The 140,287-nt window shown below is 41.1% G+C and overlaps 1 protein-coding gene across 1 annotated transcript; it reads left to right on the top strand.

The window, feature by feature from the left end:
• Window positions 1-8,896: 8,896 nt before the first annotated feature.
• Window positions 8,897-97,603, top strand: blmh (bleomycin hydrolase). The gene is made up of 12 exons (XM_072589720.1): window positions 8,897-9,070; window positions 12,441-12,638; window positions 19,868-19,977; window positions 21,174-21,327; window positions 25,429-25,517; window positions 29,618-29,710; window positions 51,210-51,365; window positions 52,192-52,350; window positions 59,426-59,493; window positions 69,062-69,179; window positions 72,990-73,059; window positions 94,384-97,603. The coding sequence occupies exons 1-12, from the start codon at window positions 9,061-9,063 to the stop codon at window positions 94,530-94,532; spliced, it is 1,374 nt and encodes a 457-aa protein (XP_072445821.1). The 5' UTR covers window positions 8,897-9,060; the 3' UTR covers window positions 94,533-97,603.
• Window positions 97,604-140,287: the final 42,684 nt, after the last annotated feature.

The following is a 140,287-nucleotide window of genomic DNA, read 5'->3' on the forward strand; positions in this document are numbered from 1 at the left end:
CTCTCAGGCACATGCTCTCTCAGACACACACACGGTCTCTCTCTCTCTCTTTCTCCCTCACATGTGCATACACATGCACGCACACACATATCTAAGTCTATAGGGTGAATTTGTATTTGCAGATACATTTTATTTTGTTCAAAAACACACAATCTGTAGGCAGTCAGTCCATGTGACATTTTATAAATTTCTCCTTTGGGGATAGAACCAGTCAGACTCAAGACTGGAATACAGACAGACTCTAACTTCAGACCTTTAATGCATTGTCTGAGTTGAGATGTCACCCTTTTCTTATAAAACCTTAAGTTATCTCAGGAATGTTACTAGAAAGATATTCTGGGATTTACATATAAATGAGTCGAAATTTCATCCCCATTCTAAGTGATTAAGATTTAACAGCAATCTAGGTTTGTTAATACATTGCATAAGTTGTATGACATTTTGATTTTTTACTATAAATTCTGGGTTCTATGATCCTGCCCCACTAGCTACCTGATGAATACTTCCAAATAAACCTGTTGGTACATAAACCTGGTGTTGCGTGATTTTTAATACAGAAAATTGCTGACACTGCTCAGCCAGCAACACCTGGAAGATTGGGAAATGAATACAAGACAGATTGGAAGAAAGTGGTTGAGTTTACCCCACCCCTCAGAATGCTTTAAAGGTTTTCACATATAATCAAGTCTTCTGAATCTCAGTCTTGGTTCAATGAATGCATTCCAGTCCAACTGTTTGTTTTGTTGGTGCCTTCAGTCTGACTAGCAAAGTAAAGACAGGAATAGCTTGCTTAATTACCCACACTGGAATCCTCAGTGTGTTTAACAATTCTGGAGCAAATTCAATTGCCGTCTAATCAGGTGGGCCTACATAGTGAACTAACAGGGATGTACAAACACAGTTCCTTTCTACATATCATTCAATGATGAATTCTTCTGTTTATCCAGTAGGATAAATTACAGCAGACATAAAATAATACCTTATAAGTAAAATTTCATAATCAAAAAATCTAAATTATGAATTTCTTTAGCGGTTTGGTGTACTTCACTTTCATATTTCAAAAGGTAGTTCAGGGTCAATCACATTTTTGTGAATAAAGAAACAGATGTATGGCAACTGGGCAAGAGTGTCATTAGTGGATGGACTGATTTTTATTACAATCCCGTAGTTTCCAATGTATTGAATTGATGGTAAATTCATGTAGCTGCTTTAGTTAAATTTGAACTCATGTTTCTGGACTATTAGTCTGGGTCTCTAGGTTACTCTGCAGATGCTGGAGATCAGAGTTGAGAGTGTGCTCCTGGAAAAGCACAGCAGGTCAGGCAGCATCCGAGGAGCAGGAGAATCAATGTTTTGGGTCAGAGCACTTCTCTAGGTTACTAATCCAGTAACAGTACCACAATGATTCTGTCTCCCATAAACCATCCTGACCTAGTGCCTTTGCTGTCGCTGGTTTACAATCCTGAAATCCCTCTTCTAACAACATTGTGGATGTCATATAAATTTTTAATGGTTTAAGAAGGCAGCTCAGTACCACTTTCTCAAAGTATTTTAAAATAGACAGTAAATGCTGGCCTTGTCAATGATGCTCATGTCTTAATAATTAATTTTAAAAATTTTCCTTCTTCACCTACAGTGAGCAATCTCTTGCTACAATTGACATGCATGACAAGGAAAGCCCATTGGGTAATTAAGCAAGCTATTCCTGTCTTTACTTTGCTAATCAGACTGAAGGCACCAACAAAACAAACAGTTGGACCGGAATGCATTCATTGAACCAAGACTGAGATTCAGAAGACTTGATTATATGTGAAAACCTTTAAAGCATTCTGAGGGGTGGGATAAACTCAAACACTTTCTTTCAATCTGTCTTGTATTCATTTCCCAATCTTCCAGGTGTTGCTGGCTGAGCAGTGTCAGCAATTTTCTGTATTGAAAATCACACAACACCAGGTTTATGTACCAACAGGTTTATTTGGAAGTATTCATCAGGTAGCTAGTGGGGCAGGATCATAGAACCCAGAATATTTTGACAGAAAACGTCGTTTCTCCATTTTTATAAATTAGAATGACAACTGCACAGAAAGAAAATAAGCATTGCATTTATTTACATACAAATGTCATATATAATGAATGAAGGTGAATGATGTCTTTTATGATGGATTTATCTTTAAGTATCATAGCTAGCTTGTGTCTTCCTGTACATTGACAATCAGAATAAACAAATTCATATGTAAAACGCTTGTCTGTTTCTTCAGACTCATCATTTGTACCTCAGTTCTGGATTTTAAAATAAACACAATATACTTCAGAATGTGGTAAGAGAATGGGCACTTCAACTTGTGGAGTTGAAGTGCCCAGCAGCCATGATTGAAATGCGGAGTGGACTCGATGGGCCGAATAGCCTTACTTCCACTCCTATGTCTTATGGTCTTATTGTCTTATGGTATTTAAAATTAAGTAATCATGGTTTAGTTTCTATCATAGTTGTTATCATTGTTACAAATTTAAAGCAAATGAAGTACTTTCTGATTTCTTAAGGGTACAGCAGCTGAGGATCATTTTGCAGACCACGTAGCTGCTTCAGGGCAAAGGGATGATAAATTTGAAAAGTCAACAAGCAGACAAGACATAGCAGTGGATTATTTCAAAGAGGAATTTTAGACCTGCTTCATGAAATGGGCATGTCATCCCCTCACAGTTAGAAACACATTTGAAACTTTGGTAAATTAAGAGTATAAACCATTTTAGGGGCTGCTAAATTAATATGAACAACTATTCATAAAGTCAATAACTTCACTTAGTGATGCCTATTTCATAAAGGTTGTTTACGGAGTAGTGAAATCATAATTGACTTCAAGTTAAAACAACTGCTTTCTTAATCACTGGATTTTATTTTTCTATAAATCATATGTATGATTTACATATTCGATTGACATAGATGTCCAGCTTGGAAACAGACCCTTTGGTCCAACTCGTCCATGCCGACCAGATATCATAAATTAATCTAGTCCTATTTTCCAGCATTTGGACCAATTCCCTCTAAACCCTTCCAATTCATACATCCGTCCAGATTCCTTCTAAACGTTGTAATCGTACTAACCTCCACCACTTCCTCTGGCAGCTCATTCCATACACGTACCACCCTCTGTGTGAAAAGGTTACCTCTTAGGTCATTTTAAAATCTTTCTCCTCTCCTCTTAAAAGTATGCCCTCTAGTTTTGGACTCCCCCCCTCAACCCAGGGAAAAGTCCTTGACTATTCACCCTACCAATGCCCCTCCATGATTTTATAAACCTCTGTAAGGTCACCCTACGCTCCAGGGGAATAAAGCTCCAAGCTATTCAGTCTTTTCCTAAAGCTCAAACCCTCTAATCCTGGAAACATCCTTGTAATTTTTTTGTGAACAGTTTCAAGTTCACAACACCCTTCCTACAGCAGAGAGACCAGAATTGCACACAGTATTCCAATAGTGGCCTAAACAATGTCCTGTACAGCCGCAATATGACCTCCCAACTCCTTAACCAATGCACTGACCAATAAAGGCAAGCATACCAAACACCTTCTTCACTATCCTGTCTACTGCAACTCCAGCTTCAAGCAACTATGAATTTGCACTCCAAGGTCTCTTTGTTCAGCAACACTCCCCAGGATTTTACCATTAAGCGTATAGTCCTGCCCTGATTTGCCTTTCCAAAATGCAGCTCCTCATATTTATCTAAATTAAACTCCATCTGCCACTCCTCAGCCCATTGGCCCATCTGATCAAAATCCCATTGTACTCTGAAGTAAATTTCTTCACTGTCCACTACACCTCCAATTTTGCTGTCATTTGCAAACTTACTAACCATACCTCCTACGTTCACATCCAAATCATTTACATTAGTGGCGAAAAGCATTGGACGCAGCACCGATTTTTATGGCATACTACTGGTCACAGGCCTTCAGTCTGAAAAGCAACCATCCACCACCACCCTCTGCCTTCTACATTCGAGTCAGTTCTGTTTCCAAATGGCTAGTTCTCCCTGTATTCCATGAGACCTAAACTTGCTGACCAGTTTTCCATGAGGAACCTTATCAAATGCCTTACTTAAATTCTTATTCACATGACTTAACAAGCTTAGATAAATACCTATAAATATTTAATAGTACATCAGCACTTAGAAACTTTGAAAACACAATGTTTTTCATCTTATCCACATTTGCACTCTGAAATGGGATTGTCTCTTGCATAACCCTGATTTTAATCACTTCACATTTAGTCATGATGTGCTGCTAAATCTGTTGGACTATAACTTGGTGACTTTTAACTTTGATCACTTTTAGTAGCCATGTCTTCAACTATCAAGGGCCCTAAGCTCTGCAATTCTGTGGGGTGGTATGATGGCTCAGTAGTTGGCACTCATACCTCACTGCGCCAGGGACCTAGGCTCGATTCCAGCCTCAGGTGACTGTCTGAGTGGAGTTTGCACATTCTCCCCATGTCTGCGTGGGTTTCCTCCCATAGTTGAAAGATGTACAGGTCAGGTGGATTGGCTGAGATAAACGTCCCTTAGTGTTCAGGGTGCATTTGGTTAGGTGCATTAGTCAGGAGTAAATATAGGGTAGGGGAATGGGTCTGGGTGGGTTATTCTTCAGAGGGTCAGTGTGGACTTGTTGGGCGAAAGGGCCTGTTTCCATACTGTAGGGATTCTGTGAATACCCTCCCTGAACCTCTCTAATTCTTGATTTGTTTTCTTCATTAAGAGGATCTTTTAAACTTACCTTTTTATGCACATTCTTTAATACCTCCTTTTGTGAATTGATGTCTAATTTTGCTTGATAACATCCTGTCAAGCACATTGGGAAGTTTTGCTTTGTTAATGCAAATGCAAGTTGTTATTAATTGCAGATATAGAATAAAACATATATTCCTCCAATCCACGAATGGCTGCTTTAACAACTTGCTGGATTTTCTTGGACAAATGTACACTGGTGATCACAGCTCCCAAATGAAGCAAACAAGACCCTTATAAATGTATTTAAATCCAATCGATGATGTAGTGACATCATGTCATGGGGAAAATTTACCATTCTCAAGTCTTGCTAGTCAAACAAGCAAAGATCTTTATTCATGCATATGCAAGGGAGGAGATCTCAGTCACCAGAAAAACTCCCCAGTGATACAAGAGGACAGTAGATACTTATAGTTCATAACTTCATAGTTTTGCTACAGTGTTTTACAATAGCTATTTACCATGGACCAAGTTATTCCAGCGCATACATCACATGATGAATTTTACAACCTCGATCTGTCAACTGAGCTTTGCAGATCCAGCACATGATTGCTGTTACCTCAACTTTCAACTTGCTAATTCCAATGGATCAATCATCTTTTTTGACCTTTAGTTCCACTTATCTCTTTCTGCTGTGTAACAATTAATAACAAGCTTATGCTGGCTGTTATAAAACTATTATTGTTACATCTATTGAGCTAGTACCACTGGACGACTCTTGGTCAGATATTTGAGCATGGACAAAGAGGCCCATATAACAACAGTACTTAAAATGTTAAAACATTTAATATTAATCTTCCCTTATATCTGTACTTCAAACATAATTTATAAATTAATTTGCATGTAGCTACTTCCTACTCCATGTACCAAAAACAGGCATTATACAAATCCTAAAGAAGCCATTTCAAACATTGGTGCTTTCAAGCACCATCAGACCCAATGCCCAATTTTTCCTGTTAGTCAGTGACCATCCACATCCACAAGAACCTTTTTTGATGTTTTTTTTCCCCAATAACATCTCCCTGCCAAATCTAAAAACCATGGCCCTACATGAAATCTGTTTACCCTCAGGCATCTCCCTGCAGATCATAGAGTCATAGAGATGTACAGCATGGAAAAGCTTCAGTCCAACCTGTCCATGCTGACCAGATATCCTAACCCAATCTAGTCCCACTTGCCAGCACCCGGCCCATATCCCTCCAAACCCTTCCTATTCATATACCCATCCAAATGCCTTTTAAATGTTGCAATTGTACCAGCCTCCACCACATCCTCTGGCAGCTCATTCCATACACATACTACCCTCTGCGTGAAAACGTTGCCCCTTAGGTCTCTTTTACATCTTTCCCCTCTCACCCTAAACCTATGCCCTCTAGTTCTGGACTCCCTGACCCCAGGGAAAAAAACTTTGTCTATTTATCCTATTCATGCCATTCATAATTTTGTAAACCTCTATAAGGTCACCCCTCAGCCTCCGATGCTCCAGGGAAAACAGCCCCAGCCTGTTCAGCCTCTCTCTGTAGCTCAAATCCTCCAACCCTGGCAACATCCTTGTAAATCTTTCTGAACCCTTTCAAGTTTCACAACATCTTTCCGATAGAAAGGAGACCAGAATTGCACGCAATATTCCGACAGTGGCCTAACCAATGTCCTGTACAGCCACAACATGACCTCCCAACTCCTGTACTCAATACTCTGACCAATAAAGGAAAGCATGCCAAACACCTTTTTCACTATCCTATCTACCTACGACTCCACTTTCAAGGAGCTATGAACCTGCACTCTAAGGTCTCGTTGTTCCGCAACACTCCCTAGGACCCTACCATTAAGTGTATATGTCCTGCTAAGATTTGCTTTCCCAAAATGCAGCACCTCACATTTATCTGAATTAAACTCCATCTGCCACTTCTCAGCCTATTGGCCCACCTGGTCCAGATCCTGTTGTAATCTGAGGTAACCCTCTTCGTTGTCCACTACACCTCCAATTTTGGTGTCATCTGCAAACTTACTAACTGTACCTCTTATGTTTGCATCCATATCATTTATGTAAATGTCAATAAGTAGAGGACCCAGCACCGATCCTTGTGGCACTCCACTGGTCACAGGCCTCCAGTCTGAAAAACAACCCTCCACCACCACCTTCTACCTTTGAGCCAATTCTGTATCCAAATGGCTAGTTCTCTCTGTATTCCATGAGATCTAACCTTGCTAATCAGTCTCCCATGGGGAACCTTGTGGAACACCTTACCGAAATCCATATAGATCACATCTACTGCTCTGCCCTCATCATGTTGACTATCCCTAATCAGTCCTTGCCTTTCCAAATACATGTACATGCTGTCCCTCAGGATTCCCTCCAACAACTTGCCCACCACTGAGGTCAGGCTCACCGGTCTATAGTTCCCTGGCTTGTCTTTACCGCCCTTCTTAATCAGTGGCACCTCCAGTCTTCTGGCACCTCACTTGTGACTATCGATGATACAAATATCTCAGCAGGAGGCCCAGCAATCACTTCTCTAGCTCCCCACAGAGTTCTCGGGTACACCCGATCAGGTCCCGGGGATTTATCTACCTTTAACCATTTCAAGACATCCAGCACTTCCTCCTCTGTAATCTGGACATTTTGCAAGATGTCACCATCTATTTCCCGACAGTGTATATCGTCCATTACCTTTTCCACAGTAAATACTGATGCAAAATGTGGGCGGCACGGTGGCAGTGGGCAGCATGGTGGCACAGTGGTTTTTCACTGCTGCCTCACAGCGCCAGAGACCCGGGTTTAATTCCCGCCTCAGGAGTGTGGAGTTTGCACATTCTCCCTGTGTCTGTGTGGGTTTCCTCTGGGTGCTCCGGTTTCCTCCCACAGTCCAAAAATGTGCAGCTCAGGTGAATTGGCCAAGTTAAATTGCCCATAGTGTTAGGGGCAGGGGTAAATGTAGGGGAATGGGTCGGGGTGGGTTGCGCTTCGGTGGGTCGGTGTGGACTTGTTGGGCCGAAGGGCCTATTTCCACACTGTAAGTAATCTAAAAAAATATTCATTTAGTATCTCCCCCATCTTCTGTGGCTCCACACAGAGGCCGCCTTGTTGATCTTTGAGGGGCCCCATTTTCTCCCTAGTTACCCTTTTGTCCTTCATGGGTGGATTGCTCTTCGGAGGGTTGGTGTGGACGTGTTGGGCTGAAGGGTCTGCTTCCACACTGTAAGTAATCTAATCTAAGAACAATGTAGTGTCAGGCACAACAAGCCAGAGAGTATTTATTAGCTCTGAGTTGGGTGAAATCATCATTCATTGACTGTAAATCTGATGTTCCTGGAAAGGTAAGCAGCCTTTGTTTAGTCCCAGGAACAATTGCAGGGTCTTTCTTTGCTCTTTCTTCAGTTTTCCCATGGTTAATATTAACATTTATTATACAGCCACTTATAAGCTTTACAGCATGTGATACCCCCATGGGAAGATGTTGTGCTACACTGGGTGTTAGGGAAGGAGCAGTGACGTTCAGCATGGATAACCTCCATAGCTTCATGCTGGTAGCTGCAGTTACAGTAATAGTCAGTCCGACTGGCAATGATGCAAATTGTTAATGTATTTTTGAATGTGAATCGAGTTCCAATTACTACTTTGTGGCCTTAGCTTTTCCTTTCCCCTCCTTCTACCTGCACTGTGAAGGGTTATTCCTGTGTTTGACCTAATACTCAGCTGCGTTTGAAATATGCTTTTCATGAAATGAAAATGATCCTTGGAAAATTTTGAAATTTTGGAAGCTCCAGTACATGCGAATGGAAGCACTTTCCGCCCTTCCTATTCTGGGAGTATCCTTCAAAAGCATTCAAAATGATCAAACAAATGCCTACTTTTTGTCGATCTTGCAATTAGTTATGGATAAAGGTTTATTTGGATTAAAATAACACTGAATTGTTAAAGTTTTATGTTATCTCCCGCAGGCAAAGTGCATGCAGCCTCTACACAAACTGAATACATTCTGTCATGAGGGTGTGCCAGTGTTGGGTATTTTCATTCTTTGCCATTTCAGCGAAATGACAGGAGCTCAATTTCCAAAGTGAAGGCGGTGGAGGTGGTCCCCACCCCGCAGTTAAATAGACTCCGGGGCTCAGCCAGCTCCTGACAGATACCAGGCTGCACTCAAACCTCTCCAGTGCCTCAAGTTGTCTCAGTTTCCTGTTTCCGGTTATTCCTGTAAAACGCTGCAGCCGTTCGGACTCCTTAAAGTTGAGGAAATCGGCGTCTCCGGCAAGAAGGGATCTTTTGAGTTGCTCTCGCTATAGGATGCCGGCAGGTGAACCCCCTTCTCCGAGCCCAAGTCGTAGTCCCTGTCCGCAGCCCGTCTGTGTTAGATAGCAGGAACTGAGGCATCCCTTTGTGTCATCCCTGATCCTGCTCCCTGTGTCTGTCTCTATCTCTCTGTGTCTGTCTCTGTGTGTGCGGAGATGTGCTTGTGTCAATGGCAGCTCCTGCTGCAAATGTTGCTTTCCTTTCCCCCGGTGGACCGGCTGCTTCTGTTGTAAATGGAGCTCGGCAAATGCTGAGTCAGAATTAAGGCCTGCAGGCAGTAGTAAGCATTTCTCAGACTTGTAGAGGGATACAGCATTTTCTTTGTATTGAATTCCCGGAACACTGTTGCTTCTCGAACCTGCATCGCTCTCATTTTTTTTTTGCAACGGGCAGTGGCGTTAGCTTTCAAAGGGATAACGCTGGGGAAGAGCAAAAAATTAGAGCAATAAAGAGAGGTGGGGGTATAGAATAAGTTAGTTTTCGGCGGTGCTTCCTTTCAGCTGGTCAACTTGCAACACTGTTATCAGGGTCTTTTGAAGTTGGGGGGGGGGGGGAGTGGAAGTGTTCTGATCTGGGATCATCTGAGGACAGAAAGAATAGGAGCGAGGAACATTCTCTTTAGGATGTGGTTCTCCATGTGATGCATAATGGCTCAGGCCAGATTTAGAATTAACAGCGAGGCAACAGCATTCAGTGCAGACGTGAGGAAGTTGCTTTCAATCAGAGACACTGTGAAGTTGTGCTCGAACTGGAATCTCTGCGGGCCTGGTGTTCTGATACATTGGAGAGTATGAAGTTGTTGTACACTCATAGACCTTGGCATTCCGAGAGGTTTGAAAGAATCCCACTTTAAAACAAAATGCTGGAGCTTTCTTCAGACGTGTTTCCGAGATTTCCCCATGTGCTGTACCTGACTCGCTGAGTAATGAATGATGTGGGATTCTGGTTAGACATACTCGTTTCCAACTTTTTAAGAATTTACCAGCTTCTCTTTAATCCCTTAAATTTGTCAGCACAAGTTACAGCCTGCCTGTTCCCGTGCAAGCAAACATTTAACCGTGTGATAAATCTTAATTATTGCCAAGCAACGTCTGCAAACACTGAAAATAACTTCCGGATGTGTGGAGTTTGTTTATTTTAATTTATAAAGTTTAGAGGTGCTTTTCCTTTTTTATCTGCTTCGTAATCCCATATTTTTTTCCTTTTTTGTTCTCCGTATATAATTTGACATTGAATTAAATGTCGTAATATTAACTTTCTGCTGCAGACTGCAATGCATATTAATACTTTTGTCAGGCTGATCAGTTAAGGGGATAGATACTTGCATGCCTGTAGGGAGTGTCACATCAATCTCAAATCGCAGTGTTACAATCTGGTTGTCAAATCGCAATGCATGCTCGCAATTTAACATTGGTGTGGTCCCTATAAACCATTGTGTGACCTTTTGAATAAAATAAAAAATATACTCGTAGCAACTAGTTTTTTTTAAAAAACGAGTTTGCTTACCTCTTAATTCCCAGATATTCCTTGCACAACAATCTTAGTAATGAATTAATTATATTAAAAAACTTTTTAATGTCTCATCATGCTACTTGATAAATAACTTTTTTTTTGGCAGTTGAATATTTCCAAACTATGACTGACTTATTATTAGGTCACCTGAGATCATAGTGACCTGCTGGCCACGCTCTTCATATGATGTTTCAGGTCATTTGATTCTGAGTCATTTATTTTGTTAGATGTAAAAATGTAGTCTAATAAAATTTGATACGTCTCCCGCACCTCCTTCCCCAACCATTGATCATTTCCAAAATGTGGAGGAATTCTCAGTGTGCTAAGAAATGCAGTCATTTGTTTATTTGTCTTTGCAGAAGACACCACCTTTCTATAGAATTCATGACAGACACATGGACAATTAAATGTATTTATAGTGCACTGACAGATGAGTGTTGTCTTAGTGGGAGAGGCAGCACTGAGGCTATGGTTATGAATGTGCATCAACAGTTTGCAAGGCACTGTTCCTGATAAAGCAGTCCTGGGTGAGATTGTGGTCCAAGATAAGGCTATAGGGCTGATTCTGGAACCTTCTGTTTCCATCTAGCAACATTGCAAGCATTGCAAATTTTTCCTTTGTATATTGTGATGGTTCTTGTAAGGTGTTGCTCATTCCAAAATTTGTTGCTAATTAAATCCAAAGTTTTCTGACAACAAATTTTTTTTGTTTTGTTTAGAACTAAGTATTTATTTTATAACTCTTGGGGTGGAGGAGTCCAGAACTACAGGGCATAGGTTTAACATGAGAGGGGAAATATTTAAAAGGGACCTTACGGGCAACTTTTTCATGCAGAGTGTGGTGCGTGTATGGAATGAGCTACCAGAGGAAATGATGGAGGGTGGTACAATTACAACATTTGAAAGGCATCTGGATTGGTATATGAATAGGAAGAGATTAGAGTTTAGATATGGGCCAAGTGCTGGCAAATGGGACTAGATTAATTTAGGATAGTGTATCTGGTTGGCAAGGACGAGTTGGCCCGAAGGGTCTGTTCCTGTGCTGTACATCTCTATGGCTATAAAAAACTTGAAACATCATGTGAAGTTTATGGTCAGCAGTAAGTCATTGCAGGTCACTGTGCTTTCAGGTGACCTAGCAATAAAAGGCAGACCCTGGAAATATATATCAGCTACATCATGAAAAAAAGTAGTTTATTGAGATGCTAATGAAAGATAATTATAAGTAAATGTAATTTTTTTCAGTCATTTGGTACCAGCCTTTTTAAAATCTGAATGAATGGTTAAAGTTAAATCGGATCTAAATGTTGTTGCATTTGGTTATTATTTGTGGGTTAAGTTAGAAGCTAGCTACAGTTGATCTATCTATAGGTCCAAATATGTTCACATTGGGATAGAATTATGTCAGCATATAGTGGAAATTTTGGCACAGGTAGAAAATCCTGCACAGTCAACCTCTTGATCCAAACTTCCAAATATACATTTATTTCAAAGAACTGTGATGAGATTTTAAACGTTAGCTCTGTTTCTCTCCCCACAGATGTTTCAAAACCTGTTGAATTTCTCAAGCACTTTGTTTCACAGTATGCCATCCTGGTAGACCTAGGTCTGTACTAAATGCTTAAAGTTGCAAAAGAATTGCCCATCCATTTCAAGAAACTTAATCTGGTTTGCATCATTCCAAGATCCAAAATCATTGTGCAGTCTTAGCATGACATTCAGAGCATAGTTCCATGCTTGCTATAGTTAAGTGACAGAATATATCCAACAAATCCAATGCTTGTTAACTAGTGTTGGAAAGAACTTTATGCATTTTTCTGCAAGACATCTAACCTGACTGTCATTTTTGATACTTATCATAGGTCTTTGTCCAGAGAAGTTGGTGGCTTTCACCAAAAACTTCAATGATGTGCCACATTATAACCTCGCGCAGAATATTGCAACCAGCGGTGATCTTTTGCAAGCTTACCTTCAGAGAAAGGTTGTTCAGGAAACATTGCAAGTGTTCAAACATGTCATTCCTGCTGAAGGAAAGCCAGTTACAAACCAGAAAAATACAGGTAACTATCATTCAATTAATTATTCTGCAATAGGTAGACGCAGAGACCTGAACCTCTTACTTGGAATATTTAAGTTTATGTCCAATAAATGCTTTGTGATAATAATGAGTTGATATTTATTGTAAGTATATCCTAAATCATACTAAGTATGCAACACAAGTATGTTGAGAAGTGGCAGATTGAGGTTAGTTCAGATAAATGGGAGGTACTGCATTTTGGGAAAGCAATACTTAGCAGAACTTATACACTTAATGGCAAGGTCCTAGGGAGTGTTGCTGAACAAAGAGACCTTGGAGTGCAGGTTCATAGCTCCTTGAAAGTGGAGTCGCAGGTAGATAGGATAGTGAAGAAGGTGTTTGGTATGCTTTCCTTTATTGGTCAGAGTATTGAGTACAGGAGTTGGGAGGTCATGTTGTGGCTGTACAGGACATTGGTTAGGCCACTGTTGGAATATTACATGTAATTCTGGTCTCCTTCCTATCGGAAAGATGTTGTGAAACTTTAAAGGGTTCAGACAAGATTTACATGGATGTTGCCAGGGTTGGAGGATTTGAGCTAGAGGGAGAGGCTGAACAGGCTGGGGCTGTTTTCCCTGGAGCATCGGCGGCTGAGGGGTGATCTCATAGTGGTTTACAAAATTGAGGGGCGTGGATGGGATAAATAGACAAAGTCTTTTTCCTGGAGTGAGGGAGTCCAGAACTAGAGGGCATAGGTTTAGGGTGAGAGGGGAAAGATATAAAAGAGACCCAAGGGGCACTGTTTTCACGCAGAGGGTGGTACATGTGTAATGAGCTGCCAGAGGAAGTGTGGAAGCTGGTACAATTGCAATATTTAAAAGACATTTGGATGGGTATATAAATAGGAAGGGTTTGGAGGGAAATGTGCAGAGTTCTGGCAGGTGGGACTAGATTGGGTTGGGATATCTGGTCGGCATGAACGGGTTGGACCGAAGGGACTGTTTCCGTGCTGTACATCTCTATGACTCTATGATCCTACTTGTACTGCTGAACTTCTTTCCAACACTTGTAGATCTCTAGTTCCCTATTGCTGTTTACTGTCTGGGAAAGAATTCTAAAGTCAATATGTTTATTTTAACTAACTTAGACCTCCCCAGCCACTGACAAATGGTTAGCAATGAGTGCTGAAGTCAGCTGTGGCCTTGGTTTATATAAGTGTTCTGGGAGAAAAGATTATACCTCTGTGTCCAATGTTATCAAAAGGAGGTGTCTATATTTGCCAAATGCACCTGATGTGAGGTTCTTGACCTGGAAAGTTAAATTTTAGTTTCTCTGTCTGTAGTTACTGCTGGTATTTCAAGAATCTCCTGTTATTTCAGTAGCATTTGGCTTTTAATGTAAGAATGACTATTTGCCTCCTTTATGAAATATTCTTAAAATGTAGTGAACTCTGTTCAACCCTATCTGAATCTTGTACAAAATGCTTGTGCTGAAGCTGTACAGGGCTTTGTCACATCTTCAATTAGCTCAGTCTTCAACAATTTGTCATCTCTTAATATCCAGGCTCTTTTTTTCCTACAACCCCCAAAAAAATCAAGATATCAAGGAATATGGAGATAGTCTGGGAAAATGCTTTGTGGTAGAAGATCAACCATGATCTGTTGAATAGCAGAGCAAGTTCAATGGGTCGAACATCCCCCCCGCGCCCCCAGCTCTTTTTTTTTTCCTATGTTCCCATTATTTTTAGCTTCAGTTGCAAATATTCTTGATGCTAAACACAAAAAAACGTTATTGTAACTTACTTAGGGAACTTTTGTTTAAATAGCGTCAAATACTTGGCCTTTTTTTTGAACCAGCATGATTACAAACCTCCAGAGTCAATGCCCCAGTTGTAGGAATAAGGACAGGATTGTGTGAGGGGCGAAGCGTTTTGCAGATATTTCTATGTTTCCCTTTTTATTCAGTAATGGGATGTGGCCATTGCTGGCTGCGCAGCATTTATTATCCATCCCTAGTTGCTCTTGAGAAGACGATCAGATGCTGCCTTCTTGAACTGCTGCAGTCCATGTGCTGTTGTAGACCAATGCTGTTGTGAAGGGAATTCCAGGATTTTGATCCAGCAACACTGAGGGAATGGTGATATTTTATTGGTCCCCATCCTGACCTGGAAATATGAGTAATTAGTAATTAATCCCAGTTCTGCCCTCCAAAGCTATGCAAACTTGTGTTTGGTTAGTGAAAGCACAAGCAAGGTAGTGTCATTGCATTTGCTCTGGACTTGTGCAACACCTCTGTATGTTTGCAGAAACAATGGAGAAAATGCGCAATAGGTTATAAAATGTGTTACTCACAATGAGAGCTTTCATATATTAGAATGCCTTTACACTGGAAGTGACAAGGAAAGCATTGAGATCTTTAAGAGCTATGTTACGGCAGATAATAGAAGATAATCACACTGGTCAACAAGTTGATAATAAAGGCTGCAAACCTGTACACTCGCTGAGGAATTAAATGGGAGAGATTAGATAAAGTCTTTCCTACTGGATGATGAGATTGCAAAGGACAATGCCACATGCCATTGTTAGCACAGGGGCAATTAATATTTTTGAAAGGTAATTAAATGGAATATTCAAGGAAACTAGAAGTGTGCGAAATAGAGAGTTTGATACTAAATGGTGCATGTGAAGAAAATAATGGTATAAATTTGATAGGTTATGAACCCTGTTTCTGTGGAGTTAGTATACTGTGACATCACATAGGAAGCAGTGGCCATTTTCACTCCCATGTCATTTTTCAGGTGATGGGGCTAATTGTAGCTCTGTTATTGTCATTTGAGAACAGCTACCTCAACACATTTTGCTGGTCACACTGATTAGACTTCCTAAGCGATGGGAGGAGGGTGTTGGCTGAAAGTAGCCAATGCAGTGGTTGGGCTACCATTTACTGCTATCTATTGGCACAATGTTTTCCTAACTGCCTTTCAGCAACTAATCTTGAGGTCTCTATTGGGTTTCATTTCATGGTGTGAGGTCATTTTAAGACTTCTGCTTAGGTGCTAGAGCATTGACATCTTGTGATTTTGATAAAGGATAATTAATTCATCAGCAAAGCTTTAATTTACCATTAAGGATCACCTTGCATGCTGGTAGACAAATTAATAAGCGTCAGATCTAATGCTGACAATAATTCACAAAATTTGTTCTTCAAATCCACCACTTTAGCTTACTCGTCAATTTGAAGTTTTCACCATTAGTTATAGACAGTGTAGACAGGCAGGAGGCTGGAAGAACACAGCCAGCCAGGCAGCATCAAGAAGTGGAGAAGTCAACATTTCAGGTGTAATCCTTCTTCAGGACTGGGGGAGGGTGTGGGGGGAGCTGCAGATAAAAGGGGTATGGGGGTAGAGTGTTGAAGCGGGAATAGGTGAAGACAGGTCGATGGTATGACCTGGTCGGTCATTGGGAGGAATGAATCCAAGGGAGGGGGAGAGGCTGGGAAGGGAGTCGGAGAATGAGAAGGGAATTTGAAGTTGAAGAACTCCATATTGAGTCCTCCGGTCTACAGGCTGCCCAGGCGGAAGATAAGGTGGTATTCCTCTAACTTGCGGTGTGCTTCATTGTAGTAATGGAGCACACCTCCTGTTCTGAAGAAGGGTTACACCTGAAACATGGGCATCCCCATCTCCTGATGCTGCCTGGTTTACTGTTCTTCCAGTCTCATGTCTGTCTACTTTGGATTCCAGCATCTGCAGGGTTTTTTTGTCTGTAACTGGGTTAGGGACAATGAGCATTTACTAATTGAATCACTTGGTTGAATGGTGTATGTTTTGTTAAAACTGATTTTAATCACCCAAGTTACAGCTCATCAGAATTTGTTATTTGAGATTTTTGTATTAGAAATGCTCAGCAAACATATTATCCGTGTGGATTTAGCCTTTTACCCTGTTATCTCAACATAGGGACTGGCCTGTGATTTTCTGTCTCTAACCTTAGTCACTGTGATGGTAGCCATGTTCATGTTGGCATTGTTCAAATCGAAGTTCCACTTCAAGCATTACCCTTATGCTGGGCACACATTATGCCAAACAGACGAGGGAAGCTTGAAGGATTTTGAGTTACCTGAACTTGTTGCCTTGTCAAGTCCTTAAAAAGCAAAGATCCTATGGCAGCACTCATAGCTTTTCTGAGGATGTGACATTGTGGATTATGAGTAGAAAAGTTTGCTATATGATCTGTGTGAATCAGCTAAAGTGTCTCATGAACTTTTTATGCACGTGAGTACATCAGGAATGCACTTTGGGTTATTTGAAGAATGAGACAGGTATTCACCACTGAAATACAGGGAGTGAAATCTGCTAGTGCTTTTGTTTCTCAGATAGTAAACTAACCGCTCACGGGGCTGAATACTCTCTATAAAGTTACAGAACACAAAAGACTTGTCCAGTTGATTCTTCTCCCTCCCCAAATTGAATGCAATAACATTTTTAATAAGGGTCAGTTACAACTTATGGGACTATGTTATGGACCAGATCAGAACCTCCCAAAATATACAAAGAAGGCAGCCTCGACCCTAACTTTTTCTTATTTTAAAGGCAAACATGAAGTGTCTATTCCTGATGCGATGTGACTGGTCAAACTACTCGATGTTAAGCAAACCACAATTTATGTAGTTAAAATACAACCAAAGAAAGGAATTTAGAATAACTTAACTCTGTTGGAAACTTAACAGAATAATAGATATATACTAACTAACTGTGCCAATGTAATAACATCCTGTAAACACACCTCTTGGCCAAAAAAACGGAAAATTCAGAGTCCCATTTTCACTTGCAATTCTGCAATCCAGGAAGAAGAAACATCAAGGGAAAGTTCAGAGAGAGTAGCAGCTAGGAGACATTCACTGAAGCTCCCGACAGCGTTGAGCCCCCAATATCTTCTGTTGGTATGTGAGAGCTGGTCACACCCAGGCTGCTTCCATTGCTCCATCTTTTTAAAAAAAACCCGTACGCAAGACCTCAGAAGCTGTTTAGTTTCTTAGAGAAACTAAAGTTGTCTCTGCCCTACTACCTGTCTTCAAAAGAAACTAGGACAAAATAACTTCTTGAAAACCACAGTATTGTCACAAATAAAAGGTACAATAGTGAAATGGATCTGAAATTTGCTGAGTGACAGGAAGGTGGTCAGTGAATGGTGTATGACTGGAGGAAGGTCGATAGTGAAGTTCCTCAAGGTTGGTGTTTTAATCTTACTGATGTCGATAAATGACCTTCAACCCAGTTTACACCATTTCAAAACTTGTGAATGATATGATATGAAATTTGGAAGCAATGTGAACAGTGAGGAAGATGGTGGAGAACTTCAAAAGAACATTGGATAGGTTGGTAGAGTTGGCAAGCAAGTGCAGATAAAATTTAATGCAAAGAATTGTGAAGAACATGGCAAAACAATTTTTTTATAAAACTGATACAGTTCTAAAGAGGGTTCAGGAATAGAATGACCTAGGTATATGAGTACATAAGTCATTAAATATGGCTGAGTATGATTAATAAAGCAAACTGTTTCCTATTTTAAGAAGGGCATGTAGTACAAATGCAAGGCAGTTAAGTTGACTTTGAATGGAATTTTGGCTTGTCCTTTTGGCAGATTTCCAGCACTACATTTTCTTTAAAGATGACAAGACACTTGGGAATGACCAGAGAAGTCACAAGAAGTTTCACTGAGACAGATTGGAGGAGTGTTTATACAGAAAGTGATTGGAACCTCGAAATCATTCCCTGAGAGCATGTCTGAACCAATTGGCTATGTCTGAAAGTCGAAGAGGAGCCGTCCTTGGTGGGATGAAGGGCTTTATGGTCAGCTAAGGGGTACCGCCACCGGTCAGTCAGGGAGTTCATCTGACTCCAGTTCAGTGAGTTGGCCACATTCAGTCAGGGGCTCAGTCTCACCAGAGTCTGGGGATCTGTGCCTTTGCCATCTGGGGATCGGGCCATGGTCAATCTTGCAGGCCAATTGCTACCAGACCAGAATGATAGGAAGGTCATTTGTGGTGCTTTGGAGGTATTTCTGGATGAACATTTTTTTTCTTGCAGTGAGACTGAGAGGAATTGATTATGATTGAAAAGGACTGAAGAGCAGTTTTGGTGATGCATGAGCAGGAGAAATGGGGAATTGTCCCCAGTGAGAGTGTGGGAAATGCAGATGGCAGGTAGGGTTAGTAGTTTAATGAAGAGTACATGATGCGTACAATAGTGAGAGTTGTTGGTTTTGAGCCTTGATGGGATGTGTGAGCAGTGGCACACCTCAAGTGAGTGATAGCCCTGTGAGGGAGGGGTAGCAGAGAGAAGATGAGATCTTCCGACACTAGTCAGAGTCCTTGTCCCAACAGGGACACAGCACTGATTCAAGCCACTGTCTGGCTGCAAACAGTGTGTGTGGCCTCCTGTGACAGTCAGTAGGAAAATGATTGATTGTCATTCTCTACACCATACCGTCCACCAGAGACTCCAGGTCCCTCTCCATGAAACAAAGTCCAGGTTTTCCTTTCCAAGCCCTATCCTTGGCGATAATGGTCAAGCACTGCAGTGCACAGGCCAGCTCCTGACTTGGCAGTGGTGTGCAGTTTGTTTTTAACATAATATTAACATGGTGCACACCACGGGGTCCTGGCAATGGTGAGCACTTGCACCTTCTGCTCGTAAAGCACATCTGATTCCATGAGGAGGCACTGAAGAGTCCAGCTGCATAATTAATGAGGTGAGTCGTGGAAGTATAAGGTTACTGTGAGTCTCAGCCATCCAGGCTCCATGAATCTCACTCAACAAAATACCTCCGCCCAAAATGGGAAATCTCCGGCTGATTTTTCTTTTGACTTAGTGTCATGTTCTGCAATATCTTTTGGGTGATACAGCAATTCCTTTTTTTGTTAGATTTTAGAGCTTTGTATATTTTTTGAATTAAAAGAAAATGCTCTGTCAGTTTAACTCAACCTAACTTGATTGAAGAGGTCAACATGTGATTCATACTGATAGCTCTTTGAAACCACCCACCCAGACATGGGCATGAATGGTTTGGTGATGGGTTTCCCTTTGAATTCTATCCTCGCTCCCTTTCTGAAAAAGCAGAGTCGTTGATTGATACTTTCTTGTCTTTGGTAAATAAAATACAACCTATCCGAGTATGGATGCTCACACAGATCAATTTTTTCATTGTTTTCCTCACTCTTCACCCTCCATTATTCTGCAAGATTCTGATTATTCCTATTAACTTTTTTTAGGGCGGTGTTGGATTTTCTCTTGCCTCAATGTGATGCGGCTTCCATTGATGAAGAAATTTAACATTGAAGAGTTTGAGTTCAGTCAATCCTACTTGTTCTTCTGGGATAAGGTACCCTAAAAATCATTGTATGCATAAAATGTATCTAATGTTTTTAGTGAAATGCTTTGGAAAGAGGCAATATAATCTTGTGTAATTTGTATAGTGTATTGTTTACATCCCTAGAATCAGTATAAAGTAACCATGAAGATATGACAAGTGATATGTGGAAGCTCACTGACGTCTTTTTTTATATGTTTAACGATCTATTTAATGTTAAACCTTGCAAGTGCTTGAGAATAAAGAAGTAACCCAGTGCAGATTTTTCAGATACGTTACAGTGATATCAAGTTAAGATTACAATTCAGGTTCTTTGATTTTATGCTGTACGTATTTACACAAAATCCTTCAAAAAATTTGTAATTCTCGCAATTTATTCTATAAACTCTGGGGTCCTCCATTTTAAACATTTTTTTTCTGTCAGTCTCGGGGTTTGAATTATGTGTCATTGAATATCATTTACCATTTAAAATTCTGTAGGTTTATTTATGAACTGTTGTTTTTGTTTTGGGTGGGATCACATTCCTGCAAAGATTTTGCACGTTGTACAACTGCTAATTTTTGCACGCTTTAGAGAATCCATGCAAAGATTCACATGAGTTGGTGAAGGGAGTCTAGGTTGGTATGGTAACATGTGATCTTGCACACGTACTACAGCCTGAAGAATGATGGTAGAAGCTTCAACTTGCAGTCTACCACATTCTGAGCTGGTACTATCTAGCCTCTGGGAAACCGTACAGTGAGAGTAGGAGTCAAGTGAGTGCACAACAGATGGGGAAGGTTTGAGGTAGTGCATCTTAGAATTAGATTACTTACAGTGTGGAAACAGACCCTTTGGCCCACCCAAGTCCGCACCGACCCGCCGAAGCACAACCCACCTACACCCATTCCCCTACATTTACCCCATCACCTAACACTACGGGCAATTTAGCATGGTCAATTCACCTAACCTGCACATCTTTGGACTGTGGGAGGAAACCGGAGCATCGGCAGAAACCCACGCAGACACAGGGAGAATGTTCAAACTCCACACAGTCATTCGCCTGAGGCGGGAATTGAACCTGGGTCTCTGGCGCTGTGAGGCAGCAATGCTAACCACTGTGCCACCGTGCCACTCACTATAGTGATATTCTTGGCCATTGTAAAAACCTGTGATGTTGAGCCATTGCAACATTTTTGAACATAAGTAAATATTTCCTTCTTCACAGATTGAGCGTTGCTACTACTTCTTGAATGCATTCATTGAAGTTGCTCAGAGGACCGGTGAGAAGGAAGAACCTTTCGATGGTAGACTTTTGCAATATTTGCTAATGCATCCTACAAATGATGGAGGCCAGTGGGATATGCTCGTCAACCTCATTGGTAAGGCCCATTTTTATTTTTCTTGTTTTTAAAACTGAAGTAATTATTGTCTTGTAATAGGACAGAGGATCCTCAACCTCAGCAATAAATGACTGCAGTTAAACGATCAAGTCTAAAGTGCAAGTAAGACCTATAATAACATATTACTAAGAGGAACAGGCAGGGTTGGTAGAGAACATCTAGTTCTGAAATTTGGGAATTCTAGGACCGGAGACACAGACTGCAAACTGGAACCAGACCTTTCTGGAGTAAACATTTTTTTAAAAACTTCCACATTTAAGTGATAATAGAAATTTGGAATTCTCTTCTGCAATCATCAATTCATGCTAGATCAGTTCCTGAGAACTGAATGGTAGATTTTTGCTTGCCAACAATGTTTATGGTCATGGAACATATATGAAGTTGGGTCCCAGATTAACACTGGTTGGCTGAAGGGGAAAAGTGGCCAACTGATGTCCGTATAAGTTGCTGAAAACGGGAGCTGATATTGACGCAGTAAGGGAACTCTGGGATTTGGGTCAACAGGCAACTAATTGCTTCAGTCTAATTTTTTAAGGAAATGTACATTGAAATTCTATGCACTGAGAGCCAAGGAGCAAAATATTGTACAGGCTGAAAATCTAAAATAAAAGCAGAAAATGCTGGATGTGCTCAGCAAATCATAAAAAAAATTTCAGATTTGTGCATCCGCACATAGTAGAGAAGTGAAAGAATGATTGATTGAATTTAGAGAAAAAGGAAAAAAAAACATTTTTAACTTTTTTAAAAAAAATCTCCAAGAATGGGACTCCACACTTGTAATGGTCAACATAATTGACGTTGAACATTGACAGCAGTAATTAATGTTTATCAAATTGTTAACAATGGACAAGACTTGACTTTCTGTGGCACGTTTATTTTATATCCACTACACAAATACAGCAACTTTACGCAATTTACTGCAATTCAGTGTGAATCAGATATTTTTACAAGAATAGTGTCTTCTTAACAGTGGTGTGGCTCAGCTGCAACAACAACTTTTAGATTTCCATGTTGACTTGTGCATCTGTTCCTCATCCAAAGTTGCTGTGGCATTTGCATGTAAATAATGTTGAAGGCCATTTACCCGGTGTTTACTTAGTCAGCAAATTACACATTGCATTTCCTTGATAACACATGTAATGAGATTGGAGAAGGCAACAGTATTTTCTCACACCATTTTTACATTTTTATAGTTTCATTTCTCATCTCTTTGCCAAAAGCTCTTGTGTGTGATCTTGTTAAGTATTGACTTGGATCTTTGGAATGCAAGAGTGCTGACATTGCAAGATGTCCTCTGTTTGTTATATCTGCTGTACAGATGGTACAATAACGAGATTTGTTAGGATGGCTACAGGATATGAGACAACAAGGTCATGTGTTCAGAAATGTTAAGACTGCACTCAAAGACCATGCAATCTTCAGAATGATGTAAGTCTGGCAAACAATAGGTTAGAAGACTGTCCTTTTCATTCTGGGTATGTGTCAGGATGCAACCTGGACCTGCAGAGCTAAAGTTGTCCCTCTGCTTACCTTGGAGGTTCTCTTTTAAATCAATTTGAGCAAACTCAACTTAGTTCTTACTGAGTTAAAAGTCACACAACACCAGGTTATAGTCCAACAGGTTTAATTGGAAGCACACTAACTTTCGGAGCGACGCTCCTTCATCAGGTGATTGTCATGAAGGAGCGTCATTCCGAAAGCTAGTGTGCTTCCAATTAAACCTGTTGGACTATAACCTGGTGTTGTGTGACTTTTAACTTCGTACACCCCGGTCCAACACCGGCATCTCCAAATCATAGTTCTTACTGACCAGAGATGAAAACTCCTATTGTGTGATTTTTAACTGTTAATGGTCTGTATCAGAAAGCACAGTGGTATTAATGCTGGACTAATAATCTAGCAATCTAAGTAATGTTCTGAGGACTGGGGATCAAATCCCACAATATCAGATGGTAGAATATGATTTCAATAAAAATCTGGAATTAACAATCCAAAGATGTGTAGGTCAGGTTGGCTGTGCGAAATTGCCCATAGTGTTAGTGTTGAAGAAAACTCTCGAGACTCAAACCTTGAGAACTGATTAGTTTATTACACGATATGTCATGGGGAATTTACCGTCCTAACTGTGGCTCAGTGTTATTCCGAAGTACATCAGGATACCATAGGATTATATAGAGAAAGCAGATAGGAGCTGATCTTTGATTACACAGTTTGGTATGCTTACAAGTTGGTACTAAATTAGAGGTTAGTCATTAAGGTCAAAACTAAAGCACTATTTTGCATTCCACAAGTGGACAGAACAAATGGTATCACCATTTGTTCTAGTTACACAGATTGCTCACACTAAGCAGATATGTCCCTAATTAGCTGAATGACTGTGAAGTGGCAATAACTCGTGAAGGAAGTTGGACTAATTGACAAGTCTGTGTCAGCTTGACTGGTTCTACAGCCTGCACTGATCATTCAGCAAAGGGAGGAAACACTATCTTGACACCTTAGGAAGATAAGGCCTACCTTTCACATTTCCTCATAGTAAGGAATGCACAGCCAGCAAGGTTCTGGGGACACAAAATGGTTTCTCAGCCGGATTAGGAAAATGGCTTCCAGGCAAACCATGTTAACTTTTCCCTAACAGTTAGGCACGTTAGTCAGAGGGAATGGGTTGGGTGGGTTACTCTTTGGACGGTCGGTGTGGACTTGTTGGGCCGAAGGGCCTGTTTCCACACTATAGGGAATTAATCTAATCTAATCTAAAGAGTCTTTCAGATCTTTAGATGCTACAGAGGAAGGTGTAAAAAGGGTGGTGATGTAGCATTATTAGTTAAGGAGTCAATTACTGCTGTAAGACAATATAATATCTTGGAAAGGTCCTCAATCAAGGCTTGGTGGGTAGAACTTTGGAATGTTAAGGAGACCATTACTTTCCTGAGTATGTATTATAGACTTCCCAAAGAGTCGGTGGGAAATAGAGGAGCAAATACATAGATTTTGTGTGTGTGTGTGTGTGTGAGAGTAATAATTGGGTAAAGATGCAGGGGATTTTGATTTTTCCCAACCTAAATTGTGGGCGGCACGGTGGCACAGTGGGTTAGCACTGCTGCCTCACAGCGCCGGAGACCCGGGTTCAATTCCCGCCTCAGGCGACTGACTGTGTGGAGTTTGCACATTCTCCCCGTGTCTGCGTGGGTTTTCTCCGGGTGCTCCGGTTTCCTCCCACAATCCAAAGATGTGCCGGCCAGGTGAATTGGTCATGCTAAATTGCCCGTAGTGTTAGGTAAGGGGTAGATGTAGATGTAGATTTAGGGGTATGGGTGGGTTACGCTTCGGCGGGGCGGTGTGGACTTGTTGGGCCGAAGGGCCTGTTTCCACACTGTAAGTAATCTAAATCTAAATTGGCATAGTCATAGTGTTAAGGGTGGATTTCTTGAAATATATCCAGTGAGTGTTTTGTATCAATACTTAGAGGCCACAGCAATGGATGGCACAGTGCTGGAAGGGGTTTTGAGGAAAGAAGTTCAGTGTAGCAGTGGGGGAACATTTTAACGATAGTGACCACAACATTATATGGTTCAAATTTGTTCTGGACAAGGAAAAGGATGGCCTGAAAAAGATGGATTTGGATCTGGGGAAGGCAGATTTCATTAAAATAAAGCAGGATCTGGCCACACTAGACTGGGAGCAGCTTCTTATGGGCAGGTCTACAGCAGAGCAATGGAGGGGGGGGGGGGGGGAGCATTCAAAAAGAGGTGTACAGTCCAACAATTGCCCTCTTTAAAGGGTAATGTAGGAGCAATAAGTTCAGAGAACCCTGGATGTCCAGGTCAATTCAGGAATGGATGAGGAAAAAGAGCAGGGATTTTAGCAAGTCCAAAGTGAGCATTTCAGCTGTGGCCTTAGAGGGAGACAGGAAGTACAGGGGAATTTAAGAAAGCAACTAGAGCCAAAAGAGAAAGGACTTGTGAACAGGATTTTGAACTTCTTGAAGTGAAAAGAGCAAGCAGAACTAATCCAGGAAGCTGCTTATTTCAAAACAAACATATTTCAAGATTTTTAAAAAAGCTTTTCATCTCTGCCTTGTAGAAAAATATGGAGTCATGCCGAAGAAGTGTTTTCCTGAATCGTACAGTTCAGAAGCCAGCAAGGCCATGAATGATGTTCTGAATCACAAGGTATGAATAAGTTAAAGTGATTGCTGAAACATGGTCAGATTAGTTTTCCAGCATTTTCTTTTTCAAATTGCATTCCAAACAGAAATCTTGGGGCGTTGTACAAATGTCTGAGACTGAGAGCAGAAAACTGAGAACAAGTGAAGTTTTCCTCTTGCGAACATAAAACTTCAAATGATCATGTTGCAGAAAGTCTTATCTCAAGAGGGGAAAGTATTCAGAGGATTGTCTAATTACAGTTAGAGAGAGATTAAAGAACAAACTGCAGAGAAATGATTACTATTTTAGTACGACCCAGTTGGAAAAGACCAGAAGGGCTTAGGAAGGCATTGGAAGAGGAGACCTTTAGAGGAACTGGATGGCCTACTCTATTCATCATGTTCTTAAATGGACGTCAGAAGAAATGCAGAGATCACCTGAATCTTATTTAGATTAGATTAGATTAAAATCTGATTCCCTACAGTATGGAAACAGGCCCTTTGGCCCAACAAGACCATACCAACCCTCCAAAGAATAGCCCATCCAGACCCATTGCCCTACCCTATATTTACCACTGACTAACGCACCTAACACTATGGGCAATTTAGCATGACCAGTTCACTTGCCCTGCATATTTTTGGATTGTGGGAGGAAACTGGAGCACCTGGAGGAAACCCACATAGACATGGGAAGAACGTGCAAACTCCACACTGACAGTCTAGTTTCTCATCCTGGGTACAGATGGTACTATTTTTGTTTCTGAGTCGTTAGTCTCCAGGTCCAAGACCCACTCCAGTGCTAGAGCACATTAAATCAAAGCCAATACTCCAGTGGGGTACTCGAGAAGAGCTGAGATGTTAAAACAGAACCTCATCTGCCTGTAGAACTTGCTCCCTCATTCAATCAGATTATGGCTGATCTGATAATCTTCAACTCTTCTTTCCTGTCTTTACCCTTTATCCTTTGATTCTCCTACTGTTTACAAACCTATCAATTGCAGGCTTGAATATACTTAAAAACCCAGCCTTGGTAAAAGTGCATAAGACTCTCAATCCTCAGGGAAGAAATTCTTTATCAACTGGTCTTAAATGGCTGACCTTTTACTCTGAGATTCTGACCCCTGATTCCAGACTCTCTCTCAACAGGCAACAATCTCTCAACATCTATCTGTCAAGTCCCCTGAGAATCTTGCATTTCAATAAAGCTATCTCTCATTCTTCCAAACTCTGAGTAAAAGTCCAACCTACTCCATCTGTCCTCCTAAGTAAATGCCTCCACACACAATATCAACATCGTGAATCTTTTCTGGACTGCCTTCAATGCCAGTTAGTCTCCTTATCCAAACAGAGATAAAAACTATTCCAGCTGTGCTCTAACTGGTGCCTGGTATAGATTTAGTAAAACTTCAATATTTTCCATCCCTCATTCCTTTGAAATAAAGGCCGACATTACATTTGCTTTCCTATTGCCTGCTGAACATGTATGCTAGTTATTTGAGACTTATGCATAAGGACTCCCAAATCCCTCTGTGCTGCAGCTTTCTGGACACTTTCTCCACTTCAATAATATTCAGCTCTTCTGTTCTTCTTGCCAAAGTGCATAACCTCACGTTTTTCTCACAGTATATTCCAACTGCCAGATATTTTCCCATTCGTTTCACCTCACGTCGACTCTTTGTACCATCCTCACTACTTGCCTTCCCACCTAATTTTTGCCATTCATATTCACTTCCACCGTCCAAGTCACAGTAAACAATTGTTGTTCCATCTCCCATGGCACTCCACTAGTTACAGGTTGCCATCCTAAAAATACAACCCTTAATCCAACACTGTCTTCTGTTACTTAGCTAACCCTCTACCTATGCTAAATACCTTAACATCATCTAATTTAGTAGCCTTGTGCGTGAAACCTTATCAAACATCTTTTGGAAATCCATATATATTGCAACTATTGGTTCCTATTTATCTATCTTCCTATTCCTTCCCCCCAAAATTCTAATTTGTCATGCTTGAATTCCCCTTCGTGAAGAAGCCACATTGACTCTACTTGATTGTTTTAATGTATCTCTCAATGCTATGCTTCTAAATCTGGTGTAATAGATTCTCACAAATTCCCCATGACCGCTATTAAGCTAACTGGCCCATTTTTTTTTGTCCCTCTCCTTTTTTAGATAACATTGGCAGTTTTCCAATTATCATGACTTTCCCAGGATGCTTGGAAGATTACAGTTCATTGCTCTCTCTGAAGCTACTTACAGATTTATAGAACATAGAGCCATACAGCATGGAAACAGACCCTTCGATCCAACTACTCCATGCCAACCATGTTCCCAAACCAAACTAGTTCCACCTGGCTGTGTCTGGCCCATATCCCGACAAACCTTTCCTATTCATGTACTTATCCAAAAGTCTTTTAAATGTTGTAACCGGAGAGGAATAGCATAAAACATTGTAGCTTAACATAGTTGGTTGTAAATGCCAATTGATTAAGAAATATAAATTTCTAAATTAATAGGATACAGGGAGTTATTGGTCTTTCAAACTCAATGGTTTCCCTAGAAGATTTTCTCGAGTGATAGTTAATGTGTTTATTTCTTTCCCCTCCGCGTCACAGTATTTAACCTTTGAATGTTTAGTAATTTTGAAATGCTGTTTTGTATTCTCTAATATGAAAACTGATGCAAAGTATTTATTCAACTTTTCTACCATTTCCTGGTTCCCCATTTTCATTTTGAGTGTCTTTCACATGCCTGGGGCCTGTTTCACTTTAGCTTCTCTTCCTTGTTATATATTTAAAGACGCTCTTACTATCTGTTTCATATAATTTGCTAAACTGTCCTTGTGGTTTAATTTCCCCCTTTATAATTTCTTTTGTCATGTTTTGTTGTTTTTTAACACTTTCCCAATCATCTGGTTTTCCCCCTAATCTTTGCCACAATGTATTTTGTTCTTTGAATTTGATATTGTCCTTTTAACTTCCTTACTTAACCATGGTTGGCTTATCCCCTGCCTACTTCCTCACTGGGATATATCTTTGCTGTGCATCATGAGCTATTTTCTTCGATGTCTGTCTGCCATTGTTCTTCGTCCAGCTGCTAAACCCTTTTCCCACTCCATTGCAGCCAACTCTGCTCTCATTCCTTTGTAATTAATCTTATTTGTTTCGCACAGTTGTTTCCAACCTACGTTCCTCACTCTCCAACTGAATGCTAAATTTTGGCGCGTCCTGGTCTCTTAACTAGGGGATTTTTTTTTGGCGATCATATATTAAATGTGCCTCACTACACATTACAAGATTCAAATTAAAGTGATCCCTGTCTGGATTCACAGCATGTTTTTTTACAGATTACTTAGATTACTTACAGTGTGGAAACAGGCCCTTCGGCCCAACAAGTCCACACCACCCCGCTGAAGCGTAACCCACCCATACCCCTACATCTACATCTACCCCTTACCTAACACTATTGGCAACTTAGCATGGCCAATTCACCTGACCTGCACATCTTTGGACTGTGGGAGGAAACCGGAGCACCCGGAGGAAACCCACGCAGACACGGGGAGAACGTGCAAACTCCACACAGTCAGTCGCCTGAGGCGGGAATTGAACCCGGGTCTCTGGCGCTGTGAGGCACCAATGCTAGCCACTGTGTTGCCCACAATCTATATACTTTTTCATGTTTGTCTACTCTGTCCTTTCTGGTTGCACTGTGGGTTTCATTGACTGAAAAGCTGGTCTGCAATGCCCCCATATCCTCTTGTCTTTTAAGCCTATGTACTCCCTCTCCAGACCCTCCACTTTAGCTGAAGTCTGTCATGACAATGCTGGTTATTTGATTTTTCCAGGATGCTGGTCCCATCATTGTTCAAGTAAAGCCCATCCCCTGGAACAGCTCCCTTCCACCCCAGTACTGGAGCCAGTCCTTCATGAATGGAAACTCATTCATCCCACCCTGATCTTTGAGCCACACATTTAACTCCTAGATTTTTATTTACCCTGTCCCAGTTTCCAGACTCAGGTTGTAATGATTATTGCTGTAGCACCTGCTCTATCGTTTGGCTGCTAGGTTCATCAGGACATTACCTCCTTTTAAATTACACTGTTTCATTTCCTTTTCCGGTGGCCAGCTACGGGAGTACTGTTACCGTCTCAGAAAAATGGTGAAAAATGGATCATCTGATGAGGAGCTCTCTGCTGAAAAGGACAATATGATTGAAGAGGTGAGCTTCTCTTGATAAATATGTTGAATTTCCTTTCACTTATTTTGAACGTGTGACTTTGAAGCAAATTTAGGGCGACATGTAGAAGAAAAGAATGTGACATTGCTGCTGTAGATCTGACCTATTGCAAGTAATATTGGATATCATCCAATGTATCCACTGCTGTATGGGTTCCAGTCATTCAAGAAGAAATTCACCACCATCTATGTGAGGGCAAATAGTGAGGGCAGCTATATTTATAACATTATCATATGAATAATATGTTTTTTAAGATGTGGTCTTCCACAGCTGTTATCCACCATGTGTTGGAATCCATTCCACAGCTTAATGTTGAGAAAGAATCAGTTACTTACTAATGGTGACAAAGCCTACCATTTTTCTGAAGTGATATCATAATTTATTGGATACGCTACCATTCTAGATGGGTATGAGTAAACTTTATGTAAATATTGTGCTTCGTCTAATTCTTGGATTTGCCTTGTTCCTGTACCTGTTGAATTTGTGCGTCAATCAGCACAATAGTAGGCAATATATTAATGAATTATCAGGTGTTACTGTATAAATTTGTGTAAATGTTGAAATTTTTGAGATTAGTCTTTGAGGCTGAATTCATGAGGCATGTCTTAACACTGGTAAAGTTTTGCTTTGTGGGATTGATATGTAAACTTGATGTAGGCCCAAAATTGAGCATTACAATGGAATAAAACAAAAGCAACCCTATCCCCATAACACCACATTGCCCATGGCTAATCCACTTAGCCTGCACATTCGTAGACAATATGGGCAGCTTTGCATGACCAATCCACTAATCTGCACATTTTTGGACTGTGGGAGGAAACTAGAGCACCCAGTGGAAACCCATGCAGACACGGGGAGAATGTGCAAATTCCGCAGTTGCCCAAGGTGGAAATTGAACCCGGGTCCCTGGCGCTGTGAGGCAGTAAATGAGCAACTGTGCCACCCTCAAGCCTGTCTTGTGAGTAAGAATGACCACTCCTTTCTAAAACTTCCCTTTGGCGATGTTTTGCACTTGAATATCAACATCAACTTTAATTTTGTGCCTTTTTCCTTCCAGTATGGAACAACTGTTCTCCTGTAGCTTCTTACAGGCAGTTGTCTCTACAATGATGGCTTTCTCACCAATCAGGGTACAGTCTATTTTCCTGGCATGCGACAGCTCATTGATATTTTATCCAATTTTCAATGTCGGCCAACAATATGTACGTAGTTACCGTTTGCTAATAAAGCGGTGGAATTTGGTAATTTTCTTGTTGAGTTCAGGTGACAGCTTGTGTGGGAGTTTTTTGTTCCTGACAGAACTAAATTGCAGCATTCCGCAGCGCCAAGCACTGGCTTTGAATTCTTTCTTTTGCCTCTTTAAGGGTGTAGAATCCGTTGGCTCCAAGGAGATAGATTTTGCCAAAGACTCAGCCGCTTTTTCAGATGAGGCTGCTAGCATTTTGCTGCACAGTTATACTTCCCCAGTTTTAAGTAGGTTTTTATTTTCTGGGACAAGGTGCATAACATGCATCCAGATGTGAAGTCACTTAATATAGACAGGTAGTTTTACAGAGAATGAGGACTGATACTGTACTGCATATGTATTTGGAATACACAGCCAACCAAGAACATGAACACAATCTGGTGATGCATTTAAATAGATTTGAATAAGTATCTGGATAAAGTGGGGTCATATCTTTTCAGCTAATTATTTCTCCTATATATTAATGGAAACTCAATAGGCAATGATGTGAATTGCTTTATATGCTGTAGCTTTCAATGGGGCCAGTAGGTGGCATAGTGAGATAAATAATATAATCATTATCTGTCAACATATTGTGTTGAAATGCTAAATGAGAGACTTCATGTAGAAATATGGTAATGGTCTGTATGATTTAATCCTCTTTCAACATTTATAGGACATGGAGCTAAAGTGTAGGAAAATTGCATTTTGATACAAATGGGCTATTTGAATAAATAGTAGAGGAAACTCCAGGGGCCCACCTATATCAACATTTTGGTTCCTATAACCGTTACTTTTGTGAGCTGCTCCAGCTGCTTCAGCTGTACTATGTGATGTATTTTCTTTACCTAATTAAGCAAAGAAGGTCCAACATGGTGAGTGGAAAAAGAATGTCGTACTTGATGCAGTAGGAAAAAAAACCTATGAATGAAGAACGATCATGACTTCAAACTAATGTTGTGTATATTTGTGAATGTAGCTGTACAATTCGCAGCCTGTTGTGTGTAGCAAACATTGAATCTTTCATACAGTATGACTGCAACAAGTGAGGTTTATCAGTTCAGGTAACTTTCACTAAATAGTATGTGTATGTCATTGGAATACATTACGTAGGTATTACAGGTATTTACTGTTTCTTGTGATTCTAACTTACAGACTGAGTTCCAAAAGCTGGTACCAGTAAACACTGCCTGTTATTTCACCTGTTCTTTAAAAGGTCCATTACGAGGACAGGGGGAATTTTCACTTTTTGGGAAAAGTTGGACAGCTTTATCTGTTGGTCAGTTCCCATCAAGTGGTTCCTTGGAGCAATACTAGTATATCACTGTTGCACAAAACGATGGGAGCAGTAAGAGGAAGGAATTGTGTTAGGAGTTGTTATTGGCTGTTAGCACAAAGATACAAAACCCTATGACAGTGTTGGTAATCTCAGAAAAGTGTTCTTATTAAAAAAAAAGCAGGATTCCAGGAAAGTTTTTCATGTGTGTGTTACCAGCTGAGCAATACTGTTTCAGTATCATATCACATGTTAATTTGCATATTTCCTATATTTATATACAAATTATTTTCATAGTCAGCAGTAAGTAAAACTGCATGCTGCAGTATTATAGTGTAATGGTTACAATATTTCCAACTGAAAGCTTGCAAGTCCATATCCCATCCTGACAAGGTGTGAAATTAAATTCAATACATTTGATGGTTTGTAAACTTATTTGAAATTAGGGTTTTTGAATTTGAAACTTTGCTGGATTGTTGTAAAAACTCAATTGGCTTTCTAATGCCTGTTTTCTCCTCACTGGCTGCAGATCTGCAATCTATTTGATTTTTTTTTTCCCCAGTTTAAAAAGCTATTCGCGTGCAAAGCAAATTCATTGCTATCATAGGTATACTTGGAATAGGTCTCACCAATGTCACTTGGCTATGAGCATATAGTACAAGAACAGCCAATTTAAACCTGTAGTCGGTTTTAGTTAAGTATTTTATGCATCAAATGGAGATTGATCGCAAATCTAGTCATTGTGTTGCACCTGATATGTGAAATTTAGGTATGTGATATGTGAAATGTAAGGTAATACTGAACCTGAAGGAGATAAAGATTGCATTCCACTTTTGATTTTGTAGAGAATGGGGGAAGACTGATGTAATCTATCAAATGCTGTGTACTGTGGTGCTTTGCTTTAAATTATAAGACAGATGGTGCTCAGTTTGTTAAAGTGCTTAGATGTTTTTCTGCTGCACAAACTATACAGTGAAATGAAGCTGGAATGGTAGCACAGATTCATAGGATCTTGACAGCTGGTTAGTCCTTGAATTCCTTCATACTTATGAACTAATTTGTTGTATAGGGGGAACCATTCCCTTGAATGATAGAACACTTTATAGTACAATTTTTAAGATGTCATTTGAGAATGGACTGGGTAGAATGAAGCTGTTGCTTTTAACTTGGAATCCACTTCAAGTGACTAGAATGAAAAAGTACTTTTATTTAATAGCTCTTTCGGCAGGAGGATGGGGAGGGGGTGGTGAGGGTTTGAGGGGCCAATGCATCACAAAACCAACCACAATTTGACACTAATTGGACTAGTTTATTCAGAGAGACTTGTAAAGGTGGTTCCTGTGAACAATGGATAAAACTATTGCTCCTCTAAATCTTAAAGGCATTTCAACTTGCACAATGCTGACTTGTTTATCAAAGTAAATTCTTCAGTTCAGCTGAGTTTGAGATGTGTACAGAACTAAATCTTAGATTTTCAGATTTACTACGAAGAGATACAAAAATCTTACTTGTCTTTGTGGCATTGAAGCAACGTTACTGCAGCCCTCAAGAAACTAAATTACGCTCTTGGCACAATGGTTTGAATATGGTTTGTGTATATTTCGATGCTGCCATTGAATTTGCCCTTTTATAATAGTCTCCTTGTGCATAGGTGAAAATAGCCTATTGTTTTATCTTTCTTTTTGATGACTATTTTCTTAAAACTAAAATCTGCATCTTTTTATTCTCTGACCTAAGGAGTTATTACAGCTCAATCCTTTAGCATTAACTACAATCACTTTAAATTGCCGACTCGAGTTTAATCTTTTGCCTATGCTCAGCTGCTGTCTGGGCTAAAATCTAGTGACAAAATGTACCTAAATGATTCACAAATAGAAGGATAAAGTCAAATTATACTGAACACATCACAAATAGTAATTTTTGATGGCTGTAATGCTTTAAGAAATTTTACTTCTCCCAACAACTCTGTCAAAAATTTTGAATGACAGCCTCTTCTAATATGCAACTAGTTTAATCTCACATTTATGTGTTCTACTCTAGAGTGGTAAAATGACAGACTCCTGTATTTAACAAAACTATTTCCCTCAAATTTCCCTTTTCAAAGCAAAATCTTTTTAAGATTGACCTTAATAATTTAGAGGCTTAGTGATACAACAGCTTTGGTGAACATGGAATACTGGATTGGATTAGTTACATCTCACACTTGCAGTCCTCAAGTATTTCAGCCAGAATACTTTCTCTACACGTGACATCAATTGACAATGCTTTAAATCCATTGTAAAAGGAGATGGAGAAGACAAAAACTGAAATTGCTGGAATAGCTTTGCAAGTCTGGCAGCATCTGTGAAGAGAAATCAGAGTTAATGTTTCGGGTCCAGTGACCCTTCCTCAGAACGCGGCATTTTTGGGAGTCTGAAAGGATTGTTTTGGATTGTATTGAAATGGAGGTGATTCCCATTTAAAACCCAGTATCTATATTTTAAAACATTTCTTTGACAGCCTGTTGATTACAATGAATTCTGCAGTGAATAACCTGCCTCCTGTCACCCCAAAGTCTGTCCACTATCATCTAAAAGGCAAAAGTCAGGTGGAATACTCTCCACTTGTCTGGATGAGTGCAATTCCCAACAACAATTGAGGAGCGAGTCACCATCCAGGGCAAAGCAACCTGCTTGATTGACACTCCATCCAGCACCTTCAACGCTCATTCCCTCCACCACCCGCACACATTGGTAACTGTGTGTGCCGTCTACAAGACAGACTGCAGTTATTCACCATGGTTCCTTAGGCAGCATCCTTTGAACCTGTAATCTCCACCATCTGGAAAGACGACAGCAGCAGGTGCATGGGAACACCATCCCATTTTCTTCCAAGCCCTAGCCCATCCTGACTTCACCGTTCCTTCATGCTCACTGGGTCAAAATCCTGGGACTTCACAGCAGCATCCCTACACCTAATGGTCTGCAGTGATTCAAGAAGGGAGCTCACCACCACCTTCTCCAGGTCTAGCCAACAACGCCCACATCCCTTATGCAAATAAAAAGAACAGCAACAGAGTTGGGATATACTTTTAAAAATGTGGTTGACCAGCTGAGGCCTGCAACAACCTTATGGCAGGCAGGTGATTCACTTCCAGAATTGCCCTTTTAAATGTTCGCATTAGCAGGTAACATTATGATTAGAAAAGCGTGTCTCACTATTATGATAACCAGGTAACCATATTCACAAGATTTCTAAGTGCATGTGTATTCTGGAATGAAGTGAAGATTCAAGATGTTTCTTTGCGATTTTGCAAAAACTTGGCTCTGAGATGCGGTTCTTGTAGCTTTAATCATTGCAATCCTGACAATATTATGTACCCAGAATAGAATTTCCTTTTGTGTCATCAACTCCAAGTTGGGAGTAAAGGAGGTCTGTCGGTCTGCGTGATAGGCTAAGTGAGCTGGATAGCCTTTTCGAATCTGCTCTTTATCATTTGTTATCGTGATGCTTTCCAAAGGTTGGTCTCCCATTGGTTCGATCCTTGCCAATGGGCAAAGTACTCCAATGGTTTGCTGTTGCCGTCTGCAGGAAGGCTGATTAGATATCTCTCTCTTGCTCTTACCATCTACTGTAGGCAAATTTGGAAGGATTTCCCAACTAATGGTTAGCCTGTTTCAGCTAAGTTACAAACACATGTTCCGTGGTCAACAAATCCTGGCATGGGACTCGAGCCTGGAGCTTCTGGTCCAGAATCAGGAGTGCTACCCAATGTGCCATAGGACGTGATCTTGGAGGTAACGCAAGTGAAAGAAATTTTACATTGGTGCACAGCCTTTGTCCCAAGCCCTTCAAAGAATGCACTCACAGGTTAAAGGTTACTCAACGTTGTAATTCAGCAAATGTAGCAAGTAATTTGAGCACAGCAAATAATCAGAGTGACTAGATAATCACTTTTGGTTTTGGCGGAGTGTTCAGGTATTGGTCAGGTCACTGAGACAGCCTCCCAGCTTCTCCCTAAGTAGTGCTACAGGATCTTTTGCCAGTGTCTTGAGAGCATAGACTGAGCTATGATTCAGTATCTTATCCAAGGCACTGCAGCATGCTCTTGACATTGAGCTGAAATGCCAGCCTACATCAAACCTCTGCAATGAGGTTTGAATGCATAACTTTGAATTAAAAGTCCTACCAAGGCTGACGTATGAATTTTTAAAAAAACTATTGTACATTTTATTGTTTTCTTTGTAGAATTCATGCATAACTTAATTAACAAGTGACTCTTAGTAGGAAAATATTACAACTATGCACTGCAGGCTGTTAACAATTTACTGGTGGTCATGGCTAATATCAAGGGGTTAATTGACCATTTCATATCATGGACATGGGCATGTTTAATTAGGGATAATGCCTTGTTGCTCTTTTTCTTGGCTTTGAAGAGATAGTGGCAAAAGGGAATGTTTCCGTTGTTAGGAGTGAAAAATTAAACCTGAAAGGGAAAAATAAAAGACTGCAGGTTGTGGTTTCTTTGTGGATGACCTGCATTCTGTCAGTGTTTGAACAGTGCACTTGGTAAGCACAGCTGTGCTGCAGCTGCCATACACATCTGAAATAAAACATCAGGACTTTATGTGCTTTCTCTGGACTCTTGGAACTCCCTGCTGTGTTCAAGCTCTGGCACTTGTGTCCTTCCGAATGTACTTTTGGACTCTAGTACTCTGTACATAGTCTTAAAGTGGGTTTACACATTGGCCTTTCATCACAGGGATGTGGTTTACAATCCAGTCTGGGGCTGATGGGATGAAAGATTCTTTTGTTTACTTCAAGAGTTCTAAGCAGAATGAGTTTGCTTAGTTCCAGTGACGTTATTAGTACAGTTGGAACCACAGTGTAAAGCTGGCAATTGGCACTTTCACCTGAAGGCCACTTGACCCTGCTGTGGGAAAGTGGAAAATGTCCACAGGTACAATGAAATGGATGTCTTGGGATCTGATTTACTGGTTTTCTTTTAAGAAGTGACCATGAGGATAAATCTCATCAAAGGCCTTCATACAATTCCTCTGGAAAAGCTGCTACTTGAAATGGAGCCTATAGAAAAATTTCATGGTCAACTTAAAAGTTGCAATGAGTGAACCAACTTCAGATGGTAGTAAAAGCACAAAATTCAGCTGATGTAATGTGATAATCTTGCCACCTTTTTCTATATCAATGGAGTGACTGCACAAAGAATACCATCCACTGTTCTGGTCACACCTTTATCACAATGATATCGGAGCAATTGAGAATATTGCATAGGCTTTCAGTACAATCTCAAACTACCTGTGTGTCAGGAAACAAAGTAATGGTTAGTGGATACTTTTTGTGCTTGAGGATGCTATATAGTGGTGTTGCTGAGGAATTAGTCTGAGGACCTTTTTCTTTCCCTGATTTCTATTAATGGGCAAAATCTCAGTGGTAGAAGCCAGCTGATTTGAGGCATTCAAAAGGGAGTTTGATTATTTAAAAAAGAAATGACGTGCAGGGCTACAGGATTGGATGGATGATTGGCATTCAGTCATGCTGCTCATTTGGAGAGTCAGTACAGACACAATGGGTAGAATGGCCTCCTGCACCATAACAATTCTGTGATTTGAGAGGATGGAGGAATTGGATTTTGTGGAGTGATTATATGAGCATGCTTTCAAAAAAAGATTGAGCATTGATGTATTTGCGGTTTTAGGATTATAAAGTGACTCGATAATGCAGACAGTGATGGGCTGTTTATTTTCATTCTGGTAGAGTCGAATCAGGGCATAGGCTGTGAATTCAAAACCAATCTGCAGAAACATTTCTGTGAATACATGCTATATTTGTGGAAAAGTCTCTCTTAGGAGATAATAGATGCAGATAATTAATTCAGGATTGATTTTGAAAATAATATTTTACTATATAGTATGAGTAATTTGAAACATGCCAAGTACAAAATTACCTATGATTCCTAAACTTTTCACATCTGGGAATTTGCTAAATACGTGTAGAATAATTGATAGAGTTTTATATGTAGTTAAAGGGAAATCAGTGGATGTGCTATACTTATATTTTCAGAAGTAATTTGACAATATCACATCACAGGTTACTGAACAAACTATGAGCTCATGTTGTAGAGGCTAATACATTCACGTGGATAGAGGATTGTTTTTGGCTAATGGAAAGGGTGGGAAACAGGGTCATTGTCAGGCTGGCAAGATGTGACAAGTGGTGTGTCATAGTGTTAGGACCACAATTATCTACAATCTGCATAAATAACTTGGATGAATTTGCTGATGATGAGAAATCAGTAAGGAACTAATTTATGAAAAGCACGGGTCCACAAAGCATTATGAATAGTTTGATAAATGGACAAAAAAAAATTGGCAGATGGACTGTAGTGTAGGAAGATGTGAACTTGTCCACTTTGGCAGGAAGAATAGAAGAGCAGGATATTATTTAAAGGGAGAGAGATTGCAGAATTCTGAGGTACAAAGGGTTCTGGGTGTAGTGGTGCAAGGATTTCAGAAAGTTACTGTGTAGGTGCAACAAATGATTAGGAAGGCAGATGGAATTTTGCCATTTATTGCGAGGGGAAATTGAATATAAAAGTAAGGGTGTGTTGCTACCATTGTACAGAATGTTGGCAAGGCCACAATCTAGATCATTTTGTCCAGGAATCACCTACTTTATTCAAAAATGTTGTTTAAGAAAGGGCACTAGAAACAGCTCTGCGAAAGTTCATCCAACTAGGATGGAGTATTATCCTATGAGTGCAAGTTAGACAGACTGGGCCTGTATCCACCAGAGTTTAGAGGGACAAGAGAAATGAAGATCCTGAGGTGGACTTGACAGGTTGCATGCTAAAAGGTTGCATGCTTGTCAGAGAGCCTAGAAATAGGCAACACGATTGAAATATCAAGGTTTGCCCATGTAAATTAATGTCAGAGAGGGTTTTTTCTCTCTTTTAGTTCTGTTTTGTCTATGGAACATGCTTCTCCAGTAGAGACTGGGGTCATTGGATGTTTTTAAGGCAGAAGGCAACAGTTTCTTGGAATTGAGGCCAAATCTGATCATTCTTGAAAAACAGTCGAGGGGCTGAATGCCCTACTTCCTTACCCTATGTTCATATGTTGGCTGCAGTGATCAGTCAGCAACTCCATTATTGTTCCCTGTTGTATCTATCAAGACAATGGAAGCAATATTAAATGGATTATGATTTTTATTCATGCAGCAATTCCTAAGCTATTAGGAAGTGCTGCTCTGGAATTGAGGTGTGTGAGAGAGCAATTCATTCCATGCAGATTCCTGAAATGGGAAAATCTCTCCGCACTGGTGTCCATTACCTCTAACACAAAATTGAACAAAGCAGACAAGATTTTTCGAAATGTGGTGAACTTTAGGCAAATACAACTGTTTGTCTGAAGATGAAAACCTGTCTGATGTGTATTAGCTTTCACTAAAGGGACCTAAATTGGGCATCTCAACAATGTAAGGATTTCATTATCAGTAGTTGGATAAGTAAACAACAGCTGCTGTTTTTGTAGTGCCTTTAATAGACAAAAATATCCCAAAGTTTTAATTGTTGGATTTTTTTTTAGGCTGTTTGCTCAATGAGGTACCAAGTAGCTCTGTTTGTTTGAAAGCAATGGTATTGAAAGGTTTGTAGCAAAGAAAGCTTTTTGAGCCTGGCGTAAATGGTCGGTGAAAACTAATGGTTTTTGAAGCTACATTAAAGCTTTAATTTGACTATCACTGAATGGAAGAAAAAGCTGGAAAATTTCCAACTTTCCCTGTTCTTGCATATTTTTACTGAAGATATTTAGGCTGTATTTACACGCAACTATGGAATCAGTACAAATGTTATGTTAATGTTACAGTTGTAGTGCAGATGCATTTCAGAAAAGTCTTTATCCATCCATTTTGTATTGGAGCAATGAAGTTTGCCATGCTTTAGTTGTTATGTAACTAACAACACACACAAAGTAAAATGGTTAATTCAAGGATATAATGATAGATTGATCAATATATGACAAACTTAAAACTTGTCAGATGATGAACCTACATAATGATTGTGTTGTAAGTGTGAAACTACTTCTCTGCAGTTGCAGTGAAACGACAAAACAAATTGGACACCTGGACTTAAACTGAACATGCTGCTTTGGTTTGACATTTGTTCCTGTCTTCACATCATATGCACACGAAGTTGAGCCAACGCGTCTTCATTCTGGCACTAAACTTGCAGTGTGCATGCAGTTAAGAATGTGGGGCAGATTTTACTGGGGTGGCTGTTGCAGAGAGGTTGGCAGAGAAGAGTCCCTAAGCTGGGGAGGGGGAGTGCCCCTGATGGGTATGGAGAATCCCCAGAGCTGCTACCACCACCTCCCCCTCGTCCTCTACTCCATCCGAATGCCCTTCCACCTGAGATGGTTTGGGAGCTTCCTTTGTTTCATTTTCCATGGCCATGCGTACTACTGCGGTTGGGGTGCAAACAAGTCCTTAATTAAGGGCCTGAGTATGCCTAAGAGTGGGCTGATGCCTTCACCACCCACTGTATGACGTGGAACAGCTCCGGGTGGGTTGGAGGGAAACCAGTCAGCTAACCACCCATTTTATTGTTTTCACCCACTGCCTCAAATACACCGGCTGGAGAGGCCGTGAATAGCCTACTATCTAAAATGAGGGACCTCTACACCTTAGAGATGTATTGTAAGTATCTGAATACAAGTATGTTAACAGCAACTGACATTTTCTGACTTGGAACTAATTTACAATATCTACCATAGGTAGCCTAAAAAATACCACATCTCATCTTTTAAATTACAAATGGATACCGAAACGGCAAATAAATGTGCCTAAAATGCTGTGCATGTAAAGTAATGCAAATAACTAATCTGCAAAAATAATGTATCCAGAAACATTCTAGAAACCTACTTCTGACCGATTAATAGCCAACAAGTTCGCTTTTCCCAGTTGCTGAGTGACACACTTTTTGTTTTTCAAGAGTTTTATGTTTGTGCTTCAGATTTGCGCAGTTGGTGATTATTTTCTCTTCTGCTTTTCAGAAAAAGAAACCCTGTGAAGCGAAACACTATAGGCACTTCAGTTTTTCTTTTAAAGTAGCTTAACCTAACTTATTAGGTCAGTAAGCATCTGTGGAGAGAACAGACAGGTTAATGTTTTGGATCCAGTCCACTCTTCAAAACTGAAGAAAGGTTTTTATTTGAAACAGATGCTTACTTGTACTCTATACTTATGACGCACATTATGGGTTTCTAGCATTCTGTTTTTGGTTCAGATTTATAGCATCTGCAGAATTTTGATTTTTATTGGTTTCTTTATTGCTTGCAAGGTTCCAGTTATAGCTACTTGTACAATCACAGCTGCTCTCTCCAAATACACCACGACTGAAGTGTTCTGTGAAAGTCTTTACGTCATACAATACTGAGTAAAGACTTAGATTTGATTTTTCTATTTCCATTTACGCAACTGAACTTACAAAAAAATGTTGTCGAGATTTTCATCATTGGTTGAAAAAAGACTGCAAAATCCTATTGCTTTTATGTTGGGTGTGAGCTCCTCAATTCTTGCATTGAACAACTGAAATATGCAGTCAAGAAATCAATGAAATTAATCCCCAGCTTGTGCCGAGACAGTTGCCATGAAGCTGAGAATCAAACTCGCTGCTGTGATATTTTTGGTTGAAGAGGGGAAATTGGCTAGGGCTCCACTATGACCCATACATAGATTGACCGTCTTGATCCTCGGATGCTGCCTGACCGGCTGTGTTTTTCCAGCGCCATACTTTTTGATTCTGATCTCCAGCATCTGCAGTCCTTAGTTTCTCTCTCTCACTTTTAAGCCTGACTTGTCTTACGGGTAAGGAAAATGTAACCTTCATTAATCGCTACTGATGCATGCTGGGACATAAAACTGAAACTTATTTGTAGGTTAATTGCAATGAGCTAAATGTTTTAACCAGAGCCACATTTTGGCAAACACCTTTTAAACATGTGCACACTCTGAATTTTGCAGTAAACTTATTTTTGTTTTATAAATCTTCAGCACTCTTTTTAGCACTGCACTGTTAATGGCATAGTTCCTGATTTACGAGGTAAGAGTAAATTCCATAAGAACAAAATACTGTTTTCTGTGGCATTTTGCAAAAAACTCATTTTGTATGTATGTCTATGATAAATACATTAACTGCAGGTATATTTGAAAATCTTCAGTTGTTTTTCACAAGAATAAAGATGTGCTGCTTTAACAATTTACAGCATTTTTCTGACCGTTTATATGTTTTCATTAAGTCTCTAAACAGTTACTGCTGTAAGAAAAAGGCCCTTTAGTGCTTGTCCACTAAGTTGTGGATTCTAATTTGCTTCATTTTTCACAATAGAATCAGCGAAATGTATTGAGCGGTTATGTTCTTAAGCACTTAATGTGAAACAGCTTAGGTATTAACTGGTGAGATTTATCTGCTATTTGAGTAATAGCTTGGCAGCACTCTTACTTAATAACATCCCAGTTGCTTAATGTAACTACTTTTATTTATTTCAACTCTCATTTTTCAATTTTAGTGCTTCAACTTGGTTACATTGAAAAAAGTAGTCTAATACCTCCGCATGTTTTCTGCCCATAAGTTTGTTTGTTTGTTACTTCAGTTTCTAACCATCACCAAATCACATTCTAGTGAAGTTCAGCAGGTGGCTTAACATCTTGCTTAAGCTGTCAGTGAGGCTGGGCAAGTTACTGAGGTTTTGGGGTGTATTACTGCGGACTTGATCCAATGTCCAGACATGTGTATTCTCCAGTGGAAGTTACAGGATACTGAGCAGGGAGCAGGCTGTAATTCTTCAACCAACATTTCCAGAGTCCCATCATTCAGGCCATCTGCTGTGCCATTCTGGGTGAGATCCGATCAATCAACATAAACCATGGATGATTTTTGCATCTGGAAAAAAATAACTTGTTCTCCCCATAGCCACAGACCTGTTTAGTGTTTCTGTGTATTTTTTTTTGTTTTAAATAATGGTTCAAATTTTTTGGTTTGTTTAGTTCAGCTCGTCACTCAATGGTGTATTTACTAACTGGGGCCATTGGGGCAACCCAGCCACCTGTGGCTTGGAGCTGCCATCAGTTACTTCAGAAATCGAAAGAGTTTACAAGATTAAAGCCAACGACTCAGCTTTGGATCTGAGTCACCTGTTGTCCATCCACTTTTATAGATATTGTCATTTCATAGTCGATGTTTCCCATGCAGAGCCAAAATTGAATTTTTAACCTCATGTAGAATTATATCTCCCTGGATTTGTAATAAATAACATGAAAGCAATGAATATTTGAGGATTAAAAGGATTATATTTTGAGTCCATTTTTGTATGGGTGAAAATTGAGTCGGATCAGTGATTCTATGTCAGTATTGAGAATGACATTAATTGATATCAGAATCCCTCTGGAATAGTTTAACTACTGTGTACTTTTGCTAAATAGGTTGATGTCATTTGTCAAAACAAGATTTAGGATGACATTAACAAGACATTAGTTGTTTTGTGTCTCTGGCTGTGTAGTCATACATGAAAGAAGAAGCAGATTGTGCAGTGGGAGCTTTTCAAGTCTGCCTAAGTCCAATGTGGTGTCAGTGATTTCTAGCTAGACAAAGCACAGGTGATTATTATACCCCAGGAAACATTTTCACAAACTTGAATGTCATGGAATATTCTTTCGAGTTAAACCTTTCTATTTAGTTTAGTTTCAAGGTAAATCTGTAGTTTTCAGTCTCTCTATTAGTAAGTAATGCATCCTGCTGTGCAAACGTCAGTGCTGTTGGCAAGTCTTTCTTTTCATTGTTTTGATTGTGCCATGCACTTACCAGTGCAGTCACCTTCAAAGTACCATCTATTGCTGGATGGCAAAAGATTACTCGTAACGATGGCATCTCTTGAGTTCACAGATGACAGTAACTGGCATGAAACCCGATTTATGAAGTGAGCCATAGCTTTACGAAAATAGTGTTAATTGTGAATTTAGCATATTACTGTGGTGTTGTCACAATGGGAATCCTTTTTTTTAATTTGGGAGCATTTTCCATTTTAAGTTTTATGATAAACTGGTTTTACTTCCACGTATAATCAGTTCTATGGTCGTCTTACTTTCTGAATAACTTAGTATATAATTGAGCAATGAAATCAGGAATATCCCAGCATCAATGTGAACATTGGGGAGGGTGATGAGGAGGTTTATAATTGAATCAGGCAGGGCCTTGGCAGTTGTTTCTTACGAAACATGCTTGCTGGAGCTGTCTCTTTTCAGAATAATTGTAGTTAACAATTGAAGCAGGTTGCCATAACGAATGGTGGAATCTGGCTTATTGGACTTTGTATCATGGCAGGATAAAGTGAAATAGGCTGAAGGTTCAGCTGAAGAAGATCCTATCTTCACATCAGGGTCACCGTTTGTTCAGATATAATTTCGGGCCACTTGCTCTACCAAGAGCAACCGTCAGCTAAGTCTTTGGTTGCAGGCGTAGAGGTGAATTGTGGGACATGTCTTAACCACGATCACCAAGAGTGCTGCACGCAATATTTATAGAAACTTCATGTTTGCCTTTTTGGCAGCAGTGTTGCCAGGCCACATGCATATCCAATCTCCACTCAACTTGGTGTTCCAATTCTTTCTGACAGATTACAAAAACAAGTACTGGGCAATTGTAAGTGGCTGGCTGGATATTTGAACAATGGCCTGATTTAAATATTGGTGGACGTTTTTCAGGCTTCCCTGAGAAATCAACCTGCAAAACTTGCTATTTGTGTCCTCATTTTCATCCAGAAAACTGGTACAACCATAACTAATATTTATGTCCATTAACTTTCTTACAGGCACAATTTAGATATATCCTGCTTTTTTTGCAGCAGGGATTTTTAAGAAGTCATATCCCAGGTGGTTTGTTTGTTTTTTCGTTCATAGAATGAGTCAGTGTTTATTGCCTGACCTTAATTGTCCTGAGGAGTCTGGAGTCACCTGTTGGCCAGGTCAGAGATGGATGGCAGATTTCCTTCACTGAAGGATATTAGTCACACAGAAGATTTTACACTAATTACCAGTAGACTTGTTTTTTTTTCCAGATTTTTGAGTTCAAATTTCACTATCTGCCATCATGGATTTTGAAGCCATATCCTCAGAACATTAACACTATACCACCGCCCGCCTTTACAAGTTGATCTAATCAAGTACCTGAATAATGTTTGGAAAGATAGCTGGATATGGCCAGCAAATGAAATCCTGCAAATTCCACTTTCATATTATGACATTGTGAAGACTACTTTTCTTTCTTTTTAAAAAAAGCCCACTCAAAAAAACATTGACAGGTACCCTTGAATATCAGAAATGCAAACTTGGCTGGTATTCACCTAATGGTCGAGGAAGTGGTGCTGGAAAAGCACAGCAGGTCAGGCGGCATCTGAACAGCAGTAGAATTGACATTTTGGGCAAAAGCCGTTCATCAGGAATGGTTTTTGCCCAAAAACGTTGACTCTCCTGCTCCTCAGATGTTGTCTGACCTGCTGTGCTTTTCCAGCACCACACACTCTACTCTAATCTCCAGCATCTGCAGTCCTCACTTTCTCTTAGTTGATTCACCAATTGGTATTTACATTAAGACCATTCCTTTTTCAACATCTCTGCTATTTGATACAAAAACCCCATGTTTGGCTTGATATTTAATACTGCTTCCCTTAACCAGGAACACATTCCATTGCACAAGGAGGGACTGTTCACAATATCTGTTTGTCACTAAGAAATTGCTGCTTTTATTCCTGTGTAAGTCCTTAGTTTGACGAAAAGTAAGCAACTACCTTTCCTCAAGTGTTGGAAAAAGTATTTCTCTTACTGGGGCTTCAGTAGGTTGAAGAAATGATTTATAATAGTTCAGCAACCTGACCAATCAATCAATCAATGATCTCAAATTAATGTCAAACCATCACTGAGTGAAATGTAGCCCACAGCAAAGGAAGGCCTTTTAGATAATTGAAATGCAAATGTAGCACACACAACTTCTGGGCCAGGTGCAAGAGAATAAGATTCAGCCTAGGTTTTCAGCTGGTTGCTGTGTCAAAGTGAGTGTGAATCTGTATCTAGTAGAGATAGAAATGATTTAAGTTCGGCTGAGCTTGAGGCACGTAGGAAGAATTAGAATTAAAATTGTCATGTATATTCCAGTATAGAAGTCACCATTCTGTAGCACCATCTTAGTTACAATATCAGAATTTAAAAAAGCATAAATGAAAGAAAGCCAAAAGGTAAGAAAGATGTCCAGATATTAAAGTCTAAGTCTTTAGAAATAGTTTAGAAACATGAGTAAACACCTGTTTTTAATGAAGGCTGCGATGGCTGTGTTTTTATCACCAAGAAAGAAAGAAGACTTCTTTCAAGAAGCAAGAAATTTGAGTGCCAGCTGATGCTCCGGCAATAGGCACGGTCTGGCACTTTCTTTGTGTTTTGATCTCCCTCTCCTGAGAAGGGCTGGATTCCATGGTTATGATCTTGGAACGAGTGGCCATGGGTGTTGGGATCTCTGTTTAGAAGTTTCATATTTTATAACTTGTCCATTTAGTAAAGTTGGAAAATGGTGAATATTGCCAAACGCTCTGTGTTGTGTATTCTTGAAACGATTGACTAATTAAAGATCTGTCCCTCAATGTATTACCTGCTTCAAAATGGAAAAGAAAAATGCCAGTTAGTAAGGATCATTATTATTCCAACAACTCTACTCAAACACTGAGAATTGTGGAAAATGTATCAATAACCAGTGATAAGATGACACTGGGCAAATGAAAGATCTTTCCCACCAAAGACAATTACATCAATATTACTATATTGTATGAAATTTTCTTTGATATAATTGATCCTCTTTTGTACCAAATTGTTTTTCTCAGGCACCTGAGCCTTTCAGAGAAATCTCCAATTGATGTTATTAGTTCAAAGGACCAGAAAAATAGTCGTACGTCCAAGAACAGTGAAGGAGAGGTCTCTTAACAGCCTGTAAAATCAGCTTATTGAGGCAGGGTTCGGGAAAATCTCAGTGTTTTCCATACATGGCTCCGTGAGGAAATTGTTAGAGATTTGAGGTGGATCTTTGCAAAGTAGCATCCAATCCCTTAGACCTCAGAAACCGTGTGATAAATTGCACAAAGTCATGAGTGCATTTTTGTTCTCAAAGCACCTACAATTTTCTGGTAAATCAACTGCATACATAGCCTTGCTAGTCTCGTTGAGCTCAGAAAATCAATGCATTTAAACTGCAAGAAAATGATACCACTGCAGTTCTATGAATTCACAAGAATCTCTCCCCAGAGAATATAAATCTGCAACGTAAAGTATTCCAGTTAGATGCTAAGATTGTAGTTAAAGTTCATTAGATCATTATTGTTCATTACATCTTCCTATAAATGGATTATTTTTATTACCTTTAATTCACTACGGCTTGCAGGATCACCAATGGGCTGTTTTGAAGACTGATGTCATAAAGCAGCCTTGGCAAGAACTCCCTATACTAAAAGGTTAAAGACGTGGTGAAGAACTGTCTGCTCCTTATCAGTCTTGAAATGTTAAGGAACATTTTTTTATAATTAGACATGTGACAGGAGATTAGAAATTCTACAGACTTATCATTTTACTGCGATATTATGCGCTTTGTTCCAAATTTTAGTTTAAAAATCTCTTGCCTCATCAAACCATTTTCCATTTGTGAAATGGAATCCTCCAGGCTGTGTTGGACAGTTTATGGGAAATAACTGAGCTTATTGAAAGTTTAGAATAGCTTCTGCCTATTGCTGCAAATTATTATTTTATATTCTGTAACTGGCTTCAAACTCTGTAAAATAACTCTATAAAATGTCATCACTGTGTGGGGGTTCTTGGTGTTTCCTGTTACATTTGCTGATGTTACATCAATGACTATGCTTCAAAAAGTCCTCTTTGTATCCAAAGTATTTTGGCATAGTTCGAGGCCAGGTGACTGTGTCCTTCCTTTCAATAGGGAGCAAGCTTGTCCGAGAACGTTTCCAATTGTAGTAGGGGAGTTAGTTGGAATTTTGAAAGATGCTGAGCTGCTAAAGCCTCCCAAAGTCTGTCTTTGTTGATGAAGCAGGGAAAAAAAGTTTGCATTTCTTTTTCTCTCTGTATGATCGTTTTTGTTTACTTTGCCTCAGAGGATCATTGATAGAATCCCTACAGTGTCGAAACATGCCGTTCAACCCAACAAGTCCCCACCAGCCTTCTCTAGAATAACCTACCCAGACCCATTTCCCTACCCATCTACATTTACCCCTGAGTAATGCACTCAACCTCCACATTCCTGAACATTATAGGCAATTTAGCATGTCCAATTCACCTAGCCGGCATATCTTTGGACTGTGGGAGGAAACCAGAGCACCCATTGGAAACCCACGTAGACACGGGGAGAATGTGTGGAGTTAGCACAGCCCGAGGCTAGAATGAAACCCAGGTCCCTGGTGCTGTGAGACAGCAGTACTAACCACTGAGCCACTGTGGCATCCATACGATGTATGAGGTTATATTGTACAGATGGAATAATGACTTTTTTCTTATCTCTTTGCTGATTTGTTTCTAAACTGCTTCTCAAGGCTTAAACTTTAAGATCTGGATGTTTTTCTTACTTTTGACTTTCTTTTATTTCTGCTTTTTTAAAATTTTGGTTTTGTAACCAAGGTGGCACTGTAGAATGAGGACTTTGGACACTTTTTTTTCCACTGGTACTTGTGTATTCCTATATTTGAGTACATGTGACAATTCCAATTCTAAATCTAAAGTGAAGTGAATAGCACAATGCACATTAAAAAAATTTCTTCTTGAGGCCATTCCTCTGTAAATCCACAGATGGATTTTTCAATTTACAGTCTGAGCATTGCACTAGCGCTGATCCCAATGGAAATGAAAATTGGTCATTTGTTACAAAAAACCATCCTAATCAGCAAGGATATTGAAAGTCTACCCCATGGTGTTTAAAGTTCAATTTACATTTTATCACAACTTGAGACTTGAAAAATCTAAAAACCTGCTTGCTTTTCATAATTCCTTTTGAAGGCAGATTTTGCTATGTGCAAATGACAGTGGTTAAGATGCTTGTGATTCTGCAGATTGTGATCTATCTCTTTTAAAGAAAATATAAATGCCTCTGTCACTATTTTACCTGCTGCTGAGTTGGATTAGTAAAAGAAGCCAGTAGAAGCCGAGGTTGTCAGAGGTAACAAGGTGTCCAAACAGCTGCTCTAGGTTTACTAAATATTACAAGAGAGTGCTTTGAGAAAGGGAGTACTCTCCATTGAAGTATAATGTGATCTCTGAATTATGGGGAGAGGATCTTTTAAACTCTTTGTGTGCCAGTCCAGAAGTGTTTTGTGTCTTGAACATTAATTAAGTTTTGCATATTTTTCTTTACTTCTGATGTGTATTGTTTCAATTCTCACTTTCCGGAAAGAAAGCAAATTTGGCTGCTGGTAAATTTTGCACTCTCATTCATGTTCTAACCTTCCACTAGTAGGCAAATACTGACTGTATTGATGAAATGTTTTATATATTTGATGTGATTTTATTATTGCTACATGTACCTAGGTATAGCGAAACGCTTTTTGTTTTGCATACAGCACAGGCAGATTATACCATACAATGTAGTAGGGTAATAGAAAAAACAATATAAGGATATGTATTTATAAAATACTCATTTATATCTGAGACTTTGATAACTTTATTTAACTAATGAAGCAGAGGGAATCAAAGGGTATATTTGTTTCTGTTCCATGCTTCCACAGGTAGAATAGAGACCTAAGCATGCTAGCGGCACGGTGGCTCAGTGGTTAGCACTGCTCCCTCACAGCGCCAGAGACCTGGGTTCAATTCCCATCTCAGGCAACTGTCTGTGTGGAATTTGAATATTCTCCCTGTGTCTGTGTGGGTTTTCTCTGGGTGTTCTGTTTTCCTCCCACAGTCCAAAAATGTGCAGGTTAGGTGAATTGGCCATGCTAAATTGCCCATAGTGTTAGGTGTAGGGGAATGGGTCTGGGTGGGTTGCTCTTCGGAGGATTGGTGTGGACCTGTTGGGCTGAAGGGCCTGCTTCCATACTGTAAGTAATCTAATCTAATCTAACTGTTAGAGTTTACCAGTACGTGGTAGAGGTGGCGTTGGTCTGGAAATGGTAGGAGAATGGTAGTGGGTGCTTCAAAATCATTTTGTTCTGGTCAGGAGCCTACATATGCAATGCAGTGTCACATTACCGCTAAGCACAGATCCTTTTCCAGCATTGGAAAGGCTAAGGAACTAGAATCATAAAACTTTAAATGACTTAAATGCAACCACATTTGGGCAAATTATCACCTCACGTTGTTCTTATGAGAAACGTAAGGTCACTGGGAACACTTCCAAACTATTGTAACCACAATAGCTCAGTGAGATTGATTTGACTTTTATATTTTATTTTCCACAGTGCATTTTTTTAGTTAAGGAAACATTATGATTTTGAATGATTTTTGCGCATTTTCCAATTTTTTAATGTTTTTTGAGTGGTGTGAAGCTGACTGAACTGAATTTAGTTCCCCACTTATCCTCAGGAGATGGTGATGGTGAGCTTTCTCTTGAACCACTGCAGTAACTGATCATTGACCAGGAAATCCCTGGATTTTAATTAAGGGGCTGTGCTGAAGCAGCATGTGTATTCCCAACAAAATAAAAATCAAAGAAATTAAGAAGCAGGGCATCCACAGAAAATGACTCAAATGAAGCCTTTGTGTTGTAAAATGTTTAGTATAACTGTTTTTAAGCAGCGTTGTTTCTGTTGAGACTTTGCAGCCTTATCTCAATGTGTTGTTAATGCAGAACTTTTCGCCCAGGGTAAAAGGAAAAAATTCTTCCTACTTTAGCAATTCGTCCTAAGTAAGTATTCCCATTATTTGCTAATAAGTTAGTTGTTTAATATCTTTTCTAGGTCTTCAGAATAGTTAATATTTGTCTGGGCACACCGCCTAAAACTTTTACCTGGGAATTTCGAGACAAAGAAAAGAACTACCAGAACATCGGACCACTAACGCCCCTTCAGTTTTACACTGAACATGTGAAGCCAGTTTTCAACATGGAAGACAAGGTATAGGAGCAGGGACCTTTCGACCTTGTTGAGTAGAATTAAGCAGAATTCACAGCTCCAGGGTATGCCATTTAGCTTTAACATGATCAAAACTGGTGTCTGTGCTCCATATGAGCATTCTCCCATCCTCTTTCAGTTTTTCACAGTATCTATCTATTCCTTCCTCTGTCATGTACATCATCTAGCATCTTTCTGTGTTGCATTTAAAATCTGTGGATCTCACTTGCTCCAAAATAAGTCTTTGAGCAGTAAAGTGGATCTGGCATGAGCTTTTGGATTCAGTCAGATGTCCCCATGATGTGCTTCCATAAGACCGTAAGCTATAGGAATGGAAGTAAGGCCATTCGGCCCATCAAGCTCACTCTACCTTTGAATCATGGCTGATGGACATTTCAACTCCACTTACACACACTGTCCCCATATCCCTTAATTCCTTGAGCGATCAAGAATTTATCAATCTCTGCCTTGAAGAAATTTAACGTCCTGACCTCCATTGTGCTCTGTGACAATGAATTCCAGTGCTCAATAAGTCTTACTGCAAAGACAATAATGGGAAAAGCTACTACTTTTATGACAGATATTTCAAATGGCTTTCAACATTGACTAACATTCCTTGATGTTCATTAGTTTTGCCATCAAAAACAAAGATGCAGCTCAATCCTGTTAATGATGCTGGGCATAAAAGAACTGGTGGGAAAGTGTAGTTTGCAGTCAGTTACAATTAAGATGGCTGCTGTGTGTGATTTTAAATTGTCCAGATAATTAAAATGTTTGTTTGTCCTATGCTGAAGAAGCATTATTGCTGTTTTGTTTTTTTTAATTGTAGGTGTGCTTGGTTAATGATCCCAGATCTTTCAATCCCTATGGAAAGCTATACACTGTTGACTTTCTGAATAACATGGTGAATGGAAGGAAAACCTTATACATCAATCAGCCAATTGAGGTGTTAAAGGAGTCAGCTGCTGCTTCCATCAAAGATGGCGAGGTTTGCATTCCTTTCTATAATTAATTTGTAGTTAAAGTAAAACATTCCCCAAAGTACGGTGTGTATCTATGGGAGCAGAGAGGAGGTAGCAAATCTCTACAATCCCCATTTGCTTTGAATTATTGATTATAAACATAGTTTATACACTGAAGTGAAGAAATGTTCCTCAGCCACCTATTGTTTTGCACCAATACCTTTCAATCCTGCTGGTGTTTGAAACAGGCCATGACCAAAGACCATTGCCACCTCTGGGGGAGAGAGGGAACACACAATTGGAGGGCTGCACATGTCATACTATTCTTGTACGGATTTCCTCCCATGTGAGTCTCCTCTGGAGAACAGTTCACCAACTTGTCTGTTCAGCTGCAGTAAGCGAACAAGTCAAATTAGGTGCAAGGAGGACAAGAAGATAAAACAAGCAAAAATAGGAAGGAATTCCTCATCCAAGTCGGTGAGATTACAGGAGTGTTCCCTCAGCCTTAGAGTTTTATAGCGCAAATGAGTCACAGTGTTTCCATCTTTGCCCATTAATGCTGGAGTACACATTGAGGATTTGGGAGTGAAAAGAGCTGAATTGTTTCTCAGAATTTGGAGGTGCCAGTGTTGGACTGCAGTGCACAAAGTTAAAAATCCAACAACACCAGCTCTCCCAAAGCTAATGCTTCCAAATAAACCTGTTGGATGATAACCTAGTGTTGTGATTTTGAACTTTGTTTCTCAGAAGAAGTGTGTGGGGGTGCTGGGATGAGTTCATCCCAGTTGGGTAGTAAAAAGAGTGTGGAATCTGAGCCAGAAAGCTGGCCCCACAAGGAAGGGCTTGAACTTTTTAGAAAGTGCCTGCTTCTTCCCTGCCAAGCTTCATTAAACCTGTTTCCTGCAGCCCCATCTGTCTGACTTGAATCGAGCTGTGAGGATGCACAGTTAATGTCTCCATCCTCTGACTGTGACTGAACTCCACTATCCTTCCTCATGCTCTCTGCAATCTCTCCCAAATTCCCAAATGGTCAGCGTTTCTTCCCTGTGTGATTCCACTCTTGCGTCTTCGATGGCTTCCCCTCACATTCCAGCACAGTTACCTCAAAACCCTCTCCAAGGAACACCCTACAAATCTACAACCCATGGTAATATCTTCTAGAAGCCTGGGACCTTCAGGATCCACATAGTTAAACTACACCTGCCTCTCAGAAACAGCAGTGGAGCTATAATCTTAATGGGCAAGGTCAGGTTTATTGAAGTTCTGTCTTCCAAATTAAACATCACAATGTGGACCATATAGGATACACACATTGTTTCAAGTATAATTGTAACTCCACTTGTGGAGCACAACTTAAGTGGAAATGAGTGTCATTGCTCTGAAATATTATTTCAACTTCTCCATTCTGTCTTCCATGGTATTACACAGGGCAATTTTGTTTAGAAAGTAACTCACCTCCTTGCAACCTGAAAATAAATGTAAAGTCACCATAGTCTTCCTGGACCATAGGGCTGCTGTCTCATCTGAGAGAGATGACCAGTGACTGTTTTAAGCTGAGGGTCACCATGCCTTGGGCGAAGAGGGAGGTTGAGAAGAAGAGTCCTTCATGGTAACCCCAGCCGGTGTAGGAATTGAACACATACTGTTAGTGTTGCTCTACATTGCAAAGCTGCTGTCCAGCCAACTGAGACAATCGACCCCTTCAAATAATTGTGGTAAATTAATTAGAGCCTGCCTTTACTTTCAGAAAGATCACCGATTCTCTCTTGCCTTATTTCTTTTTCTCTCTCTCTTGTTGCCTCTCTCTCTCTCTCTCGCTTCCTCTCTCTCGCTCCTTCTCTCACTGTTTAAGAAGGGCAGTAAAGACAAGCCAGGGAACTATAGACCAGTGAGCCTGACCTCCGTGGTGGGCAAGTTGATGGAAGGAATCCTGAGGGACAGGATGTACATGTATTTGGAAAGACAAGGACTGATTAGGGATAATCAACATGGCTTTGTGCGTGGGAAATCATGTCTCACAAACTTGATTTTAATTTTTTGAAGAAGTAACAAAGAAGATTGAGGGCAGAGCGATAGATGTGATCTATATGGACTTCAGTAAGGCGTTCGACAAGGTTCCCCATGGGAGACTACTTAGCAAGGTTAGATCTCATGGAATACAGGGAGGTCTAGCCATTTGGATACAGAACTGGCTCAAAGGTAGAAGACAGAGGGTGGTGGTTGATGGCTATTTTTCAGACTGGAGGCCTGTGAGCAGTGGAGTGCCACAAGGATCGGTGCTGGGTCCTCTACTTTTTGTCATCTATATAAACGATTTGGATGCGAGCATAAGAGGTACAGTTAGTAAGTTTGCAGATGACACCAAAATTGGAGGTGTAGTGGACAGCGAAGAAGGTTACCTCCGATTACAACAGGATCTGGACCAGATGGGCCAATGGGCTGAGAAGTGGCAGATGGAGTTTAATTCAGATAAATGTGAGGTGCTGCATTTTGGGAAAGCAAATCTTAGCAGGACTTATACACTTAATGGTAACGTCTGAGGGAGTGTTGCTGAACAAAGAAACCTTGGAGTGCAGGTTCATAACTCCTTGAAAGTGGAGTTGCAAGTAGATAGGATAGTGAAGAAGGTGTTTCGTATGCTTTCCTTTATTGGTCAGAGTATTGAGTACAGGAGTTGGGAGGTCATGTTGTGGCTGTACAGGACATTGGTTAGGTTACTGTTGGAATATTGTGTGCAATTCTGGTATCCTTCCTATTTGAAAGATGTTGTGAAACTTGAAAGGGTTCAGAAAAGATTTACAAGGTTGTTGCCAGGGTTGGAGGTTTTGAGCTATAGGGAGAGGCTGAACAGGCTGGGGTTGTTTTCCCTGGAGCGTCGGAGGATGAGGAGTGATCTTATAGAGGTTTACAAAATGATGAGGGGCATGGATAGGATAAATAGGCGAAGTCTTTGCCCTGGGGTCAGGGAGTCCAGAACTAGAGGGCATAGGTTTAGGGTGAGAGGGGAAAGATATAAAAGAGACCTCAGGGGCAACGTTTTCACGCAGAGGGTGGTACATGTATGGAATGAGCTGCCAGAGGATGTAGTGGAGACTGGTACAATTGCAACATTTAAGAGGCATTTGGATGGGTATATGAATAGCAAGGGTTTGGAGGGATATGAGCCGGGTGCTGGCAGGTGGGACTAGATTGGGTTGGGATATCTGGTCAGCATGGACAGGTTGGACCAAAGGGTCTGTTTCTATGCTGTACATCGCTCTCGCTCTTGCCTTCTCTCACTCTCTCACTCTCTCAAACCAGGATCATAACCTTTCTGTTTGCGAATGCGGCCCCTCAGTCCTGCCAGGAGTTTGTTCCAGCCTTCCCTTCTTTGTTGAAGTCATTTCCTGGATCAGAAGATGGCTCTGTGAGATTGTAAAGATCTCATGACCAGAACAGACCTTTCTCTGGAATGTGGTCATTTATTAATAGTCAGCACTTCAAATATCCCCAACACTTGCAATGAAAACTCATCAAAACCTTTTCTGGGTTTTGTTAAAACATTGGCTGAATTTTTCCAGCTTCTGAATAACACTGCAATGGCGAGTCAGTCAGGGAAAATATGGTGAGAACAGAAAAAGTGAGATTCGCAAAATTGAGTACAGAAAAGCCAATTCTACAGTGAGGTTTTGAACAGTGTGACAAGAATCTTGCTTGTGAGCTGTGAGAGGCCTGTTTGCACACATTAGCATATTAATACTAGCTAATATCACCTGTTTGTTATGCAGTTTTCCTGACTGCTATTGGTCAGACTGAAAAAGATGGTGTCAGTTCCCAACATTAAAGTCAGTGCAGGTTCCTCTCTGCTCCAGCCCACTACTTTCTGCTTTTGGCCTGCAACGTTTAGCAGCAGTACCCAACATCTCCAGCAACTCTCTATGGCCAACAACTGCTGGTACACTCTGTCCAAGGAGATTCGCATCAGATACGCAGCACCCTCATTACATCATCATGGCACACTCACTTAAAATGTGGTTCTACATAATGGTACTGCAATTTGGTGTATGCTGGCACTTTTCACGGTAGCGCTGCTGCCAGGCAACTTTGCACATAGTGATGGGCATCAATCACCTTGACTGAACCAGGTTGCATCTCCGGGCTCCTCGCTCACCCTCGCAGTGCTCGCTCACTTGTTGTTTGACCTGGCAAGCTGCCAGGAAAAGCAAAATCACTGTAAAAGTACTTTATTCCAGCCCATGTTGACAAAGTCATTCTTGTCTGTGTACGTAAATATATACAACTAACTCTGCAAACTTACCATCTTTTATATGTTACAGGTCAGATATTAGTGACCTGATCAATTTGCCCTCTGGTCTCCGTATTACATGTTCATTTCCCACTGCGTGTACACCAGATATTGTCTGTATTTTACACGAAGCCTCATTTTTCTTTGTGGATTGTGTCACACTGCCTACATTCCTGGCTTTGTTTTTCTGTGTCCTTCTATATCTGTGGCTCTTCTTCTGCTTTTACTGTAAATATTCCTGACTGAAAACTTAACCAGTTGAAAATCATTTGACCCCTTCACTCACTTTGCACCTGGGATATCTGCCTTGCCTTTTTCTTAATGCTATGATGCCTCATTCAGAGTTTAATGTCTCTCAGTCCTCTGTCTTGCACAGACACAAAACCAGGCAGTTTATTATGTTTGTCCGCAGTGATCAGTCAAGGGGTGGATGTGTCATCGTACGGCACCATGCTACATTAACCTCACACCTACAGCATATGCCAGGAACTTGTGCAGCAAAGAGACTCCAGGTGCTTCAACCAACTGCCTGTGTCTCAGTGTCTAAGGGGAGTAGTCCTCAAGTCAGGTCAAGGGAGACAGCCTTCAGTCGGAAGTAATGGCGCAGTTAGTCAAGAACATGTCTGATCTCTGGGTGGCAAGGTGGCTCGGTGGTTTCCCATCTCAGGCAACTATCTGTGTAGAGTTTGCACATTCTCCCCATGTCTGCATGGGTTTCCTCCTCCAGTTGCTCCAGTTTCCTCCCAAGATGTGCAGGTTAGGTGAATTGGCCATGCTAAATTGCCTGTAGTGTTGGGTGCATTGGTTAGGGGTAAATGTAGGGGAATGGGTCTGGGTGAGTTGCTCTTCGGAGGGTTGATGTGGATTTGTTGGGCCGAAGGGCCGGTTTCCACACTAAGTAGTCTAATCTAATCACAGTGCATGGATTGGACACAGTCAATCGACCATATAGTCAAGGCACACCATCACCCGTCTTGGCTCTGTCTGCCCTCTTGTGAGATATTTTCTACTAGAATAAGACAAATGAGGGGGGAGGGGAGACTGACTGAGCTGAAAGTGATTGACATAACCTTTCCCCATCAGCAACAGCACTAACAGCTATCAGGTGGCCCAGTGCAGAGGCAAGGTAGGGTTGGGGATTGACAGCAAGTGAGGGGTGATCTTGCAGGCAGAGGAGAGTATGAACCTTGGTGCAGTCACAGAGAACGACTCGGTGTGAGGTATTGGAGGGAAGGTGGTAACACTTACCCTGGGCAGAGTGGAAAAGGTCACTATCCATTCAGCACCTGCCTCTGCTCCGTGGACACTGCACTGAGCTGGGTGGCATCCTCGGAGCAAGTTCCGTTGTCATGGTCACCACTAGTGGACCTGAGGACAGCAGATGGCCCTCCTCTCCATCACCCTATCCTCAGAAGGTCCAGGTCTCTATCGGCAAAAAGGGGAACGGCTGTTTCTGGGCCAGTGTTTCACACACAGCAACAGTGAAGGGGCAGCTCCTGATTGGTGCCTTTTGAGGTGGAGCTTGGCCATATGTTATATATGGCACTGGGATCCTGGGAGGACGTGGTACTGGTGAGTACGTCCACATTGACTGCACGCCCACTAACGTGATTGGGCTTTAGAGGCTTACTGTTTAGATAATGAGGCAACCTGTGGAGAATTGTGCAAGAACATGCACTTGTGGAGAGAAACCCTGTGTGAAACTCCACAAAATTGAGGCTTGGCCAATCTTTGGTAAAATTCAGCCCATTGTTTTGAACTTGTTGCTTGAAAGATTTTTTTGTTTCATTTCAGAAAATTTCTCCACTTCCATACAGTTTCTTTGTCATCACAGCAATGTCTCCTTTTCCTGAAGAACACATTAAAAGTTTATTTGGATCGATGTCATTGTGTCCACATTGACAGATTGTGCAAGTCTGGAAAGCTGGAGCTGACGCTTGCTGACCGCTGTGGATTCCTCTCTGTGCTCTAAGTGTAACCTGCTATTGCTTTATATGCTAGCTCCTGCGGTTTTCATACCAACCAGGCAGTGTCCCTGTACAGTTCAAGTGCTTGCAGAGCTATAGACCCAACATCTGTAGCTCCTGTTCCTGCTGTCAGGTACTTCCTGTGTCAACTTGTTTAGAGATGTATTAGATATTGCTGGAACAGGTGGGATTTGAATCCAGGCCTCCTGCCTCACAGGTAGGGAAGCTACCATTGTGCCGCAAGAACCCTTACCTTGTTTGTGTGGACTGATCCTTTTCTGGAAACGCTGCAAGAAACGGTGCAGGGCCATTTTGACCGTGAGAGAGAGCCTCTCTGGGTGAATGTGGTCTCTGCGAATCCTGTGTTTTAATTCCCTTCTGCAAATGTGACATTTTTATTTGTATAATAAGTGAATAGTTGATCACTCTGATTACAAATGAGCACCAGCCTTGGATTGTGGGTTAAGTCTTTCTCCAGAGTCTTGAGGACAAGGTTTACGTTGATGCATCTGAATCAGGGGAGGGTGTATTATTAGATGTGCTGTTGCTCAGATGAGCTATTAAACAAAGAGCCTGTCAGTCCTCTCGGATTCTATAGGACAGTACTATTGTAAAGACAAACAGAGGAGTTCTCCCTATATCTTTGTCAATACTTACCCCACACCCGACATCACAAAAATACATTACTTTTTTATAATTCCTTGCTGTGCAGTCATTGGCTGCCATGTTCTCTGCGTTACAATCGTGATTAGACTTGACAGCCGATGAGTTTGGTTTAGTGCATTTAACATCATCCTGAATTGTTTCTTGGGCCTCTTTCTGAGATTGTTCATTGTCTTTACTGTTTAGGCAGTCTGGTTCGGATGCGATGTGGGGAAGGACTTCTGCAGCAAGCTGGGGATTAATGATCCCAAAATGTAAGTGCCTCGCAATGAAGTTGCGCTGGAGAGATTAAAACTGTGATAAGCCACAGTGATATGTTACAAGATATTGGTTAAGATAATAGACCTATTTAATACCTACCTACTTTAGTTGCCCTAATTCTACCCTTGCTTTATGGAATTTCATTATTTTGAAATGGTTTCATTTAGACCCTCAAGTGAGAAGTGATTTTTACTGGGAATCGCTGTTTGGAATTTTGCAGCATAAAAAATCCAAGAGATGAGCAACGATAAAATGCTTCAGATCAAGTCAAGTCAGTCAGATTTTATGGTCCCTGTTCTTTACTGAGGTAGCTGTGTGCCTGTACACCTCTGGATTGTGCAGCCACTGAGGACCCTTGCACCCCAAAAATAAAACTGCTTGATGATGCCTCCCTTGGTGCAGGTCTTCTTCCCATTCGGGGTCACAGTGCAGGAACTCCCTTACAGCAGTACAGTGCAGCAGTTCAAGAAGATAGCACACAATCAACTTGTGCAGGGCAATTCGGGATGAGGAATAAATCAGCCAGTGATGCTAACATCCCATGAATGAATAAAACAAAAATCTTCTGAAGGAGGGTCACTGGACCCAAAATGTTAAGTCTGCTGTCTCTGCACAGAACCTGCCAGAACTGCTGAGTTTCTGTAGCAATTTCAGTTTTTGAAACGAAAAAAATCTTCTTTTCCAGATAGCATTTGCAATTATTTATTATCACCGGTTTATGCTGTTGACTTGACCATAGGGCAGGCCCCAAGTCTACCTTAGCCAGAGTAAGGATTGAACCCAGCATTCAGAATGTGCTAACCTTCTGGCTAAATGAGCTAACAGGTTGTGGGTGGTGTTTCTGCTCGCATGCCCACATGCCTATCTTTGGCATGCTGCAGTGTACCAGTGAGTCACAGCGCAAACTGGAGGACCAACGTCTTATCTTCAGACTAGGCACTTTACAGCCTTCTGGACTTAAAAAAGGTGTTGAACTCAATATAAAGTTGTGAACTAGCTCCCATTTCTTCTACCTTGTTATCATGTCTTCCCCCTCACCGTGGGTCTGTCTGTCCTTTCAAGTCTGGCAGGAGACGCACGATTGTTCTGCCATTCTCAGATTCTGATCATTTAATCTGAACTGTCAACATCTTTTCTCCATCCTGCACCCTGCACCCATTAACCCCCTCCTCCCAAACAATAGCATGAATGCTAAACCCTCCACACTTCACTTCGGCTCTGAAGAGTCATCTAGACTCAAAACATTAGTTTGCTGTCTGACCCACTGTGGTCTCCTAGCATTTGTTGCCTTCAGTAAGGATGGCAGTCTTCTTAGATTTAGATTACTTAGTGTGGAAACAGGCCCTTCGGCCCAACAAGTCCACACCGACCCGCCGAAGCGCAACCCACCCAGACCCATTCCCCTACATTTACCCCTTCACCTAACACTACGGGCAATTTAGCCAGGTCAATTCACCTAACCTGCACATTTTTGGACTGTGGGAGGAAACCAGAGCACCCGGAGGAAACCCACGCAGACACAGGGAGAATGTGCAAACTCCACACAGAGAGTCGCCTGAGGCGGGAATTGAACCCGGGTCTCTGGCGCTGAGAGGCAGCAGTGCTATCCACTGTGCCACCGTGCCGCCCACAAAAGAAGTTTTTTCTAACATCAGCAATGGATTTATAGTCATTATTAGACTCCTAATACCAGATTCCTTTTTTAACTGAATTCAAATTTCACCATCTGCTGTGGCAGGATTTGAACCCAGAACCTTATCTGGGTCTCTGGATTAACAGTCCAGCAATAACATCACTGGAAATTGCTTCTCTGCAGTTGCAGGTTAAATAAGCAAGTGAATCCTTTTCCACATACAGTGCAGGTAAATAGCCTCTCCCCTACCCACTTCTGCACATAATTCATCTCCATTTTAATATCATAGTCAAATGACGTTCTGAGTTATTTTTCCCTGAAAAAAAGAATTGAGTGGATTCTGCAAAATTGAACCAAGGTTTTAAGAAAAGTAACCAAAGAGAGGACTTAATTTGAATACCTATTCAAACAAGATCACGATTTTGTTCCTCACTGATATTATTCAGTTCTTGCTTCGATGCAAGTATTTTTGCATTCATAGTTTTTTTTTAATTTTTCTTCAATTTTCCTTAACCCCAGTCAAAGGAAGGTTTGACAGCTCACTTCAGTTGCAGTTCTCATGTGAACAAGTGCTAGTGGTATGATTAACTATTGCGTGCTCTTGTGTTCACTCAGCTGCTGATGCTGAAAATTGATGTTCAGCAACAGTGGCATAAACAGGATGAGCTGACCAAGGCCCTCGAGTCCTTTGAAAAGAATAAAACCCTGGAAACGGTGGCTTACCGACCGAGTTCTATCCTGCTCTGTGGGACTTGATTGGCCAGGACCTGCTGGAGGTGTATGTCAGTATGCTTCTGGCAGGTACCATGAATTAATCCATGAGGAAAGGCATCATCACCCTCATCTACAAGCAGGAGGGGGAGAGGGAGGAAATTAGAAAGTCGTGACCAATCTCATTGTTAAATAGAACATAGAACAGTACAGCACAGAACAGGCCCTTCAGCCCACGATGTTGTGCTGACCACTGATCCTCATGTATGCACCCTCAAATTTCTGTGACCATATGCATGTCCAGTAGTCTCTTAAATGTCCCCAATGATCTTGCTTCCACAACTGCTGTTGGTAACACATTCCATGCTCTCACAACTCTCTGTGTAAAGAACCCGCCTCTGACATCCCCTCTATACTTTCCTCCAACCAGCTTAAAACTATGACCCCTCATGTTAGTCATTTCTGCCCTGGGAAATAGTCTCTGGCTATCGACTCTATCTATGCCTCTCATTACCTTGTATACCTCAATTAGGTCCCCTCTCCTCCTCCTCACTTTCTCCAATGAAAAAAGTCCAAGCTCAGTCAACCTCTCTTTATAAGATAAGCCCTCCAGTCCAGGCAGCATCCTGCTAAACCTCCTGTGAACCCTCTCCAAAGCATCCACATCTTTCCTATAATAGGGCGACCAGAACTTGACGCAGTATTCCAAGTGCGGTCTAACCAAAGGTTTTTAGAGCTGCAACAAGATCTCACGACTCTTAAACTCAATCACCCTGTTAATGAAAGCCAAAACACTATATGCTTTCTTAACAACCCTGTCCACTTGGGTAGCCATTTTAAGGGATCTATGTACCTGCACACCAAGATCCCTCTGTTCCTCCACACTGCCAAGAATCCTATCCTTAATCCTGTACTCAGCTTTCAAATTCGACCTTCCAAAATGCATCACCTTGCATTTATCCAGGTTTAACTCCATCTGCCACCTCTCAGTCCATCTCTGCATCCTGTCAATGTCCTGCTGCAGCCTACAACAGCCCTCTATACTGTCAACGACACCTCCAACCTTTGTGTCATCTGCAAACTTGCTGACCCATCCTTCAATCCCCTCATCCAAGTCATTAATAAAAATTACAAACAATAGAGGCCCAAGGACAGAGCCCTGTGGAACACCACTCACCACAGACTTCCAGGCAGAATATTTTCCTTCTACTACCACTCGCTGTCTTCTGTTGGCCAGCCAATTCTGTATCCAGACAGCTATGTTCCCCTGTATCCCATTCCTCCTGACCTTCTGAATGAACCTACCATGGGGAACCTTATCAGATGCCTTGCTGAAGTCCATATACACCACATCCACAGCTCAACCCTCCTCAACCTTTCTAGTCACATCCTCAAAGAACTCGATAAGGTTTGTGAGACATGACCTGCCCCTCACAAAGCTGAGTTGACTGCATTTAATCAAGCCATGATCTTCCAGATGGTCATAAATCCTATCCCTCAGAATCCTTTCTAACACCTTGCAGACGACAGACGTGAGACTTACTGGTCTGTAATTGCCGGGGATTTGCCTATTTCCTTTCTTGAAGAGAGGAATTACATTTGCCTCTCTCCAGTCCTCAGGTACGACTCCAGTGGAGAGCAAGGATGCAAAGATCTTCAAGTGGCAAAGCAATTGCATTTCTCATTTCCAAAGCAGCCGAGGCCAAATCTGGTCCGGGTCTGGCGACTTGTCAATCTTAATGTTTGACAAAATTTTCAGCTTCCTCTATCTCTATCTGTTCCAGCATGCACACCTGCTCTTCAAAGGTTTCATTCACTACAAAGTTCGTTTCTTTCGTAAAGACAGAAACAAAAAACTCATTTAGGGCTTCCCCTACCTCCTCAGACTCCACGTACAAATTCCCTATGCTATCCCTGATCGGCCCTACTCTTTCTTTGACCATTCTCTTATTCCTCACATCAGTGTAAAATGCCTTTTGTGTTCTCCCTAATCCATTCTGCCAAGCCTTTCTCGTGCCCCCTCTTGGCTCTCCTCAGTCCATTTTTGAGCTCCTTCCTCGCCTGTCTGTAATCCTCTAGAGCTGAGCTTGACCCTAGCTACCTCCACCTTACCTAAGCTACCTCTTTCCTTTTGAGGGGAAGCTCCACCGCTCTCGTCATCCAAGGTTCCTTTATCTTACCCCTTCTTGCCTGTCTCAGAGGGACATATTTATTCATCACTTGCAACAACTGTTCCTTAAACAGTCTCCACATGTCTATAGTGCCTTTACCATGGAATAATTGCTCCCAATCCATGCCTCCTACCTCATGTCTAATCGCATCATAGTTTCCTCTTCCCCATTAAATATCCTCCCATTTTGCCTAATCCTCTCCTTCTCCATAGCTATGTAGAATGTGAGGCAGTTGTGGTCACTATCACCAAAATGCTCTCCCACCACAAGATCTGATACCTGCCCCAGCTCGTTTCCGAGCACCAAGTCTAGAATGGCCTCTCCCCTCGTCGGCCTGTCAACGTACTGAGATAGGAAACCCTCCTGAACACACCTTACAAAAACCGCTCCATTCCAATCTTCTGCTCGAAGGAAGTTCCAATCAATATTGGGAAAGTTAAAGTCACCCATTACAACAACCCTACTTCGTCCACACTTTTCCAAAATTTGCCGACCTATGCTTTCTTCTATCTTTCTGTTGCTATTGGGGGGCCTGTAGTAAACCCCTAAAGAGGTGACTGCTCCCTTGCTGTTCCTAATTTCCACCCATACTGACTCGGTCGGCAGATCTTCCTCAAAAATGGAAGCTTCTGTAGCTGTGATACCCTGTCTGATTAGTAGTGCTACACCCCCTCCTCTTTTTTTTTTACCCCCCTCCCTATTCTTTTTAAATGCTCTAAACCCTGGAACATCCAGCAACCATTCCTGCCCCTGAGAATCCCATGTCTCTGTTATGGCCACAATATCATAGCACCAGGTACTGATCCATGCTCTAAGTTCATCACTTTTGTATTCCTGATACTCCTTGCGTTAAAGCAAACACATTTTGACTGATCCCTTGGTTCCTTCCCAGGAAAATCCTTCCCACTAGCTGGTCTACCTCTTGCTATTGCCTCATCTGCATCAACTCTCACCTCCGGTATACAGCTCAGGTTTCCACCTCCCTGCCATACTAGTTTAAACCCTCTTGAACTACTCGAGCAAACCTTCCACCCAGGACATTGGTCCCCTTCCAGTTCAGATGCAACCTGTCCTTCTTGTACAGGTCCCACCTTCCCCAGAAGGCATCCCAATTATCTACATATCTGAAGCCCTCCCTCCTACACCAGCTGCGCAGCCACGTATTAAGCTGTGCCCTCTCCTTGTTCCTCGCCTTGTGGACTACAAGATCATGTCAAAGGTCATGGCCAACTGGGTCAGGTCTGCTCTGGGATCAGTGATTCAACCCAACCAAACCTGTACAATACTGGGCAAGAAGATCACTGAGAATCTCTCACTTCTCAGGGATATGATCGCCTATGTGCAGGATAGAGGTGTGGACACATGCCTTATCAGCCTGGACCAGGAGAAAGCGTTTGACAGGATATCACACACGTGCAAGAGAGATGTTCTGTCCAAAATGAGTTTTGGGGAGGGAATCTGTAATTGGATCTGACTGCTCTACACCAACATTGTCAGTGCAGTCTCAATCAATGGGTGGGAATCAGACAGCTTTCCAATCTAATCTGGAGTCAGGCAGGGCTGCCCTCTCTTCTGCCTTGTTTGTGTCCTGTACAGAGCCATTTACCGATTCTGTCAGGAAGGATATGAGCCTGAAAGGGGTGACTATTTCTGGCAGCAGGTGTCCACAGGTTATGGCCTCCCTGCATATGGATGATGTCGCCATTTTCCGCTCAGATGCGCTGTCTGCGTGCAGATTTGTGTGCATCTGTCACCAGTTTGAACGGGCCTCGCAGGCCAAAGTAGAGCAAGGCCATGCTTTTCAGAAACTAGGCCAACCAATCCTCTATACCCTTTACCGTCAGGACAGAACACCTGAAGGTGCTAGGTATTTGGTTTGGAGGGGCTGCATCAAGACTTGGGAGGAGCCTGTCACCAAAGCGAGGCAGAAACTGGGCAGTTGGGAACAATAGTCGCTCTACATCACAGGTAAAAACCTGGCCATCCGGTGTGAGGTACCCTTAGTGTTGTCATACGTGGCACAGGTCTGGTCTATTCCCCGAACCTGTTCCACTGCAGTCACCCTATCCATTTTGCACTGCATATGGAAATCAAAGATGGACCAGGTTTGAAGAGATGCCATGTATAAAGATCTGGGCAATGGGGGAAAACACCCACTCAAACCACCCTCACCCTTTGTGTGTGGCTGCATCAACCTGAGTGAATTCCTGGTATGCAAACACCAACTGTTACTATGTACCTGTCCTCGGTGTTGCGAGGGATGGGCCTGACCTCACTGCTGCGGAACGCTCCAAGTAGTTGGACTGTTCTGTATCCCCTTGTACCTCATGGAGAAATGTATGAAGAAATGCACCTTTGACCACAAGTCCATCAGGAAGTGGTCAGCATGTAGTGTCCTTGAGAATCTTTTGGAAAAAGGAGAGAGCGGATTCTGTTGAGCAATTCTCTGAGCAGACTGTCAAAGTCATTTGGCAGAATGCCTCATCACCAGAACTTTCCATCAAGCACCAAGACATGGCTTGGCTGGTGGTGAGAAGGGCTCTGCCTGTGTGATCCTTAATGCTTGCCTGGACTCTCTGTGCCACCGCACGCTGTCCTTGAAGTGGCTGTGGAGGGGACGAGGCTGTCACACACTACCTTCTGGAATGTGCCTACGCAAAGGAAGTCTGGAGGAGAATGCAGTGGTGTTTGTCGCGGTTCGTCCCAAGTGGCTCTTGACACGGGACTCCATGCTGTACGGTCTGTTCCCCGGGACACACACTGAGACGAACATCATCTGTGCCTGGAGGATCATCAACTCGGTCAAAGACGCTCTTTGGTCTGCCCAAAACTTGCTGATCTTCCAGTTAACCACGACTGAGTGTTGCAGACTGGCACATTCCAGGGTCCAGGACTATGTGCTGAGGGATGCGCTGAAGCTTGGGGCAGCTGCTGCCAAGGTGCAGTGGGGAAAGACCACTGTGTAAAGTCCCTCTGCTGCAGAATAAGTGGGGCCCATTCAGTAATTGGGCCCTGCTGTTGCCTCATCTGTCGACCAAGAGGTTGTCTGTAAATATAGAGAATGGTGGCCATCAAAGACTTAATTTGTTGTCTGTAAATAAAAAGAGTACAGATGTGAGCGGGTTCATTAACTGTCCATGTACCAAATATTTACTTTCTATGAATAAAATATATTTTTGAAATAAGAAAAGGGGATAGTGAGGTCTATTAAGATCCAAGATACCCTCATTGCCTTAACGGGATGTTAATAGTTTGCTTGCATGATAAGAAAATGTTTTTTGTTGCAATTGGATGGAAGTGCTGAGGAATATAAAATTTCAATGTACTTTTTCTGCAAAGTCTGCACCCAGAACTGTTTTTAGACCTTTGTATGTGGTTATAAATAACTTATGAGTAACGTATATTTTTACAATGTAAATAAAACAGGATACTCCCCAAGGCTCCTTTGATAACAACTTGAAAACCTGTGATCTCTATCAGCTCGAAGGTTAAGGGCACCACCACCTACAGATTCCCCTACACAACAGCCTCATGTAGAACTATATCACCATTCCTTTATTGTCACTGGATTAAAATCCTGGAACTCCCTTGTGGGTGTCCCTATTCCCCGAGCACAGTAGCAGCTCAGGAAGGCAGGTCATCAGCAGCATCATAAGAGCAGTTAGGGATGAGCAATAAATGCTGACCCAGCCCATCCCATGAACAAATTAAAAAGGATAGTTAACTGAATCAATGAACTGTTGAAATGTCAGTGCTATTCTGCTGAAAACCATAATGTACACTCCATAATTGTATTGGGGACACTGGGTGGTCTCGGAGTCTCACCATGGAGTGACCTTAAAGAGAAATGAGTGTGTATTGTTGGTGCTTGTTTCAAGTAGGGAGAAAGAAATAAGCCTGATTTTTTTTTTAAAATGACACAGTAAAATATGTCAGTTGGCATGCCCAGAGCATGGGTGGTGCCAGTTAATCAAAAAGACAATCCTGCAATTTCCTGGGCACACAAGATGTCTCTGAGGGGTTGACGGAAGAGGAGCAGTAACTGGGTAATCAAAGCACCAGCGACACAGTAAAATCCCCATAATTGAGGACGAGACTGAAACCACAACCTTTGGAACGGCTTTTTAAAACAATTTAGGCTGACAGTTGTTCTGAATGGTATGTTTTTATTCAGAGTCAAAATGTGTGGCGTTGAAAAGGCTCCGCAGGTCAGGCAGCATCCGAGGAGCAGGAGAGTCAATGTTTCGGGCATAAGCCCTCTCTTTGACTTTGACCATCCAGCATCTGCAAGTCCTTCACTTTCTCCATATTTTTATTCAGACATTGTAACCAAACTGACCCAATAATTTAATCATTTCAATATACAGCCTAAGAACAATTTCCCAAATGCGCACTGTGCTGTTATTAATTAGAATCATTTTTAAAAGCAGCATTATCTGAACACTAAAAGAGGCTGGCTTTTTTTTAAACAAAGAACGTCCAGTTATTAGAGACTTTGGTTGGTGGCATGGTGCATAATATAAAGTTTACTGCATGTGAATTTCTATCACTGACATGGATTCCATTTTCTGAGAGAATCCAAGAACTAACTCCAATCCTTGGTGCATTTTAAATATTTGTAAGTTGTAATCCAGAACTTTATTACTGGAAGCATGCAATCAATAATGCAAAAAATATGGATTGTATAACTTCAGAAGGTGTGCTTGTAATAATCTAAAGCCATCAAAACTGTTTTAGTTAAAAGTGCAACTTATAGTTTGCAGTTATTTGTGTTGTTTTTGTTAAATGACAATAGCTTAATACTTGTGACGAATGTACTAGGTTTTAACCAGTGTATCCGTTTTTATGGTACATATTCTTCATGTTCATTTCACAACTGCAAAGATTGTTTAACATGTATTGTGGAGTATGCACAAGTGCATCTTGTCACAGAGAATAGAGGCAATGCCTACTAAATGCAAATGAGCGTATAAACCTGACCAAATGATAACAGAATGCAAGCATCAAAACATACTGGCTATTCATACAAGTTTGTACTTGTTGCAGATTTAACCGAGAGCTGGTGTTTGGAGTCTCTCTGGGTAACTTGGGCAAAGCAGAAAGACTGATGTTTGGTGAATCACAGATGACTCATGCCATGGTTCTAACTGGCTTCTCTGAAAAGGTAATTCACACTCAACAGTTAACAGTTCCCCTCCCCTCACTCCACGCCCTGGCTTTGTTTGCGCAGGTGATTGGATCTGTCCAGAGCCATTTGATTTGTAGCAATGTTTTCTAGAGCAAGGGAGTGTAACTGTGTATAGCCACTATTTCATTCACAATCATGCCCATTGTTCTACCAAAAGTGAATACATTAGTTTTGAAATCTGACTGGAACACATTGCTGTTGTGTACTTTCAGCTTCAAAGAAGGCAGGGTGGTGTCATGAACTTGCAAACTTTGGATTTGCCCATAATAAAACTGCATAAACAACAGGCTGACAATTAAGTGTTCTCTTTAAATCTGGTACTGCCAAAAGTCTTGTGCTTTTTAAGTTTTACCAGTGTATACAAAATTCCTCAACATGTCATTGCATTTTACACTTTGTTGTTTCATCATTGCCTGTGCGTTCTGCTTCAATTGAAATCAATAAATTTACTATTTTAAAAAATTTGATTGGACCTTGTATCCCCTTTTACTCATGTTTACATAAACGGAATCAACTGAAAAAATGTTTTGAAATTGTAAACTCCTTTAATCCGACATCTAATTTGGCCACAAGCATACAATGCCAAATAGGCATGGATCTAACGCTCATGAAGGCAACGAAATTGGAGAGAGGCAAGCAAAAGGGAAGGTATTTTTAAAATAAGAGACTGAATGTTGTCAACAAATTGGCAAAGTTAAAACACTGGCTGCTTTCCATTAAACCACTTACACAAGTATAAGAGTCCAATAAATGTTTAATGCCCATTCATAAAGCCGTCTCAATTTACCATTTGAGTGATGCTGAGTATAAAATGTTGCTCCTGTCCATTTCAATAAAACTTCTTAAACCTGTTGCAGCATGTTTTGAATCTGTTGCACGTTTTCACTGATGTCTTTCAGAATCCCCGTTTTCTTGGAAGTTTTCAGTCCCTAATTCTTGAAATGGGATAGAGCCCAGTTCCATTTCTTTCTGATGTAGCTTCAGTTTAAATACTTCAACACACCCAAAGCTCCTTGCAACAAATTCTGAGGTGATTTTAAGGAGATCCCAGGAGTGAATTGACATATTGCTGAATCACTCTTCAGCCAACGTTGCAGATACTTTATCAAAGGTGGCTGGTTTGACACAATGTTAGTGTCCTTATTGCTAAACCAGGAGGCCTGGCTTCAAATCCAGAGGTGTATAATAACTTCTCTGATCAGGTTGATTGATTTTTTTTTGAGCTGTAGTCGGGGCCAGAGTGGTTAAGGCAATGGACTGGAAATCCTTGGGGCAGCACGGTGGCTCAGTGGTTAACACTGCTGCCTCACAGCACCAGGGTCCCAGGTTCAATTCCAGCCTCTTGTGATTGTCTGTGTGGAGTTTGCACATTCCCCCTGTGTCTGCATGGGTTTGCTCCGGGTGCTCTGGTTTCCTCCCATAGTCCAAAGGTGTGCAGGTTAGGTGAATTGGCCATGCAACTGCCCATAGTGTTAGGTGCATTAGTCAGAGGGAAATGGATCTGGGTGGGTTATCCTTCGGAGGGTTGGTGTGGACAGGTTGGGCCGAAGGGCCTGTTTCCACACTGTAGGGAATCTAATCTAATCTAATCTTTGACACTTCTACATATCAGGTTCCCAGAGGACAGAATCTATGGTATTCCCATTTGCATCTACATTTCCAAAGCAAGTCCCTTTTTCTCGAAGGTGGAATTGTAGGCAGGTTTTTGTGAATCTGGAAAACAAAATGAGGTCTGCTTGTTCATACTGGCACCATTAACTAAATGAAATCATACATTTTTGATTCGTTACACTATTAAAAAGAAATGAAGTCCAACATGCTGTTAATGAGCCAATTGCCCTCATTGTGTCCCGTGATGTACTCCACAATTTAATGATTATGAAAATACATTCAAGGCAATGAATTGGAGTTGTCATCTGAAATTGTTAGTTGAAACATATGAAGAAAGAAAATAGTCCTTCTCACTAGTTAGAGAGGAGTTTCTCAACATCAAAAGCAAGAAGTCCCATTTTTCAACTAAAGGTTAGTGGTGAGACAAGACTCTTACTAGTGAGCAGTGAGATGCGTATTCAGATGCAGTTTCCCACCTGCCACAAAAATTAGACAGTGACAGTTTCCGACGGGAGAATTGGAGCAGTAATCTGGTGACTCCAGCTCATCTCTTACTCCTCTTGACCTCCGTCACCTACCAAGATCTCAAAGCACGCTCCATGGGTGTCCAAGTCAGTAAAGTGTGGTGCTAATTTCCCCTTGCACCAACAGGTCTGGAACAAATGACAGGAACTGGGTGGGGCAACTGCATCTTACAATGCTTGATTGGGTGCGTGACTGGGCTTTTAAGATGGTGTCAGTGCTAGGAATCCCAGGAGGTCTTGGCAGTGGCAGTACATTTGCCTGAGATGAATGGGAGAATATGATGAGTGGGGCATCATAGGAGCATCGTACATAGGTGATGAGGCAAGTTTAGAAAGATAGCATAGACAAATCAGTTGGAGCTTACCGAATTGTGTGAAACTCACCAAAATAGACACTTGGCGCTGAATTTTACTGGAAATCATCTATGTTAGTGACCATCTCGCTAATTGAACGGTAAAACCAACATGTTGAATAGAGCTTATGAATGTAATAAACTAAACAGCTGTGGATTCGGGGGCCCTCTTGTTGCAAAAAGCAATTGTTAGTCACCTTACTGACTCCTATCCTGGTCATTCTCCTCCATAGACCCTCAATCTCTTTTTTTTTCCTCCAATCTACGGCATGCAGATTTGAACACTTCCATCATACCGCTGGTTTAATCATTGACATTATTAAGCACATTTGGACCCTGTTTTTCTCTGTCAAAACTACTCATTATTGTTGTGTTAGTAAGGCAGGAGTCGTGCTCAAGATATTGTCACTGTATGTGATCCAAGACCATAACAATTGCGTACTCGGTTTCACCATGCGATCACTTGAAGAATTGTTTTTTTTTAATTTCAGTAGTTTTAAATTAACCCAATACTTCTAGACATGTGTGAATGATTTGCATCGTAGGATAGCTAGCCATAATAAATGTATTTTGGACTTTTCAATATCATAACCACTCCTAGTTTCTTATGTTATGAAAGATAACCAGCATTGCCGCATCAGGTAAAATACCATGTTGGAGTCAAAACTCACATCAATTAACTTATAACTTCTTTCCAACACTGTCAACTGTCCTTAAAGATTCTCCCCTGCACTCGACACGCTTTTGGCCACAATTCACCTTGGAAGATTAATTTTACCATTAGACCTTGTAATTTGAGATTGAAGTCAGGCGAACTGGGTTGTGAAAGTGCAGTTTAGGTTCCTGAGTTGTCATGTAAAGCTTGATAGTCCCAATGCAATCTGAAATGAAAATGATGCTGATGTTAAAATAAGAGATTTTGAGGAGAAATAATCCTAATTTTGGAAAAATCATACAGAATTAGATTTGTTTTTAATGTACAGAAAACAAACCCTAAGTAGGATTTAAAATTAACCACTCGTGAAATCGTGTGTTATCATTGCTAATAGAGCCACAGGGACACCAGATGGTATCAGTCCAGAGTGAATATGTCCATCTCAACCAGAAAATTCTTTGAGGGCTAAGCACCCCAAAATCTATTTGCCCAGAAGTTTGTAACTTAGAATACTCTACAATTTGCGGAAAAAGGCTACTGCATTACATTATCTCCCAAAACACTACTTCATTAAATTAATATATATTGAATGTTAGAACTGAAATCTTGTTGACATTCTGTTATTGCGTACTTTGGCATACAGGTTGAAAGTGAAGCCGAATTTGAAAAGTGGAGAGTGGAAAATTCATGGGGAGAGGAAAGTGGGAACAAAGGTAAGTTTAAAGAAAATATGTATATAAAAGATTGACTCATATCACTCAGTATGAATCCTGATGAAAGTATGGCTGTTAAAATAAATGTTGTGCTTGGATCAGGATAATCAGATCAAAAGCAAACATTTTATGTAGTTTGGAATGATTGGAAATGTATCCTGTAATCAGGAATATGGCTCTATAGAATGCTAAATAAATGTTTGCAATTTGTTATTTTTGTGAGATTTACATACCACAAGTAAATCTTCAAAAACCACTTAAGGAGCAGTGAAAGCAAGGTTTAACATTAGAAATTAAATGTGTCCACATTGATCTCTTTCTTTTTTTTTAATTAACATAGGAACAGTAATATATCATTCAGCCCTCCAGTTTCCACAAAATAGGAATATGGCTGATCTGTATCTTAACCCCAGTCAAGAATGTGGTGCTGGAAAAGTACAGCAGGTCAGGCAGCATCTGAGAAGCAGGAAAATCAACGTTTTGGGCAAATTGCCCAAAACATTGATTTTCCTGCTCCATTACAAGAAGCTGTTAAAACAAATTTCAATAAAGTTTTGTTTTCTCTTCCTGTGCAGTAGTATATGTCTATTTTTGAGGAAGGTAGCATAACTGGCTAACAACTCTCAAGTTCCCTGTTTTCTCTTGTTCCCTTCTTAAATATTAGGGGTGACATTTGCTAGCTTTCAATCCACAGGAATCATTCTAGAATCTGTAGAATTTTGAAAGATAATCATCAATGTATTGACTATCTCTACAGCTACCTTTTTCAACACTCTGGGATGTAGACCATCCGGTCCAGGGGATTTAACAACTTTCAGCTCCATAAATTTCTCCAATATGATCTTCCTACTCATGCAATCTTTCTTCTCCTCATTCTTCCTAACCACTTGGATCAGGAAATTTCTTGTACCTTTCTCAGTTAAAATAGACAGAAAGTAATTGTTAGAGTCTCTTCCATTTCTCTATTCCCATTTATAAATTATCCTGACCCTGCTTGTCATGGATCCACATTTGTTTTAACCAAATATTTCCTCTTATCGTATATGTAAAAGCTTTTACAGTCCATGTTTATGTTTTTTGTTAGATTGCAGTTAACATTCTATTCTTCCTTTCCTCAGTCGTTTCTTGGTCCTCCTTTGTAGTATTCTATAAAACACCCAATCCTTAGAATTGCTATTGTATTTGGCAAATTTATTTGCTTTTAGTTTCATACAATGCTGAACTTCCTTTGTAAGCTAGGTTCACTGAGCTTTTTTGTTGAGAATGTATAGTTGCTGTTAAGTCACGTAATAAGGCAGTGGATAGTCTTTAAGTAACTATATTTTTTAATGCATTTTCCGAATTCACCTCAGCCAATTTGTCTTCGTGATGTATTTCCCTTATTCAAATTTAACACTTTTGCTTTAGAATGAATTACCTTTCTTTCAAACATTGTGTTGTTTAATTAATTCTACAAGACTTGCAAGCAATTTAATTCCACTCAGTGTATATAGCACTCTGCTCCTAAAGATTAGACATTCCTGCCTCAATGCACTACTAATTGGCACAACGAAACCGTAGAATGCTTGTCATGGGAGATGAAGACTTGTAACTCCAATTCTTAAATAAACTTCAAACATTTTCACTACTTAAACATTGCTTCAAATGTGCAAGCAGTTTGACATTTGCAAAACACAATGTAAAGAGTTCATTGTAAATTAAACAATTGCATGATTCAAATTACAATGATAACAAATTATTAACTAGTTTATTTTATCAGCAGAAGATTGGAGTTTGGTGGCATTATTTAAATGTTCACCTGATAGGGTAAAAATACCATTCTGTGTAGAAGGGATAGAACATAATGGAAAATATAACGGACAGAGTATGAAATGGCTATTTACTAAATTCCTCAAAACAACTGAAATAATTGTTGTGTTAACTTCTTAAAATTCAACCACAGGGATCTGAGAACAGGATTACAATCTTTTATTCAAGCGAACACGGGGAGAGTATACACTAATATGAAACAGAAAATGGGGGCTGTCCATGACACTTCATGGAGATGTGATACAGTAAATTAGATTAAAACTTTCATCTAAGATCATTTATGTATCATATCTCCGTGACACTGGACTCCTTTGGCTATAAATTCTGTGACCATGATCTTAACCTCCACAACCACCTGATGAAGGAGCAGTGCTCCGCAATCTAATGCTTTCAAATAAACCTGTTGGCCTATAACCTGGTATTGTGTGAGTTTTAACTTTGTCCACCCCAGTCCTACACCAGCACCTCCAAGTCATGAGGTAAAGTTGACCGCTTACATGTGTCTCCATTGCACTTTGCAAGGTTAGATAATGATGCCTATTTCATTCTCCATTCTTTCACCTTGCTGACAGTACATCAATGTTCCATTACTGGTACAGCTAGATTTCTCTCTTTAAACCGAAGTAAATAAAATTAGCAGGAGTTGTGGAGTGAAAAAGCTCCACTTTCTTCTCACTAATTAAAGCACTGAAATACAAGTGTCTTGCTCACAGCTGGGACAACAAAGCACACAATGAGGACATTGTTTCTCTCTCCACAGATGCTGACAGGCCCCTTGGCTTTCTCTAGCATTTGTTTTTATGTAAGATTTCTAGTCTCTGCAGTATTTTTCTTTTTTATTTGGTATGGGCGTATACTCTAAATTAGCCAGAATAACTCGAAGGAATAAAGAAAATTGCAGTATCTTTACATCATTTTGAGTCAGGTAGACATTTCATTGTTGAAGTGCAAACATAAGAAACTGCTGTATATTCTAGTCCCAGCTTGAAATCTCCTTCACCCAGTCTGGGACAATGTAATTGTGTCCTAGCTTGGTTGTCTCTGGAATTGCTTGTTTCAACCTTTATCTGTTTAACCTGTTCTCCCATCTCCCCACTTTTTCTTCTAACCAGCTATTCCTTTATGGTTCCCAAGGCCTTTCCCAAAGATTCCCACTTTAGCCTTTATGGTGTACATAGTTTGGAAGGAGAAGTTTGCTCTTTTAAATTTACTGTGAGCATAGAAATTCCTATTTAACTCTTACAGTTTAATTAACTCTTACAGAATAGAAACCATTCAGAACAGCATAGTCACTGAATTTTCTTGAAACTGCCCTTCTGAGGTTGGAACTAAGACTTGATGTAAGTTATTCCTCCTTCATTGTTCTGGAGTGCATTTGGATCATTTGATAGCTCATGTCTAAAACTTGGGCTTTTTAAGCCCTACTTGAGGGTTTGAGAATGGTATTTAGTGTGAAGCTACAGTAATATACTGAGGGAATGCTGCATTATAAGAACCATTGTCATTTTGATACATTCATCTTGTGAGATCATAAAGAGCTCATACTGCAATTCACTGAGAAGCACTAGGATCCCCTGATGTTTACTTTATGTATTGCCCCATATTTTGTCAGTTTCTTAATTGGGAATCCTATTTTATGTATCAGCCTAACTCCATTGCACTTGCTGCTGAATTGGATGCTTGTGGACCTGGACTTGATCACAAAAATCTTGACTGACTGTCCATCCTGCATTGTCAGAGATCATTCAATAAAATATTAAACTGAGATTTTGCCTGCCTTCTTGAATGGACAACAAATATGTTGTGGCACCATTTCAAAGTAAAAAAGGGCTTATCACTGGAATCCTGGCCAATATTTATCTCACAATCAACATTGTAAGGATAGATTATATGTAGTATCATGTTGCTGTTTATGGGACCTTGCAACACATACATTGGATGTCACAAAACTTCAGAGTATTTGAACTTGGATATTAGACCATGAAAGGCACTGTATCAATATACATCTGTCTGTTTTATAAGTGCACAGCATTCAACCCATTATCGAGAGTGTGGTACTGGAAAAGCACAGCAGGTCAGGCAGCATCTGAGGAGCAGGAGAATCGATGTTTCGGGTATAAGCCCTTCATCAGTTTCCTCTGATGCTGCCTGACCTGCTGTGCTTTTCCAGCACCACACTCTCAACTCTGATTTCCAGCATCAGCAGTCCTGGCTTTCTCCTATTTCAGCCCATTATCCCATGCTTTTGAAAGAAATGTCAGTTTTAGTTGTCATCTCAGGTTCTTCCCCATGATTATGCAAGTTAGTCCACGATGAACACGCACTTACTTTTTGAATGTTTTGATGGAATCTGATCCCAAAGCAATTCAAATAGAGGACTCTAGGTCTTAATTCGCTGTGTGAAAATATTTCTCCAGGCTTTCCTTCCAGTTTTGTCTACCCATTTGCTTAAATCTATGACGTTTGTGAATTTTCTAGAACATATTTGTTTTTTTTTAGTCAGCTCTATCAAAATCCCTCCATCTTTAAAACCCCTGCAGTCTCCATTTAACCATCTCTGATGTAAAAAGAATTCTGCCAATTTTGCTACTCTCTCCATATAACTGAAGTCCCTCATTCCTGGTAAAGCTCCTCAGTTTCACCTCCAAAGCCTTGAAATCTTCCCTAAAGTGTGGTGCCCAGGTGATGATTAACCAGTCAATTATAAGGTTTTAGAATGATTCTGTGATTTTTGCACTCGTCTCCCCCCTTTTGTAAAACCAGGTATCTCAAAAACTTTCTGAACAGATTACTTGTTAGGTTGCAAGGTTTTTTTTAAAAATTAATTCCCAAGATGTGTGTGTCACTGGGCATCCCTAATTCTGCAGGGACAATTAAGTGTCGACCACATTTTTGTGGGCTCTGGGGTCACATGTCAGCAGTTTCCTTCTCTAAAGGGCATGAGTGAACATGTTTTTCCAATAACTGACAAGTTTCATGATCATCATTAGACTCCTAATTCTAGATATATATTGAATTCAGATTCCACTATCTGCCATGGCAGGATTCAAACCCAGGCCCCCAGAACATTATCAGGGTCTTTGGACTAATAGTCTAGTGGTAATACCACTAGCCATCACCACCCCAGTAGTTGACTGTAGAAATTATTTCTCAAGGGGTAGATTTTGAAAAGTAAAGAATAGCTTGTTTTAGTTTGGAGCATTAGACAATGCAGGATCAAACAGAACAATGTTAAAAGGCCACTTAGTTCTCGCATAGACAAAAAATGTCAACGCATAATTTCATTATTGGAAAACTGAATTATCACATGATTTTTTTGAAGAGCAGAAATGTGTACTGCTTATAGTTTGACATCCAGTAATGGAACTGCAGCCCATTGGAAGTATTAATGGAGGCATCTGTCTGCCCCCATTGCTTGTTTAATTGGAATTTTGGAACCTGTTCACTGTTTCAATTCCAAAACGCTCTGATTGCTCACTGGCATGCTGTGTTTTAGGAAATGGAAAGGATGGGTTCTATTTAAAAATGTAAATATAAAATAGTAAATAATCTTGGAAATGAAAAGATTTTGTTTGAGGCCATGGCACATTTTGTGTCAGAGTTGCTGCAGAGTTTTAATTGCCGGCTGGCAGATGTTTGATACCACTTTAGATGTTGGGCTTGATCTCCCCTTTACAACCCTTGAGCTTGTGGCTGTAGACCTTTGCTGTATTTTAAAAATACTTCGATGCATGATTTGGAATCTGTTCAAATATTTATCGTTGCAGATGAAGATTCACCAATGAAATAAAAATAGTTTGATCTAACTGCAATTGTCTTAGAATGAAGGGGTGCCAATTTAAGATTTGAGATAAGGAGGAATTTCTTCTCTGAATGTTGAGTCTTTGGAACTCCTTGCTCCATGCAGCTATGGGAATAGAGTCTTTGTGAACATTTAAGGTTGAGATAGACTCTGGATCAGTCAGGAGTTATGGGGAAAACGCAGGCAAGTGGTCATGAGGCGTATCAGATCAGCCCTGATCCTGTTGATTAGCAGAGCATGATTGAGAGTTCCTATTTCTTATGGTCTAATTGCGAAATTACAGTGGAACATTGGACTTAAAGCAGCCTCTGTCAACCTTACTCCTTCAAGCTGTTAGACTGGTTGGATATGCTACCAAGTGATGGAGCTTGTGATTGTGAGACCTTATTAAAGCTTCAGCACTGTCTTGTTACTCCCTTGTCACTGTGAGACCTTATCAAGGCTGCAGCACTGCACTGTGTCTCCCTTGTCACTGTGAGACCTTATCACAGTTGCAGCACTGTCCTGTTGCTCCCTTGTGACTGAGACCTTATCAAGGCTGCATCATTGCACTGTTTCTCTCTTGTCCTAATTTCCAGTGAGGGAATGGAAAGGAATGCAATTAAGATTTGAGATAATGTTAGCATTGGCAGATGTCTGGAGGAAAATTTTAAGGGCATACTATTAGTAAAACATGTTGATCACATTGGAAGTGTCTGGTGTGGTTCTTGCTAAATCTGAGAATTCCCACTTCAGGCTCCATGCTAGAAATAGAGCACAACAATTGAGGCAGGCATTGATGTGCGTACAGGTGGAGTACAGCCCTGTCTCTCAGGTAGGCATAGAAGATTCTGTGGTATGATTTCAAACAAGAATCATGATAGTACCTGATGATTATCATGTTTGCTGTTTGTGGGAATGAGCAGTGTTCATATTGGTGGCGGATTTGCTACATTACAACTTAGACTTCACTGTCTATAAAGCACTCAGATATAGCCAGTGATTACAAATGGCACAGTATGAAATGATTTTTTTATTCATGATCTTACATGAATAATTATTCTGATCTTATAGGATAGAAAGCTGAAATTTGGCTCATTGTGTCTGCTGACTCTTTGAAAGTTTTTCTTTGTCTATAATTTAAACAGAACTTTGAGTTTTTTTATTTCACCCTTCCCAACGTGACAAACCAATCTGAAGATGTGGGAGCAGAAGTAGGCCATTCAGCCCATTTAAGTCTGCTGCACCATTCAATGAGATCTGATAGTCCTTAACTCCATTTCTCTGCCTTTTCCCTATAACCCTTGATGCCATTTTTGATCAAAAACCTATCTATCTCAGTCTTGACTGCACTTAACAACTCAGCCTGACAGCCTCCTGTTATAAAGGATTTCACAAATTCACTACCCAACTGTGAAAATGCTTTGTCATCTTTGTCTTAAATGTGCGTCTCTTACTCTGAGGCTATGTCATTTGGTCCACCTCGCCATATCCACCCTGTCAAGTCCCCAAGAACCTTGTATGTTTCCAAATGTTTGGTTCTTAATCTTCTAAATTCCCGAAGTCCATACGAAATAGGAGCAGAATTAGGCCTTTGGGCCCATTGGGTCGGATCCACCATTCAATATGTTTCTCGACCCCATTCTCCTGCCTTCTCCCGTAGCCCTTACTAATCAAAAACCTTTCTATTTCTGTCAGAAAGACAGTCAATTGACATGGCCTCCCCAGCCGTCTGCAGCAATGAGTTTCCCAGGTTAACCTCCCTTGGCTGAAGAAATTCCTCCTCATCCCTTCACTCAAAGGCTGTGCGCTCAGGACCTAGTCTGTCCTACTAGTGGAAGCATCTCCTCCTCCTCCACACTATCCAAGCCTCTCAGTATTCCGTAAGCTTCAATGAGATTCTCCCCTCATCCTTCTAAACTTCATCGAGTACAGACCCAAAATCCTCATATCACTAACCGTACATCCCCAGGATTATGCTTGTAAATCTCCTCTGGACTCCTTTCAATGTCAGTGCATCATTCCTTAGATAGAGGGCTGAAAACTACTCTCAATGTTCCAAATGCAATCTGACCAGAGCCTTATTATATACATTCAGTAGTACATCTAGCCCTGTTGTGGTTCTGTTCGCCGAGCTGGGAATTTGTGTTGCAAACGTTTCGTCCCCTGTCTAGGTGACATCCTCAGTGCTTGGGAGCCTCCTGTGAAGCGCTTCTTTGATGTTTCCTCCGGCATTTATAGTGGTTTGTCTCTGCCGCTTCCGGTTGTCAGTTCCAGCTTCCTGCTGCAGTGGCCGGTATATTGGGTCCAGGTCAATGTGCTTATTGATTGAATCTGTGGATGAATGCCATGCCTCTAGGAATTCCCTGGCTGTTCTCTGTTTGGCTTGTCCTATAATAGTAGTGTTGTCCCAGTCGAACTCGTGTTGCTTGTCTTCTGAGCGTGTGGCTACTAAGGATAGCTGGTCGTGTCGTTTCGTGGCTAGTTAGTGTTCATGGATGGGGACCGTTAGCTGTCTTCCTGTTTGTCCGATGTAGTGTTTTGTGCAGTCCTTGCATGGGATTTTGTACACTACATTGGTTTTGCTCATGCTGGGTATCGGGTCCTTCGTCCTGGTGAGTTTGTTGTCTGAGCAAAACCAATGTAGTGTACAAAGTCCCATGCAAGGACCGCACAAAACACTACATAGGACAAACAGGAAGACAGCTAATGATCCGCATCCATGAACACCAACTAGCCACGAAACAGCACGACCAGCTATCCTTAGTAGCCACACACGCAGATGATAAGCAACATGAGTTTGACTGGGACAACACTACCATTATAGGACAAGCCAAACGAGAACAGCCAGGGAATTCCTAGAGGCATGGCATTCATCCACAGATTCAATCAATAAGCACATCGACTTGGACCCAATATACCGGCAACTGCAGCGGACAGCTAGAACTGACAACCAGAAGCGGCAGAGACAGGCCACTATAAATGCCAGAAGAAACATCACAGAAGCGCTTCACAGGAGGCTCCCAAGCACTGAGGATGTCACCTAGACAGGGGACGAAACGTCTGCAACACAAATTCCCAGCTCGGCGAACAGAACCACAACATCGAGCACCCGAGCTACAAATCTTCTCACAAACTTTGAACATCTAGCCCTCTTGAAATGAATGCTAACATTGCATTTGCCATCCTAACTGCCAACTGAACCCAGGTGCTATCTTTAAGAGAATCCTGAATTAGGAATTCTAAGTCTCGTTGTACTTCAGATTTCCAAAACTTTTACCCTTTCTTCCTACCAAAATGCATAAACCTCACACTTTCCCATATTGTGTTTCATTTGTTACTACTTTGTCTGCTATCCTGGCCTGTCAAAGTCCTTCTGCAGCCTCCTCACTTTCGCAACATTATCTGTCCCTCCATCTATCTTTGTGTCATCTACAAACTTAGCAACAATGCCCCCAATTCCTTCTTCCAGATTGTTAATATATAATGTGAATAGTTGTGGTCCTAACACTGACCCTTGTGGAACTCCACAAGTTCCCCTACTGCCATCCTGAAAAAGACCCCTTTAGCTCCACTCTCTTTCTTCTGCCAGTCAGCTTATATCCATGCTGTACTTTGCCCCAAACACCTTACCTTATTTAGCAGCCTCCTGTGCAACACTTTATTAAGACCTTCTGGAAATCATGTCGTCTTGCTCTCCTTTTCTAACTTGATTGTTACTTCCTCAAAGAATTTGAACAGGTTTACCAGGCATGACCGTCCCTTGACAAAGTTATGTTGACTCAACCCTACTTTCCCATGCATTTCCAAGTACTCTGCAATCACATCTTTAATAATAGACTCTAAAATCTTACCAATGACTGAGGTCAGGCCAACCTGTCTTCTGTCTCCCTCCCTTCTTAAAAAGGGGTGCTTCATTCCTGAAAGATCTCTGCCATTAATGTCTCCCCCATCTCCTCAGCTATCTCCTTCAGAACTCTTGGGTGTGATCCATCTGATCCAGGTGATTTATCAGATCTTTCAGTTTCTCCAACACCTTCTCCTTAGTGATGACCACTGCAGTCCTCTCTGTCCCCAATTCTCTTAAAGTTCTGGTGTCTTCCACTGCAAAAACTGATGCAAAATACCTATTCAGTTTCTCCGTCATTTCTTTGTTCCCTGTTATTAATTTTCCAGCTCATTTTCCAGTGGTCCAATGTCCATTCTTGCCTCTCCCTTTTCATGTATCTAAAAAAACTCTTGCAATATTCTTTTATATTATTAGTTAGCTTAACTTAATATTTCACCTTTCCCTTGTTGCTTTCTCATTCCTCTGACTTCCCAATGATTTTCACCCCATTGTTTGCTTTTTCTTTTGCTTTTATGCTGTCCCTGAGTCCCCATGTCAGCCATGGTTACCTTATCCTCTGAGTGTGTTTCTACTTGCTTGGGATGAATTTCTGCTGTGCCTGCCATGACCCCCAGAAACTCCTGCCATTGCTGCTCCACTGTCTTCCTGGTTAGACTTCCAACAGATGAAATACAATGTGGGAAAGTGTGAGGTTATGCACTTTGGTGGGAAGAATAGAGGGAAAAGGTTTGGAAATCTGAAGTACAAAGAGACTTACAAGTCCTAGTTCAGGATTCTCTGTCCTTCCAATCAACTCTGGCCAGCTCTTCCTTCATGTCTTTGTAGTCACCTTTACTCAAATGTAATACCATTATATCTGATAGAATTTACCCTGTGTTTTGAGAAGGGGAAGATTCAATCATATTGTGGTCACTGCCTGCTAGGGGTTCCTTTACCTAAAGTTCCTAATCAAGTCTGCCTCATTACACATCACCAAATCCAAAATTGCCTGTTCCCTAGTGGGTTCTACCACAAGCTGCTCCAAAAAAACATTTCCTAGACATCCCAAGAATTCCTTTTCTTGAGATTCTCTCCCAACCTGATTTTCTCAGTTCACCTGCATATTGAAGTACCGCATTATTATTGTACTAGTGCTGTTCATCCATGCCTTTTCTACCTCCTGGTTTATTTTCTGTTGCACGTCCTGAGTATTGCTAGGAGGCTTGTGCATAACTCCTGTCAAGCTCTTTTTTCCTTTGTGGTCTCTCAACTCCATCCAGATTCTACATCTTCCAACTCTGTATTGCTTCTTGCAATCGATTTAATTTCATGTTTATTGACTAACAAAACAACTTTGCCCCATTTCCATAGAACTCATATCCTTGGATATTTAGTTCCCTGCCTTGATCCTCTTGCAGGAGAAAGTGAGGACTGCAGATGCTGGAAATCAGAGTTGAGAGTCTGGTGCTGGAAAAGCACAGCCGGTCAGGCAGCATCCGAGGTGCAGGAGAGTCAATGCTTCTGGCATCGTTTCCTGATGAAGGGCTAATGCCCGAAACGTCAATTCCCTTGATCCTCTTGCAGCCACATCTCTGTACTGCCTGCATTTAAATACAACACCCTCAGTCCTTGTTGATGGCCCCACTTCTCGTAGTTGTCCCTTTATCTGCTGTGCCTGAAGTTAGATTCCTAAGCCTTCCATACTCTCTCTCTCCTATTACTTGTTCTGGAAACTTTGATAACCTCTGCTAACCCCTTCCCCACTTCAACGTTTCCCACAATTTTTCATACAACCGAACCTAACTGTTTAGTTTATAGACCTATCCACAGATCTAGTTATGAAATTTTCCAGAACTCCGGACCCGGCATGATTCAGGTGGAGCCTGTCCATTGGGACAACTCCCTCCATCCTCAGTCCTGGTGCCAATTTCACATGAATTCTAACCCATTTCTCCCACACCAATCATTGGAGCATTCAATGTTTTTAATGGACCTTTGTGCAAATTGACTGTTGTGTTTCCGGATGCTGCAGCAGTCGCTACACTTAAAAAAAAATCACTGACTTTGAAGTGTCTTGCGTTTTCCTGAGATCAACAAGTACAAAATAAATACAATTTTTTTAACTATTATTGTAACCACATTCTACCACCATCTTAATCATTCAAACTGCTAATGACAAAGCTATTGTCATACAGTCATAGAATCATAGAGTCATACAGCACAGAAACAGACCCTTCGGTCCAACTAGTCCATGCCAACCAAATTTCCCAAACTAAACTAGTCCCACTTGCCTACATGTGACCCATATCCCCCTAAACCTTTCTTATTCATTTACTTATCCAAATGTCTTCTAAATGTTATAATAGTACCTGCATACACCACTTCCTCTGGCAGTTCATTTTGCATACAAACTAACCTCTGTGTGAAAAAGTAGCCCTTCAGGTCCCTTTTCAATCTTTCTCCTCCCACCTTAAAAATATGATTAGATTAGATTACTTACAGTGTGAAAACAGGCCCTTTGGCCCAACAAGTCCACACTGACTTGCCGAAGCACAGCCCAACCAGACCCATTCCCCTACACCTAACACAACAGGCAATTTAGCACGACCAATTCACCTGACCTGCACATTTTTGGACTGTGGGAGGAAACCGGAGCACACCCACGCAGACACGGGGCGAATGTGCACAGTCATTCGCCTGGGCAGGAATTGAACTCGGGGCTCTGGCGCTGTGAGGCAGCAGTGCTAACCACTGTGCCACCATGCCGCCTGTCTGGTTTGAACTCCCTCACCTTAGGGAAAAGACCTTTTGCTATTCACCTTATCTGTGCCCCTCATGATGTTATAAACCTCTATAAGGTCACCCCTCAATCTCCCATGCTTCAATGTAAAAGGTCCTGAACAGCACAGGTAGCTTAGTGGTTAGCACTACTGCCTCACAGCACCAAGGACCCAGGTTCGGTTCCAGCCTCTGGTAACGTCTGTGTGGAGTTGCACATTCTCCCTATGACTGCAGGTTTCCATCAGTGCTCCAGTTTCCTTCCAAAATCCAAGGACATGCCAGTCAGATGGATTAGCCAAAGTGTCCAGGGGTGTACAGGTTGGGTGGATTAGCCATGGTAAGTGCAGGATTATAAGGATAGGGTGGGGACAGTGAGATGCTCTTTGGAGGGCAAGTGCAGCCTCAATGGCCTGTTTCCACACTGTAGGCTGCTTCCACAGCCTATCCTTATAAACTCAAACCCTCCAGTCCTGGCAATATACTTGTAAAGTCTTCTGAGCCTCTCCAATTTACTCATATCCTTCCAATAGCAGGGCAACCAGAACTGTGCATAGTACTCCAAAGGTGGCCTTACCAACATCCTGTAAAACCTCAACATGATGTTGAGCTCCTATACTTATTGGTCTGAGCAATGAAGACAAGTGTACTAACTCACCCTGTCTACTTGTTACACAACTTGCAAAGAACTATGTTCCTGAAGCCCTAGGTCTCTTTTTTTTTGACTACACTACCCAGGGCCATACCATTAACTATATTATTCTTGCCCTTGTTCATCTTACTAAAATGCAATACCTCATTATTTAACACAAATTAAACTCCATCTGCTACTCCTCAGTCCATTGGCCCAATAGATTGAGATCCCTTTGTAATCTTGGATAACTCTTTTCACTATACCACCAATTTTGGTGTCACTGCAAACGTACTAACCATGCCTCTTAAATTCTTATCCAAATCGGTTGTTTAAATGACAAACAACAGTGGGCTCTAGCACCGATCCTTACAGACCACTACTGGTCATAGCTCTCCAGTCTGAAAACCAACCCTCCAGCACCACCCACCATCTGCTAACTTCAAGCCAATTTTGTATCCAATTAGCAAGCTGTCCCTGAATCCTATGTGATCTAACTTTACGAACCAGTCATCATGTGAAACCTTGCCAAAGGCTTTACTATAGTCCATGTAGACAACTTCTACCGTTGTGCCCTCATCTATTGTTTTGGTCATGTCCTCAAAAAATTCAGGATTGTGAGACATGACTTCCCATGTACAAAGCCATGCTGCCTATCCCTTTCCAAACGTGTGGAAATCCTTTCTCTGAGAATCCCCTCCAACACCACTGATGCCAGACTGACTGATCTATTGTGCCAGGCTTCTCCTTACAGCCTTTCATCAATATAGGCCCAACATTAGCCAAACTCCAGTCCTCCAGCACCTCACCGTGGCTGTAGATGACACAAATATCTCTACTAGAGGCACTGCAATTTTCTTCCCTAACTTCCCACAACATCCTTGGATATGCTTGATCAGGTCCAGGAGATTATTCCAACTTTGTTTTTAAGACCTCTAGTACTTCCTCCTCCGTAATGTTGACCATTCAGTTCAAGAAGAATGTAAATGTGTTCAATTAATCCTGCAGGGGCTTGATTAAATTATTTTCAATGTATTCAGTAAATTAAAGTGTTGACAATGTTGCAATCACTAATGATAAAAATCACTGATCCATTTTAAAAAAAATTATAGACTACTCTTGGCACAATTTAAATTAAAGCTGATTGACTTTGTTCTTTTAGATTATTACTTTTTGGACATCTGTAGAATTTGATTTCTGGTATTAACTTGTTTTGTAATCACCCTGTTTGAAAGTTGCCTTTCAAATGAAGTCAAAGTCTTGTTCTGGCCTTGTGGGAGGAGCTGTGGGCCTGTGTTCACACAGCCATATTGCTGTTTATCCCTTTACGTGCATGCATAAGAGGACCTTCAAACACTTGCTGGGGGCCAGGAGTGGGGATGAAAGGCAGGGAAGGATGGCAGGACAATGATATTACTTGAAACAAACACGATTTAAAACCAAAGTAGTTATTCCAGATTCAGAGCAATTATTGTCAGTTCTCATTGTGTTGGGGTGTTTATAATTAACTTGTAGGACTGTGGAAGCCCATTAAAATGACAAATCATTTTGAACACTTTTTCCAATATTTGCCATTCTATCAACTATCAGATTACTAGTGTATGTGTGGTTTATTAGGAAATTTCACACCGAGACTGTAGAATGTTAAGCAACATAGCCAAAACATGAGAATATAAGCCAAGGGAGGTCACGATCAAACTGTACTGCACTCTAGTCAAACTAAATTTTGAGTACTGTTTACAGTTCTAGTCACTGAGAAACAAGGCAATATTCAAGTGCTGGCAGAATTTCAAAGTTGATTCCTAGTAACAAGTCTGCGTTACAAGAATAGATAAGAGACATGGGCTTTCTGCCCTGGATAGCAAGAGGCATGGGCTTTACACCGTGGGCAGTAAGCATCTGAGAAGGGATCCGAAAGAGGCTTGCAACAATCAATACCATGAGTGTAGGATAAAGGGAGACAGAAATAAGTTAATAGCAGTAACCTTAGGACTGATTTCGGGAGGTTCTTCGTAATGTGCAGCATCAGTCATTGAAAGAGGCTTCCCGGCAAAGTAATAGGAATAAATGTTCCTGGATCAATTAGCCAATTAAATGGGAAACATACGTTTGTAGTTAACAGCTGAATTAAAATGATCCAAATAGCCATAGTATCTTGACGTTTTGTGGAAATAAATCCATCTGTCATTGTGATTTAACACCGAATGTAGGCTTTAAGTGAATAAAGATTGGAGGATTGAGATAATTTGGTCAGGGTAAGGAGACATGAGTCAAACTCCATTTTAGAATTATACATTGTGTATTTTTACATTCACATCATAAATTAAATTGTCCACACTAATAATGGAAATTGTTTAAGTGAACTTCTCATGCTGCAATTACATCCTCTGCCATTGGTACTGTAATGCTTCCAATGGCAGGATGTAATCTGGGTATGACAGTTGTATAAAGCCAATTTCCATTATGGGTATAGAGTGTGTGGTAATTAATACTGGAAAATAAGGAAATGGTGAACATTTTACATTGGTCATCATTGTTGAGGATACAAATAACATCCCAGAAATAGAAAGTTAACTGTACTGAAGTTCAGCCACACCAACAATGTTTTCCTAGTTCTTTTCCCTAGGGTGGGTAAGTCCAAAACTATGGTGCATATTTTTTAGGTTGAGAAGAGAAAGATTTGAAAAAGCACACAAGAGGCAACTTTTTTTTACATAGAGTTGTTTGTATGTGGAATGAACTGCTGGAGGAAGCAGTGGATGCAGGTACTGTTACAACATTTAGGAAGATATTTGGATCAGTACATGGATAGGAAAGGTTTGGAGGGATGGGGCCGCAAGTGGGACTAGTTTGGTTTGGGATTATGGTCAGCATGGAATAGTTGGACCAAAGGGTCTATAACTGCCACTAGTACAGTTCAAGTGTAAGTACCTCTGAATTAAACACAGATCCCAAACCCCTCCCGTCCAGCCACCAGCCCCACCTCCAGGATCTCGTCTGCTCCTATTCCTGCCTAAACCTTGCAGCTCAGTTTCTCAAGGAACAGAAGAGGCCCAAAGATCACCACAGAATCCTGAAACCAATACATCACCACCACGACCAGCTCAGACATGAACCTTATCAAGGAATCTGACATTAGATTACCAAGCACCAGGATAGGGACGCAGTCCTGAAACAATTAATAAATGTTTGATAGTTTCTCTCTACAAGCAGTCAGGGAAATTTTCAGATTAAAAGTAATCCCTCAGAAGCACCCTTTAAGGGAAGTAAATCAGAACTTTACAATATCTCCAGAGTTGGGAACTACTTCAAGATGGTTCCTGATGGAACAGAATCACCCATCAGCAAGTTTCAACTTCTCAGGAGATTTGCACAGTCAGCTGCATAGCGACATAGCTGCACTAGGAGTTCCACATGTCCCAATGGGATGTGGTGTTGTTAGCAGTAATAGATGGGGCCGCTGCTCCAAAGAAAATAATATTGAGTGCATTGAAATTATTTGCACTATTCAATACTGACCCACTACAAAAAAAAACAATTCTCCAATCATAATAAAATGGCTGAAGTATGCCTATAGTTTCTGACACCAGGTTGCATTATTTCATTGTTGCATTGATTATTTCAGCTCCCCAAGTACATAAATATCACCAAATACAATTGTTGACAATGATATCAGATCAGTGGTAACAGTTATGATTTATAACCAATTTGTCATTTTCTGACATTCTCTTCATTAGGTTCATATTCTGTTGCATCATGGAGGAGCTGGATCTTAAACAGTAGATAGTCAATTGTTTAGTCTGGGAATTAGTTTATTTGTATGTTGGAGTAGAGTGAATCATTACTGTCAAACTTGATAAATGTTCTTCCATTAAGTTATCTAATTACAATATGGAGCAAATCCAAATGCTGGAGAATTTGTGCAAAAACTCTTGCTTTTTTTCCATAAATAACTTTTGCCAGGATCACGGTTCGCAGTCCTAGCAAAAATAGAACTGTTACTTCCAAGTAGACTTCAAATTAAGTTTTGAACATCAGTTAAAAATGATAACTAACAAGTATTTTGTCACAAACTATTTCACAAGTTTAAAATAGTATTATAAAAATCCAAAAGGTTTTCAGTTGTCTCAGTTGGACTTTTTGAACCCAGTGCTTTGCACTCCTTTTGACTTAAGAATATTACAGCTTAGAGTCAATAGGTAATGTTTACATTTAAAATGGTGCATTTTCCAGCTCTAACATCAGTCGTGCAAAAAGCCCATTTAATCTACAAAGACCTCTCTAGCCAGTGCCGGATTATGCTAACATGGGCTCTCAGTGTTTGTGATTTAATTAGGTGCTTGCTGTAGCTCAGTTGATAATTTTCTCAGCGCTCTGAGCAAGGAAAGTCAAGACTTCAAATCCCACTCTAGAATTTGAACACCAGAATCAAAGTACACTGGCGATGTTATCTTTCAGCGCAGTCCCATTGCATCATTTTAAAGAAGATAAGTTATTCTTAGTTGCTTGGCTACTATTTCAACATGAATTAATATTATTCAAAAAAGCTTGACCATTAACACATTGCTGTTTGTGGGACTTTGCTATGTGCAAATTGGCTGCTGCATTTCCTACATTACAGCATTGACTACACTTCAAACTGTTCTACTGGCTGTATTTGTGAAAGGTAGATAAAATGGAAGGTTTTTTTAATATTGATTTCATACTTAAGGGAATGCTAATTTTCTTCTCCAAATGTCTCTAAATAGCTACCAATCCGACTTCTTTTCAAAGGTGTGATTATGCTTCAATTAACTACTTTCTCTGCAAACATATGCATACCCATGATGTTGTGGGAAATTTTATTTTCTTACTCCAGTATTGTTCAGAACTCTTATAACTGTACAATCTAAATGTATTCTGAGTTTTATTTCACCGATAATATCACAAGCATAAAACAAATGAGAAACAAATCAGTCTTGTAATCGAAAAATAGGCTCTACAGATTTGCAGACAGGCACTGTTTAATTATTTTTTGTAAAGTGATTTGATAATTAGCAGTAAAAATGATATTGAATTAGATTCTAAACAAAGTTTTGAAAATATGCAATATTTTAAAATATTCCTTTTGCAGTCAAGAGTGTTCTGAGTAGAAAAAACACAGTAAAATAAATACATGGAGCCAACAGTAAAACCAACAGAAGCTGTTCTGAATGGATTCCATGATACAGTAGTAGTTGTGTGTGAATAAACTGTAACTGCTGGAAAACTGGAAGATTTTATTTAACAATATATAATACATTTTGTTCACATTGCACTGTAAAAGCTGACACCTATTGTATAATAAATGTGTGCCGTTTACATAGCTGGAATATTAACTGAGAGAACAGATGCAGGAATGTTGACTGCAGTATCACAACTGGCCCTGTTTTCAATTTTTGGCAAACCTACATAGGAATTGACAACAAAAGCCAAGCCCAGATGAGAACTACTCTGTTTTTAGAAACTCTCAAAATTACATTTTCTCTGTCGTGTAAAAATCTTAACTGTGCCCTGGAACTAATATAGCAAACTATTAGTTTGCTAATCATGAACTGCCGTTAAGTTTTGATAAAAATTATTTTCCTATTTTAAAATGGCTGCTCAGATGGTCACTTTTTAAAAATTGATTTTTAGAAACATTCATGTCAAATGCAAAGTTATTTTCTTCACTAATAGAATAATATAGGAAGGGTGTTATTAAACTGCAAAGGGTGCAAAAAAAGATTTACAAGGATGTCACCTGGACTGGAAAGTTTGAGTCCTAAGGAGAGGCTGGATAGGTTGGGACTTTTTTTCCCTGGATGTAGGAGGCTAAGGGGTGACCTTATGCAGGTTTATAAAATCATGACTGGCATACATAAGGTGAATAGCCCAAGGTATTTTTCCAATGGTAGGGGAGTCCAAAACTAGAAGGTAGTTTTTTACCTCCGTTTTAAAGCACAATGGTCAATAGGCAATTGATGATTTGTGTTTCTGATGAAAAACTATAAAACATGACAAAAGACTGCAGCCTGCTTTTAGGAGGTAATATTAAATTCTACGGCATGTGAATGTGGTATTAAAAATTAAAATTCTCCTTTTTATTTTTGAGGATTGCAATGCCTTTTACAAAAAAGAAACCGTATTAAATTTCCCATTGAATTTATTCATTTATCTATATCAGAGAGTTGGAGATAGGGACCAAATGTAGTGTGTCAAATGCGTAGCTGACCTAAAGCTAAGTGGGAATATTAGTTGTGAGGAAGATGTGAACTGGCTTTGGGTAGATTTGGGCATGTTTAGTGGAGCAAGAACATGGCATATTATGTGGAAAAAATGTGAGGGTATCCACTCTGATAAGAGAAGCAGATGCACAAAGTATTTCCTAAATGGTAAGAGGCTGGCAAGTGTAGATGTACAAAGGACCTACGTGTCCTTGTCAGTAATTCACTGAAGGCTAAAAAAAAGAGATGCAGCACAGTATTAAGAAGGCTAATGGGATGGTAGCTTTGATTGCAAGAAGATTTGAGTATGAGTAGTGAAGTCTTACTTCAGTTGTATAGGAGCTTGATTAGATCACATCTGGAGCACTGCGTGCAGTTTTGGTCTCTTTATCTCAGAAAAGATATTGCCATAGAGCGAGTGCAACAAATGTTCACCAGACCTTTTCCCAGGCTGGTGAGAATATCCTATAAAGAGAAATTGGGTAAACTGGACCTGTATCCTCTTAAAGTATTGAAGAATGGAAGATGATCTCATTGAAACCTGAAAAATTGTTAAATAGAATCAGAAGTCAGTCAGTCTCATGAACTTTTGTTGCAATTCCTCTATGGCAATTATCTCCTCCTTTAGGCAAGGAGAACAAAAGTGGACACAATAACTGTGGGTGGCACGGTGGCTCAGTGGTTAGCACTGCTGCCTCACAGCTCCAGGGACCCGGGTTCAATTCCAGCCTCTGGTGACTGTCTGTGTGGAGTTTGTATATTCTCTCTGTGTCTGTGTGGGTTTGCTCCAGTTTCCTCCCACAATCCAAAGATGTGCAGGTTAGGTGGATTGTCCATGCTAAATTGTCCACAGTGCTAGGTGCATTAGTCAGAGGTAGTTGGGTCTGGGTGGTTTACTCTTCGGAGGATTGGTGTGGACTTGTTGGGCCGAAGGGCCTGTTTCCACACTAAGAATCTAATCCAGCTGCACTCTCACCAAGGCTTGATCCAATTGCAGCAAAACACTAATATTCCTGTTCTCAAATCTTCTAACAATAAAGAGCAATATACCATTTCCTTTCCTAACTCTTTACTGCACTTTAGTGTTGTCTTTTCATAACTCATGAATTAGGGCGTCCAAGTATATTATATTCAATTTCCATCTTGATTTTGCGCAATTAGTCTGTGTAAATCTCCTTGAAGCATCTTTGCATCCTCCACACAACTCACATTCCCACCCAGTATTGTGTTGTCAACAAACTTGGAAATATTACAGTTGGTTCCCACATTCCAATGAGTCATTGTTATTGACTGCAAAATGCTGGGCTCTCTGTGAGTTTAGACATTACCCATTTATTCTTGCACTTGCCGTCCATTAAGCAATTCTCAATCCATGCAAGTATGTACACCTAGTATCATGCTTCAATTGTGTGGGCCCTATCAAAAGCATTCTGAAAATCCTAACATGCCATATCCACTGACTCCCCCTTATCTATTCCACTAGTTACAAATCCATCAAACTCCAATGTCTATTAAACAGGATTTCTTTCCATTTATCTATATTGACCCTGCTGAATTTTATCATTTTTTTAAAAAAAAATGTCCAGTTATCACATGCTTTGTAATAGATTCTGATATGGAAGGGCTCTTGTGGTGCATTGGTAGTGTCCTTAGCCCTGAACCAGGAAGCTTTGGTTCAAGTCCTACTTGCTCCATATGTGTATCACAATACATCTCAACATAGAAATATTGAGATTCAGGCACTTTCCCTGTCATTGATGTCAGGGTTATTGAACTGTCAACCCAGTTTTCTTTCTGCTTTCTTTCAAAAATAGTGTATCCTTCCAATCTTCAGGAACCATTGCAACATCCATAGAATTTTGGAAGATGACCACCAATGCATCCACTGTCTTACAGCCAACTCTTTGACCTCCCTGGGATGTAGATTATCAAGTCCTGGGGCACCAAACTTCAGTCACAGTAATTTCCACACTATTGCCTTCTAATTAATTCTGGGTAATGACATGAGAGCAACAGAATATGCACATGCTTAGGGTTTTTAATTAAAAGAATTTATATAAATGAGCAATTGATAAGTGGTATCTCAGGTGAAAAAGTATCAATCAAGAAGTAACAACAGAAAATCAGACAGCAAGAAGAAACAGTCGATAAATTCCATAATATGTAAACCTGATGTGTACATGATGAGATGAGTTTCAATAATCTCTGCTGTCTCACAACAGCAAATAGTTCTCATGCCAGATGATTGATTAAGTTGTTTTTGTTTTGAAAGGTTACTTGGTTTTATTGGACGATTGGTTCACTGACTACGTCTTCGAAGTGGTTGTTGACAAAAAATACATATCAGCAGAGGTTTTGAAAATAATGGAGCAGGAACCCAAAGTTCTTCCAGCCTGGGATCCAATGGGCGCTCTGGCATGAACACCCAAGATGCTGTACAAGGATGATTTCACATTACACAAGCAAATCTTTTCAAGTTACGAAGAAAAATATATTCATTCTTACATTTAGCTGGAACTTTCTTCTCACTATTATGAACGATCGTCGGAAGAAACAAAATTGTTGACTTTTCACAGAAGTATTCCTCAGAAAAAAGACACATTTTGCCTAAACTACTTAATCTCGCAATCATCAACATCATTTACAAATACCAATGCAAAGGGAAAACAATATTCTGTTTGAGAGGAGAATGCTGATAGATTAGTAAATGGGCTCTGACTGTACAGCGTGGGGATTGCACTATTTTGATGATGACTGACCGTTAACTGCCAAGCTTTATTTACATTTTAAACCAAGAATGTTTACTCTGATAAGGCATTGACTCAACAAGAGAAATAAACCAGAAAATGGCTGTCACCTATTTGTTGATTTGATACAGATACAATGCATGTATACATTCAAAATGCAAGACCCTGTATATTAATATACCTATGTTTCAGTCTGCGCAAGTGCACCACACTGCACAATTAATTGACAATCCTCGATTGTTCCTTGCCTGTTGCAACAGAGCAGCTCTACCCTTCAGCCATTCACTGCCAGCAAACTACTGACCCCATCCGACCAGCATGTGCTTACAAAACCCCAAAACAGTTTCCAATGCTAGATATGATTGGATAACATTTATGAAATAATTGCGTGTGCAAGAATTAATCCTAAAATTTAGGATGGTCAGTCAGATCTGCAATGTAGTTGCTACATGCTGGAAGCTACATATATTAATGTACATGGATCTGCACTTTGCAGACAGTAACAACATGTGCATATGATTCACTTGTTTCAACTCAAAAAAATAGCAGCCATTCTCTGGTACAATTCTTAGATATATTTAAGAAAGAGATCAATAAATGTTTGGATTCTAAAGGCATGAAGTGATATGAGGAGAAAACAAGAATATGGCATTGAGATAGAAGATTAGCCAATTGAATGGGAGAACAGACTTGAAGGGCCAAATGGTCTGAGTTTCTATGTTTCCTTGTCAGTGTCTTGACCAATCAGACACACCCTCTTGGTGTAAAATATAAACAAAGCTTGGCAGTTGGCTGTTAGTCACTATTAACTGGTGCATTGCCCATGGAAGTACCAATCCCCTTGTCAATCAGTCAGCACACTCCTAAAGTTTAAGTCTTGTTTTCCCTTTCCACAGATATTTCTTGTGAATGGTCCTAATGAGTGCAAAATGAAAGACTTTGACAAAATGTGTATTTTTTCTCAAATTCCATACCACCAAATGACTATTTGTATTCCTGTTTTGTTGTCCTAATGTTTAATGTCATTCAATAGATTGCGTCCTTTTACAACTTTAACAAAAACTGGTCAATACTTTCAGTAAATATGCCTCAAGTGTATTATTTGCTTGTTAATTAGATTTGTTATGTTTCTCAAGAGAAGGAACAAAGCTGTTTCAGAACAAACACCCAGCGACTGCATCAAGTCATCTCTGATCAAGTGTAATGTGAGGTAGATGCAGTGAAAGCTGCCATTTTATGTCTCTGAGTTGGTGTTTCTCTATTCTTAACCATGAGAAAAGTCTGTGTCAGGTAATGACTATGTAAAGTACTGTCTGTTAGCAAAAGATGTTTTTAAATCCCTGTTTTTTTTTTGTAACTGCATTCTGGTACATATTCCCGAAGGAGAATGTGCATGGTGAGGAACATTATCCCCTCTGTGGTGTGTCTGTAGCTGGAAGGACATGTTATGAGGTGGGAGGGTGGCATAGCAATATTCTGTTGTCTTCCCGCCTCTGCCAAAATTAAGTCTGGGTGGGAAGACCCATGGCCAACTTCCTATCTTGCAGCCAAAGTGGGGCCTATAAATGGGCACTTACCGACCACTTAAAGATCTCACCTTGCCACTGTTAGTATTAACCCTGTGACAGAGAGGACAAGAAGCAAGCCATCGCAGTCTGCCTCTGGCCTCCTCCTGGGTGCAGTTGAGAAGTCCTTTGTGCAAACGATACTCGCTGCCTGCTCAAGGGATCTATAAGTGAAGAAGGCCTGCTGAATGCTACACCTTACTGCGGACACCACCCCGCACCTTCCACAACCCCCAGTCTGCAAAATCCCTCTCACTATCACTCACCTCTGATCTGGATGTCTCTGGGATTCTGGGCTTTTGTTGACCATCATGAACGCCTCCCCCATTGACAATGCTGAGCACAAAAAGCTGCTGGCCTCTGATTGACTGGCAGCTCCCTGTCAATAGCACTTTCTGCCCTGGGAGCGTCTTCCAGCAGAGGTCTCCTTATTGCTTGAGTAGCATATATAATACTACTAGTGGGACATTCCCTGGAGAGCCAACTGCTGTTCCTACTCTCTAGTTGACTGGCAATCCCCCACATCCATGCTGTTTCATATCTCATCACATTCACATTTTCCATTGCTCCTGGTCTGAACTTGTAACAAAAGAATTTGTTCCAATCCATCAAATGTGTTTTTAAAACAAAAACCAACCATTTTCTACCAATTTTCAGCATTCATTCGCTCTTTGGTCATTGTTCTTTCCCCTCTCCTTGAATCTTCCAAGGGCAATGACTCTCCGCTCCAAGGGAGGGTGAGAAGTCTTGTTCCTGGTCACTGCTAAGGCCGCAATTAAGCCAATTGCTAGGATGGGTACAAATGATCTTGTATGACGCACCTTCAAATTCCTTACCTACCTCTACCTGACATCCTCTTTGAAGTGTGCAACAGGAATTCTGGAATTCACTACATGGGAATTGCCCTTTGCTTTCATTTGGAATTATTTGTTGTCCCAATGGATTGCAGAGTGTCATTCTTTGTTTACTTTTAATGTGATACAAATAAAAGTCCACTCTTAGAAACTGAGTTTGGGGAAACAAGAGAGGAAATCTGACAATCAGATTGCCACACTAGCAGGTTCCATACTGTGCATGCTTGTGTAAATGTTGGTGCTGATTAGAGTGTGTAGAGACAAAGATGAGAAGCATTACATTGCTATTGAAGTACTAGAATAAAGATGAAAGCTAGGCATAGCAACTTCTTCCTGTTTTTATTTGGTATTTTATTGCCGTTTAAAACTGCAAGTCTTCTTCTAAAGCATTAACTATTCACATGGAATTCTTCTCTTTGCCTTAAACTCTTAAGTCTCTTGGCACATCCAAGATCCAGGAGTAGGCCGATTGATCCAATATTCCAGTTGGTCAAGAGCCCATATAATCAATGTAAACTGTAATAGAAATGTAATGCAGCGGTTATACACATCATTGTTTATTTACAGCTACATCACTTAAATAATAATGCAACTCTGTCTTAAATAAAACTTAGTGGCAGAGAGCTTTCTCAATCGCACTCTCAGCTGACCATTTGAACTTCGTGGAGATGACGATGAAACAGTAAACATCACAGTTCTATGTTTTGCCACTTTATCGAGAGTGCCAGTTCATTAAGGTGCCTATTAAAACAAGGTTGGCCGTACTGTAATAACTGAATTGGCCTTGTGTGCAAAATTTTTTTTTAACCAACGCTCGCCACCTGACAAGATAGCTGCCTTGTGGTTATATGGTTAGGTATTTAGATATATTAACCCGTGTAGAGATGATTACACATCTCAGGGGCAGGTGGGATTGGAACCTGGGACTGCCTCACATGAACCCCTAAATTTTTTTAAAATCAAATTTGTGTGATTCTGTTATGAGCTACACAGATCCCATGTTATAGTGTCTTAACTTGTTCAGAAATGTGAAAACATACCCCTTGAGCAATAGGACTTGAACTTGGCGATCCTGGCTTAGAGAGAGGGACACTACAATTGCACCACAAGAACCCCTGGATTATTTCGTTATCATGCTTCAACTGTTCAATTGCAAGTTTGCTGAATTAAATTTACAAATGAAACAAGTTGAAAAAGAGCATTCGATCCCTTATTGTTGAGAAATGCAAAGTTAAAAATCTCAATTAACCAGTTTTCAAATTAAATTATAGAGGTCAACAATATACTGAAAAAACATTTTCAATTTAAGATGTGCTACAACTTACAAAGTAAAGGACAATTATATAGAAGAAAAATACAGGTTGTCTGCGTAACCACTTTTGAATGTGCTTTTAAAGCAAACCCCATGCTGTGCTCTCAGCTGGATGAAAGGTTCCCATGGCAACAAAATAGGCACAAGTTGTCGATGGTGTCCTGGCCAATTGTTAGACCAAACCACCAGCAATTAACCAGACGTTTTGGTTATTATATCATTTGCTCTTTGTGGGACACTGATCTGGGCAAAACGGCTGCCAGGTTTAACATGTTACAACCATACCTGTAAAATGCATTTGGGTATGAAGGAAAGAAAGAACATGCTTTTGGGACTGTCTGCTTCTCTTCCATAATTATGTTCATGCCCGGGTGTCTTTGGAGAGGGAGCGTGCGGTGTCCATTGAGGTCTCGATCCCTTTAGAGCTGGGCACCATGGGGGTTCAGTGATTTATTTCTCCTTCCAACTCCATTTTGATTTAGTCCCTCCCCACTTCCCCCTCACCTTTTTTTATATAGATATTGGAGAAAAAGGAAATGTTTTTAACATTTTTTTACAAACTTACAAAATAACACAAATATAAACACTAATATACTATTAAATAAATAACAACCAAAATACAACAACCACAAAAAAACTCAACCAAGTACTAATCTAACCTACAAATAACCAAAGCATATAATAGAATATCTTACATTACTCAAAAAAAATGAAGTCCATGCTCAGAATGAATTAAAATCAAGTCATAATAAAACCTGTATTCATACGGGATTCCTCCACCTGGGGGCCTCCAGACCAGCCAGAACCACCACCACAACTAGATAAAAACCCTTGACAGCCATATTTCATAGAATAATTCCGTTTTTGGTGTACCATATTTGTTAGGAAGTTAAGGGGAATACATTCCGTGATTAACCTATGCCAATTTGAAAGTCCTGGAGGGCCCTTAGCTACCCAATTTACTAAGATATTTTTCCTTGCACAAAAGGAGAGAATGGAAAATAATTTCCCCCTCACCTTTCATGGTTTGCATTGCCTGTAACAGGCTTTGCATGTAAGTATTTAATTGACTGGCAACGGTTAATAGTAAAAAAAAAGTCACAGTGCTGGGGCCAAAAAAAAATTCAGCTGTGTGTAAGAACACTTCTGGTTATAAACAGTATAAAAACCAAAAATAGTAAAAAGATCAAGTGCTTTAGGTCACAGTGATTTGGTGGTGGGAATAAACAGTTCACTTGTGTGTAAGAGCACTTCTGGATTAAAATAAAAGTGGTGCCTTGAGGTCATGAAAGGTGCAACGTAAAATGTAAGACTTATTTTTATGTTTGGAAGGGTGCCAGCTCATGCTTTTAATTTAAGAGTTCCACTCCACCTATCTGTGCCAGTATTAAGTCACTTTCATAAACCTCTTCCATAGAAATGAGCTATTGAAACGTGCACAATGTTAAACACAAGAAGCCAAACAACACTTTCTTTACATTTCAGAGAAAAAGAAAGCAATAAGTTGCTTGCTCTTCAAAGTGGCCAAGGTGATTCAAAGCAATAAAAATACACCGACAGCACCTATTATTGATCAGCTTTGCCTCTGCACCATGGTACCAGCAGGTACGGCCTGCTGCTGAATTACAGGTTCATAATTAAAAGTTGTAAAAACAAAATGAAGAGACTTGTTTGTCAAAGAGCACGTTATCGCATCCTTTTCTGCATTAGGTTAGTGGGAATGGAAAAAAAAATTTGTGAAGTGCTTAACAACCTGTACGAAATGCTTGCAAGGTTTGTCAAACTTTCAAGAAGTGGCTTTTTCTTGTTACCTTCGATAAAATATGATATAAGGCTTAACTTTGTCCATCTCTGAGCAACGTGTGTGATGGTGAGTCAGAGAGCAAAATTTTGTGAAATTTGGGAAAATAAGATTCTCGAGGAAAATAACATATGATTGTATTGCCAAGGTTTAAATGGTGAGACGTGAATCTCAGTACAGGTACCCCCACTTTTCGAACGTTCGCTTTACGCAATTTCACTTTTACGAAAGACCTACATTAACACCTGTTTTCGCAAATCTGAAGAGGATTTTCGCTTTTATGAAAAATGGTGATACTTTTCCCCATATAAATTTCCAGCTTACAAAATGTTTCCTGGAAATGCTGTACTTCCTGATAAGGGGACCTACCTGTCGTGACTCGTGAAAGGCTTATTTGCATGCATGTGATTGCTATTCATACCTAATCTCTCCTAATCACTGAAACGTAGTTTCTATTCTCTCTCTCCTGTCAGACAGAATCCTGACAGCCACAATTTCCAAAGTGGAAACCAGGGAGGGTACCTGATTTACATCCTCATGGCATATCTCTAACTCACTTAGGTGTTCTCCACTTCAATATTATCATTTGCAGTAATGCTGCACCAGCACCATTCACTGTAATGCTGCTGTCAAACAACTTTGTGCACAGGGAGAGACATCTGTTTCATGAATATGACTGAGGTTCATCTCAAGCATCCTCTCTTAGTGCTCACTCACTTAGCTGTGACTTGGATGCTCACAGCATCTCTACCATGCCTTGTCTTGCGCTTTGTTGCCTCATTTGGAACTTACAGGCTTGCATCCCTACCGTTTCACTTGCTTTTTAACGCAGACACAAAGCCAGGCAGCTTGTTATAGTTATCAGTAGTCAAAAGGGTGGACATGTTACTGTATGGCTCTATGCTACGTCAATGTCACACCTCCAGCATGTGCCAGCAGTGTATGTGACCAAATGATTCAACCAAATGGCCATGTCTCAAAGTGTCGGAGGAGCAGTCTTCAGTCAGGTCATGAGTAACTGCCTTTAGTCAACAGTAACGGCACAGTACATCAAAGACATTGACTGATCTCAGCCCAAGAGCTTGGACATGGTCACTTGGTCAATTGGGGCATTCAAGGTCAGAGTTTGAACGTTTACAGTCCAGGGGGTAGTCCACAGCCAGTCCTGCAGGTCCAGTTCAACCAGTCTGGATTAGTGGTACAGGTCTGTTCAGTCACTCGCCGAGGCTGTCTTTCCCAGATGGTGAGCTGGGCTGAGCCCCACTTGATCCAGGGAGTTGAAACCCTAGGGGGTTCACAGGATTCACTGCTACATTGGGGACATTGGAGAATTCACTTGGGGAAATTGGGGGCAGCAAGCTAGGATGCAGAGGGAATAATAATTGCGAAGGTGAAGGAAAACCAACATGTACAGGAGGGTGATGACAGATTATGGGGTGACAGAAGTTACAGCAGGGGAAGTCATTGATTGTCTTCGTTGTGGTGGGCAGGGTGGGGGAGGGGGTTGGGGAGGCACATGACTAAGTTTTATACCCAGGGCTCCAATAGTGAATAGCAAGATGAGAAGTTAAGTAAATATGTTGGGTGGGAACTTGGGGAGATCAAACAGTGGGGCAAGGAAGAAAGCTACATGGAGGTTTGGGGAGGAGAAGGACGTGTAGCCTGAGAGGCTGAGCCTGAGATTCACTCTGTCAAACACAACTGGTGTTGTCATTCATCTTCATCCTAATCACAAAATGAGCCATAAAAATGAGAATGGTCTGCCACCACATCGGGAATGGGAAGAGTGTGTTTCTTTTTCTGAGAGACAGGGCTCTACTTTCTGCAATTTGAGGCCCTCCAACGGGAAATAGCATTAAATAGACACCCACCCAGTGAAGATGAAAGGCATCTGTTATCACAGAATGCTGTCTTTGAACCTCATGCATCATCTTACAGAATTGGTTAAACATCTTGCCCTCAAGCACTCTTGACTACCTCACTCAACATTACAAATTAATCCTACATGCAATGTCTTGAGGGATAGAAAGATTCACCTTCATTGTGAATGTAGCAATCACTTTCCCAGGTTCCACAGTCTGCAGGAGATGCCCACCTCTCTTCTGGGATCATAAAACACTCACACCTTTCACCCCTGCACAACGATGCCTTTCCTGGGTACTGTGGGAGTTTGGGTGAGAGGTTCTCATTATTGCTCCCACATGCACGATCTGCTACTGTATGTTCAAAAAGCTTGAATGGGCAGCTGGATCAGGACAATGATAGATATAATCCATACAGGGACATTCCATTGGCCTCCATTACAGGAATTACCATGTGCCAATGTTTGAAGAATTCTGTTCAAATGTTATTTTTGTGGGTGCTGTGACTGCTGTATGATCACATTACTGAGGAAGTGCTTTGTTTCTGATTTTACCCTCATAGGCTGATTGTCACCGACCCCAATGGTCGTATGCCTTGGAAAATATTTGTTCCAGGCTCCCCCACCAAGTGACCTACTTGGGTTACAGAGTTGACAAGACCAGGTGACACCTGTTAAAAGATTAAACGAGGACAATCAAAGGTGCCTTGGCTCTCACATCTGTCCATGAGCTCAGGTCTTTCCTTCGGCTGGTGCGTTATTATGGAAAGCTCATACGTAACCTGGCCTCCACCTGGCCTGTAATCACTTTTGTATCAACTCCTAAAAAAAAGGTCAGGCTTTGAAACAGTTGCATAGAAAAGCCCTAGCTTTCAGTGAAGTAAAGAAACAGCTATCGTCCTCTCAGGTGTTGGCACACTACAACCCCAAGAAAGATTTGGTATTGATGTACGATGCCTTCCCATTTGGCATCGGGGTAGAGTTAGCTCATAGGTGGCCCAACAGTGTATGCATCCTGGACTTGGCTGATGCAAATACACCCAGGCAGAGAAAGAAGGATTGGCAATCGTATTTGGAGTCAAAGGTTTCACCAAAACCTATTTGGACTCAAGAGACCAACTTACAGTTGAGGACAGCATATTATTATGGAGACCAAGAGTGATTGTCATGAGCAAAGGGATGTCACCAGATACTGACTGAACTCCACTGCTGCCACCCAGTGGTCTCCAAAATGCAAATGCTAGCGAGGATATTATGTCATGTGGCCTGGATGCAAATGTGGCCATGCGTGCCAACAAGGACAAAAAACACTACCAGCAGCTTCCCCACATTGTTGGGAATGGCTGGGTAAGCTTTGGATTGGATTGTACATCGACCACACAGGTCCTTTCATAGGTTCAATCTTCTTAGTCATTGTGGATGCCCACTCAAAGTGGTTGGAGGTGCATAGGGTCCATTCATCAAACACATGATAGAAAAACTGCAAGTATCTGTTTCGATACACAAAGTCCCAGAAGTGCTGGTCACAGATAACAGGCCATTATTTGCCAACAGGGAATTTGGTGTTTCCTAAAGTTGAATGGGGTTCAACATATAAGGACAGTTCCATATTACTCATCATTGAATTGTCTGGCAGAAAGAGTAGTCAAAACTTTGAAGGCTGTCTTGAAGAAACAGCCCACAGCTCACTAGAAACCAAATTGTTCCAGTTCCAATTCAATCAGAGGACCACCCCTCAGACAACTACATGGATAGCTCCAGTAGAATTACTAATGGGTAAAAGACTCTGCACCAGGTTAAGTCTGATCTTCCTAGCTCTGCCGGTGGAAGGTGGGGATGGTGAAACAGTATTAGGAACACCAATGTTGGATGCAAGACTCCGCCAAGCGAGAAAGATGGTTTGATGGTGGTGGGGAGTGACAAAGTTTGGTGGAAGTGGTCGCACATGGGTAAGAGGTATGGTTCAACACAAGGTCAGGACCAGTATTGTATAATGATCCTGAACAAGCATGTGGACCTTATGAACACTGTGAATTCGCTAAGAGTGTCGGAGAAAAATGTGCCCTACTCCTTGGAACAGCCGGAAAGCTGCCAGCACCCTCTCCATCAAGTGTTGACGAGTCTATGTAACCAGCGATGGATATGATGGATATAGCTGCCTTGGTGCCTTTGCCGCTGGAAGAAGAGAGTGAAATTCTACCAAAAGGTGCTCCTGTGTATTACCCACTACACGTGTCTGACGCCAAGTCGGAGGAGCTCAACTCGATGCTAAAACATCTCCGGAGGCTCTCTAAGGAAAAAGGACTGGTGTATGTCAGAGGAGGAGGGTTGTAGTTTCAGCCCCTCTGTTTCAGCCCCTCTGTTTCTCGCCCTCTGTTTCAGCCCCACTGTTTCAGATTGTAATGAGGTCAGTCAGGTAGACCTCATAGAATATGAGTTCCCCAATTGGGCTGTAAATCAGGTCCAACCAGGGAGCCCTGGCTGACAGAGATACTGCTGTTGTGATAATTGACTCTGAATGAGTCATGCTCTTCCATTCAGTTACTCCCAGTGCTACAAGCTAGTGAGGGCAAGAATAGGAGGACAGAATAGATGAATGCATGGCTGAGGAGCTGGTGTATGGGAGAAGGATTCACATTTTTGGATCATTGGAATCTCTTTTGGGGTAGAAGGACAGATTGCACCTAAATTGAAAGGGGAGACAGAGAGATTTGCTAGTGCTGCTGGGGATGGTTTAAACTAGTAAGGTGGGAGATGGGACCCAGGGAGATAGTGAGGAAAGAGATCAATCTGAGACTGGTACAGTTGAGGACAGAAGCGAGTCAATCAACCAGGGTAGGCAGGGACAAGGTAGGACTAATAAATTAAACTGCATTTACTTCAATGCAAGGGACCTAACAGGGAAGGCAGATAAACTCAGGGCATGGTTAAGAACATGGGACTGGGATATCATAGCAATTACAGAAACATGGCTCAGGGATGGGCAGGACTGGCAGCTTAATGTTCCAGGATACAAATGCTACAGGAAGGATAGAAAGGGAGGCAAGAGAGGAGGGGGAGTGGCCTTTTTGATTAGGGATAGCATTACAGCTGTACTGAGGGAGGAATGTTCTCTGAAATACATCCAGGGAAGTTATTTGGGTGGAACTGAGAAATAAGAAAGGGATGATAACCTTATTGGGATTGTATTATAGACGCCCTAGTAGTCGGAGGGAAATTGAGAAACAAATTTGTAAGATCTCAGCTATAATTGGGTGGGTATGGTGAGGGATTTTAACTTTCCAAACGTAGACTGGGATTGCTGTAGTATTAAGGGTTTAGATGGAGGGTATTTGTTAAGTGTGTACAAGAAAATTTTCTGATTCAGTATGTGGACGTACCTACTATAGAAGGTGCAAATCTTGACCTGGTCTTGGGAAATAAGACAGGGCAGGTGACTGAGGTGTCAGTGGGGGAGCACTGACCATAATTCTATTAGATTTAAAATTGTGATGGAAAAGGATAGACCACATCTAAAAGTTGAAGTTCTAAATTGGAGAAAGGCCACTTTCGACGGTATTAGGCAATAACTTTCGAAAGCTGATTGGGCACAAATATTCGCAGGTAAAGGGATGGCTGGAAAATGGGAATCCTTCAGAAATGAGATAACAAGAATCCAGAGAAAGTATATTCCTGTTGGGGTGAAAGGAAAGGCTGATAGGTATAAGGAATGCTGGATGACTAAAGTAATTGAGGGTTTGGTTTAGATAAAGAAGAAAGCATATGTCAGGTATAGACAGGATAGATCGAGTTGATCCTTAGAAGAGTATAAAGGCAGTAGGAGTATAAGTGAGAGGCAAATCAGGAGGACAAGAAGGGGACATGAGATAACTTTGGCAAATAGTGTGAAGGAGAATCCAAAGGGTTTTTACAAATACGTTAAGGACAAAAGGGTAACTAGGGAGAGAATAGGGCTCCTCAAAGATCAGCAAGGCAGCCTTTGTGTAGAGCCGCAGAAAATGGGGTAGATACTAAACGAGTATTTTGCATCAGTATTTACTGTGGAAAAGGATACGGAAGATATAGAGTGTAGGGAAATAGATGATGACATCTTGAAAAATGTCCATATTACAGAGGGGGAAGTGTTGGATGTCTTGAAACACATGAAGGTGGATAAATCCCAGGACCTGATCAGGTGTACCCTAGAACTCTGTGGGAAGGGAGGGAAGTGCTGGGCCTCTTGCTGAGATAATTGTATCATTACTAATGACAGGTGAGGTGCCGGAAGACTGGAGGTTGGCTAACGTGGTGTCTCTGTTTAAGAAGAGTGGTAAGGACAAGACAGTGAACTCTGTAGGAACTGAACTCGGTGGTGGGCAAGTTGTTGGAGGGAATCCTGAGGGACAGGATGTACATGTATTATGAAAGGCAAGGACTGATTAGGGATAGTCAACATGGTTTTGTGCATGGGAAATCATGTCTCACAAACTTGATTGAGTTTTTTAAGAAGTAACAGAGGATTGATGAGGGCAGAGCAGTAGATGTGATCTATATGGACTTCAGTAAGGCGTTCAACAAGGTTCCCCATGGGAGACTGTTTAGCAAAATTACATCTCACGGAATACATGGAGAACGAGCTATTTGGATACATAACTGGCTCAAAGGTAGAAGACAGAGGGTGGTGGTGGAGGGTTGTTTTTCAGATTGGAGACCTGTGATCAGTGGAGTGCCACAAGGATCAGTTCTGGGTCCTCTACTTTTTGTCATTTATATAAATGATTTGGATGTGATCATAAGAGGTATAGTTAGTAAGTTTGCAGATGACACCAAAATTGTAGTGGTCAGCAAAACGCGTTACTTCAGATTACAACAGGATCTTGATCAGATGGGCCAATGGGCTGAGAAGTGGCAGATGGAGTTTATTTCAGATAAATGAGAGATACTGCATTTTGGGAAAGCAATACTCAGCAGAACTTATACACTTAATGGTAAGGTTCTAGGGAGTGTCGCTGAACAAAGATACCTTGGAGTGCAGGGTCATAGCTCCTTAAAAGTGGAGTCGCAGGAAGATAGGATAGTGAAGAAGGTGTTTGGTATGCTTTCCTTTATCGGTCAGAGAATTGAGTACAGGAGTTGGGAGGTCATGTTGCAGCTGTACAGGACATTGGTTAGGCCACTATTGGAATATTGCATGCAATTCTGGTCTCCTTCCTATCGGAAAGATATTATGAAACTTGAAAGGATTCAGAAAAGATGTTGCCAGGGTTGGAGGATTTGAGCTACAGGGAGAGGCTGAACAGGCTGGGGCTGTTTTCCCTGGAGCATTGGAGGCCGAGGTGTGACCTTATAGAGGTTTACAAAATTATGAGGAGCATGGATAGGATAAATAGACAAAGTCTTTTCCCTGGGGTCAGAGAGTCCAGAACTAGAGGGCATAGGTTTAGGGTGAGAGGGGAAAGATATAAAAGAGACCTAAGGAGCGACTTTTTCACACAGAGGGTGGTAGGTGTATGGAATGAGCTGCCAGAGGAAGTGGTGGAGGCTAGTATAATTGCAACATTAAAAAAGCATTTGGATGGGTATATGAATAGGAAGGGTTTGGAGGGATATGGGCCGGGTGCTGGCAGGTGAGACTTGATTGGGTTGGGATATCTGGTCAGCATGGAAGGGCTGGACTGAATGGTCTGTTTCTGTGCTGGACATCTGTATGACTCTATGACCAGCAATATCCTTGACACCTCCACAACCCAGGTTTCTGCCTGACGAAGGGCTTATGCTCGAAATGTTGATTCCCCTGCTCCTCAGATGCTCCCTGACTGTCTGTGCTTTTGCAGCACCACAGTCTTCGACTCTGCCTCGCTTCCCCAACCTTGAATCACCCCTCTTCCCTCTCACTACACAAACCCCTTCCCTTCTGCCCTGACTTTCCATTAATAGTCTCCTCCCTGCCCCAGGATGGACTGCTCCCTATTCGACTTTGACCATCTTTGATGGACAGCTCTGGTGAATGACTGACCAGAGTCAGTTTGGTGAACAGTAAAGGAACTAAGGATTATTGTGAGCGGGCTGGTTGGTGCAGTTGAGTCCACAAAAAGATCAACCATGATCTTATTGAGTGGCACAGCAGGCTTGTTAGGCCAGATGGCCTAATCCGGCTCCTAGTTCTTATGTTCTCCAAAGTGAAGTATTAAAGTGCAAATGTATACTACATCTGGAGTGGAGATGTGCTATAATGGCACATAGAGGCTGTCATGTGTCAGATGCCAAGGTCCGTCAACATGCCCAGGAGCATACCCTGAGAGGGTTACATTGGGTATCCACGATAGAGGTCCAGACAAGTAGTCAGTGCACTAGCGTTGCCAACTGCTTGCTCTAACCTTCATGTCTAGTTTCTATCTGTTCTATGCTATGAGAAGAAGTTGGATTTAGTTAGGTGATATTTGGTGAGAATGAGGAATGATCCCCATTAACAGCCATCTCACTGCTCCCTAGTGAGAACTCTTGTCTTGATGTCGGAAAATGCAGTTACTTGCTCCCAATGTCAAGAAAGTACTGACTTAAATTTTCACGTAATTCTCTCAGAATTCTCACAAAAGTCCCCGTCATCAGAGTGCTAGAAGATTCCGCCCATCATTTTTTTTTCATCAACTCTCACATTTCCATGAAATATTGCTCAAACTCCACTAACTGCCTTGGCCAGTTTCTTTGTATCAGAATATATGTGGAAACTTTTAGATTCTTGTATATTCTACTCATATCAACCAGAGAACCATAAAGCAGAACACTAAAAAAATGACCTGCCTGTCTATTGAAAGAAGAATGATAATGTTGATTGTGCCAGGCAAGTGGATTTGTGGCTTTACAACAGCTGTCTGCGTGGATCAAGTAAGGTATTACTGTTTAAGTCAGAGAATACTTTGGCTGCGGTTGAGAATGACATCATTATTCAAGTGGAGTTGAAAATTGAGATTTAAACACACAAGGAGCCATCCAGAAAGTTCTTGACTGTCTTACGGTCAAGTATTTTACACAGAGCCATCTGACAGTTGGTATATTCATCTAAGAATGATTTCCTGTAAATAAAAAACTTGTTTATGAGGGCTTTACTAAAGCTCTCCACTATCAGAATGGATTAAATTGATCTGAGACAAAGCATTAGATTATAGCCTTCAATTTTCATATTATCGGTGAAATGAAATGTACCTTATCAACATGATAAGTCAGACTCCCTATGAGAGGTGCTGGGACAGAGACCCACTGACACCTTGAAAGAAGCATCAAATTTGTTGCAGAAATATACTTTTTTTAGAAAGGTATGGATGGCCCTTAAGGCAATAAGTTTGCAAATATATTGTCTTTTTTATTCGTGAAAATGTTTTACTAATCTTAAACATGCCTTTTGAACAAAATGGGCACTTGACAGCAAGAACACTCATGTTGGTGCTGTTCAGGTATAATTAGTAAAACATGAGTCTGAAGTACTCAAACATCCTATAAAAGTCATGTGCCAAGCTGACTGAGCATAAAAGTTAAATGTACCCCTTTCTGATCAAAGGTGCCAGTAGTTTCTTCATTGTACACATCTTTTTGATGAAAAAGCCTTTTCGATCTTCAAACACAAACTAAGCTTTTTAACTGAGCTGTTGGCATGCGTCAGTTGAAGGAATAAGCTTCAAAGCAGTAAATGACTTTATAAACTCCTTTCTGTGGAACTGAGCATTGAGTTTAACTCCTTCATTTCCAGTCACAAATATGTTGCCCGGTTAAGTTTTAATTGCATGTGAAATAATACCTTTACTTCTTGACAAGAAACATTATTGTCAGATTAGAAACACATTTGTAATGCAATTGCATTGAAAAGAGTTAAGAAACAAGTTCAGTATTAAGAAACAGAACAGTATTAAGCAAAAGTGGAATCCCAGGAAATTAAGTTTGAAACAAACAACCCCATTGTAAGATCAATAAAGAAGAAACTGAATTTAGCTTGGATTTCGAAGATCTGGAAGCTTTTAGAGTTTACAAGGCATAAGTTTGAAGAATATTATGTGTGCACTGTTTACAGAAAGATAGATAATTACAAATTTGTTGCAGAAACACAATGTGTCCTTTTTGTTTAGAAAGATATGGGTGGCCCTTGAGGCAATAAGTTGCACCTGAACAGGAAGGGCACCAATATCTTGGGTGGGAGGTTTGCTACAGCTCTTTGGGAGGGTTTAAACTAGACTAGCAAGGGGTTGAACCCTGAGCTACAGATCTTATGATGGAGTAAGTGGTGAACAGCCAGATACAGCGTGCAGAGAGTTGGTGAGAAGGAATAGGCACTTGACAGGGAAAAGCTGCAGTCAGTGTAAGGGGTTGAAGTGTGTCTATTTTAATGCAAGAAGTATCAGGAATAAAGGTGATGAACTTACAGCATAGATCTGTACTTGGAACTATGATGTTGTGGCCATTACGGAGACTTGGATATCACAGGAGCAGGAATGGCTGTTGGATGTTCCAGGGTTTAGGTGTTTCAAAAGGAATAGGGAGAAGGTAAAAGAGGTGGAGAAGTGGCATTGTTAATCAGAGCTGCAGAAAGGGAGATCGTCCAGGAGGGTTTGTCTACAGAGTCAGTATGGGTGAAAATCAGAAACAGGAAAGGAGCAGTCACTTTATTGGGGGCTTCTATAGTACCCCCCCCCCCCCAATATCAACAGGAGGAGCAAATTGGGAAGCAGAGTTTGAAAATGTGCAAATGTAACAGGGTTGTTGTCATGAGTAACTTTAACTTCCCTAACATTGGTTGGAACCGATTTAATTCAAATTGTTTGAATGGAGCAGTTTTTGTTAAGTGTGTCCGGGAAGGGCCTGTAGATAGGCCAATTAGAAGGGAGGCCATATTGGTTTGGTGCTTGGCAGTGAACCATGCTAGGTGTCACATCTCTCGGTGGGAGGTCACTTCAATGATAGTGATCACAACTCCATGACCTTTATTATACTCACGGAGAAGGATAGGAGCAAATGGTATGGGAAAGTAGTTAATTGGAGGAGGGGGAATTACAATGCTATTAGGAACTGGGGTGCCTAAATTGGGAACATATGTTCTCAGGGAAATGTACAACAAAAATGTGGAGGTTGTTTAGGAAGCAACTGGTGATAGTACTGGACAGGTCTCTCCCACAGAGGCAAGGAAGGTTGAAAGAACCTTGGGTGACAAGGGATGTGGAACCATTGAGTCAAGATGAAGACAAAAGCTTACTTAAGGTTGAAGAGGCAAGGATCAGACAGGGCTTTATAGGGTTACAAGGTAGCAAGGAAGGAACTAATGAATGGACTTAGGAGAGCTAGAAGGGGGCATGATAAAGCTTTACTAGGTAGGATTAAGGAAAACCCTAAGGCATTCTCCAGTTATGTGAGTAACAAGAAGATGGCCAGAGTGAGGGTAGGGTCAATCAGGAATAGTGGAGAGACCTTGCACCTGGAATCGGAGGAAATAGGGGAGGTCCTTAGTGAATACTTTGCTTCAGTATTCATTATTGAGAGGGACCTTGATGTTTCTGAGGACAACATGAAACAGACTGATACGCTAGAACAGCTTGATGTTAGGAAGGAGGATGTGCTGAAAATGTTGAAAAACATAAGGATAGATAAAGCCCCTGGGCCGGGCAGGACATTACCTACATTACTATAGGACGTGAGGGAAGAGATTGCTGTGCCTTTGAAGATGATCTTCGCATCCTCACTATCCACTGGAGAAGTACCAGGTGATTGGAGAGTGGGAAGTGTTATTCCCTTATTCAAAAAAGGAAATAGGGATAATCCTGGGAATTACAGATCAGTCAGTCTTACATCTGTGGTGGGCAAAGTATTGGAGAGGATTCTGAGAGACAGGATTTTTGATTACTTGGAACACCATAGTTTGGTTAGAGATAGCATGGCTTTGTGAAGGACAGCTCATTCCTCACAAACCTTACTGAATTCTTTGAGGATGTGAGAAAACATTTTGATGAAGGTAGAGCAGTGGATGTGGTATACATAGATTTTAGCAAGGCATTTGATAAGGTTCCTTATGTAGGCTCATTCAGAAAGTAAGGAGACATGGAATGCAGGGAAACCTGTCTGTCTGGATACAGAATTAGTTGGCCCTACAAGACAGAGGGTGGTAGTAGATGGAAAGTTTTCAGCCTGGAGCTCAGTGACCAATGTTGTTCCGCAGGGATCTGTTCTGGGATCTCTACTCTTTGTGATTTTTATAAATGACTTAGATGAGGAAGTGGAAGGCTGGGTTGGTAAGTTTGCCGATGACAAACGTTGGTGGTGTTGTGGATAATGTGGAGGGCTGTTGTAGGTTATAACGAGACATTGACAGGATGCAGAACTGGGCTGATAAGTGGCGGATGGAGTTCTACCTGGAGAAGTGTGAACTCATTCACTTTGGAAGGTTGAATTTGAATGCAGAATACAGGGTTAAAGGGCAGGATTCTTGGCAGTATGGAGGAACAGAGGGATCTTGGAATCCATGTCGATATATCCCTTAAAGTTGCCACCCAAGTTGATAGGGTTGTTAAGAAGGCGCATGGTATGTTAGCTTTCATTAGCAGGGGGATTGAGTTAAGAGCCACAAGATTATGTTGCAGCTCTATAGAGTCCTGGTCAGACTTGAATATTGTGTTCAGTTCTGGTTGCCTCATTATAGGAAAGATGTAGAAGCTTTAGCAAGGGTGCAGAGCAGGTTTACCAGGGATGTTTACCCAAACATTTTAAACATTCAGATCTTTATTTCTCATGGATGTAGGTCCTGACAAACTTGGAATAGGCAATAACTTAAATTATTAATAAAAAACAAAAAAAGGTATTAATCAATTTCCATAGTTCAATCCATGTTGATTGGCTTGTTCTATACTTTAAGAGGTGATGAACATCTAAAAACTGGTTTCAGATTTAAATTCGTAAAAATACTTGCATTCATTAAGCCATTTATCATGTCATGATGTCTTGAAATACATCAACAGAATTAATGTCTTGAAAACAAGCATTATTTCAAAGAAAGGAAGATTGTTTCATGCATAGTTGCTGTTCTCATGTACTGATGGCTGTCAAACACATTTGATTGAATTTAATTGCTTATATTAATTTATACCTTGCTTGATGAGAAAACTTGAATATCATAATGAGAGTTGGCTATAAAAGGATCACCATACAAAGCTGGTATCTATCTTCAGTTACTCAACCCTCAGCCAGTCAACTACGAAGACAGACGAGTTGGGTGGGGTTGTCCAATAGAGCACAAAACATTGAAGGTGATCTATTGAGGTGTGTTAAGTTCTGAGATGGCATAGGCAGGCTAGAAAAAGAGAAGCCTTTCTCCTCCTGGCACAGTTTTCAGGTGCAGAAGGTTCAGAAGGGATTTGAGAAAATATTCTCTCACCCAGAGGGTAGTGGGTATCTAGAACTCACTGCCTAAAAGGATAGTAGAGGTGGAAACCTCAAGACATGTCAGAAGTATTTAGATGAACATTTGAAACAAGTTGGCATGCAGGCTCATGGCCAAGTGCTGGAAAAGGGATTCGAAAAAATAGCCTTGCATGCCACGTTGTGAGAACTCTGACTCTCTAACTCTCTGACTCTCTCATTTGTTTTGCAAATGATGGCAACTTGCAGCTAAAATTGACAAAAATGATAAATTAAGTAAAAATACTACAAGACTTGAAGCATGAGGTAATTATGACCTTGGTCTACATCCAACATTTAATTGATTCTTTCAGGCTGGCTAATTGCATATTGTCTTGTGACATAGCTGACCGTAAAGACCTGAAGTAGCATGTGGTTATTTTGGACTGGTATACTAACTACTATTCAAGTGTCAAATCAAAGATGAAGTGCCACATGTTGATTAATGCATTCCACTCATATAGCTATAAATGGGCATGAATTCAGACTCCTGAATTAAAAGGACAACTAGCTAACAAAATACAATTATTTGATAAGAGGAAAAGAGTAGGAAATCAAAAATTCAAGGATATCATGTGGAATGAATCAAATTGTCTGATGACTGGCATCTGTGATATGGGGACCTCTGGAAGAGGTTGAGATGGATCACCCACTCAGGATTCCTGGCTGAGGATGCTATGAATACTAATCTTTTGCACTGATGCGCTTGTCTCCTCAACCATTGAGGATGAGAATATTTTGTGTAGCTGCTTGAGGATAAGGTGAAATTTGGCTTTCCCTCTTGTTTGTTCCCCCACCACTTGCCATAGATCCAGTCTAGCAGCAATGTCCTTTACTACTTGGCCAGTTTAATCAGTCATGGCATTGCCAAGTTATTCTTGGTGGTGGACTTTGAAAGTCCCATCTAGAGTATATTCCTTGTCTGTGCCACCCTCAATGTTTCCTCCAAGTGCTGTTCATCATAAAGTTGTATTTACTCATCAGCCGAGGGAAGACAGTACATGGTAATGAGCAGGAAGTATCCTTGTCCATGTTTGACCAGATGTCATGATATGGTGTCATGATATTTGAAATCAATGTCAAGGATTCCCACAGCAAATCCCTCCCGACTACTTGCCACTGTGTCTCCACCTCTGCTTTGTCCACTCTACCCAGAGTCCAGGAAATATCCAGGGATGGTGATAATGGTGAGACATTATCTGCAAGGTATGATTCCATGAGTATGACTACATCAGGCTTGACTAGACTATGGTCAACTCTGCCAATTTTGGGAATATGTTAGTAAGGAGAACTTTACAAGGTCAACAGGGCTGCGTGTGCCATTATCATATCCGGAACCTTAGTCGATGCAAAGGTAATCCGTCTGGTTTCATTCCTGTTCTGAGATTTCCTAGCAGTTGATACAAGTGAGTAGATTGCTAGGCGATTTCAAAGAGCAATTAAGAATTATCCCCATTACTGTGGATCTGGAGTCGCTTGTAGGCCAAGCCAGGTATAGATGCCACATTTCCTTCCCTAAAGCACATTCGTGAGCTAGGTAGATTTTTACAAATATCAAAAATGGTTGCATTGTCATCACCAGATTTTAAATTTCAGATCTTTATTGAATTCAAATTCCACCATCTGCCATGATAGGATTCAAACCCAGTACCCTGGAACATTTCCTGGGTCTCTGGATTAATAGACCAGTGGCTATAATTCTATACCATTGCTGCCTCTAAATGGATATAAGAGGTGTCTCGATTCATAATCCAGTGGCATTAGTAATAATCAGCCACTATTTGCTGTTCATGATTGTCTTCCATTTATTCCACTTTGGCTTTGTTTTAATTGCTAGAACACCTTCTGTGCCATTGCTCATGGTACTGCAGTGGAGATAATAATCCATTGTATTGTGGAGCGACAGCACCACCTAGAGACACCTACCTTCAATAGTAGTGTTCAGGATCAGTTTACATAGGAAATTCCTATTAAAAGGGGGAGGGAAAGAATTCCTCAATTGTCTCTAACCTGTAGCCCTGATGTTCAATGCTAAATCAATTTTAAGGATTTACAGAGCCTGGTCATTCCAATTGTGTAGTAGGTTGTCATCTTCAGTTCTGAAAAAAAACGTCAGATTGACCTTAAAACATTAACTTTGTTTCTCTCTCCACAAATTCTGCAAGGCTTGCTGAGCTTCTCCAGCATTTACTATTTTTGTTTCAGATCTCCAGCATTCACAGCACTTTGCTTTTAGTTGAATATATACCAATGCACATGCTGGTGGGACAGGACATACTTAGGAATGGGAATGCAAGGCTGACTTCTGATTCTTTAAGCAGGAATCTGCCGGGCTGTTGCTTGACTGATTTATAGCACCATTGACACAACTTTGATACAAATAGTTGGGTTAGAACGATGCAGAGTCAAAAATGCTGGAATGTCATGAATCCTATCTTGATCTGATCAGACACCTGGATCTTTGCTAACTGTGTTTTGAAGTGGATGTTTCACATCTGAATGGACAGCTTCAGAGATCATTAGAGGGTATATATTTTTAATCAGCATGTTATAGAGTAATTGTCATAGAGTCATACAGTATGGAAACAGACCCTTCGGTCCAACTAGTCCATATCGACCAAATCCCCACACCACTGGTCATTGTAGGACTTGAACCCAAGTCCCCTGTTTCAGATATAGGCACTGTGCCATAAGAGCTCTTCCAATAGTTTGTCATCTGATGTAGAACTGGAGTCACATGATGGCCTGTGCATTTATTAGGAATAATATTTTTGTCCCAATTAGACATTAATGAATCAACTGAATTTAAATTCATGAAGACAAGTCTGTTTCCAATGCCATAACCTCTGGACCACCGTAACTTATCAACTAAAACATAAATACAAGTTTTAAAACTCATTTTGCTGAGAAAAAGGTTTTAGATCAGTGCTGAATTCAGATAACTTGCCCAAATATGCTTACCACTTTCCACAAATTACTTGTTACTCAGCCATCTCTTCCAGAAAAATTGATAAGGAGGAGAAATGTTAATTGACTAGCAATGGACTGGCATATATGTGGCCTTTAGTTTGATAAGTTAATGTCATTTTTGACCAGGAAAATAATTTAACAGAATAAAAGTTAAATTTACTATTGTGTTGTAAATCAGATAATAAGTTTATTTATTTGTAAGAACAAAAAGACAACTAAATAGTGTACAGAAACTTGCAGATTATTTGTCTATTAATATTAAATACAGAGACATTGTAAGTCAGTGATTGAAAGATGAAAATGTACTAGTTGAAGATTCATAATAAGATTCATCCACTTAGACAAGGAAGGAAAGAACATAAGAGCAAGGGTAGACCATTCTGTCTGTCAAGCCACCTCTGCCATTCAGTTAGGTCATGGCTCATCACCTACCTCAATGTCGCTTTCTCAAAGTATCTCAAATCCCTTGGTGTCATTTTTCTCTAGCAACCTATTGATTTCTGTCTTGAGCATGCACAATGATTGAACTTCCTTAGCCCTCTGGGGTGGACAGTGCCAAAGACCCATTGCTTTCTCAATGAAAATATTCCTTCTCATCTCAATTTAAATGGCCTACCCAATCTCATGGGATGTGGGCATCGCTGGCTGGCCAGCATTTCATGCCCATCTCTGGTTGCTTTTGAGAAGGTGGTGGTGAGCTGCCTTCTTGAACTGCTGCAGTCTATATGCAGTAGACAGACCCACAATGCCATTAGGGAGACAATTCTGAGACAATGTCACTTGATTACTGACTCATCAGCTAATGGAAACAACCTACCTACATCCACTGTGTTACACCTTGTAAGAATTGTAAGTGTCAATTAGATCACCTTTCAGTCTTTGAAATTCTACAGAATTAAAAGGTACTCCATTATTTAACACTATTTCCTGTCAAACTTTGGATCCAGCCTATGAGACCTACTGAAGTCAGCTCTCCCCTGTTAAATATTCTTATTCTGGATTGTTCATTGTTCATTTCCATCATTAGGCTATGCCTTACAATATAATGACTACTGTCCCCCATATGTTGTCCCAATGACATTTGATCTACTTGGTCCATCTCATTCCCAAGAACTAGGTCTAACAGTGTCCCATTCGCCATTGGAGTGGATGCTGAAGAAAATTATATGTCATAGAGTGAAGGGACAGTCCAAGTCATAGAATCCCTGCAGTGTCGATGGAAGCCACTGTGCCCTCTGAAGATTATCTCACCTCCCATCCCACCCGTATTTATCATAGCTAACCAACCTTGCCTGTACACTACAGACCAATTTACCTAACTTTGGACTGTGGGAGGAAACTGGAGCAACAAGAGGAAACCCACATACACATGGGAAGAATGTGCATACTCCACACAGACAATCACCCAAGGTGTGATTCAAACCTGGGTCCCTGGTGCTATGAGGCAACAGTGCTAACTACTGAGCCATCATGCCACCCTGAATATATCCTGAATACAATCTAGAAACGCTTGCGTACTCTGCTCTTTCTAGGACCACCATCTAAGTCTACATTTCGATAATTAAAGTTCCCACTCTAACTATTCTATAATGTTTGCAATTCTCCATAACTTCCTTGCAGATTTGATTCTCTACAACCTTACTACAAGTTGTTGGCATAAAGACGACATCAAGAAAAGTAATTGAAAATGTCTTTGCTCCTTAGTTCTAGCCAAATTAATTCTACCCTTGAACCCTTGGGACATTCTTTTTTCTCCAATATTGCAATGCTATTATTAACCAATACTGCCATACCTCTTCTTTTCTTCCTTTGCAGAACACCATGCATTGAGATATATATATCACTCAATCCTGCTCCTCCTTGAGCAACGTCTCTGTTATAGCCACAAAATCATAACTCCATTAGCAACTTGCAGCTGTAATGTATCAATCTTATCTACTATGCTTTGTGCATTCACATATATTCACAAACACTGTAACCAGGGTTTAGAATGTCTCAATTTCTCTCATTCCAATTCAACTCCAACTCGCTTGTGATATAGGCAGTTTGTCCAGAGATTACTACTTTGGAAATCCTATTTTCTAATTTTCTGCCTCTTTTAAAATTCTCTTGTGGGATGTGTGCATTTGCTGGCTGGCCAGACTTTATTGTCCATCCCTAGATGAAAAGGTGGTGGTGAGCTGCCATCTTGAACCACTAGAGTCCGTGTGCTGTAGGTAGACCCATAGGGAGAGAATTCCAGGATTTTGACCCAGTAACAGTCAAGGAACAGCAAAATATTTCCAAGTCAGGAAGGTAAGGGTGGATTCCCCATGTATCTGCTGCCTTTGTCCTTCCAGATGGAAGTCTTTTATGGGCATGGAAGGTGCTGACAAAGGGTGAATTTCTGCAGTGCATCTTGTAAATACACACTGCTGCTACAGAACAGTGGTGGTGGAGGGAATGGATGTTGGTGGGTGTGGTACCTAGCCTTCTAAATTCCATCTGGTGTACCAGATTTCCCTTCCTAACTCTGTTGGCTAAGTTTTTCACTCTTCCCAGAATAATGTCCTGCAGTGGCAAAAGTAACATCCTTAACCTGAGCACTAGGGCATAACATATCATCCTGGAATCACCTCTACAGCTACTCTTCTTGCACATCTGATTCTACTAATCACCCACTCAACATCTTACTTTCCTGTGGAGAAAGTGAGGACTGCAGATGCTGGAGATCAGAGTCAAAAAGTGGATGATAGAATACAAGAGAATTCACCGCTTCTATCATAACAATTTTATAATCAGCAAAAACCTCAATTATGCAACTTTAGAAAATCATGTGATTTGGAATTGCTGCATGAATCCATTATTGAATGTTCTTAATATTTCAGGGTGGGGCACAGTGATGTATGAAAACCATGATACTTGCTTAATTCTAGTGTTTAATTCAAATTTATGTGAATGCCTCACACTTGTACATCCTGAGAAAATATTATATTGTACAACATTGTTTAAACATGGCTGATCTGAATCCAATCTTAAACATGTATTCCCACCTGCTCATGATAACATTTCCTATGTTTGCTTTAAAATATCTATCAGCCTCTGCTTTAATTATAGCCAAGAGTTCTTTATCCACCATCTTTTCAGGAAGAGAGTTCCAAAGGTGCATGAACTTCCAAAAAGAATCGTCTCATTTCTGTTTTAAATGGGCAACTCCTGATTTTTAAAGAATGAACCTGGTTCTACATTCTCCCATAAGAGGAAACAACCCCCCCCAAATCTACGTGCCAAGCTCTTCATCAGGATCTCATATGTTTCAATCAAGTCACCTCTTACTCTTCTAACCTCTAACAGAGGCAAACTTTCTCTCATAAGACAACCTACCCATTCAAGTACTTGTCCAGTAAATCTTCCCTGAACAGTCTCCAATGCATTTACATTCTTCCTGAAATGAGTTCTCTAATACTGTGCATAGATGTGGTCTCACCACTTCCCTGTATAATTGAAGCATAGTTAATCTCTATCATTGAGTGTAGGGGTTCCCTTGGTAACCATGGGGTGGCCTGCTCAGCTGGAAATCATCATCTGAACCCTTTATAAAGCAGATACAGAGGGCTCTTGTAGCTCAGTGATAGCATCCCTTCCCCCAGATCAAGTGATTTGGGTTCAAGTCCCATCTGTTCCAAAGGTGTGTAATAACATCTCTGAACAGGTTGATGAGAAAAAAAATTAGGTTAGTTTTCTTTTAAAAAAGACAGACACAATATCACAGTGAGTTGGCAGTGGACAAGTTGTTCGGTTGCGTGTGATAGCAGATGTGGCTATAGAAAAGAGGAAAAAAGAAAAAGTAAAGCAGAGCCATTGGAAGTCTTTGGGTAGTCTGTAATAACACTTCCAGATATAAAAGAAAGATCATTGGTTAACTCTGCTATCTCTCCATAGGTGCTGCCATAGTTGCTGAGATTTTCCAGCAATTTCTGACTTTGTCCTTCATTGTCTAGTTTGAAGATATCATTTTAAAACACAACACTACTGTTTCTAACATCTTCCTTATGACAGATGGTAAATTAACTGGCTCCCTGCTTTCTGTCTCCTTTCCATCTTGAATAAAGGAGTTACTTTCAGCATCTTCTCATCTAATGAGAGTTTTGGAGAAATGGATCAATGCATCAACTATCTCATCAGTCATTTCTTTTAAGATCCTCAGATAAAGTCCATCAGAACCTGGGCATTTGTTAGCTCCCAGCTCCAACAATTTAGAATTAGAATTCCTTCAGTGTAAAAGCAGGCCCTTCGGACCAACAAATCAACACCAATCCTCTGAAGAGTAGCCCACCCTGACCTATTCCCCTAACCAATAACCTACATAATAAGCAATGTAGCATGGAAAGTTCACCTAACCTGCATGTCTTCGGATTGTGGGAGGAAACTGGAGCACCCAGAGGAGAAAATGCAAACTCCACACAGACAGTCGCCCTAGGCTGGGATCAAACCCAAATCCCTGGCACTGTGAGGCAGCAGTGCTAACCACTAAGCCACCATACCACCCCAGTACAGACAGTACCACTTCTCTGTTGGTTGGACTTTCCTGAATTCCTCGATCCTTCCCTTTTCCAGATTTATTTTAGATATTACTTATATCCTCTGCAGTGAAGACTGATGCAAAAAAACTGTTAAATTCATCTGTCATTTCCTTATTTTCCATTATTAATTCTCCAATCTGATGTTCTATGCAATCAACATTCACTTTGCTAACTCTCTTTTCCTTTACATATTATTAGAAACTCTTATTATTGTTTTCATATTTCTGGCTAGCTTTCTCATGTACTCTAATTCTCCATCTTTATTAAGTTTTTGGTTATTCTTTAATTTTCTTTTATATTAGGCTCAATCTTCTGACCTGCACCTGTCTTTGCAGAATTATTTTTAAGTTTGATGTCATCTTTAATATTTCTAGCTAACTGTGGATGCTGGTTCCATCCCTTGCAATTTGACTGACTTGTTGTAATGAATCTATCCTGAGTATTCTAAAGTATCCCCTTAAATCTCTGCCATGACATCTCTATTGACCTATCCTTTAACCTAATTTGCCAATTCACTTTCGCCAGATCTGCTTCTGTATACTCATAACTGCTTTTAACTGAAATAATAGCCTCAGACCCACTTTTCTCTCCCTCAAAATAATGCAAAATTCTGTCTTATTATGGTCACTACCCAGGAACAACTTCATGATTGGATCACTAATTAATCCTATTTTATTTCATTTCATTTCACAGATTTGTACAGCTTGCACGCTGGTTGGCTTCAGAATGTGCTGTTCTAATAAACGATCCTGTAAACATCCAATGAACTGCTTACCTATGCTATCTTTTCTTTGACTTTCTCAGTCAAAATGTAGATTAAGATGTCCTATGTTCTCCTCCAGCCCTGAGCAGATGTGTTGAATCCCGCCATTGGACAAGCAACACAATTGGCTGGATGCATGCTCTTTGCTGCAAAGAATGATCCCGCTCACTGTACTGTCCCTTACTACAACTACATTCCTTCTTAATCACCCCTTTTGCAGAGGTCCTTTACCATATTACCAACATCAGTTAGCTCATTCTCCCTGCAGCCCTCATTCACATTTAGACAAGTTGAATTAACTTGAAAGCAGTTGGACAACTACAAAGGCTGCAAAACCTGTCCGCTTGGACCCCTTGCCTGCTTTACCCACAGTCACACTCTTGTGTCACTGAACACAAACCAAAACACACCTCTTGGCACAAAGAATCCAGTTAAGTTCCCCTTTCCCTGATGTATTATGGTTTGTGCAGTTCAGCCTTCAGCTCGTAAAGTCTGAGCTGAAACTGCTCAAACTTCAAACACTTAACTACAGATGATTTTGCTCTGGGTCAAACTATTTCCAGCAACTCCCATCAGCGTTAGCTTTGACACATCACCTGCCATCCTCAAGACATTCTAAGGATCTACTTAATTAATGTATTCAACATCAAATTTAGTCAAATCTAAATTAAGTTAGATTACAGTGCATGAGAAGGAAAATAAATGATTGCCAGTGATTTTATGGCTGGGACTGGATAGGAAAGAAGGCAAGAGCAACCATCCATCCCAAGTGAGTACTTTGAAGAGGATTTGAATGAGGACTATATTACAGCCCAGCCATCTAATGTCAATGAAATGTAGCTCACAGAATAAATCAACAGGTTGTTGGCTGGCTTGGGTCTGTAACTATTCACCCACGGTCTACTTAAGTCAAATTCATTTTAGTCAATTGCTTAAATATTACAAGTGCTGAAACCATTGAAATCACAGGACCAAGGGAGGTAGAAAATCTTTAACAACATTAAGTTGTCTCAAAAGTCTTTATACCAAGTGAAATATTTTGGAAGTGCACTTCAAATTAATTAGATGTTGCCAATTTGAGACATCAAGCTCCTAAAAACAGTAATAAGTGTATGTTTCAGAGAATGCTATATGTTTTCAGTTTTCTTGGTTGAGGCATAAATATTGGGAAGAACAGTGGCAAGAACTCTTTACCAAATAGATCCACGGAGCCACTTACCTGAGAGGATGAACGTTGCTTTGGCTTAATGTCTCATTTGAAAGACTGTACTTCCTCAGGGCTACATTGGAGTGCATAACCAGATCTTGGGTCAATTCTCTCGAACTGGATGTGAACCCAGTACCTTTTGACCCTGAGCCTTGGTGATACTCAATAATGGAACAATTGCATGTGATTGGGTGAAGTGAAAATTTGAAAAGGGATTAATAAATTTAATCTCATGCCTTAGTCATACCACTTTTCTTATCCTGCTATGAAAGCCTCTGCAAATGATTATACATGAAGGATTTCAGATAATAATTTCAGAACGATAAGTCAGCTTCTCTAAGGCAGCAAGAGCTGCAGGATTGTACACAATCCTACACACAGGATTGATTTATATTGTGAATTTTTATGTGATGACATTGAAATGACCTTGATACCAGTGGTCAGAACTGTGCAACAATGCCTCAGCGATTACATTTAAGATAAAATTGGTATAAGGTAAAATCTCATACTCACATCCCAAAGGCATCTCCTGATTTAATACCTTTCCTTCTTTGGGATTCTCATCTCAACTAGCCTGAGATGGAGTGAATGAGCTGGTCGAAACACACATTTTGTATCAAATAAAACTATTTCACAAATTAAGCTTAGTCAGATAGTGGAAAACTACCTCAGGGAGATACAGTAGTTTCATACAGTAGTTTCACACACCAGTTTCACACGTACATCTGACAGACCAGTTCAGTCAGCCATAGGACATCCAACCAAGTGCTCAGAGACCTGGGAACTTTGTTAATGTTAGCAGAGAGATGATAATATCTTGATTCAAATTAAAATGTATCTGCCATTTACCGATCGCTGAACATGAACTGCTCCAAGCATGGATACAGGAGCTGAATTGCAGTGATGAGTGACTGTCTGACTGCCTTTGATATGATGGCACAATGGTTAGCACTGCTACCTCACAGTACCAGGGTCCCAGGTTTGATTCCAGCCTCAGGTGATTGTTGCGGAGTTTGCACAGTCTGCGTGGGTGTGCTCCGGTTTCTCCCACAGCCCAAAGATGCGTAGGTTAGGTGAATTGGCCATTCTAAATTGCCCATAGGTTAAGTGTGTTAGTCAGAGGGAAATGGGTCTGGGTGGGTTACTCTTTGGAGGGTCAGTGCGGATTTGTTGGGCCGAAGGGCCTGTTTCTACACCGTAGGGAATCTAATCATGATTTTTGTCTCCTTTGAAACCTCTCTTACCAGCCATATATGTACCCAACTCTGGAAGTCTCTCAAGTGCTTGCAGTATGTGAGTATGGACTGCTTCAGTGCCTGGGAATGCTCTGATAATGAATGCTCTATTATGTGCATATTCCACTCAGCTTAATAAATTACAAGTTCTTTTCCTTTTGAGTATGAGTTTTGTTAAGAGTCTTCAATATAAACCAGAAATCCAGTTATCCAACATCCAATGTGAAATATGGGCCACTTCCACACATTCCACAAGTGAACAAATGTTATCACCTTATTTCCACTAATCCATTGACACTATGAACAGATATCCGTAATGCTTCTGAACAAATAGGCCCTCCCTCCATCCCCACCCCTTCCCCCCCCAAATGTGATCAAGCACTTTCCCTCATATCCTGTAGCAGATGTGTAAGGCTACCAACTTTCTCATTCCCTCCTGTTATCATTTCATGATAACAATTCAGCATATACAAGTACAATTAATCCATTCAGTCCATTTGTATATTCAACAAGTCGAGCACCTCTTCTGGCGAGTCACCGTCTGGAGGAGCAGAGTCGGAAAGATACCTGATTTTGGCATAAACATTCGTACATGGAGGTACAGGAGTGAACAAAGGTCGACTAACAAGAATTCTTCTTTGGCTTAGGCAAGAAGCAATGCATGGTCCACTTCATGTATAAGCAGACAACATTGTATATTCCTAGCATGAAACTAAAGATTATCAGCACATCCCACACAAACCATCTGCACAGTGATCATAGCCAGCAGGTAGGAGTCCACCCACATGAGTCAGATGATGGTAAGGCAGGTATCTTCCCTGTGCCTTGACCCACTTTGTTGATGACATCTGTGTCATATACAATGTCTTTAGAGAAGTCGTCTATGTAGGTGCAACATTGTGGGCCAATGACAGAACAAGCACTTCCTTCTTTAGCAAGGAGGGAATCTAGCACAAATTGATTATGAAGTGTTATCATCTGGGTCTCCTGTAGTTCTTTATTCATTAGTATTACCAAGTGGGCAAGTTTTTTGACATTGTATGCAAGATCACTTATCTGATCTCAACATCCCAGCCAGAAATAAGGCCTCCCATTAACCTAAACCACCAGTGTTTGTTGATGGAAGTCTAGCTTTGTTTTTCCTCTAATGTTTGTTCTGTCGTGATTCACAAATTGGTGGGCTTTCCATCAGTCATTGACCTTAGGTATTTAATGGTGGAGGGTAAAAAATGGTAAGGTGTGCACTAAAGTACAATGACCATATCAGTCATTGGGTAAGTATGGATAGACCTTGTTTTCGCATAGCCAATGAAGGCTAAATGGACTTCCAAGGGTGCACTTCTGTGAGTGAATGGCGAGTCCACTCAGAGCAAGGACTGAATCTTGTAAACAGTGGGTGTTATCAAACATTCAGTTATCCAAATGCATTACTGGAATAACAGTAGGAGTACAACTGGTGGCTTTTATAACATTTTTATACAATACTTGCTTCACTTGCCCCATATCGTGGGTACTGGGAGTTCTTTCAATGCACCATTCTAATAGTGGAACAATGTTAATGTTGAATCCTTTAGGTTTGTTAGTGTACGTCACACAGCAATGCGCTTCTTCTACTGAATGGATTTTGTCATCGCAGGTGAGGGGTTGCATAGTGGGTGAGACTTAGTCATACATTCTACATCAGAATGATGGAAGAGTGAGCAGACAACACATGGATCAGGGTGTTTAGCTTGAATAAAGAAACCCCATTGGTAACAGAAGGGGGATTAGGGGCGCATAGTATTTTTGGTCTTTCTTCACCTTTCCATCCTGTTTTGTTAACTACAGTAGTTACTGATTGCAGAAACTCCATAAAGGCATTTCTGCCAGTAGCGGTAGGTCGGATATGAGAAGGTTCCATCGAGAAGGTATAGGTTGCTGGTCTCAGGGCAATAGATGCCTTCGGATTCTGTGATTTCGGTACTATGTGTTCAATACTGCAATTCATACAGTTCATTTTGGGAGGGGAACAGACAAACATTTCAAAGTAACAGTTTTCAGCTGATGGAGTGGACAAGGTTATGGAATCATGCCATCTCATGACAACTGGGCATCGATGTGTTGTGAGGGTGACAATAATGTCGAAAGTGATGTTTGGATGTGCAATGTGAATAGCTTAAATGAGTTTCAGCTGGGCAGCCACATTCATAGTTTCCAACAGTATTGATGCAAGTTTCATGGAGCTGACAAATCCTATTTTCAGGGGGAACAGTGGAGAAAATAATTCATTGTCATTGGAGTACCCCGAAGCACCAGTGCCATTGCCAGTGTAGCCATGATTTCATCCTACACCTAAATGGTTGGTTTTGTTTCTGCAAGTGGCATTGGGGTGACAAGTGGGACACATCAGTGTTTGCATGGTATCAAGGGTAGTATTCAGAATCGCAACAGGGGTAGCAAAATGGGTAGTGGTTAGCAGAGTTAGTGTTTTTAATTTCTGCTGTTTTGTGGTCATCATAGTTGTCTTGTCATGAGTGGTAGTAACGATCTCGGTGATAGTGATGGTGGTAAGTGATGATATAGTCATCGGTGTAGGGGGAATTGTCATCGATGGGTATCTAAAGGTTTCATTGTTTCGGCATATGGCATCCTCCAAAGTATCATTTAGATTGATAAAATTAAATGTGCACACCACCTGACTCACTTCTCTATTTCATTTCAGTGGCATTGACACAAATTCCGTTCATACAGTCAGATTTAGTCTGTTGGAGATATTACAATGGGCGGATTATATCTAGGCGCATGTACTTGGGTTGGGTTTTCATCGGATGATTGCACTTGTGCTAACACTGGAATTGTGAGGGCAATACAAGCTTGAAGTATCCTTTGTAGACCCATGTTGAATGTCCTTATAGTTTTACTGCAGTTTCAGTTGTCAGAAGAACTTGATAAGGACCTTTCCAGTAAGGGCCCAATTTTTCTCGATTAAAGTCTTTCAATAGTACGTAGTCACCAGGGTTGATGTCTTTAAATGTTGAAGCTCTTTCTTCTTTTTTCCTCTGTCCACCATTGCCTCCTTACCTACATGCGTATGTGCATGAACATTATCAATTAGAATAGGTAAAAGCGAATCCGGCAGGCACATCTGTCCTACCAGCATAACCCAAAGCTTATTGTAACTATTTACATAACAACCATGGTTCATCCAGCTTTGTTATTCCTCATCAGAGGCGTCCCTTGATGGGTCCGTATTTACGCTTGGTCAGCATAGTTGGGGTATCAGAAGAGGAAAAAGGAGGATTTTCCTTTGGTTTCCTGTTGGTCATTTGAGTGACCATACCTCTTTGTTCAAAAGCTGCCTTCTTAGGGGCCACATCAGCGGCATGGTTGCCTTTAGTGACATCAGAAGTATTGGAGGAGTGAGTGGAACATTTAGTAATTGCCAATTGAGAGGGAAGTTGAATAGCGTGGGGGAGGTTAGTAACGTAAGCAGCGTTGAGGATAGAGTTCCTGATGAGATAAGAAAGCCGCGCTATTGCCAGAGTTGACCAAAATCATGGGCACATCTGTAGGCATAGCAGGAGTCAGTGTCAATTTTAGCTGACTTCCCTTCAGCAAGTATGCAGGCATGGGTAAGAGCAATGAGCTTGGCTCATTGGGTAAAACAGGGTGGATCGACGGAATAAGCTTCTATCATTTGAGACAAAGTGACAATCGCATATCCTGACATGAGTTAACCCTCTGGAGAGATAGAAGAAAAGCCATCAACAAAAAGTGTAAAATCTGGGTTAACAAGAGCCTGATCTGTAAGATCAGGACATGGCCTAGTAACAAGGTCATTTATAACAACACTGTCATCGGGCAGTTCAAGAGGTTTGTCCTGCAAGAATGAGGCAGGGTTAACATTGGAACAGTATTTTAAAGAGAAATCAGATCCTGAAAGCAATGAAACCTCTTGGCGACTAAGACAGACCACACTGAGATGCTGAGTACATTTAGAGGTAAGCAAAGACACTGCAGAATGGGAGGTACAGACTTCCACAGTTTAATGTAAAGTTACATGAGAGGCAGCCAATACCATGGTATGGATGACTGGGAGAATTTGGAAGCATAAAGGCATACCTTGAGCAACAGGGTCAAGTTTAGTGGAATAATAGGCAACAGGGCACCATGGGGAGCCATGTTCCTGGGCAAGAAAAGCTGTAGCACAGTTTTCACGGATGGTAACATAGAGGTAGAAGTGGTGACCATACAAAGGTCGACCAAATGTCGAGCTGAAGAGAGGATAGTTTTAAGATCCGTAAAGGCATGTAGTTGTTTGGGGTGAGATCATACTGTTGAGCGACAATGGATGAGGACAAGGGATAATAATTTCTGAATTAGAAGGGCACAATTGGCAATCCATTGTCAGCAATAATTGACAAGACCTAGAAATGACCTTATCTGTTTGGGAGTGGTTGGAGGAACAATACAAAGAATAGGATCAATATATTCAGGTGTCAAGTGTCGATCAGGTTCAGAGATGAGAGTACCTAGGAATTTGACTTCTTTCTCATTTGTCTTAACCTTACTGGGGTGTACAGCACAGCCATATTGATGGAAATGGCTCAGTAAGGTAGTGGAGGCAGTTTGATTTGAAGGTTCATCAGGGCTAGCAAGAAGGAGATCATCAACGTATTGAATTAGGTTAGAGCTTCCAGGAAATTCAAGTGATTCAAGTTGGCTGTGAAGGGTCTCCGAAAAAAGTGTGGGCAAATGAACAAAACTTTGAGATGGACGGGTCCTCATACATTGATAGCCCTTAAAAGTGAAGGCAAAAATGTACTGGCTATCTGGATGCAACATAATGAAATAAATGCATGTTGGAGTTCAACAATAGTAAAAGTCTTGGCATTAGCTGGAACTTGGCTGAGGGTAGTAGCAGGATTAGCAAGAGAGGGTGAAGGGGCTCAACGATTTTTTTTACTTCACAAAGATCTTGAACAAGTCGCCATTCAGGATGTCCAGCTTTAGAAATTGGAAAAATGGGTGTATTGACAGGAAAATGGCATGGGACTAGGATACCTTACTATAAGAAAGAGTGAATAACAGGTTGAATGCCAACTTCAGCTTCTGGCTTCAGAGGGTATTAGGGTATAGAGGGAAGAGTGGAATAGGGATGGGTGGGATTCTAGCCAGGCCCACTTCTATTTTAGAGGCTGCCCAGACTTCAGGGTGTCCTGCAGGTGGGGGTGGGCATGATGATGATGAAGGTTGCTGTGAATTGAATAAAGTTGAACGTAAAGTAAGATCGAACATTGAGCAAGCATCTGAATATTATGGGAGGTTTGATCAGTTTGATCAAAAAGAATCTTAGCAACAAAGCCTAGTTCTTTGCCTTTGTGTTCTGGGTTCACATGAGTGGTGACATGAGGGAAAATAAGAGAGCCAGCTTTCCAAATATGAGGAGGAACTGACATGAGGAGGGCACTGCCAGCAGCTGAAGTGATTTCACCAATCACCCAAGCATGTTGAGTGGTACCCAGCAAGGGATCAAAGTATTGTTCAAAGCTGTGCTCAGTTCCAGGGGGGTCATTAGCTAAAGAAGTGTGGGGATGCAGGACATTACGTAGGATTAAAAGGGCGAGGATCCAAATCATGAGACCACCATTGAGGGGGCGTTGGTTTGGTGTTGACACACTAAACAAAATGAGGTGGATCCTGAATTAGGATACCTTTGTCATGACATTCAATAGTAATATGTAGAAGACAGAGGAGATCTCTAGCGCATAGAGGGATATGTAACCTATCAGTGACAACAAAGCAAAAAAAAAGCGAGATACAATTTTTCCACACCACTCTGAGAGAGACAGTGTATGCATAACAGTTAGAGGAACCACCAAAACCTTGTAGGGCTTCAACAGCATCTGAGATTTGAAAGCCGAAGGCATTTACAAGATTAGTGGGAAGCGATGAAATAGTGGCTCCAATGTCATCCATGAATTCAATATCATGACCATGAACATTATGTGTTAGCATAGATACATCCGCAGGGCTAGCAGTAACCACAGGAAGATTCAAGGGAGGATGATGATCTATTTCAGTGAGTCATGGTCGGAAAGGATTCTGTGCAGTAAAATTCTGTGCTGGGGTCCCTGGGGAGAGGGATCAGAAGGTTGCTGGCTTCTTCCATTCCGATGATCAACAGAGGGCTGCCTTGGGAAAGGGCAGTTCTTGGACCAATGTCCTGGTTGATTACAGTTGAAGCAAATGTCTGGTTGTTTGGGGACTCTAGGGGTGGGAGAGGCAGAGAGGAATAGTGGGAGGATGTATAGGAAGTAAGGGGCATCATGAACTGTTGGGGAGGGTACATAAAAGGACCCCAAGGTCCACTGGGATATTGTTGATATACGGTACCAATCCTATTGTCTTGCCATACTGGATGACAGTATGATGGTTCCATTCGATAGCCCAGCTGGCCTTGCGATGGGAAGGTCTATTTGGAGTTCTGTTTTAGGTCTAGCTACTGCAGTTTGAGCAAATTCGGTCTTGACCTTAACTACTGAAGCCTTGCGGTCAGGGTCCTTTAGTTCCCAGCTGAACTGTTCAACATCGGCATCTTGCCAGTGCATATTTTGGGTCATAATAGCTTTCTGTCCCTGGTCAGGAAGGACAGTCATACATAAGGCATTAAATTGGGGCAAGTGTCCTTGTGGGTACTGAGCATCACCAGAGTAAGCACCATAGTAGTCCTTAAAGCGGACAAGGAAATCCTCAGGTCCTTCGCTTGAGCAAGGTTTACATGTGAGAACCTTACTCATGTTGATTACACGGTGCACTGCTTGACAGAGGCAGGTAGTAATCCAATCTGACCTATTAGGTTCACTGAGATGCATAAACACGAGTTGGGTATGATTATACATTGTAAAAGTTCTAAGAACTTAGTCCATTTTTCAGGGGAAGGAGCACATTCTAAGAGGTTAAGTAAGTCTTAGGAGGCTGCTTTGTACATGGTCCTAGTCCTAATTAGTGAATCCTTCGGGATTCTTTCCAGAGTCTGGAGCCTTGTTGATTATGCTAGAGAGTTCATGAGGCTTCCAAGGTTGATAAAGATTAACAAATGGATTTCGTCCATGATGCTGGGCAAGTGGGTTCGGGACTCTTCTATTTGGGAAATTTCCCTTTGGCCATTTCATATCAGGGTAAGTGCGAGGACTAACAGTAAGGTCCCTAAACTTTGATTGTAATTCATTAATGTCTTCAGGACTCATTTGTGGTGGGGCTGTAGCACTCAAAGGTGCCCTCTCAGGGTTCCTTTCATGCCTTAATCTTAGTTGATTCCTGGTGCAGGTGGCAATGGGATGAGGGTAACTTCGATCATCCAAATTCTCATTATTCTGGACAGGAAAGACAAATTAGGAAATAAAGAGTATGGGCCTTGGCATGTTCATCCAAAGAATAGGAAGGGGAGTTCAGGTGCTTTCGTTTCATAGCGCATGTTCGCTTTGATCGTACTACGGGTGGGTTTCGAGGAAGTCCCTGTTGGGGAACCAGAAGATGTCAGTTAACGGGAGGGAGGCGTAACAAAAGATCTCCTCCTCCGAATCCAATTCAAGTTCCTCACTTGCAGGAGAATCATTATCCTCTAATAATGGGTCTTTGGATAGGTGAGGTATAAGGAGTTGTCTTCATTCTCTGCCTGGTCCCATGCAGCTGCAGCTGCAGTCTGATTGTGATTTACTGGTTTCCGTTTTCTTTGGGACCCGTAAAATTTCAGATTAAGTTGTGGTTCTCTGCCTTCTTTATTTTTTGCTAGTCTTTCTCTCGCCAACTCCAATTCTGTTTCTAAATCATGTGCTTCGTAGTTGCATTTTAGTTCTGCCAATCTAATTCAAATCCTTCCTTAGTTAATGGACTGATACCCCTTTTAATTCAGTTTTGCCTTCATGACGACTGCATGGATTTTCCCCATTTTTCTTTCGCTACACTTTTCCACATGGATATGGCTTCTTTCTTTTTTACTTTCATAACCTTTTGTTCCATTACTCTTGTTCAACTTTCATAAATAGATTTAAATCATGCGTGCTTCCCAGAGGCCAGTCCTTATTCTGATGGGCAGCTGCACCCGATATTCCCCTTAATTGTATCTTATAATTAGAAATCATACTCACTATCGCTGTTAAGGGACATTTGCCCTTTATCGTATCTAGGGTCACACCCACATTTGTTCTGTCTACTGTATACCTTCACAAAATTCTTACTGTTGTCTCTTACCTTTGCAAGGTCTCTATTTTTGTGCCTACTTAAATGATCTCATTTGGGGTTCCGTCAGGGTATATGAGAGAGGAATGGGGGAAGTGGAACACAAAAATGCAGGCAGAGAGCAACCAAGGTATAACCTTACCTTGTGGGGCCGTTGGTCTTGAGTCTGACCTTTAGATGAAGCTCTTCTTCTCCAGTTTCACTCACATGTATACCTTGTTGGAAACATGCTCGCAGCGCCAAGTTGTTAAAGTACCTATTCAAGGTGGCTCAGGGAATCCCTAACGGACTCAACCTGTAAGCCTCTTTTGGTTCATCCTGGAGATTGCACTTTGTGACAGTCTGGAATATAAAACTCTTCTAGACAGTTTAGTTTAAATTATTACCTTTATTTACCAATGGCATCAATGTTACACTCTAATATAGTTACCTAAAAGCCAGGCTTGAGCTAAGGTTTTGAACAATTAGCAGATTAACAGCGGCAGCTCTTATCCCTAAGGCTCTCCCCTTATTGCTGCAAACAAGCTGTCTTTATATAGGAACTATTAGAACTACAAAAACAGATAAGCAGTAATAAAATGGCAAATGTTTACAGAGGAAGGTAAACTAATTGCCAGATCTGAGTATTCTTGACTACTTAGCCTACATGTACATCAATGTGGAAAAGGTCATGAGGTAACCTTGCTCAGCTAACATGCCCAGTATCATTGTCCTACAAAATGGATCTTTCTTTTAAAATCATCTTAGATTCTCAATATGCAAATTAAATTCATAACATTCCCAGATCTCAAGCTCCAGGGAACAACACACAAACATTCAATCCATGATAAGCAAGTGTAAACTCAAATCAGACCACAAAGAGTTCACCTTTCCACCAGCTTTGGTCTTGTCTCTCTCTCTCTCTCTCTCTCTCTCTCTCTCAATGTCTCTTGAACCCTTAGGTCAGTGAAGGTAATTTACAGAAAAATGTTTTCTCGCTCTCTCATGTGTGAACATCCTGCAACTAGAACATAGAACATAGAACAGTACAGCACAGAACAGGCCCTTCAGCTCACAATGTTGTGCTGACCATTGATCCTCATGTATGCACCCTCAAATTTCTGTGACCATATGCATGTCCAGGAGTCTCTTAAATGTCCCCAATGACCCTGCCTCCACAACTGCTGCTGGCAACGCATTCCATGCTCTCACAACTCTCTGTGTAAAGAACCCGCCTCTGACATCCCCTCTATACTTTCCTCCAACCAGCTTAAAACTATGACCCCTCATGTTAGTCATTTCTGCCCTGGGAAATGGTCTCTGGCTATCGACTCTATCTATGCCTCTCATTACCTTGTATACCTTAATTAGGTCCCCTCTTCTCCTCCTTTTCTCCAATGAAAAAAGTCCGAGCTCAGTCAACCTCTCCTTATAAAATAAGCCCTCCAGTCCAGGCAGCATCCTGGTAAACCTCCTCTGAACCCGCTCCAAAACATCCACATCTTTCTTATAATAGGGCAACCAGAACTGGACACAGTATTCCAAGTGCGGTCTAACCAAAGTTTTATAGAGCTGCAACAAGATCTCATGACTCTTAAACTCAATCCCCCTGTTAATGAAAGCCAAAATACCATATGCTTTCTTAACAATCCTATCCACTTCAGTGGTCATTTTAAGGGATCTATGTACCTGTACCCCAAGATCCCTCTGTTCCTCCACACTACCAAGAATCCTATCCTTAATCCTGTACTCAGCTTTCAAATTCGACCTTCCAAAATGCATCACCTCGCATTTATCCAGGTTTAACTCCATCTGCCACCTCTCAGCCCATCTCTGCATCCTGTCAATGTCCTGCTGCAGCCTACAACAGCCCTCTATACTGTCAACGACACCTCCAACCTTTGTGTCGTCTGCAAACTTGCTGACCCATCCTTCAATCCCCTCATCCAAGTCATTAATAAAAATTACAAACAGTAGAGGCCCAAGGACAGAGCCCTGTGGAACACCACTCACCACAGACTTCCAGGCAGAATATCTTCCTTCTACTCCCACTCGTTGTCTTCTGTTGGCCAGCCAATTCTGTATCCAAATCTCTTACTATTTCAGTTTTAGCCTTTTGTGGTTTCCTAGCTTATAAGGATAATGAGGCATTCATATTCTGGAACAGTCAAGATTAGAGAGCTGAGCTTCATAAATTCAAATCTGCTCAGTGTGATATACATGAAAATGTATCAGGATTGTTCTATTACATGCATATTCCACTCAGCCTATTAAATTACAAGTTCTTTTCCTATTGGGTATGACTTTTGTTAAGAGTCTTCCATATAAACCAGAAATTCAGTTATCCAACATCCAATGTAAAATATGAGCAGCTTCCAGCTCTTGGGATGAGAACGAAGTACTGCCACACATTCCACAAGTGATCAAATGCTACCTTATTTACCCTGACCCATTGGCACTAAAAACAGATGTCCTTGATTCTTCTGAACAAATGCCTCCCACATATCCTATAGCAGATGTGTAAGGCTACCAGCTTTCTCATATCCACCAACTATAAGGCACACGTTAGACTCTCCACGTGCCTGATTGAGTGATGGTCCAACAGCACTTAAGAAGCCTGACACCTTCCAGAAAAAAAGTAGTCACCTTTAATTGAAACCCTATCCATCACTTTTTAACATTCACTCCCTCCACAACACACAGCGACAGCAGTGTGTAGCATCCACAGTTGCATCACAAGGCTCCTTCAATATCACTGTCCAAATGCACAAATTCTATCAATTGAAAGAACAAGAGAAATAGGAGAATGACAGCACCACTGTATGCAAGGTTCTTCCATGAACCAACCATTCTGATTTGGAATGATACTGCTAATCCTTCACTGTTGTTGGGTCAATTCCTGGAACTCCCTCCCTTACAGCATTGCGAATGTATCTACTCCCCTATAGACAGCAGCAATTCAAAATGGAGTTCACCATTGAAATAGCCAGCAATCTGCATATTCTATAAACAAACAAGAAATATTTATATCTTGAAATATATCTTGTGGATTTTTTTTAATGGACTTGTGGGATGTGGGCCTTTCTGGCTGGTCAGAATTTATTCCATCTCTTAATTCCCCTTGAGAAGGTGGTGGTGAACTGCTTTCTTGAACCGCTGCAGTCCATATGTTGTGGGCTGACCTACAATGTCCTGAGGGAGGGAATTCCAAAATTTTGACCTAGCAACACTGAGGGAACAGTGATATATTTCCAAGTCATGTTGGTGGGTAGCTTGGAGGGGAACTTGAAGGTGGTTGTGTTCTCATGTATCTGCTGCCCTTGACCTTCTAGATGGAAGCAGTCGTGGGTTTGGAAGGTGCTGTTGAAGGATTTTGGGTGAATTTCTGCAGTGCACCTTGTAGATAGTACTCACTGGGGTTACTGAGGCACAGTGCTGGAGGGAGTGGATACTTGTGGATGCCAATCAAGTGGGCTGCTTTGTCCTGAATAGTGGCAAGCCTCTTGAGTATTGTTGGAGTTGTATCCATCCAGTCAAGTGGGGAGTATTCCATCACCCTCCTGATTTGTGCCTTGTAGATGGTGAACAGGCGTTGAGGAGTCAGGAGGTGTTACTCACTGCAGTATTCCTAGCCTCTGATCTGCTCTTGCAGCCAATGCATTTATGGCGAGTCCAGTTGATTTTCAGGTGAATGTTAACTCCAGGATGTTGATAGTGGGGGAGCTCAGTGGTGGTAACATGATTGACTGTCAAAGGTCAGTGTCTCCTGTTGGAGATGGCCATTGCTTGGCATTTAGGTGAAAGTTAGGACTGCAGATGCTGGAGATCAGAGCTGAGAATGTGGTGCTGGAAAAGCTCAGCAGGTCAGGCAGCATCTGAGGAGCAGGAGAGCCAACGATTCGGGCAAAAACCCTTCATCAGGAATAAGGAGCCGAGGGAGTGGTGAGATAAATAGGAGGAGGGTGAGGCTGAGGAGAAGGGAGCTGAGAGTGCAATAGGTAAATAGGGGTAATGATGATAGGTTGGAGAGGAGGGTGGAGCGGATAGGTGGGAAGGAAGATGGACAGTAAAACATGAGGGTGATGCCGAGTTGGAAGGTTGGATTTGGCTTAAGGTGGGGGAGGGGGAATGAGGAAACTGGTGAAATCCACATTGATGCCATGGGGTTGGAGGTTCCCGAGGCGGAAGATGAGGCATACTTCCTCCATGCATTGGGGGGTTAGGGAGTGGCAATGGAGGAGACCCAGGACCTGCATGTCCTTGGTGGAGTGGGAGGGGGAGCTGAAGTGTTCGGCCACAAGGCAATGGGGTTGGTTGGTGCGGCTGTCCTGAACTTGTTTTCTGAAGCTCTCTGTGTAAGAGTCCTGTCTCCCCAATGTAGAGGAGACCACATTGGGAGCAGCGGATACAGTAAATGATTTGTGTGGCAGTGCAGTGAAACTTTAATGGATGTGGATGGTTCTTTTGGGACCTTGGACAGAGGTGAAGGGGGAGGTGTGGGCTCACGTTTTGCAATTCCTGGGATTGGCAGGGGAAGGTGCCCGGAGGGGGCACCCTACCTATAATTCATCTGGACCATCTCAGACACCTCCCTCCCCTTCCTGGATCTCTCCATCTCCATCAACAGTGACCAATTCAACACTGACATCTTCTGCAAACCCACTGACTCCCACAGCTACCTGGACTACACCTCCTCCCACCCTGCCTCCTGTAAAAATGCTATCCCGCATTCCGCATTCCTCCTCCTCTGCCAATGTGCTCCCAGGAGAACCAGTTCCACCACAGAACACACCAGATGGCCTCTTTCTTTAAAGACCACAATTTCCCCTCCCACATTGTTGATGATGCCCTCCAGCTCATCGTATCCACTTCTTGCACCTTCGCCCTTGAACCCTATCCCTCCAACCACAACAAGGACAGAACCCCCGGTCCTCACCTTCCACCCCACTAACCTCCATATACATCACATCATCCTCTGCCATTTCTGCCATGTACAAACCTACCCCACCACAGAGATATATTTCCCTCCCCACCCCATCCACTTTCCATAAAGACCATTCCCTCTGCAACTCTCTCGTCAGGCCCACATCCCCCACCAACCCACTCCCCTCCCTACACCTTTGCCTGCCACCACAGGAATTGCAAAACCTGTGCCCACACCTCCCCACTCCCTCTGTCCAAGGCCCCAGAAGAGCCTTCCACATCCATCAAGTTTTCACCTGCATTTCCACACATGTCATTTACTGTATCTGTTGCTTCCAATGCGATCTCCTCTACATTGGGGAGACAGGAAGCCTACTCACAGAACACTTCAGAGAACATTTCCCGGACACCTGCACCAACCAACCTAACCGCCTCGTGGCTGAACACTTCAACTCCTCCTCCAACTCCTCCAAGGACATGCAGGTCTTGGGCCTCCTCCATCGCCACTCCCTAACCAACTGACGCATGGAGGAAGAAAGCCTTATCTTTGCTTTGGGACCCTCCAACCCCATGGCATCAATGTGGATTTCACCAGTTTCATCATTTCCCCTTCCCCCCACCTTATCCCAGATCCAAACTTCCAGCTCAGCACCATCCTCATGACCCATCCCAACTGTCCATTTTCCTTCCCACCTATCTGCTCCACCCTCCTCTCCAACCTATTACCATTCCCCCCACCTTCATTTACCTAACACACTCTCAGCCAGCTTCCCCCAGCCCCACCCTCCTCCCATTTATCTCACCACCCCCTCATCTCACAGCCTTACTCCTAATGAAGGGCTTTTGCCTGAAACATTGACTCTCCTGCTCCTCAATTGCTTGCCATTTGTTTGGCATGAATGCTACTTGCCATTTGTCAGCCTAAGCCTGGATATTGTCCAGATCTTGTTCCATTTGAATATGGAGTGTTTCAGAATCTGAGGAGTAACAAATGGTGGTGAACATTGTGCAATCATCAGCAAACACCCCTACTTTTGATGTTTTTATGGAAGGAATCATTAATAAAGCACGTAGGTTGTGCCTAGGACAATACTATGAGAAACTCATGTAGAAATGTCTGGAGCTGAGATGACTGGCCTCCAACAACCACAACTACCTTCCTATGTGCCTGGTTTGACCCCAACCAGTGCAGGGATTGCTCCCTGCTATTCATTGATTTCAGTTTTGCTAGGGCTCCTTGATGCCACACTTGGTCAAATGTATTGCTGGGGACCACTGAAGGATGCCAAGATCAATCATCCAGTTGGCACGTCTGGATGATGATTGCTGCAAATGCTTCAGCCTTATACTTTGGACTGATGTGTTGGTCTCTTCCATTATTGTGGATGGGGATATTTGTGGAGTCTTCTCTTCCAGTGAGCTGATTAATTGTCCACCAACATTCACAACTGGATGTGGCAGAGACTGTAGAACTTAGATCTGGCCCATCGATTCTAGGATTGCTTATCTCTGTCTATCACTTGTTGCTTATGCTGTTTAGCAAGCAAAGAGTCATGTTTGGTTGCTCCACCAGGTTGACACCTCATTTTTAATTATGTCTGGTACTGCTCCTATTGTTATTGATTAGAAATCCAACTAGAACAGCTACATATATACCTTGGCTGCTCATTATCATTGACAAAAGCTCATGCAAAGCTACTGGAATAGATCTGAAGCTGGTCTGAAGCTAGATATCCTATGACAAATGGCTCACTTTCTGACTCCCCAATGTATCTATTCACAAGTCAGGTGTGTTATGGAATCCTATACATGCATTAAAGAGGCATGCGCTGTAATATTTGCATACCTTACCTTCAGTACACCTAGCCTACAGGATATACTGTGACAAGTTAGCAAGGCTGTCTTGGCAGTGCCTTCCAAACTGGAGACCTCCATCCACCTGGAAAGGCTAGGATGACACATGCATGGATATACCAAATCATCCATGTTCACTCTCAGGGTAAGATTCCTGATTCTTTTTAACAATATGTGGGCACCCTTAGTTAGGCCAGCTTAGGTGGCTGTGCCTAATTATCATTGAGAAGATGATGGCGTGCCATCTTCTTGAACCACCACCATCCCTATGGTAATATACTGCTCTCCTCCACGATCCTTGGGTCAAAATCCTGGCACTGCCTATGCAACAGCATGTGGGGGTATCTGCATCACATGGTGTTTTAATTAGCAGCTCACCACCACCTTTTCAAGGTAGCTAGGGATGAGCTAGAGTTGCCAGCTTTTTCTGACAGGTACATGTAGGTAGTTATTCTTGTTTTTTAAGGCAACGCTCTGCAAGACCCACCTTTAATTCACCTGCAGAATCTCTCTATTTTAGAAAGGGCGCGACAGTTTGGTTTCTGGTAGTGTTCTCGTTGCTCCTTTAGAGGCAGCTTTAACACTTGCAAATGCTGCAAGCTCCAATAAGCATTTAGTTTTGCTCTGGTATATTGAGTTCATACACATTCGAGAAATCATTGAGACAAGTGCTGCAAAACGAAAGCCATCTGTTTTGGCCAAAGTTCATTTGAAGTTCAAAGTTGCAGAAAACACGCACACACATGTAAATTATCACTTAATTGCAGCAAAAGACTTTCTCCAGCCATGCCATGCTGAAAGGTTTCACATGGGATTACAGCTGTTTGAACTGTCTGTAATACCTCAACCTCTTGAAGGGTGGCGACTTTTCTACAATAAATAACTGTATGACTGCGGAGAGTGAGAGTGCTGTT

The sequence above is a fragment of the Chiloscyllium punctatum genome, chromosome 19 (assembly GCF_047496795.1).
Source record: "Chiloscyllium punctatum isolate Juve2018m chromosome 19, sChiPun1.3, whole genome shotgun sequence".
Classification (NCBI taxonomy): domain Eukaryota; kingdom Metazoa; phylum Chordata; class Chondrichthyes; order Orectolobiformes; family Hemiscylliidae; genus Chiloscyllium; species Chiloscyllium punctatum.

What these genes read in the sequence shown, in the direction of transcription:
- blmh (XM_072589720.1), top strand. An exon ending in TATGCTCGTCAACCTCATTG is followed by an intron (nt 21,328 to 25,428) that starts GTAAGGCCCATT and finishes TCTGCCTTGTAG; the next exon opens with AAAAATATGGAGTCATGCCG. An exon ending in AGAGGAAAGTGGGAACAAAG is followed by an intron (nt 73,060 to 94,383) that starts GTAAGTTTAAAG and finishes TTGTTTTGAAAG; the next exon opens with GTTACTTGGTTTTATTGGAC.